The sequence below is a fragment of the Drosophila nasuta genome, chromosome 2L (genome assembly GCF_023558535.2).
Source record: "Drosophila nasuta strain 15112-1781.00 chromosome 2L, ASM2355853v1, whole genome shotgun sequence".
Classification (NCBI taxonomy): domain Eukaryota; kingdom Metazoa; phylum Arthropoda; class Insecta; order Diptera; family Drosophilidae; genus Drosophila; species Drosophila nasuta.
In genome coordinates, this window is record NC_083455.1 from 589839 (window position 1) to 734017 (window position 144179).

The following is a 144179-nucleotide window of genomic DNA, read 5'->3' on the forward strand; positions in this document are numbered from 1 at the left end:
AAGATTGCTTTTGATGTTGATATTATATTTTGATATTTATGAGAACCGAATCTTTAAACTTAGATCAATTTGTAAGCACATAATTGACTTTTATGTCGACCTTAGTCTAATAAATCTAATTGACAGAACTTGGCTATTGTTTGATTGCTAAGCCTTAAACAAGAAAATGTTTTGCTGGAAATACATGCCAAGCTCAATTCCTATCCGAACTCAATATAATTCCGAGCACCTCAAGGAAACCCCCACATCGGGCCACATGAAAGCAAATTTCCTTTGATTGATGCGCAAATCAGCAAATCAATTGGAATGCCACAGAAATAAACTACGAGTAACACACAAAAATGGTGCAGAAGCAGAAACAGGAGTACATTGTAGCTGGAGCAGGAGCAATCGAAAGTCGGATGAATGACTGAAAGATAGATAGAGAACGAATCGAGTTGGCGCTGCAAACTTTTTACTCTAAATTTGCATTTCCAAAGCCCACAGGTGAGGAGTGGGCATCCTCATGGCCGTGGTCGTTACACGTGATTTTGATAGAACTGCGGATTTGTGCATTGGCAAAAAATACAGGCAACGAAATGTATGCAAAAACTTTAGACAGGACAGCAGCCTAGGTAAGCCATCGCCATAGTCATCGTCATAGCAATCGAAAGCGGGGGTGGGGCAAATGGATATAGTCCGAGTAAATCGCAACTACGAAGTGAATAAACAACACTACAGAAAAAAGGAAAAAAAAATAAAACGAGGAAGGGCAAACTCTATTTCAGGCAATCCCTGGAAATGACATGTCAACGGAATACCCTGAAACCAAAGCCTCTTGATAACCAAGAGTGTCGAAATATTGCCTAACTTATAATGAAATGGAATATAATTGTTGCAGGTCAAACAAATGATATACAATATGAGTTTAGAAATTACAAATTTTTTTAAATTATTTTTCAATAAATGAGAAAATTAGATTCGAATTCGGTTACTCTACTTCGAAAATAATTCTTTTTGAATGCGAAACTACCAAACTCTTCTTTAAGCACTGTTCCCAGATGAGCGAAAACGTGTTTTTTCGCGCAACTCCATATAGATAAACGGTCTTGAACAATTTTTGCAAACTTTTCAGCTGATACACATGCGAAAAAATATACAACCTATTATTCCGCACACATATCGGCAGAGTAATGAGAAGCATCAAGATTGATAAATAAAAATAATTAAATAGGAAGTGTCTGAGACATAGCAACAATTAATATTGTGGAGTCGTAAGACTCCATATATGAAATATTAAAATCAAAAAAATAATTGAACCAAGTTGCAATAATAAGTGCTTGAGATATTTTTTTATATTGCAATAGAAATAGGCAATGAATTTGATTTTATCTGTTTTTTTAATTTTTGATTAATCCATTTTTTAATAGGCAAATGTTTGAGTAGTGTGGCTAAATTTACCATTTCCGTGTAAAATTTAAGGTCATAAAGGTTGTTAAAATGGTCACTCTAAAATTTGGCTTTCTGCAAGTTCAAAATGTTGCTGATCTAGGAACAACGCTTTAGTTGGGGAGCAAGTAACAGGTAATTTCTTAACAACATTCAGGCCACTGTGCGTGAGCTCGAGCTTTGTTTTTATACGTAATGGCATTTTAATTGCGCGCTACAACTCATCCAAGTGTCTCTCAATTAAAAGTGTCTGCTTGGCTCAAGAGGACGATGTCGTCGCTGTGGGATCAGCGTCTCGGTCATGTTGAGGAGGAATGGCAAAAGGGAAATTATGTCATGCACATGTCGTAATTTTCCGCACAGTGTATCAAGACTGGGACCGCAATAAGGCTCTGGCTCTGGCTCGTGCTCAGACAGAGGACCAAGTGGAGGAGCCTGAGTGAGCACAGACACATGTAGCTGGTAATTATGCAACTCGGTTAAAAAGACTGAAAACAAGGAGCAAAATAAAGGGGGATGGGAATCTCACTTAAGTTTAAGCGTTTTAAATAACATTTCTACTTTGATATAACCTTCACATTAAAAATATTTCAAATAAACTTTTTCTACAAAACATTCTCCATTTTAATGAACGCAACACTGTAAGGAGACAGTTGCTAAGCGGAGAAGATGGCACAATTAACTGAACAGCGTCAGGCACCTTTGACTTTTAGAGATGAATTTAAATTAGTGCATCTTCGACTTCATCATCATGCACCAGAAGATTTCTTCAGATCTCAATGGCAATCGGAACTGAAGTCGTGCGCTTTTTTAATATACCGATGGATATTGGCTATATTCTTTGGAACTGGATTGTGCTCTTATCTCATCATATTTTTCTCGCGGGGAACTGTCTTTATTTACTTAACAAATTGGGGCTTTATATTATGCAGTGTTACCAGCATTAGTGGTGCCATTTTCGTTTCCATCTATCATGCAAGTACTGAAAGTATTGGTAAGATCAAAGTTAACGAGTTATTACTCCTTATAGAATATTTAAACAATAACTATAATAAATAACAAATAAGAAGGCTACAGTCGAGTGTGTTCGACTATGAGATTCGCGCTACCCATTTTGAATAATATATTGCTGTAGTAATTTTATAATATACCTAATTAATATACCTCAAAAATACTAAAAATATACCAAAGGATATTTAGAAGTATTGATACAGTACTGCATTCAAAATATACCATAGAGTGCAAAATATACAAGGTTGTCAGCAAAAGCAACTAAGGCCCGTAGTAAGTAGGCTTTATCCCCATACAAAGTTTTTCTTTAATATCTTCGATATTTTTAGTCTGATAGCAAGCAAGCTTTTACGATTGATAAAGACTAGAATTATATCTCTATCTCTTAAACTTTCTGATATCTATGTGGTCATACAGACGGACAGACAGACATTCACTGATATATCGTTTCGGATGATGAAACTGATCAAGAACATATACATATATGTATGTGTATATACTTTAGAGGGTCGGAGATCCCTCTTTCTGCCTGACATATAGATTTTCTGCTGTCACATAATTATAATACCCTTCTACTCTAAGTAATGGTTATACAAACTAATTCGAATAAAACTAATTTAACGATATAGGCGTTCAGAATCGAAAAAATCCCAAACCTCGGCAAATTTACAAACATTCCAAATGATAGAAGTTACTCTTGGCGTTAATGTAACTATGAAATATGTAAGAAACCTACAGTCGAATATGCTCGACATTTGTCTGATCCCAACCAAACTTTCAGGAATCATTAGGTCTATAGATTGTATTTACCAAAATTCGCGACTCTAGCTTGAAAATTACGCTTGTTATTCGATTTATGTCGATTTGTGGGGGCAGAATCTCTTATAGCCTCTGAGACAGATGGACAGACTGGCATGGCTATATCGTCTCGCCTTTTGACGCTGATCAAAAATATATATACTTTAAAGGGTCGGAGTTGCATCCTTTTACATTTCCTGCCGGCACAAAGTTGTAATACCCTTCTACCCTATGGGTAGCGGGTATAATAATGAATAATATTTTGTTGCGTTTGTGGTCACGTTCAGAGTTTTTTTATTACAAATATCTGTATAATAATCCGCTTTTTGTGCCCTTTTTTGAGATTTATTAAATTGAAAATAAATTGTTAATTTGTAACTTTGAACAAACATATTTTCGTTACAATGTTTTATACGCTGAATGGTATATGTGTTCGATAATCTATTCGCGCTATTTTGAAGCGTTCTTCATTTTGTATGAAGTTCCTACCATGTATAACACACCGCTCAATAAGTTCCCGGCCTAAGAAGAAAAACACATTTTGGCCATACAGTCAGTCCAGCGCTTCTCCAACCTTTCGATGCCATTTTTGTAGAAGGATGAACTTTTGCCCTCAAAATAGCCCTCAGTATCGGCAATCACCTCCTCATTTGATCGATATCTCTTGCCTTGGAGGTGCTTTTTGAGATGTGAAAAAAGCCAGTAGTCGCTGGGGGCCAAATCTGGAGAGTAGGGTGGGTGCGGCAGTAGTTTGAACCTCAATTCGCTCAATTTCAGCATTGTTGCCATAGACTTGTGACACGGTGCATTATCCTGATGAAACAGCGGTTTCTTCTTTGCCATATGTGGACGTTTTTTCTTGATCGCTCGGCCCAGTCGATCTAGCAGCTTCGCTGTTGATTGTTTTTTTTTCGGCTTATGAATCAGTAGATCTTAGAGAGCATAAGGAATATAGCTAGTCTTTTTTATTACATCACTTTTAAATTTATGCAGAGTCACCCCTACCCCACGAAAATAAAAAAGAGTCACGAAATTAAAACTATAGTTTAATCCGTCAGAAAGACTCTTACTTTTATGAATGAATGTAGCGGGTAACTCAAAGAGAGCAAGAAAGGGCAAAGCATTTTTGTATGTGTTTCTTCACTAAATTGGTTAAGTCAACTAAATATGCAAATTACATAATTAATGAACTTACAAAAATAATGAATTGACAAACAACATTGTTTTGTTATTTTTTTTGCTACTGCATTTACTATAGATAGAATGCATGTCTATTGTCAGCTCAAAGAATGTAACAAATATTTTATACAAGCTATATTATAAAGTATTTGATTCCCGCAGTTAATCGGCGTTGCATGTTAAAGTGCTACTGGGCATGTTATTGGATAAACTTAATTTTTACGCACATAATTTCTATTATTTACTGGACCTGCATTTTTCCTAAGAAGCAACCGCAAAATCTTATTAGTGGAATTTACAACGTGTGGACCCATGGCTTGCCTCCGGTTTTCTTCACTCTGGATCACTTACTGGTAGCGCATCCTGCACGACTGCTGCACTTTATATATCCATTTGGCTTGGCTTTGCTCTATGTGATATTCACTTATGTTTATTATGTGCTTGGTGGATTAGATCGGTAAGGAAAATGTAAAAATAATTATCGCAATTGATGTCGAATCTTCCGTTTGCTAGATTGGGAAGAAGTTACATTTACGAAATGTTAAACCACGGAAATCCTTTGCAGACATTGAAAACTATTGTAATGGTTGCAGTTCTTCTAGTGTGCTGTTCAACGCTACAGTATGGAGTGTATCGATTGAGAGTATGTATAGCAAGCAAGCTTGGAAAATTACTGTAGTTCAACCATATTTGTCTTTTTCGTATACTCATAATTATTTCGTCGTAATAAAAATAGGTGTTCACAAAACACACTACACAAAAATTCAACAAGTAAGAAAGTTACAGTCGAGTGTGCTCGACTGTGAGATACCCGCTACCCATTTTTAATAAGGGCAAAATATTGCGGTATTATTTTCAAAATATACCGAAAATACTTAAAAAATACTAAAACTATACCATACAGCACACCATTCAAAATATACCATAGACGGCACAATGTACCAGATTGTCGGCCAAAGCAACTAAGAGCCCTAGTAAGTAGGCGTTTTTGCCCATACAAAAGTATTTCTTTAATAACCAAATTTTCAGGAATCATAACTACTATAGTAATTATAGTATATACCAAAATTCACAGCTCTAGCTTTACATTTACGCTTGTTATTCGATTTTTTTGATTTGCGGGGGCGGAAGTGGGCGTGGCAAAAATTTGAAACAAACTTGATCTGCGTGCAAACATAACAAATGCTGTCGAAAAAAAATTATAGCTCTATCTCTTATAGTCTCTGAGATCTAGGTGTTCATACGGACGGACGGACGGACGGACAGACGGACAGACGGACAGACGGACATGGCTATATCGTCTCGGCTGTTGACGCTGATCAAGAATATATATACTTTATAGGGTCGGAGATGCCTCCTTCTACCTGTTACATACATTTCCTGCCGGCACAAAGTTATAATACCCTTCTACCCTATGGGTAGCGGGTATAATTAAAGCTCTTCTACCCTAGCGGATATAAAAATCAACATATCGATAACAATGATTCGATATATAACGTCGTTGACTTGTTGCTATTGTAGAAGAAAACTTAAAGGACTTTTTATAGGTAATACCATTGCATTTGGGATCGTCCACAACTGATCTTGTCATTTTGTTTAAATTGCACAAATTTTCAATACCCACAACATACTTTTTACGAAATAATTTTAGCTTTGACGAGCAAGAGTTAATATATGATAGATGTACGACATACAGAGCCAAGGCGAATACTAAATGAAATAATTGTATTAATTCTTTGACTACAAATGGATGGTAAGGTGTTATTTCGATTATGTAGTATAGTTTCAATGAAATGTATTTCTAGATTAAGCCCATATATTATATATGAAAGTGGAAAAAGTTTTGAAGTTGATTAGAATCGAATTGTATTAGATTTATTCTGTCATTGAAATTAACTACTCCTTGGAGTTAACGCAAATATAAGTTTGGAAATATATTGTATGTGGCATTTTTCGAAAAGAGTGACAAAAGCAAAAGAAGAAAGGGAGATGGCAGATGACAGAGAGAGAAAGAGAGAGAGAGCGAATGGCGTCAAGTTACTTAAGTGATTTCAATTTATACAAAATTTTACTGCCTCAGATGGTAGAGCAAGCAAGTTGATGGATACACATATGAGCTGCATAAAGTGGCATATCAAAAAGGGGTAAAGTGGTACGAAGGGAGGGGGCATGGGGGCGTGGCGTATGCCACATGGCGCATAGAGTAAGGGGCATGGCTTGTGGCAACTTTGTGAGTGCAGCCACTTAGCCTGGTTAGTTGTTGCATCTGGCGTTTCAAATACCGAAACATATCGAACGTTAACGTATTTATGGCTGCACTTTGCTTGACAACCACCAAATGGGTCTCACAAAAAGGGGCGTGCCATTTGGCACAGTTTGAGTAAAGAGAGAAAACTTTTAAAGCAATATCTTAAATTGTCGCCAGAGGGTGCTAACAAGTGGAGCGTTCGTTCGCAGCAAACAGGGCGAGTAGCATTTTAACATTTATTAACATTTCCGCCTTTTTGCATTCAATTTAATTTAACATAAACATTTATATGTTTATTATTACACGCTGAAAAGACTTGAAGTCAGCGGCGATGTCGACATCGTGGCATCGGCATCGACATCAACGGTGTTGTTTCTGCTGCTGCTGTTGCTGTTATTGCTGTTCATTGTGCATGAGAGTTTCATGCTTGGAATGCACATGCATGGCGTATACGTAATATGCATTTTGTAGCAATACGAAGGGAACTTTAGAGCTGTAGCTGTAGCTTTAGCTGCAACTGCTGCTAAAGTGAGGTGAGTTGTGGTGGCAAAAGTACCCACTATAAATTTGTGCGCACTTGCAACGCTCGTGCTGCAACAACAACTCTGAGTATATTCAACTCCAACTTAAATCTTAAGTAGCTCAACTTGTTTATTTATCGAAGCAGAAGGTAATGCGTTTCGGCGGGGTTGACGTATGGTCAGGACACGGTCATGAAACTGAGCTAAAATACTAAGCCATGTTCGCCACAATATTAACACAGTGGCAGGTACAAGGGTAATGTCTCTGCCCGTTCAAAAATGAAATAATCTGTAATAAAACTTAATTATTAACAAGCTCATATTCGTTCGTAGTTATTATCACACCAAAAAGGTTATAGAAATATAATGCTACTTTCACATTAATTCATTGTGATTACTTTCCTTAATTCAATCATTCATAATTGCTTCAATGATTGAAGTTATTATGTTATAAGCTATTCCATTCATTATTTACAGATTTACAGATTGTTTATACCCATTCACGTGCCTCTTTTTATCCTTATACATTTCATCTGTAATAAATATTATAGTAATAGATAATAATATATATGTATATTCGTATTTTTGTATATTCATAAACTTTTAACAGATGTAACTTAAAAGTGAATAAAAAATAAAACAAATTTCAAATGAACTATTCTTTAATAATTAAGTTGTAGTTTACTTTTTTACCAGAGACTGAATTGAATTTTGCTGAGAATTGTGCAAAAACTATTTAACATGAAAATTATTGTTATAGTGATTTTGTATGTGATATAATTTGGAGTTTTCGGGCTATTAAAGCGGAATGGAATTTTATTCTTTAGTTGCGCACTCAAGTGTTAAAATGTGTATTTGAAATTGATTGGCTGATTACACCCAAATACACACACACACACACAGAAAGAATCTCATGAGTGGAAAAAAGATATTCACACGCTTTACATAAACATTCACGTCAATAAGTATGCGAATATGAATTCTATTACAAATATATGTATGTAATATTTAGATATAACAAAGAATATACTTTCGGCTGCCTTTTGATGCCTTCTCTGTGTACGAATGGTGTCCTAGTCATTTTGGAATTTTTGAGTTGATTTGCTGCGGAAATGACGCAAATAACACAGCAAATTTAAGCAAGTCACACACAATTTACACATTCACCTGAATCCACACTCTTTCAATCTTTCTGGGATATACATATGTACATATGTGTGTATGTGTACATGTGTGTGTTTTTTACAACAACAATAACTACATACATAAATATACAGTTGCCAGCCGGCTGTCAACCGACAACAGGATGTTTTATATTATGCCAGCAAAATAAAGGCAGTCCGCATAAACACACACACACGCACATACTATCACATAGAACAGACTCACGCACAATGAAGGGATTTGCTGTTTTAATATGGAATTTTGCATGAACTTATTTTGTATTTATATACTCGTATGTACAACTTTTTAAACCCGTTTGTGTCACTTTGAAAATGAAATTTAATTGTGGCTCTCATTAATAGCACATTAATGGGACCCGGCTCCGAAAAGCCAAACGGAAATATGTGATTTCCGGTAATAAATATCTATACCAAAGACATATCTGCACATTATACGTATACGATTGTATGTACTTGGGAATATATTACCAAAATATGTATATATGTAAATGGCCGAAAGGCAGTTGCTTGGAAATGTCTGCTCATATAGAAAAATGACAAAATAGACCAAAGGAAGCCAGCGGAAAATATTTGTATCAACACTTTCGCAAATATTCGCTTACGGTCCCACGCTCAATTTATGAGTTTCAATTTAAATTTATAACTTGATTATCACTTTTGATATTGGGTTACATTTTTTTATGGGCATTGTTTTGCCTTCTGTCGGGCATGAGCAAAACGAAATAATCATTTAAGCATAAAACAATAAATCTATTTGCCAATAGAAGGGATTTCCAAACGAGTAAAACAATATACAAGCTACCAAAAATAAGAGCAAGGCAAAAAAGTAGATGGATGAATGCCGTACAGGGAGGAAAAGGACCGATAAGCCAGTAAAATTGGAAAGACTTATTTGCAGTCTCCAAAAAAATAGCATAAAGCTGAAAGATACCGAAATGCTATAATCTTATAAATATTAAATTACTAAATATTTAAAGAGTAAAGAATCTAAACATCCACCAGTAAATATTCGTGCAAAGAATATTACTCGATAAAAAGGAATCGGTATCAATTTCAAAAAATATCACGATAGTCGGCGTGTTTTTTGACTGGAGTTGAAATTGTAGGTCGTTACATTAATGAAAAATAACGAAGTTGTGCTTCACCTTATATGGTTAGAGTATATCCTCACACAAGACATTTGTCGACTCCCAGTTTGTAAGAATATTCACACCGATGATTAAGCACACATGAATACACTCTCGACCGCAAGCTTTGATGAGTCACTCTTAAAAACTAAATAGACTTGAATTAAGTATTTGGTTGTTGATCCGGGTGAAAATCACCTCAATTTAACGGTAACTTTAGTTCGTTATGCAAAATGAACTTCTCAGGCCAAAACTCACTTAAACTCGAGAATAGCTGAAGTTGTCTTTCCGAAAGTAAACAAAAATAATTCAAAACAAAATGCAATGCAAATAAAATTTTTATACCCGCTACCCATAGGGTAGAAGGGTATTATAACTTTGGCAGGAAATGTATGTAACAGGTAGAAGGAGGCATCTCCGACCCTATAAAGTATATATATTCTTAATCAGTATCAATAGCCTAGACCGTCTTTCTGTCTGTGTGGTATATTTTTAAGTATTTTTGTAGTATTTTCGGTATATTTTGAAAATAATACCGCAATATTTTACGTTTATTTAAAATGGGTAGCGGGTATTTCACAGTAGAGACACTCAACTGTAGCTTATTAACTGGCTTTATTATTATGAATTTACTACAATACATGAATTGATTAAAATTTAAACCAAACATTAGCATTTTAACACTTTTGAACTATTATTATTGTTGCTCCTGGTTTTATACCCGCTACCCATAGGGTAGAAGAATGTAACAGGTAGAAGAAGGCATCTCCGACCCTATAAAGTATAGTATATATATTCTTGATCAGCATCAACAGCCGAGACGATGTCCGTCTGTCCGTATGAACACCTTGATCTCAGAGACTACAAGAGCTATAATTTTTCGACAGTATTTGTTATGTTTGCACGCAGATCAAGTTTGTTTCAATTTTTTGCCTCGCCCACTTCCTCCCCCGCAAATCAAAAATAATCAAAATAACAAGCGTAATTTTAAGGCTAGAGCTGCGAATTTTGGTGTATACAATAATAACAACAACAAAAAATTGTGGAAGTTATTGAAGAAATACTTTTGTATGGACTAAAACGCATACTTACTAATATACTTTTAGTATATTTGTATTTTTGGTATATTTTGAAAAAATACCGCAATATTTTGCTCTTATTGAAATTGTGTATCTCACATTCGTGCACCCTCGACTGTAACTTTCTTACTTTTTTTTTTTTTTAATTTTTTTTAGATTTAATTTTCAATTTGCTTTAATATTATTTATTTTCTTTAAGTTTATCCACTCGCACACAAATTTTGTTTTTTTGCTTTTTAGAATAAAATCCCAATGCGGACAAATTATTTATAATAAATTATTTTAGATATTATGTTTTACTTATAAAAAATAAAAATTGCTCAAAGAAGTCAGATTTTAAATTAAAATTGTATTGCATTTATTAGATAAAATTTTTCCCTAAAAAAAAAACGCCATTGACTAACTGACTCTGGTATTGTCAATTTATAAAAAGTATATTATATAATGTATTTAGATATTATTATTATTTAGATATTTGCCACAACAAAAAAAGAGTACTTTTATATTTATTTATGCATTTTTATATGCATAAGTAGATTCCTCCTTATTCCTGTTACATACATTTCCTGCCGACACAAAGTTACCATATAGTACCCTTCTACCCTATGGGACTTAGTTGAAGGATTCCAAGTGAGTTATGGTATGCCAGAGTCGAGCACATTCAAATGTAGCTTTCAATCTATTAAAACTGTTCCTTGGACATACACGTGAAGTTTAGTCTTTTACAATATTTTATATCACTATTAGACCTTCATTACAATTGTCGTGGCATGTGCGAGATAAATACATGAAATGTTATTCACTTCACTGTTAATGGCTACTTAAAGCCATCATTTTAAATTATTATCACTTGGCCCAACAAATTCACAAGTCCGCCGCTCACTTGGCCACGCATCAAATGGCTTTCAATGGACATTAAGTGAATAGTGAGATGGGTGAACGAAGTGATAGAGAGAGAGAGAGAGCGACAGAAAAAGATGAGGCGCATTAAAAGGCCACCACAGAAAAGTGCTGACATCATTGGCTGACTGGCGGTGGTCCGGTGGTGATGTTGGTGGCGTGAATTAAAAAGTTGCCTTGATAATCCTTTTGCAAAATAGACAGGATTAAGTAAAAGGCTGTGCAGGAAATTTATGCAGCCAACTGAAGCCAGGTGGACGATGACCAACAGCAGTGCTCAACTCTGAATGCTCAACGCTCACCACTCAACTCTGGGGTAACTCTTGGAATAGTCCTAGAGAGAGGTGTAACACTTAAAATGTGCTACAGTGTTGCAATAATTACCGTTAAATGGTCGCTGTTTAAAACACTTAAGAGCTCTGCCTGAGACTGTGAAGGCGACCGCAAAAAAGGTTCAAGCTGCCACAGCAGGCCGTCTGTTATTAACCTTGCTGCAGTACACCAAGCAGCCACGACTCGACACGACACGGTAGGACAGAACTTAAGAGGACAGGAAAGCATCGTCATGGAGTTGTTTCCATTCCATTCCACTGCCATTGCCATTGCCATTGCCACTGTCATTTCCATTGCCCTGGGTCCAGCAATGCTTCTGACCGACAGTACAGACTGCGTTTTTGGCATCGTCCTTTTGGCGCTGATGTCCTGCTGATTGCGGTGATTTGTAATTTTAAGCAGCGTATGATTAACTTTTGCGCGAGACAACTGAGAGAACTGAGAAGTAATTCGCTTGTGCCTTTATTTGTATGTGTGCGTGCACCAGTGTTGAGTAATGATTGCCCAGACTATAGAAAATTGCGGCTCTTAATGCGCTTACCTATTATTATATAGCTTAACAACATAGTTGGAGAGCTACTTACTCTCTTTCGTTCTCTATCTACCTCTTCCATTTGTAAGTATAATTAGCTTACGAACACACATAAGCACGCTGCTTTTATTTGCTGTTCCAGTATTACTTCAACTTATGGATTTCCTCTTAATTAATAAGACGAGTTAGTATAATTGTATAATTTTCTTCATTAAATGTTTTACAAATATTGACATAACTTTTCACCACAAACTCAAACACATTTTTAACATAAAGGTAAGAAAAATAACTAAAAAAAAAACAATTTCATTCTGTTTTATTCTTTTTTTACCCGCTGCCCATATGGTAGAACTGTTTTACAACTTTGTATCGCCAAAAAATGTATGTAACAGGAAAGAAAAAGGCAAAGGAGACGATGTAGCCATGTCCGTATAAACACCTATATCGTTTTCCGGCCCGGAAATCTGCCTCATAGGACAGATGTATTATATCAGAAAAAGAATTGTTCTTCGACAGCCCAGACAATATAGTTATGTCTGATCGCCTATCAGTTTGTCATATGAAACAATGAATCTGTACTATACTATAATAAATATAACAATTTTCGATAACATTTGCTATTTTTGAAAACTGATCAAGTTTGTTTTCGGATTTTTACCATAATTTGTAAATGTGCTTTATGGTATATTTTGAACGTAATATTATATTGATATACCAAATATAGCTTTTGGACTTTATTAGAATTTTGAATAGTCTTAAAAAACATTTCAAATTCAAGGTGCATGAGGGAAAGCATGAATTTGATTCAAGATTAATTCTATGCCAACACACATTCAATTGAATTAAAATCATACGTTAGTAAGCCAGCGTCTTAGCCTCGAATTTGTTTCTGTGAGTTTCAAAGCAAACTCAATTACTCGGAGCCATCTAAGTAGGAAATAATCTTAGCATACTCGTAATAGCAACTCTCACTACGCTTTCCAAACTCGTTCGTGGCATTTATAACTTAATTCCTTTGCTTGTTCATGAACAAGCAAGTACAAGAAATACATACAACAATACTTAAATACAGTTGGAGCGACGCACTCACTCACACTTGCCCACAAACGTACGAGTAATCATATGAATATTTACTTATGAATATTTGATTCGACTATGTTGGTGGGTGCAACCTTACCTCAGATTGCCTTGGCCACAAGTCATAAAAGTATTAATGCCATTTTAAGTACTTCCGTACCGAAAACTAAACACTCACACAGATGCACACACATTCAGTAGTTCATACATATGTATGTATGCATGGCAGACACACCTCCACACACTCATACACTTAGACACATAGACAACGAAAGAGAGCAACGTGAATGAGGAGGAATGAGCGAATGGCGAAAAATGCAAAGCGGACTAATTCCGACTGTAGCAGCATAAATTAAGGCTCTCATGAATAATAATTCAATACACTCACCAAGTCAGCCTCTAAAGGCAGCAACAAAAATAGCTGCACTACCAGCAAAGCACAACAACAACAATAAACGGTGAAGAAGCAGCATCAAAAACCACAAACTCGTAAGCAAATGCAATTGCATTTGTGAAAATTCTGCAAGCTGCAAATTCGCCTGTAGTGATGTGAAGTGAAAGTCGAATTTCAATTATCAAAATGGTCCAACGGCTTTAACATTTTATTGAAACATACATACTTGTCATAGTTAGTCTTCGTGTCCTGTTTGTCGCTAGAAAAAGCCAACTAAATTTTACAGTGGTTGTCATTATTTCATGAGCAGTCCCTCCACTTCACATACTAACATTCTCACAAATGTATACGTTTCCTGGTGGCATCCCTCATCAGTGCTGTCACTACCCCCAACACTCCCTTAACCCACAGCACGATTGTTGATCATACGCAGCGTAGTACTTACAATTTCAAACAGCGACAGCGACAATTCGTGTTCATTCAGACAACAATCCCACGAGTGTGTGGCAACAACAGCAACCACACTGACGATGACGATATTTGGACATGTTTTTACAAGATTACATCGCGTTGCTTAACGAAAGAAGGTATAAAAATAGTGTTATATAAGCATATAAGCAAGTGAATATATTTTATATCTGCTAGAGAAACAAAATAATTAATTAATTGAGCTGTAATAATCAAGTAATAGAGAGTATCTCCAAGTCAGGCACTCCATACATTAGAAATCCTACTTATTTTCATATTTATTTATATGTTTTACGCTGGCTAAGCTGCAAGTACAAGTGCACACTTGTCTGCAGCACAGCAATAGAGGGGATTTTGAAGAGTGGCTAGAAGGGTCGGTGATGCAACGAGGTCGAGCTCGGTGTTGGCTTTTAATGCTTCGTTTACCAACGTCAACGGCACACCGAATCCCAAACCCATTTGGTCCCTCCTAACTCCTGCCTGATCACTTGTGCATTAATTTGAGTTTCGTTTGTTTTTGTCTTCTTTCCACTTTCTGTTGGGTTTTGCTAATGTTCTGGGGCAAGCCGATTTAATGGCGACACATTAGTCTAGTCGGCAGCTAGAAACAGCTATAGGGATGCCGAAGCTGGGCAAGTCAACGAAAATTTAAATGCAAATAATGTGTCTGGCGGCAAAATTCTCTCGAACTCTTCTGCAATAATACTTAATTAAATATCAGATATTATTAGGCTTTTTAAATGCAAAGCTACAAGTTATTTAAAGTGTGATTATTTCCGAGCAAATCAACTAAAATTTTATTACATTACGATAACCATAATGTGTCTTATTGGGATTTCAAGATTACTGTGACGTAAATTAATTACTTTCGATTGAAATAATACATCAGCAAAAATTCCAAAAAAAACACTCTCGACTGTTCGACTGTCTGTAAATATACGGAATATATACTTTATGGGGTCGAAGATGCCTCCTTCTGACTTGAACATACATTTCCTGTTGGCACAAATTTATTTATTTAATGATGGTGGCCAACAATAAAGTAATAATAGTATTATAAAATAAAATAAATAAATAAAACTAACTAAACAGATAAAGTTAGTAAGAAAACAAAGATTTTGTAATAACACTCTACTACGGTAAGGTCGTATTCTACTATTAGGGATCCAATTTGAGATACGAAGAGCAAAAATCAAAAATTGTCTCAACACCGACACAATCCTGTCTGAATTGAATCCTTTTTTGGGGATACCAGATAAAAAGATTTATTCTAAAGTCTAGGATGAACCAGATTTAGTAATGTAAGATCGTTGAATTCTTTCGACCATCGCTATATGAATCCAGATAGAATATGTTTATCGCATTCTAATTTTGAATCAAGCAGAATCAGTACTCTTTTTTCCCATAGGTAGGGGGTGTAAACGAAGCACACACTGTTCACTGAATTTCAATGTTTGTATCCATTCAATAGCTCAAAATAATTTGTTCATAATGAGATTCATTATATCCAGATACCATTTGCTTTTTAGTTTTATTAAAAATTATAAACGATTTTTTCTATTTCTATTTCTTCTGAAGGATTGATCTCAGAGGAGTGATTGATGAAACTTCAAGCTTTATAGTCGAGGTTTGACATATCAACTGACAAGTTTATGAGAGAAATATGGTAAAATTTGATTAGCTCAAAGCCAGTTGTGAAGGAACACTTTTTAAGCTTCTTATGTCCATTTCCATTTCCATTTTCGTTTTGGCCAATTTCCATTTTAGTTTCCAACGTTCTCTAGGTTGAGTGGCAATCAGTGCTGAGATTTTGTGATGGCTTTTTCATGCTTATTTTTATTTTCGCTTTTATTTGTTTGTTTTGAAGACGCACTGCAATAAATGAGAACAATTTTCTATTTAGCCATGAAGTAAATTGTATTCATGTTTATACAAGTTTATGTGCAGCTTTTACAAAATCATAGATTTGCATACCCGACCCACTTGTTAGAGAAACGTCAACCGCACTTACATCACAACAACTTTGGTTCATTCGCAATTTTTCCTTTTTGCCATAATTGATAAGACCCATGCGTCATTCTTGTTATTGTTCCTCTCGGTGTTGTCGGTGTTATTGTTGTTGCTTGTCTGAAAACTAATTAAAAGTTTAAATGTTTGTAATTAGCGTCGAAATAAATGTCTGCCTGCCACATTATAAAATTAGTAAATTTCATGCCAAACTTTTACTGCAGTCCAAATATTGTAGAACCCAACTCAAACTCGGATTTGTCTATAAGCAGCAGAGAATTCAGGGCTTAGAGTTTGGAAGTTGGGTCTAATTATGCTCCATTTAAGACAAAATTTTGTTTGAGAAAAATTAAAATATGATTGCATTACATTAGATACTTCATTTATGCAATTTTCACAATGAGGAGCTCCACACTTAGCTGTCATAATGAATTAACTAAGGCCCCATTCCATCATAATGAGATCAGAAATCTCATTACAATGTTCATATTGAATGTCCCACAGCATTGATGAAATGCTTGACTTTAGTGTTAGCTATTTTTACACCAGAGGTGAAACTCTGTCTGCAACGTTGAAAAAGCCAAATTGGGTCCAATTTTCGCACAGCCATTTGATCAACAATAAAAACGCACACGCTTAATTAATTTAACCCCAAAAGTCAATCACGCGAACTGCTGACGAGCGACAACAACGCCTCTTCAACTTCCTCTTTTCACCTCCCGTCCTCACTCTGTGCTCACTGCTCAGAATCCCTTTTTGCGTTTCATCCTATTCTGGCTGATTGGACGAAAATATGGCACAATGACAACATCGATAACAAGTCGTTTTTGATTTCGTTTGTTGCATTAAAATAAAAAGTCAAATTGACAAGGAGAAAGGCCACAATCAAAGTTTCTGTTGTTTTCGTTGTTGCTGTTACTTGAAGCTCATAAAAATGGCAGGCAGGGTAAATAACGACAATGCACAATAACAACATCACTCGCTGAAAAAAGAGAGAAACGGTTAGCAAAAAGTTGTAGGATTCGTTTTTTAGCTTCGTGAAGCTTTGTTAATGTTGCACTAAAAGTTCATTGAAACGTAAAAAATACAATTTTTAACATTGACATGCGGACAAAAGGGACACAAACATTGATTTGCCTTAAAATATCCTGTAAAATGATTAGGACTAAAATTAAGACTTCTTTGTTTATTCCAAATTAAACCAACTAAGATTACAAATCGTAGATTTTCTTTAAATAATACTAATAATAATATCACTAATACTGAAACAGAATTTGTCAGATTTATCGGACAAAATAGATCTAACAATAATAATAATAATCTGCAATAACTTTTGCAGGGTATCTTGTTGGCGAGCACTGTGAAATAGAGAGTTTTAACGTGTTTATTCACTTTTGTGCTTTGTATATGTATGTTTCGTTAAATAATACCGACATTATCGCATCTCTTATTGCAATAACATTTTATCGATCGAGTTTTGTGCATTTATTGTGAACTTTTTCTCGAATTTTTGTGATTATTTTAGCTACCAGATTACGCACTCAGGCGATTCATGTTTGCAGTAAAATAAAGGAAAACGAAATAAACTTTTAGCACGTTTACATCATCTATTTTTAAAAAGTAATTTAGATGGTCTGCTAAATACTTTCCCATCTCAACTTCGCCTGATTGTAAGAGGATGAAGGGTCAATCGATAATAGTTTGTTGACATTTATTTTGTTTTTTTAACAGAAACAAGGCGACTTTACTCTGTAGCCTCCTGATTTACAATAAACAAATTTGACAGTTCTAAAAAATTAAACTTTCCAAAAACTGTAATATTTGGAGTATCCCTTTAAACCACATGTATTTGTAGTGGAACTATCATAAGGAACAAGTGGAGCAACAGATGATAAAAGTTAGTCATTAAAGCTAATTTCGGTTTGCTAAAAAAAGAAAGTTTATTCCTTCTCTAAAAATTTGTGAACTAATTTAATATATGCATCACACAAACCATGTCCGTCTTACCATATGTACACCTAGATCTCAAAGAGATAGAGACGTAATTTATGCACAGAACTTGTAATGATTGCACGCAGATTCAGTTTGTTTAAAATTTTTGCAAAGTGCACATCCGCCTCCTGCAAATCGAAAAGATTAAATAGCAATCGTAATTTTGAAATGACAACAGTAATAACAGTATTTATGATTCCTGAAAATTTGGTTGCGATTAGATAACATTTTTAGAAATTAGTTTTGTATGGCAAAAAACTCTTACTGTAATCAGATCTTAGTTGCTTTGCCTGATAATCTGGTATATTTTGTGCTTGTTGGTATATTTTGAATGTAGTACTATATCGATATACCAAATATATCCTATATTTTTGTATGTTTCGCTACTTTTATATAGTAGGGGGTATCACACAGCCGAGCACAATCTTCTAACTTGTTCAATTTAATTTTCATGTAAAAATCATAAATAAACATTATGTATGTCTGTGTACATAAAAATTATTTGTCCTGACAAGCAGCACCAAAAAGCTCATTACTTCGCTATAAATTAAAGTAAAATGCATAAATGGATACTAAGAAGCAGTATTACATCCTTCTATATGAAAGAGTATTTAATTATCGTTTTAAGTTTCAATCGATTGCATCGCGTCATAGTCACAAGAAAACATTAAACGGTTTTATACAATATGCAAATTTGTGATCAAACGAATACAAAACAGACCAATTGATTTTCGTGTCACGACATGACTGTGACAGCCGTACAGTCCAGTAGACATGTCAAGCCATGACAATGTCCGCCAACACGACGCCCGTACACCAAATTTTCTAAAATAAACTCTGCCAATTTACTTATACATGACCTGTTCCGGCTAGAAGTCAGTTATCGGCTTAAATTCCAGATTTTTGCAGATTTTATTTAAGCCGCGTCTGTCCGACTAACATTTTTTCTCGAACGTGTGAAATTTTAGCATTTGTTTTTGGGATTTTTATGAAAACTATAAACTTACAAAGATAAGTTTGTAAATATAAAATAGTGAACTACTGTTACAAACTTTCTCGTCTGATGTAAAATAATATAGCATATATACAGAATATATATAACAAATATTTTATGTACTTCGAACATTTTTGAAGGTTGACCTTGGCAACAGACTGTCAAGCTGACACGGTACATGAATAGTTGATATCAAGTACAAAATCCCCCAGCGCAGCCTTAGGAAATAAAATTTCCCTCTGACTTACTTTGTGAATGACCTATATAGTTAACTTTTAGTATCAGAAAAGCACGGAACTTTGTGAGAGCACACATGGTAAGACTGTGTTGTCTACCACAGATCTGCAGATGATGATGATATAATATGTGAGTACGTTTGTGTTAGACACGGTCAGTGAACGCCCTCGCTTGCACTAGCAAATCTCTTTAAAATATTAGAGTCGATAGCGAAAAATGCGTATTTCGTGAGGCTTTTGCTGTGGTCATTTTTTTTTAAATTAGATTATCACGTTCATATTAAAATGGGATACTACTCTTGTTTGTTTTATATACAGAGGAAATGCAGCGGCAGAAATTTTCTCCCAAGAATAAAGGCTTTTGAATATAAACAAACTACTTATATTTATTTAATGTTAATTTGAGTAATTTGTAGATATGCAACCAAATAGATTTTTAATTTGTATATTGTATATTGTTACATTTCAACTGGATGTCCAAAAAAAAATTTTAGAGATAGGAATAATACTCTTAAATAATTGGTCTCAATGTTTCATCTCTTAAAAGTTCATTTCTATAACAGAATTAAGAAAGCTTCAGTTAATGTCAATGCATACCATATACTGTTTATTATTGAAACCATCAACTTCCAAAAACAAATATTCTAGCCTCTTGCAATCAATGCTAAGAACGAAGAGCGAATCTTATTCGCAAAGACATACTGGCCCGGTTTTTTGTACGTATCGAGGATGACGTGCTGACAATGAAGCAAAGGCAGAAAAGGGACGCCTATTTCACTCCCCGTGAATTATTCGGCGGACAGACTATGCAATTTTGTATAACCTTCTCTATGCATTTATCTGTATCATCTTTGGCGCAGCAGTGTTGGCTAACTATGAACAGACATTTGTGTGTCTGCTGCTGCCTACTGGGTGGCGGTGGAGCTCTCCAAGTTTGTTTCTGCGAGAAGCCCGAATTTATAACCAAGTGCGAGGATACGGCTCTGCATCTGTTCAATTACAATGCGGATGGAATTGTTGGTGCCTGGGCTGGCAGCGTTTTGGCACCGTTGGACTGGGGACGCCACTGGCAGGTATATCCCATACCAGATGTGATTGGAGCTCTGCTGAAAGTGCATTGGGTAGCCTACTCGCATGTCTTGCATATGTGTGGACGTGTGTATATGAGCAAGAAGAGTTCTTAAGTGGACAATGCGATCGATCTCGTCTACAGGATTTTCACATAGAAGAATTAGCTAACATATGTACATATCTCATTCCAATTTCACCTTCATTAGATCCATGCAAATTTGTATTGTTATTGTATTTATATTATTATTATATGTACATGGATTAACAGTCAATTTATTAGCTTATGTAGACTGTTTAATCACATGCCAAAAGACACAATATATGAGTTTATTCTCTTTTTTTTTAACCGTTCATGAAGTTCACAATTACACAAGTAGTTATAAATTAATTTAAAAAAAAAATGAGAAGATCCCCCAATATGCACTTAGGAGCCTCTATCTAGCCATCTGTCCCACCCGGAAATGGATGCCCGCAGTATCCTATCTTTTTCATTATAGCTTTAAAAAAGTCTCCTTGAGCTAGGTCAGTCAATTCCTCTGGTGTGGGTTCGGGATGTGCTGGATTGCTGGAGCCTCCTCTAGTAAATCCGTACTACTGCCGATGGACGTGTCGCAACTCACATCCGTTTAACATTGCCTTTCGACGGTCAATGCAGTGATCTGCAATGATGCTCTCAGTTCCTTTCCTATTCACAGAGTCTCGTCTCGAAGAAATCTCAGTTAAAGGTATTGGAATTACAACTTGATCTTTGAGCAGGGCAGTTTGCGGTTTTATTATTCATCCAAGCCCGAGTTGAAGACTGGGCCTTGGCACTCTCCTATCTAACGAAGGAGTGTACTCCGGTCTGCTAGAAGACTACTCTCTATCTGGAGAGTGCTTGTATATACATATATGGTGTTGTTATTTATGTAATACATAATATGTATGTATCTATTAAGTTTAGCTTTTAATTAATAGTAATAATATAGTAATTATAAATATAAATAAAGTATAAATTTTTAATTGACGTACATCAAACATCTTTTAGTGGCAAAGACGGCTATTCGACTCTACTTCGTCTTTTCGTAGAAGCGTCATCGTCTTCGAGTCTTAGATAACGAGTCACTCTCTCGTCCTCTCTACACTCGCTGATCCTTACTCGTTCCGTTCAAATGAACGAGAAGCACTCTTGGCCTGTTCATTTTAACTGCTCACTCATTGTACTCCCACATTTAGCACATTGAATTGTGAAAAATATAAATAATAACATTCCTAGTCGTAAAAGAAAAATTTAAATAATATAATTTTATTGCTACAATTAAGATTTGCAATTCATCAGCTAGATATTTGACCTAACACAAAATGAAGTCAGCTTGTTTTGTGGGAAAATAAAACAACTCGTTGATGGTTGCATCATTAAGTTGCATCAATGCTTCTCAGATAAATCAGCAATAAACTGCGAGTGAGTAGAACAAATTACGAAGAGCGTGGTTGATAAATTGATAAAAGGCGAATAACGAATTTAAAAAACAATTCAAGTTACAATTTCGTATACTTTCGACTACGCTCATGAATTTCAAAATTGACCTATAATTAGGGGCTCTGCTGTTAATTACGAGTATGTTGGCGTAAGTATGACCAAAATTGCAGTTGTTGCAGTTGGCAAATCGATAATAATGATGGGCTTATTGATATGCAGGCACGCTAAAATTCACGTTCCTCGTCCGCAATCTTCTCTCAGGTTCTCAATACTATTGTGCGATATCAAATGAGTTTGTACTATGCCTAAAGCACTTAGCACATAATTACATTGAGTTCTGTCTCTTCCCTCTTATTTCGCTTAACCGCTCTATCTCTCTACCTCCCTTAATCTCCACCTCTTTGCTCCCTCCCTATGACTAAATGTGTGTATTTGGGAAGGATTGCCATGTGGGCGTAGCATAGAGAAACTAACTGTCTGACTCCTAAGCGTTAATTGGGCCTTGTTGTCCAATGCCTCGTTTATCTGATGCATTCGCTCATTCAGTCCAGTTCCGACCGGCTATGTTTGGCATATTGAATATTTGGTACCTCGTCGCCCCGAAAATCATTGTGAACTAATGAGTTTATGTTTGTGGCGAATAATTTGCTAATTGCCGAAAGCAAAAATTTAACTCTTACTCACTTGCTAACGAAATGGTTAATTTGATCAATAGAAGGCAGATTATTTAATTTTTCATTAATTTATTATACCAAAATAAAATGCATATGTACATATAGTATATGCAAATCATGTTCGATATTGCTCAAACTACCCGATTTTCACATTTTTAATGTGAGTGGAAAAACGCGATTATTAAGGATAATATAATTTATTGATGCATTGTAAAACTTGAGCTCTTGCCGGCACCACACTTCCTGCAACAGCAGCTGACTTTTATAAATTGCCATTTCCCAGACAACTGGCGACAATGCTCGACTCTGATAGTGATTGAAAAAGAGAGAAAGAGAACGCGAGCAAAAACAAGTGTGATGATGATATACACTCGGATTTTGTAAAGTCATATGCTTCAAGCACAAGATATATATCTTGAAATATGTATAAATCATATTAACGATTTCTTGAATTATTAGAAATAATACTTTAATTGGTTTTTAAGAGATGGAAAATTGAATTTAAAATAAAATGTAATAGCACGCAAATCTCGCCAATTTTAAGCCTTTTCTCCATTTTGGTATCTCCCTTGACTTGACTTTTTGCACTTGAAACAGAGCCAAAACCTTTTAGTTAGCAACTACATTTTTGTCGTTCTAACCAAGCAGTCAACACTGACACTACCAATATCAGTAGGAATCGTAAAAGACATACACTGGAACACACAGATATGTTTGGAGCAACATTTTTGGCCAACTGCCTTTGACTTTAATTTCGAAATATTCGAGGCGTTAGCTTCTATTTTGTCTATTTATAAGAGGAGCCGCACCGTAAATGCCTTCAAGTGTAAGTGTTCACATTCCAAGCATGTGGAAACTGCAAACTCTATCCCAATCTCCTTCTTCTTTCCTCTCTCTCTCTTTCTCTCTCTTTGAATGTATATATCTTTCTGTCTTTATTGCTCTCTTAGTTGCAACTGCAACCATTCGCACATCCGCATGGCAGATTGGCTGAGTTCACATGCCAGGACATAACTAACAAGTCGGCTGCTGGCCCCTTTCCCTCCCTTCCCAACAGATCGTATTTTGGTGGAATCACGCATAGATACACATAAACACATACACTTTTACTCACATTCAGTCTCCCATACACATGCACATAGATATTCAGACATACTTAGTTGCTGGCTAGCTTAGCAGCAAGATTTATGTGGAAATTCCCTAAAAGAAATCCAAGTCAATTACTTGCTTAATTATTTCCTTTGAAATTTATTGATTTTTTTTGCTCAAGGAATTTGCGCAACGTTTCGTTTGGTATTTGTTTTGTCTCAAGCTCAACTCTCCTTTTTCTCTTTTTTCTCTCTCTTCTCTCATGAGTGCTATGTGAAATTAAATCAAATGAAATACGAAAGGAAAAGCTGCAAGTTCCAGAGAAATAACATTAAATGATGGCATTTGATGTTTGAGTTTTGCTTATTGTTTTAAGCTTTAATGTTGCTCAGCTTAACTTTAATTCTAGCTTAAAAACACAAATTATTTTAAGTAAAATTCCAAGTTCATACTAAATAATTATGCTTAAGCGACTGTAGCAAGTCCAATTTAAATAAAATTTGCAGTTATTCCAAATGAAGTAAGATTTCAGGATGAGTAATTTCTTGAAATAACAATATTAACATGATAAGCTGTTATTTTAATATTTTCGCAATAGTGCGGCATTAAAACGTAATCTTATTTTTATATTATAACTTTGTGCGTGCACAAAATGTATATAAAGCCAGTTGGAGGCATCTCCGACCCTATAAAGTATGTATTTATATTCTTGATCAACATCCGAGTAGATATAGTTCTGTCCGTCTGTCCGTATCAACAACTATATCTCAGAGACTATAAGAGATGGACATATTGTTTTTATTCGATAGCACGCAGAACAAGTTTGTTACAAATTTTTGCCACGCCCTTAATATATTTGGACGTTGACGTACTAACGGCAGTACCAACAAGTGGCCCAGCGATACCAAGCACGGGCTTGTTGACGCGCGGCCAAAACAAAATAAATTTGTAAACAGCATGCATTAAACGAAAACCGCGAATAAATATTAAAAGACGCTGGACAGCTAATTAAATTAGATTAAAAATATGTTAGAATAAATGTATAATAAAATAAATAACAATTAAATACTCGATAAATAAGCTAATAATAAGGTTTTAAGCAAAGGAATAGATTTACTAGAGCAAACTACGTTATTGAGATTATTATAGTTCACACACAGAATACGGAAGGGATTATGGCAAGCAAAGTTAGTAGATCTACGTGAAATGAGAAGAGGAAGAAAATTCCTAGTGATCCTGACAGGAACTGCAAAACTAATTTGACTTAACAGCTCCAAAGAGTCTATTTCACCATTAATTAGTCTCTGTATAAAAACAGCACCTTGCATAGTTCTACGGTCAGAAAGAGAAGGAAGGTTTAGTAATAAGAGTCTACTTCGATACGGTGGTAATCTAATATTAGGATTCCAATTTAAACTACGAAGAGCAAATAATAAGAATTGTTTCTGCACCGATTCAATCCTATCTTGATAAACCCTATACTGGGGATTCCAGACAAGAGATCCGTACTCAAGGATAGGACGAACCAGTGAGACGTACAAAGTCTTAGTGATGTAGGGATCATTGAACTCTTTCGACCAGCGTTTTATAAATCCCAGAACACCCATGGCCCTATTTACAGCAGACAGAATATGTTTATCGAATTTTAGTTTTGCATCAAGCAAAACCCCTAAGTCATTCACACCTTCAATTCGCTCAAGAGGAGTATCAAATAACATATAGTTATTTAACTGGGAAGAACCCCTACAAAAGGTCATAAACTTACACTTATTGCAGTTCAGATGTAACATATTTACTCTGCACCAAGATTCTAGACGATTAAGGTCACATTGTAACAGTTAGCTCGCAAGACTATCAACAAGGATAAGCAAGCTAAAGAAATAATTTTTTTTACATAGAATAAAAACTGTAGTATTTATGATAAGAAATACTTTTGTTTGGCAAAAAAAAGTCCACTGCTATTGGGTCTAGTTGCTTTGGCTGACAATCAGGTACATTTTGCACTATGTGGTATATTTTGATTGTAGTGATAAGTATACATAGGTATATTTTAGCACTGTTTAGTGAAAGTGATATCTGATCTATCTAATATATCGAAAACTGAATAGCACTTTAAATATAACTTGCGATTAGTGCTGAATTTCCTTTTGTTAATTAAATATTTCATTTAGCTTCTTTATGTGTTATAATTATTCACTTTGGTGACCTCTTACGATTTAATTGTGAACACTGCTTATTCCAAATTCACTGAATGTATATTCATGACTCTGGAATCCTGAGTCTGGATTAATGTTTGTTCAACCATGCGTATACGTAATATGCATACGCAATCACGTTTCAATGATTTTTAGTTGTTGAAAACAATTTGTATGTCGATTGTAGTTGTTCTTGTTATTATGAATTATTATTCGGAAATTGCACTCACGGCTTGTTCAAGTAGTTGATGAGGCGTCAAGTGGCTTTTACATCCACTCGAGAGGCCTTTTTGTGGCAAAATCGAAATGTGAAGTAAAAAAACGATTGAGCCTCCTCATAACAAATAAACTCACTGGGTTGTGACTTGGTCTTGTCTTTATATTGTGTTGCTTGTTTAAATTTCTCTCTATAGTTTAAATTGATCAAAATTCTATAATTTCATATTTACTGCAGTTTTTATACTCGATTCATTTGATTCAAACAGTGTAACAATTTGCCGTGTTGTAATTTAATTTCTAGAGAAAAATGTAGCTTACTTAATTATGCATATATACATGCATACATATGTATATATTTTTGTACATATACATGCATATATACTCGAGAGTTCGAGTATCTGCACATCGCGATATCGTCGACGAAGGTCGCAACAATTGTTTACAGATTTTGTTGGTGGCAACTTTTATAAACCGTTGTTGTTGTTTCTTTAGTTGGCTCGTTGTCCCAGTGAAATTTTTAGCAATGCCTTGCCAACGGCAACACCGAGGACGACAACAGCCACAGCGAAAATCTCTTTATTGGATTATCCTGCAAAATTTACGCGGCATTAAAAGCGGCAACGTTAATGCCAACGCCATTCATTGGACGCCAAGGGGTTAAGCGCAAGGTGCGCTACGACCGGAGACCAAACAAGTAAAAAACCAAAAAAATGTATTTACATTTTAAAGGTCGACGCTTCCATTAGCCCAAAATCCATTAGCATGCCGCATATTTTCGGCGCATTGCCTACTTAAAGGACATTTAAAGTTTAAACCCCAAGACCGGTGAGTCAACCCAATGCAAAGCAGTTGAAAAATCTGTTGAGGCCACAAAAAAGCGCATAGCAAGAAAGGTAAAGCAGCTAAAAGAATATCCGCCGTTTTTATATACATAGATACTTGGTCGAAATAAAGTGAATTGAATTCGTAAATAGAATACAAGAAATGAATTATGTACACACAACACAATAGTACTTTTTTTGCTTTCAATGTTGAATTACTATAAGGTTAGTTCTAAGATAATTGTTTGCTTAAGAAAGTAAAATCTATTGTATGTATGTGGATTGGAAAGATCTAAAAGTGTAGTTAGATCTGAATAGACGAAAGGCAACAAAATAACAATGAAATAATTTAAAGGGGGTTAACAAATGAAGTCGCAATACAAATTCCGATTTAACTCAATTATAAATTGTAGCGAAGATTAGTGTTGTTATCAAATTAAGAGAGTTCAAGACTATTCCTAAATGGAAATCTAAAGTTCAATTCGATGGGTACATTAGCATCACTATATATAAGTAGGATAGAAAGAGATACAGAAACTGAGATATGTATTTCTGAAAGACTTCAAATGAAGCAGCTGCACATGGAAAATCAAACTTCAGAAAATGGGAAAACTGTGGTAAGCTCACATACGTATCTATAAATGCTTACCATTTATGATTTTTCTATAACATAAAAATGCAAATGCATGTTTCGCATATTTAATACGTCGTGTGCTCACATCAATATTAGTGTATTTCATACATGCACATATATATATACATGTAAAGTAGTATGTAGACGTGTTGCCAGACCGCAGCAGCAAGGTGGTATTAAAGGCTACGAAAAAGACGGTCACACAGGACGAGGAGGAGAACACAGTGGAGAAAGAACGCGAAGAGAGAAAAGTCGCAAGCAGAACGGTCGTCTGAGATTTAAGTTGAACAATTCGATACATTTAATCTAAAACGTGTATTTTATATTACAAAACTCCCACCCGCGTACCTATATTAAATAAAACTATTAATAATTATAAAACAATATTACATCATTCTTACATTTGGGGGCTCAACCGGTCCGGTGTGCGTGAGTGTAATAAAAATCGGTGACTTGAAAACAGATTGGAAAAGTTGTCTACGTTGAAAAAGCTGATTATTGGTAATTTGGAGTAAAAGTTGTAAAGTTGTAAAGTTGTGAAGTTGTGAGACTAAGAAATTACAATAATCAGCCCAAAGTTGAAATAGAACAGTGAAAAAACAATTTAGTGTTCAAGGTCAAACGATCGCGTCGGTGTATATGCAGAACATTAAAGTCTCGATTGCGTGCAGTGGTGAAATAGCGACAGAGACGGCGTACCAAAGCGTATAGAGAGAAAAAAAGCCGTTACAATTGTGTGTATTCGTCTGTCAGTTGGTGTTTGGTGTGTATTGCAGAAGAATACGAAACACAAGCATACACAAGATAAAGAAAAGGAAAGAACAGAATTTTAAGTATTAAAAAAAAGAGAAGATGGAAGGGGATCATGAAATAACAACAAATTCACAAGGAAGTTTGGATTTTCATATGGCGTTGCAAGGTGACATAAACGTTTCTACCAAGTTGGAGCAGCTAATCCAACTAATGGCGCTGAAAGTGGAAGTAGATGAGCAAAGGGAGAATCGCGTCAGGATTGCGGCCAATGGTTTTGAGAAAATTATCAACGAATTTGACGGTACAACGGTGCCAGTGCTGAAATGGTTTGAAAATTTCGAATGCAATGCCGATGCATATGAACTGTCGGAAAAACAAAAATATGTCCAAGCTAGGGCTAAGATGACTGGTGCGGCTAAATTGTATTTGGAATCGGAATCGGTGTGTGACTTTAAAACTTGAAAGAGAAGCTAATTGAAGAGTTCAAGTGCACTTGGAACAGTGCCGATATTCATCAATTGTTGCGCGATCGTAAAAGAAAAAGTCTGAATCGTTCCATGAATATATTCTCCAAATGAAAAAGCTGGCAAGTACAGGCGATGTCGAAGAGGCAGCAGTGATACGTCATATTGTCAATGGCCTACAGATAAAAAGCGAGTACAAATGTGCTATGTACCGGTGCATGACATATAAGGCACTTAAGGCAGAGTACGAAATCTATGAACTGACACAAGAACCTGAAAAGAAAAGTAACGAGAAGAAGAACAGTGACTCAAGTACAGTGGGCTATACTAGCAAAGATGCGGCAAACAAATCACGTAAAGAACATTGTTATAATTGCGGTTCACCAGATCACAAACGAAACGAATGCAAAGCCGAAGTTAAGTGTTTCCGTTGCAATGAGAACGGGCATATATCCCGCAATTGTACTCAAGGTAACAACAAAGTACACATTGTTGCAGATCAGCGTCGTCTAAAAGCAATCCTTATAAATGATGTGCGTGTTGACTGTCTGGTTGACACTGGCTCTGACGTCACTATTGTAAATGAAAATGTGATGGAAAAAGATGAACAATGTTGACATGTTTAAAAGTGCATCTACCTTGCGTGGCTTAGGCAATAAGTGCACGACACCAATAGGCTTTTCAATGCGCGTGTAAAGATCGACCAGTTGCACACAGAGCACAAATTCTTGGTGGTGCCAAATAGTGCGATGGAGTATAGTGCGCTGTTGGGATATGACTTTATCAAGAAATTCAAGCTCTCAGCTGATGCCAATGGATTCATATTCGAAAGCCTTGATTCTGAGCAGAAGTGCTTAATGGAATATTCAGGTGATGTTCTCAGCGTATTCGAGGAGCACAATGACATTGCAGTAGCGCCTCAATACAAAGAAAAGGTAATGGAATTAATCGATACAAGTTTTCAAAGAGTTGGCGCACGAAAGCAGTGCCCAATCGAGTTGAGCATCACGCCAGATGGAGTTATAAAACCATTTCGTCAGTCGCCAAGTCGCTTATCCGCAGGTGAAGCAGAAGCAGTTAAGAATCAAGTAAGCGAATGGCTGGAAAAAGGTATTGTGCGGGAATCGTCTTCACACGTAGCTAGTAGAATCGTCGTTGTTAAAAAAAAAGATCAAACGCTAAGGGTCTGCGTCGATTATCGCAAATTGAACAGTATGGTGTTGCAAGATCAATTCCCGGTGCCACTTATTGAAGACGTTCTAGAAAAGCTGCAAGCCGCTAAGTATTTCACAATCATGGATCTGGAAAATGGGTTTTTCCACGTGCCAGTTGAAGAGGCCAGCAAACCGTTCACCGCTTTTGTAACACGAGAAGGCTTATTTGAATTTAATAAAGCGCCATTCGGGTTCAGGAACTCACCAGCAGCCTTTATACGGTTCGTGAACCATATATTTCAAAACTTATAAACGAAGACGTGATGCAGTTATATATGGACGACATTGTCGTATATTCCGAAACCGTGAACGAATGTATGGAAAAAAACGAAAAGAGTACTGGAAACAGCAGCCGAGTTCGACTTAAAAATAAAATGGAAGAAATGCAGTTTTCTGGAGCAGCGCATATGTTTTTTGGGGCATATGGTAGAAAATGGAAGGATCTGGCCTGGATCCGAGAAGACAACAGCTGTTAGACATTTCGCAACTCCCAAAAACATCAAACATATTCAGTCGTTTCTTGGCCTGACAGGTTTTTTTCAGAAAGTTTATTCCCCGATACGCTGAAGTCGCTCGACCACTAACCAACTTATTGAAGAAAGACGCCGAGTTTAAGATTGGTCCTGCACAGATGGAGTCAATAAAATCGTTAAAAATGCTGTTAACTTGTGAACCGATCTTGCACATATACGCCAGAGATGCTGCTACTGAGTTACATACTGACGCATCCAAAGAAGGGTTCGGAGCAATGCTGATGCAGTGGTTCGATGGAAAGCTTCATCCTGTCCACTTCTGGAGCAAAAGGCGTCCGAAGCTGAATCTAAGAAGCATAGCTACTGTTTGGAAATTAAAGCCGCATATTTAGCATTAAAGAAATTCCGTCATTATCTGCTAGGAATCCGATTCAAGCTAGTAACCGACTGTGCAGCTTTTAAACAAGCAACGACCAAAGAAGATGTTCCAAGAGATGTGCAGCAATGGGTGCTTTACATACAAGGCTTTACTCCCGATATAGAACACCGTGCTGGAGAAAAGATGAAACACGTAGATCATCTAAGTCGCTACCCACAGAATGTGCTTACGGTGTCAACGGAACTTAATGCTCGCTTGGTGAAGGCTCAGCAAGAGGATGAACATGTTAAGGCAGTAGTTCAAAGCCTTCAAGCAGGTCCGTACGAAGACTACAAGATGAAAGGAGGTCTACTCTTTAAACAAGTCGCGGGAAACGAGCTTTTGGTGGTCCCAAAGATGATGGAGCGTGAGGTGATAGCCAACGCCCACGAAGATGGCCATTTTGCTGTACAAAAGACAATGCATAGCATTAAGCAGCAGTATTTTATACCACACTTGGAGGTAAGGTGTCAAAATACATTTCTAATTGTATCCGTTGTATCATCCATAGCAAGAAGTTAGGCAAGCAAGAGGGTTTTTTGCACTGTATTGACAAGGGAGATGTACCTCTTCATACTTTGCATATCGACCATCTAGGCCCCATGGATGCGACTTCAAAGGCCTACAAGTATATACTGGCAGTAGTCGATGCATTCTCCAAGTTCGTATGGCTTTTCCCAGTTAAGTCAACAGGATACGAAGAAGTTGTCAAGAAGCTAACCGAATGGGCAAGCATTTTCGGTTTCCCAATGCGCATCGTTAGCGACAGAGGTGTCGCTTTCACGTCAAATGGATTTGCGGAGTTTGCAAGTGCTAATATGGTGGAGCACGTTTGGTCAACGACAGGAGTGGCTAGAGGCAATGGTCAAATCGAGAGGGTCAATCGCACCATTCTTTCGATTATCGCAAAAGTTTCTGCAGAAGAGCCGTCCAAATGGTTTAAACACGTATCCAGTGTGCAAAGGGCTATAAATTCGCACGTGAATTCGTCTACACACGCATCCCCATTTGAGATAATGTTTGGTACTAAGATTCGTAATAAGGTCGACGATAAATTACTGGAGCTGCTGAATCGAGAGTTAGTCGAACAATTTAACGAAGAACGTCAATATCTGCGTGCCGAAGCCAAACGCAACATTGAGAAAGCTCAAGCAAGTTACAAGGCCAACTACGATAAGAAACGTCGTTCGGAAAGTATTTACAAGCTTGGTGACCTCGTTGCCATCAAAAGAACACAATTCGTAGCAGGGCGTAAATTGGCGAGCGAATTCCTGGGTCCATACAAGATCGTTAATGTGAAACGCAACGGTCGATATGATGTAAAGAAAGCAGCAACTAACGTCGAAGGACCAAACATCACAACGACAAGCTGCGACAACATGAAGCTGTGGAAGTTCGTGGCAGAGAACGAAGAGCTGTTATCATCCGAGACGGATGATGAGGATCAGGAGGGCCGAGTGTAAAGTAGTATGTAGACGTGTTGCCAGACCGCAGCAGCAAGGTGGTATTAAAGGCTACGAAAAAGACGGTCACACAGGACGAGGAGGAGAACACAGTGGAGAAAGAACGCGAAGAGAGAAAAGTCGCAAGCAGAACGTTCGTCTGAGATTTAAGTTGAACAATTCGATACATTTAATCTAAAACGTGTATTTTATATTACAAAACTCCCACCCGCGTACCTATATTAAATAAAACTATTAATAATTATAAAACAATATTACATCATTCTTACATACATATATAAATAAATACATTCTACATATTTAAATATCTATATACATATTGCTATAGATGGAGTGTATATAAAATTCTTTTTTATTACCCGCAGCTGCATCAACACAATGGACTCGATACCACCCCGATACACAAGCGGTCGGAAAAGCTCTAAGAAAAAGCACGCATGACAAAATGCCAAACGGAAAAGGGGAAATATTTCGAGTTGAGTTCTCCATGTTGATTGTACCCTGTGTACCTCCAAGAAATAAAGAAAAACAGACTATTACAAAATTGTTTATTCTTTACTTAATGCATGAAATTAATCCTCAAAGAGAGTCGCATTTGGATGTGAATGGGATCTCGAATAATTGTTTTCAATACTTTTATTTGAATATTACAGGGCATCGGAAATTTTGATAAGTTTGACTGGAGAACTTTTTCTAGGTTTCTTTTATCTTGATTTTTTTTCTTGTGTGGGACATTTTCCTCTTTCGACCAGCAATGACTTTTTACAATTTTCATATGAAATGAACCATTAAATTGAATTGGCATTAAAATTATGTGAATGTGTATTTGTGTGCTGTATGTTGGGGCGAAGGCGATGGTGGAGACGGGGGCGTGGACGGGGTGTTGAGGAAAACTGCTCTCTCGCTTTTGGCACTTTGCATACGCCTCTCGACAGCGCAAACCATCCAGCATATTTGCATTTTTATTACAACAACAAAGCAGCGGTTGGAGCAGCTTTGCCACATGCACGAGAATACAAAAAAAATAAGAAAATTCAAATAAATGTTTGTTAAGTATTTTTGAATTGAGTTTTATGCACACTGAATGTGCGCGCGTAAGTGTGTGTGTGTGTGTTTGTGTTTGTGTGTGTCTCGCATTAGGTAACTGAAAAGCGAAACGGTTTGGCATCAACTCTTACTCACATACACACACACATACTCAAATTCGAATTCGAACTTGTATTCATATATGGATTGGCACACCTGCTGCTTCTCACAGCCAGCGATAACAGTAAATCGCAATGGCGGCCGCAGCTGCTAAGTTGGAAAACTTCAAGAAGTGTCTTGTGCCCGATTTTTGTTTGCATTAACAGAAATGTTTTAAAATTACTCCGTACTTACCTCCTCAAATTATACTAATCTAAAAAAAGGCTCACAATGAAATAATCATTTCAAAAATATTAGGTTGATTGTATATTAAACTTATCGCCAGCTTTGTCATACTCTTATTTCACTCGTTAACTAAAACTGATCGATACTTCTTCTAGCATCGTTTTACATATATCTTAACATTACCTCATTTAACTTATGTTAAAGTAATGTTAATGTTGCCATACCAGTCTCTGACAATGTCAAACTGTTACAATATTCCAATCAGCAAATTCTCAATTGAATCGAAGTGCTCCCATCGGTAATTGTCCACTAATCTATAAAGAAGACTTACAATAAAATAATCATGTCAAAAATATTAGCTTGATATCTTCATATTTAACTTATTTCCAGCCTCGTGTCAGGTTGAATTCTGAGTGACTTTATATTAGTTTATGTTAAACTTATAATAATTACATTAATCGCTTCAATTGTACATTTAACGCGACCTCTCTTCATGCCATCGTATCACATGTCCTATCGATCTATCGTTATATCAGTATATCAATGTTTCCTCGATGCCCAGCACGTAACCATATTCCCATCACCAGATTCTCAATGGAATCAAAGTGCTCCGATCGGTCGTTGTCCGTGTTTGATATACCTCCTCTTAAAGTGGTACGCCTTTCGAGCTGTTTGGCGCTTAAGTTCATTTAACCCGAGAGCGACGGGAAACTTAAAACTTGAAAACTTGTGAATTGCACGCACCGCAGCCACACTAAAAATGAGAAGGACAACAACAACGGGAGCCACGAAAAGGATGAGAATACAACTAGAAGTATTGCATTGCTCTTTGGGACTAACAACAGCCATAACAACTAGCACTACATTAGCGGTGCTTTGAGTCGTGCCTGTCGGAGCAGCTGCAGTTTTGCAGCTTGGGTGCTAAGGAGCTGCTAGACGCGACTGAATAGTGTAGTATCGTTGCCATGGTCACGTGCCGCGGCTTTCGGTGACTGCTGCAGCTGCTCGCACGATTGGACTAAATGGGGGCCATGTTTTCCATGTTTCAGCCACACCGCAACAATTGTGAAACAAGCCAGAAAAATAGTGGCTTAGAATTGGTTAGCTTGCGTTGCAGCTGCTGTGGTCCTCCTGTGATAATTTCTTGTTGCTGTTATGGTCGTTAAGCCCTAACTGATAAGAGTACTCCTTAGGGAGTTTCAACTGTGAAATACTAGGAAGCCAAACCATTGTGACACAAAACAGACTCGGTCGCATTGTCAAACAACTTTTCAGAAATCATCAAGATTTCTTAAGTTACTTTTGGGTTTAGCAATAATTTCAAATTAATATTTTTATATTTCGTGACGTAATCGTGGAATAGAAAGGAGTTTCACAAAATTTCGACCGGATGGAAATTGTTTAAATTTAGCAAGAAGTAGATATCAAAATTTGGCAGTTAATATGTTTAAACATAGTTTTCAACTTAAATCCACTGATGGGAAATGATCCACTGATATAACAAAGTAAGTTCTCTTAGTCAATCATACTTAATTAAAATTAGAAACGGACTTTGGACAAGTACTTTTTATGCGACGTTTTGTGTGTTACATACATATGTATGTAAGTAAGTAAGAGTGCCTTACACACAAATATTTCATTTTACGGTCACTCTCTTGATGTTAGTTATACTGCCATATACTCTATCATCTCTCCTGATACTTTGTACTTCCGAATACATAATTTACAACGACGCAATCTTACTTGATTGAAAAGTTAAAAAGAACGGACGCTTATTTTATTTTGTTTTTCTCCCACAGCAATTGTATCATTATTATGCTTACTAGAATTCAAGTATTCATAAAAGAGTTTTCTTTAAGTTACGAACTTAAGAGGTCACGCCTTGAAAATAACATTTCTTCACCATTAAAACTGAAGCATGTTCTTTACTGTTTGCCAATTGCTTTGAGTAATTTCATACTCAGTATTTAATTTATATTTTTTGAAGTAAGCATTCTGGCAATATCAATATACAATCAGACCAATTTCATTTTTAAAACGTTCTGAATTGAGTCAACAACTTTCATGACAACTGCAATTCACAATTTAAAGCAATAATAAATTTTTATGTATGCATATCGTTATTTGCTTACTCCGATTAATTTGGTTGTTTTTGTTTAGTTCTAAGTTCCTTAAAACTGTCTTTTAGATTTAATATTGTAAGTTATAAAAATAGCTTTCCTATAAAGTTTAGCTTGAACTCGATGCATTGAGGATTTATATAATAGTGAGTACAAACACTTAGCCAAGCACCTCAATTTGCTTTATTAATTAGGCAAATGCACATTTTATAACCCAATGTCTTTTTCAATTAGTTCTTATTTGGCTCTGTCTTTCTCTTACTCTCATTCTCTATGTCTTTTATGAGACATCTACACTCGCCAACATATACAATATAATTTTGGCAAAACTTTGTTTTATGACTTGTGGCTTCGCCTCTGTTTCGACCGCAAAATAAACATTTACGTAATGCTCACAGTTTGTCTTTCTCGCATGTTCTGTAAAAGTTCTAAATGCCCAGTTTTGGCCCAAAATCCTATTTTATGTCTCTGCCCAAAAAGTTGCCGCAGTAATAAAAGAGATTACCTACACATAACATTAGACTCGCCTTCAGTCTCCTCTAAACTAAAATTATTTTTTTCTCCCCCTTCCAGAATACCACAAAAGCTGAAATCACTGAATGTAGTTACATTTGAAACGAAGCTAAATTCTGCAGCTGCCTACAAGAAAGTTCAATTGCAACAGGGCACCTGTGGAAGGGTGGGAAAGTCCCTTAATCTAAGTTAAAGCGCAATTTTTTGGAAAGCATGAGAATACATTCTTAATTAAAAAAGAAAGATTTATTTATTTATTAATATTATATTTTAAGTTATAACAGTTGATCGAAAGGATTCTCCGAAAACAATTTGAATTGCAATTAGAAAGATGCAAAGACATGTTTCGCTATAAGTTGGTTTCCCCAGTAACTGTTCAAGTGATTATGATAATGACGAAGTCAAACTGCCGGCAATTAGAAAGGAAAAATCGCATGGGATGAATTGAAATGCGAAAGTAAATAGAGCGCTCCCCAGAATGATCCACAAAATCGTCACGCAACAAATTTCATACTTGGTAGAAAGCACAGTAAGACGAAGTCATGTCTTCGGTTTTTAAGTTTTTATTTTTCTTACTCTGTCTTGTGCAGGAATTCTTTGAGTGCTATACAGTATCCAGTATTCAAGCTGCAAACTTAATGATTTTTGGCTTAAAGTTTACCAGTTAGCAGTATTTTTGCAAGTAGTTAAAATTTTATGAGGCAGTGCCTCCCTGAAGGCATTGTTTTTGCATTCAGCTGCCCAGTTTCTTGGCTAGAACTTTTCGTTTTTCATCCCCTCGCTTACACTTCTGTCGTAAGCCGTTCTATTTTATCTTGTATGGAAAGTCAGCGACGCATAGACTACGACACGTCACCGGACGATGCACCAAAACTCAAAATAAAACGAAACCCTACAACGAAAACTTGATAAAAACTTTTATCATAACAATTTGTGTTGCTCTGCGGTCCTCGAACAATGAACCAAGACCATCACATAGTCGACGTAGGCGATGCTCCTTGGAATTTCATTTGTGTATGAGCGTCTGCTGTGGACTGTGCCTAATGAGAAAAGTGTAAGTGCAACTTTCACAGAAACTGAAAACACACACTCACAATACTCAATCTAAGTTAGGTAAACTTAATGAAACTATACTTAATGAATGAGATATTTTAAGGGTACGGGAGTCCGAAATTGCATTTCAACAAGGACATACAAAGAAAATAATCAGGAAATGATCACGATTCGTTTTTTATCATTTATATAAGTCATGCACGTATTGCAATAATTTTTTTAACTCTGACCGCTAAAGCTGTATGCTTTGTATAAGATCACTTAGCAGAGACTCAAACCACTTTACAATTTGAGCGAAGCTTTAGTCACGATTTCTGACTGCCTTATTCCGCCACTTAGCCGAAAGCAATAGCAATGTTTTGTACGGTGGGATGACTAGCATACTTAGTGTAATTTTATATAATAATAATTTAATTAATAATTTAATAATTTTACAAAGTAACTAATTTTAATGAATTTTTCTTTTCTATAATAGATTATAAAAATACGAATTGTGAAATTAGAAATCCCCTTAAATGTTTACTTTTAAAATAACTTTATAGCAATATACAAATTTTTAACAACATGAATGTGTAATCTATTTTTATGTTTAAAGCATGTGATATTGCTCACAATTTTGTGAAATACAATCCACTGTACTACACTGAAGTCAAGTTCGACACGAAACCCTCTGAGCTTTGCCTCAACTGATTCAGTTGACTGCTAGCGCTTTGCCCAAGCGATCATCGCGACGGTTAGTTTGACGGCATTAGCCAACATAACGGGATTTCTTGCAGTCGATTTTCATTTAACTTGGTACGAATTATCAAGCGGAAGTGTCACTATTTAAAAAATACAATAAGTTTGAAAATTTGCGAATGGAATTAAAATAGTTTAACTTCGTGCAAATGTACAGGGAGCTACACTTGTGGGAGGCCTTGAAAGTATAAACAAACAGTTAAAGTTCAAGTTTTAGGCAGTTCAAAGTGGTTAAGACTGGCTTCCAGTTACAACATAAGCAACAATTACATCTATACCTACAACAACAGCAGCAACTTTAACCAAATTCAACCTATAGCTAATTGTTGCCCATCAAGTTAGCCAAGCAGAGAGTCAAAGCACAACATAAGCTTTTGTGTCTGCACACTCAACGACGCAACGGCATACCGTAAAAGCACAAGTAAGACTCAGCAAGTTCTCTTCTCTTAAGCAAGTAAAGCTGCAGCTGATCAGCTGCAGGCTGCAGCTTCTGCAGCGTTCGCGTATACATCTGATGTACACTCGTGGCGTGTTTGTACTTCTTTGCTCTCTTTTGTGGACTCAGGCAGAATCAGAGTGATATCTGCAGAGTCGGTTATTTAAAAGCTTTGTGTGTTAAAGGTCAACGAAAGCTTCTGCTTAAAGACGTTTCGCTTGAAATTGGTTTTCCTTTTTATAAGCTTGCACCATTATTTAAAGATATTGGCAACATGTGCTCTGCAATATTGATTCGGATTGATCAAACAACATATTTTATTGTGCGTGGACGATAACAAATAATAATCAACTTTACGATTATACTAGCATAAAAAATCAATCAACATAAATGACAAGTAGATATACAAGAATACCTTGCCTGAACCATTTACAAAAGGCTTTTCATTTTTGTGTATAAACATGTAATAGTTTGGTGACATATTTTAAATTGCAGTAAGGTTGTGACCTGGGTCATTGCGATGTATTAATAAACAAGAAAAAATAAGCAAATCAGATTTAAATAATTGTTGGATTACTTTCAATGAAAATTATAGTTTTAACGTCTGAGTTTTACAACTTTCCAGTTATCTTTCTTGCATATTGACGTGCAACTGCTTTCAATATGAAAATTATTAAAAAAAAAATTTATAATGTGAGAACGTTTTTGTATACAAATCGTATCAGGGTATTATGACACTACAACTAGTAAAATAACTGGTTTAACGACTCCGAAAATGGGCTATCAAAAATTTTCAGTCTATGGCCTACATCGAGAAGAATTCAAAATATTGCGGATGTGCAAGCTGACGGGTCTTAATTATTATACCCGCTACCCATGGGGTAGAAGGGTATTATAAATTTGTGCCGGCAGGAAATGTATGTAGCAGGCATAGTTTTTGACTTGTTTTTTTTATTCTCTTTGGTCGTTATGCCCTATATCTTCCGATATATTAATTTTATATATGTATGTATGTATTTGAATGGGGAGAAAGGGTATCTCATAGTCGAGCACTTCTGACTGTAGCTTCCCTAATTTTTGTTTGTGTAATGTCTAAAGTATACTATTTTCTTGGTGTATAATGCAAAATATGATAACTATGTATATACATATAATAATTAAACAGATATTTTCAAAAGTATGGATGTTAATCTAAAGTATTGCAAAGGTTTTGCAGAATCAATTTGATGATCGACATTACAAAAAAATCACATTATTTATGAAGTTTCAAACTGGTTTAAACTGCTTTTAACTCACTTGCGTTAGTAACGTATGTTTGACGTATGTTTTGTTTCTTCTAGAGTCCACCACATCCATAGCATATGACTCATCAAATGTTATTCTTTTGTCTCTCTAGTCATTATTTTGTATTTTGTACAACACACTTCAAACCTGTTTTGGCATTACCGAAAATGATGTGGTATGTTTGAATAATAAATAGAGCCGCTTGAATTTAGAAACTCTCCTTCTTCCACCCTAAGTAACTCAATTTTAAAGATGATTTGAAGAATATCGTTATAATCGCTAAACATGGGTATTTACGTATCTAGCAGTGAAGGATACTCCACTATGAGTATTCCACCAGCTTTACGACGTAAATGGATTTTGTACAAATTGAAAAAATTAATTATTTTAATGTTAAAGTATTAGGAATAGACGAAACAGTAATATTGCACATGCATGTAAAAACCAATATATTTATGTGAATGAAAACTAGCTTAAACATATAACATGCTAAAACAAGTAAGAAAGCTACAGTCGAGTGTACTCTACTGTGAGATACCCTCTACCCATTTTGAATAAAAGAAATATATTTTGCGGTATTTTTCTCAAAATATATCAAATATACTGCAAATATACTAAAAATATGTCAAACGGTATATTTGGTATATCGATATAATACCGCATTCAAAATATACTATAGACGGCACAATATAACAGATTGTCAGCCAAAGCAACTAAGACCCCTAGTAAGTAGGCGCTTTTGCCCATGCAAAAGTATTTCTTTAATAACTTTGACAATTTTTATCCGATCGCAACCGAATCATAACTACTATAGAAATTATTGTATATACCAAAATTCGCAACTCTAGCTTTAAAATTATACTTGTTATTCGATTTTTTTGATTTGCGGGGGCGGAAGTGGGAGTGGCAAAAATTTGAAACAAATTTGATCTGCGTGCAAACATAACAAATGCAGTCGAAAAAATTATAGCTCTAACTCTTATAGTTTCTGAGATCCAGTGTTTCATACGGACGGACGGACAGACGGACATGGCTACATCCTCTCGGCTGTTGACGCTGATCAAGAATATATATACTTTATAGGGTCGGAGATGCCTCCTTCTACCTGTTACATACATTTCCTGCCGGCACAAAGTTATAATACCCTTCTACCCTATGGGTAGCGGGTATAAATACTTAATATGTACAAAATATAATTGCGTTTATTCTTCAGGGCTCCACATCTGCACTATCTTAAAAACACTAATAATTTAAACAAATCATATTTATATCTGAGAGATAATTATTCATTGTTATATGCCACGACATAAACTTACAAAACAAGATCAAATTGCATACTATAATTATTTTACATTTTGTTTTACTCTGTCCGAAAGTACTTAAGGGGAAATAACAAATATGAAACCTATATTTGATTGTGCTCGATTGTGAAATAACCTACGCATTTTTAATAAAAGTAGAATAAAATATAAAATTATTATACTAGAAAAGTACTTAAATATACCAAAGACTATATTTGTATAAAATATATCAAATTGTCAGCTAAGGCAACTAAGACCCGATTGTAGTATGTGTTTTTTACTAAAGAAGAATTACTTCAAGAATTTGTATTTCATCGCAACAACATTTTTAGCGATCATTATTATTATTGTGTGTACCAACTTTAGCTTTATACATGGGCGGAACTGGGCGTGGCAATATGAAACCAAATTGATCTGCCTACAAAAAAAAATAAATTGTCGAAAAAAATCATATCTCTACCCCCATAGTCTCTGGTCAAGAATATAGATATATACTTTATGGAGATGACTTCTTCTGTCAGTTACATACATTTGCTGGAGGCACGAATTTATAATACTCTTCTACCCTATGGGTAAAGGGGTATAAAAATAAGTATTGTCATCGATAAGTTTTAATTATTAAGTAAATATCCCTTTTCAGTCCTCTTGCATATTGAACAAATAGAAGTGCTATTAGAAATTAATAGGAATGCAAATCTCCAATCAACAGAATTCCTTATTATTTAACAAACATCTTTAAAAAAGGTCTTATCTGAATTTATATCAAGCAAAGTTTGTTTGCTAGTGCAAGCGAGAACACGATAGTCGATTGCCAAAGCAATAGTTGTCTGATTGTGTCTACCATATAAAGACACATATGTGTATTTATGTGCATATATTACATATTAACATTAGTGATTATTGACAGCTTTCGGATGTTACTGCTTTTGTACTGATTTATTGCTTGATTTAGGTAATAAAATTATTAACGTTTTTATTAGTTCTACAATAAGCAAGAGCCAGAAATTAAACGACGTGTGAACTGTTTAAACAATGATAATAACAATGAAGTGCATACGACAATTGTTATCGTTATAAACGAGAGCAATAATAGTGCATTTACTTCATGATGGCTAGACACAGATTTTTATCTTTATAAAAGCAATCACATCCACGAACAAAGAACAGTTTGCGTGTCTACCATTCAGAAATAGATATCTATTATTGGGACGATAAGAATTTGCTGCATTTCATTGCGCAATACGAAATAACTAGATTGCATTTTATATTTATGACCCATTTTTAAAATTGTCGCTCATAAGATGTAGTTCCCGAAGGAAAAAATAATTAATTAGTGTGATAGAAGTGGTTGGCCTTTGAAAGTTGCACACTTACTAACTTAATAATATTCGATTAATCTAAAGATATAAAATTCAGTAATATCAGATCATCATTATCAGATCATGAGACATCGTACACATACATATGTAAATGCGTTAAGAAAGATCATGTAAGTTTATATTTTGCGTTAAATGAAAATGTATAAATCGAATTGTCTTACGCTTCTATTCAAAGAATATTCTCTAATGTGATCTCACATTTTATTAAAATTCCGAGAATAATTTAGATTTTGAAATATCTCTTCGGTTACTTTACAATGGCAAAAAGTCTTTGGAATAACCCTGTGCATGTCATAAACTCAATTGTAATTTTGATTATCATGATATCTATCTGCTCATCGCTAACATCATAAAAATTGCAACTCTTGAAACTTGCAAACACAGAATTCTATCTAGGGCCGTCTGCACTTGCTTTTATATCGCTCATCATCAGCCGAATTTATTCGTTATCTATATCACGACAGTGAAATCAGTTGTACACCATGTAGTCATATACTGTTTTTTTCATCGTAACTATGAGGAAGTTTGGAATGTAGACAGATTATAGTGAATGAACACACTGTTTTTGAGTTAATAAGAATTAAGATTGAAGTTAGGGTGTCTTGGCATCGTCCAAACTTTAGAATACGACAATGTGTGTCAACTTAATATAAGCGTTATTACTGGCTTTTATCTGTAAGTTGTTTCATTTTATCTGATTGTCAGTTTTACAACACTTTCACAACTCAGCGGAAAATACGCAGCGACAGCAGTCGCAAAGATTATTGTTAGGTCGCAGCTCATAGAAGACACCAACCAAAAATTCAAAAATATTGCAGAGATAAACAACATGAAATCATTGCAACAGAATCCGGCCTTTGTGGGTGACGATGGACACAGCACAACCAGCACATTGGCCATGTCGGTAAGTGGCCAAAATCTACACATATGTCCCAGTATCTTTGACCTCAGCTAATCGTTGCAAACACATTCACACACACACACACACGCGGGTATACATAGTCATTGCCAGGACAACCAGCAGAGACAAGAGATGATGCTGAGCACGCTGCGGGCAAAACGCCAACGGGACAAAATGAACGCGACACCTGGGGTAAGGGTGTGGAGTTCCTAATGTCCTGCATAGCGATGTCTGTCGGCCTGGGCAATGTTTGGCGCTTTCCGTTCACAGCCCTCGACAATGGAGGAGGCGCTTTCCTCATACCATATCTCATTGTGCTCTTTCTAATTGGCAAACCCATTTACTACCTGGAAATGGTAATTGGACAGTTTTCAAGCCGCGGATCCGTTAAGGTCTTCGATTTGTGCCCTGCAATGAAAGGTAAGAGCCTCATTCTGGTATTAGCATTGTCTGGTCGATATTGTAATGCCCTGACATTTCATCGGTGACATTTGCTTTAAAAAAAACGGACTTCATAGATAGTTAATTCCTTCCATGAGTACCATTTCGTCCGCTTATATCAGTCGAATACTTATCCTTACCTGAGAATTATTAAGTTTTACCAGTAAGGTATCTTATCTTATATGTAAGAAATTCCCAATGAATAGATCTTTGGTAATAGGTATTTTTTATTTATTATTGTTACTTGTACTATTTTGCAAATCATCTTGTTCATCGCTATCGCATCAAATTCACATCTCTAGGCGTCGGGATTGGTCAGGTGATATCGATATCACTTGTCACGACCTACTACGTAGGAATAATGGGTATAACACTCTGTTATTTCTACGACTCGTTTCGTACCCCGCTACCCTGGTCCGAGTGTCGTCCGGATTGGGGGACTCACTGTGTAGCCTCCAGTCAGAGCAACACCAGCGTCAGTTCCAGCTTGGATTTCAGTCCAGCGTGGTCGACCCCGTCGTCATCGTCGTCGTCGCCGCAGGAGCAACAACAGCTCGTCGCCTCCGCGGAGTTGTACTTTCTGTAAGTGGTATTTTCTCCCAATATCCATAGATCCCAAACACGTTTTCCGGTCTCCTGTTTTGTAGTGTGTAAAGTATTAACTATGTTGGTGTGGCGCATGACTTATTTTTTGGTGGTGTTTTTGTTCCGTAATCTTATCGTGGCACTATCACCTAGAACTGGGCTCGATTCAGTGCCAGATAGAGATTCAAGTTTATGGCCGTTCAATGCTCGCTTTATTGGCTTGGAGCGTTAATTGAACGAGTGAGTAAGTTTCCTCTTCTCTGCTCATGATGCAACATTCCATATTGACGTCAATTGAGTGAACTGAGGATAGAATGCTGCAATAGCCCCTAAGCGATTGCAACAGCCACTTAGAGGTTACTTCAATTGGTTCTCACGAATCGAAAAGCACGAATCGGGGCGAGGGTGATCCGAATTCAAGTAGTGGGGACCAAAGTATCATAACTTTAAGTTAATTATATCGATTAGAACTGTATTATTATCAATTCCTAGTTTGGCTCTGTGTACTCTACATCTCTTTTGAACTAACCCACACTAATCACCAATCGTTTCGCATCGCATCCTTAACACAAATCAAGGTGTTTAGCTTCATAATCGCAAATAATCAACTCAGTCATTTTATCCGTTGATCTTTTCTCAATCATCAAGGTGTTGGCGTTGGCCAGGCATTCCAGGTGTTCATGTTAAGCACATATTACGCCTCTCTGGTGGCCATATTCTGTCGATATTTTGTCGACTCATTTCACAACCCGTTGCCATGGGCGACGTGCCGCGTGGAATGGGGCGAGAACTGTATTGATTCAGCGCCAGGGTCCAGCAAAATCAATTGGAATCGTGGACTAAATTCTCAAGCTGATAATGACACAGATCGCATAACATCCAGTTCGGAACTGTACTATGTGTAAGTGCTGTGAGGCTTGCCTGATGTAATCTTTAATGATCAGTTTGCTTCTATCTCCTAGTTGCTTAATTCCTTTCTAAGCGCATGCGGTGTTGGCTATAGTTTCTTCTCTTTAAGCTTATCTTGATGTTTTTCCTTTTCTGATAAACATTTGATTTTATCTTCTCAGCAAAGAGGTCCTTCGCGAAAAGGATCAAATTGCTGATGGCATTGGGCTACCCAACTGGGAACTTGTGATTGGTCTGTTCGTCTCTTGGACCTGTGTCTTCCTCATCATTCGCCGTGGCGTCAAGAGCTCCGGCAAGGCATCTTACTTCCTTGCCTTATTTCCTTATGTCATAATGGGCGTTCTTCTCGTTCGAGCTGTTACATTGCCTGGCTCCCTCGACGGGATTTACTATTTCATCAAGCCGAATTGGGAAAAGATTTTGGACCCCAAAGTATGGTATGCCGCTGTCACGCAATGCTTCTACTCTCTGTCCGTCTGTTTCGGCAACATCATCATGTACTCCTCGTTCAACAAATTTGGCCACAATGTTCATCGAGACGCAACAATTGTGACAGCTTTGGATACGGCGACTTCCCTCCTTGCGGGTTTCACCATCTTTGGAATCTTGGGTCATTTAGCCCATGAGATCGGTACCGAAGACATTGGCAAAGTGGTGAAGGGAGGGGCTGGACTGGCCTTCATATCGTATCCTGATGCCATCGCAAAATTCAAGCAGCTGCCGCAAATCTTCTCCGTCCTCTTCTTCCTTATGCTCTTTGTGCTGGGTATCGGCTCCAACATAGCTATGACTTCGTGTACGGTGACCGCTATTCGGGATCGTTTCCCCAACTTTAAGCAATGGCAATGCTCTTTGCTCATTGCCGTCGTTAGTTTTCTCATTGGTCTGATGTACATCACGCCGGTAAGCTGCAGCTTTATTTTCATTTAGTCGGCAATTAATCTGACTTATTTTTGTATAGGGTGGTCAATATATGCTTACGCTTGTCGATTTCTTTGGAGCCTCGATGATTGCCTTAGTTCTGGGGATTGCTGAGCTGTACACTATTGGCTGGATCTATGGCACAGATCGACTTTGCAAAGACATTGAGTTCATGCTGGGTCGCAAGGTGGGACTCTACTGGCGACTTTGCTGGGGCGTCTTCACCCCGCTCATCATGACCGTAATCCTGATATATTTCTACGCCACCTACGAGCCACTCACCTATAACAATCAATACTATCCCGCCTGGGCTTATGGTAAGACTATAAAGAAGTCCAACTTTCTGTAAACCGCATTGTATTCTTTTCCGTTCTTTTAGGTGTTGGTTGGTGTATAACAGCCTTTGGAATTGTGCAGTTGCCCATTTGGATGATTGTGGCCATCATTAGAGAGCCGGGCAGTACTCTAGGCGAAAAGGTGCGTGGTGCCTTCCGACCCAAAAAGAATTGGGGACCCATGGATCCACTGCTCAGGGAACAGTACAACAAGGAAATTCAGCACGAGCTGATACCCAAACGAGGAAGGGGATTTTGGGCCAGTATCAGGCAGAATATTTTTGGTTAGGTTAAATTTAGATCTCCGAGCTCCCAAGTGGTGAAAAGAATTTGATATGTGTGTGCAAACATGAATTTATTAATTGTGCCAATTAAATATTTTTGAAAAACCAATTTTCATTATTTGTCTTGAAAAGAAATATAATTTTTATTCGTATAATTTATAGCCTGTTTCCACATCACCACAAGTTTGGGTATTCCCCACGTACTTCAATATATTTGGAATGTCACATTTGCCCCTTGTAAAATCTCATACAAATAAGAAAAATAACCAACATACATACATACATATTTTTACATTCATGAGAAATAAGTAAGTATTGGCTAACATTTTTCCGTATATTTTTGAAGTTACGCGGTGCTTATCAAGTTGAATTCCAAAGCAAAATACAAAGTATGATAAAAATGCATTCAAAGTTGGCAAATTGCACGATTGATTTTGACATGTCTATCATTCTTATTACATTTTTTAATGGTTCGCTTTTTTTATAATTTAGTTATTGAAGTTTGGTTTCATTCTAAGCACCAATTTTCGTCTGAGCGGCCACACTCAAAATTTACGATCAATCATGAAAATATTTAGTGGTTGTAAAAAAAAGGCTATTAGTTTTACTAATACTTTCACTTTTTAACTTTTCAACGATTTATACTAATCCTATTTGTTATTCATACGTAATCTTAACATACCTGATATTATTGCTGACATTTGAAGAATAGTTTTGGATCCTCTGACTTTGACCCAAGAAAATTTTAAACTCTGAATTAGATTTTATTGTGTTCCGAAATATAATTTTTCCTGTAACACAAGATTTCAACTAGACAAAGAGCCAAATGTGTAATCATTAATATTTTATCTCTCACCTCTAACAAATTTGTTTCAATGCGGACCTCAAGATGATCTAATCCCAAATTGACCATGCCGTTACAAATTCGGCAAATCTCGCAAAAAAAAAAATTCAAACAGAAATGTTGTGTACTTTATCTCACTAACGGCGGCATCAACTCAAACAAAGACCTAAAGTCCAAATGAAAGACGGGTCGCTGGCATCTTCGAGATAATTGCTTTGATAAGGACGCGACGGACCCAGGACCCCAGTTCGTTGGTTTTTTTTTGTTCTCGGTATAAATGTCGCCAAATATTTACATGTCGCGGCAATGAAAAAAGACCCAACAGTTGGTTTTTTTTATTTTTCTTTTTTGTGGCTCCCTCTATGCCCGCATTTGGCCTGCGGCTTGACTTTTTCCGGCTGTCCGGCTTCCTGACTTGGAACTGCGAACTGGGCCGAGTCCGGATGGTTGGCGCATTGCTGAAAACCGCATAAAAGTCATTGTCACAGCAAATGGATTAATTTTCGCGGCACGTTGTCATTTTTGCTGTTTCACTCACACACACACACACACGAGAGCGCTCTCACTCGCTCTTTATGAAGAAATTAAAAAGCACGGCCTGTGGTCACGGGTGGCTGGCTCATTGGGGGCGTGGCTCCAGCGTTTACCGCAACAATAATTACGTTTTGGGCGGGCTTGGCTGCTGCGCGGAAGTGTATAATGTTGCTAAGTAGTTGCGGTTATTCGTCGTTGTTGTTGTTGTTGTTGTTGGTTCTGTTGTTGTTTTTGTTTATGCTCTTCTTGTGCAACATTATTTTTGCTTTTGTCTCTTTGTTGTGTTCTCTTGTTCTGTAATTATCCTGAAAGGCAACAGGAGGTTTATTTTATATCATAAATGAAATATAATTAAGTTTGGTTTCTTCTTTTGGTGCGAAAGAAACACAATAGGAAAAGCCCGGAAAGGATTTACACTTTTTCTTGTTCTCTAGATTCCCACAAAGCATATTTTCGACATTTGGTTTGCGGAAGACATGTAAAATGAAATGTCCATTTCTTATGATCCGTCACTAAATTTGAATACCATAGTGATACATATCAATCGAAATTCAGTTAATATAATTTGTTATAAGAATAATTTGTTTTTGAAGTAGAAGTAGAAAATAATATGTCCTTGTCGAGAAATTCGAACTCACTCAGAAATGAAAGTTACAATTTAATTTAGATAATAAATTCCTATATCAAGGGTATTTCACAGGCGGGTATTCTCCATTGAATTATCCTCATTTGTTGTTTTTTTTATTAATTTTTTCTATAAACAAATATAGTTCAATAATTTATATGTTTGTTGACGGATCTTAACCAAATGGAATGTCATAATATATGACTATTTACAAAATATAATACAAATTATGTTGGCATAAAATAATAATACTCGTCTATGAGAAGTTGGTGAAAAAAGATAATGGAGGAATGTTAAAACCCTACTTTTTATACCTATTATACAGACGTGTACGATAACTTTGTGTTAACGGAATGTGTAATTACGATCGGATAATAACTTAATATACATATAATATTTGTGTACAATATATCTTTGAGTACACAAAAAACCACCAAAAAACTTGAGTCAAATTATAAGTCAAAACTAAACTCACAATATAAATTCTTAAATGAAGATCTAAGCATTTTAAATTTTGAAATCGAATTTGCTCAAAAGAGGAGAAGAAGAAGTAGCATTCAGCTGTTGAGAAACAAAAATGAAGCAGATGTACTTCTTGTATGTGAATTAAAGCTGAGCCCGGTCAGAAGTTAATTTTTTATTCCAAGTCACAGCTGATTATTTTAAATAGGTTCGACGCTTTTCAAAACATCACCTGACATCGCCTGACAGACGCACAGGCGGACATGGTTATATCGTCTCGGATGTTGACGCTAATCAAGAATATATATTCTTTATAGGGTCAGAGATACCTCCTTCTACCTGTGACATTAATTTTTGGAGAAAAACGAATTGTGATATTCACTATGCACATCTTAATAATTAATGTCTTATGAAACATGCAAAATGTCTCTCTCTTAAACTTTAGAGCTTTTCCATTAAAAAGATTGTTTAATTTATGATGATGTACGTTTGAAATCCAAGTTTTTATTATTTAGCTTATTTAATGGATCTTTCTTGGTTATGGTCTTGTCTTTCATTGCAGGTACGAGTATTTTGTAATTTTTCTTCTCTGCAAGGCCTTGAAAAAATCCTGAGTAAATATTATATTATAACTTTCAGGCATATTGCGTGGATTACAATTATTTGTGGAAACAAGGAAAATGGTTAATGTTTTACTACATTAAAGTTCTTTTCTTTAAAAACCAAGTTTATAAAGAATATAATTTAATAAATGTTGACTTTACTGCGTTTGCTACACAAATCGGGTTAAATTTTTCTTGTCTGAAAGTTCCGTCAAAATAGACACAATGGCATAAGAGTAGTCGTACATTTCTACGGGTACTGGAAGGGTATGAGAACAGTCATGCAGGCATGGCCAATCTAAATAAAATTCTATTTAACTAAAAGCTAAAAAGCGCTTCGGCACAAAGAATGCGCAATGTTTTCCATCTCACACTGTTTATCTATTACTATCTCTCTCAGACTCTTTCGTTCTTTTGACTACACATTTTTTTCATCCATTCAAACACCCGCGCAGGCATTTGTCTCGCAATAGCAGCGCGAACAAAAAATTAAATAAACACACTAGAATGTTGATCGTCTGCAGATACCTCGTAAAAAAGTCAAGTCTCCCAGCAGTATTAAAATCTGAGACTTGTATGCTTCCCTTGGAGGGAGAGGAACATCGCTCCATTCGGAGAGCTGTCTCCTTACAATTGTCCTATTATACCCTTCTTACACGTCGCTATTGGAACAGGATATAAAAAGATTGCAGCTAAAAGCAAAACCAGCATGGAATGAAAGGCAGCATTTTAGGGGCTTGCAAGAAAAGTTGCGCGCTCATGCGAACAGCCGCAAATGTGTGCGGAGTGCGGAGTGCGGGTGGCGTTGGTGGATGATGGAGACGCTAGATGGGGTTTTTTGTGTGTCGGTTGGCGTGTGTGTGTTTTAGACTCTAGTTTCTCCAATGCTTTCTCGCCTTTCTTTTTTAGCTAACTGTGTTTTAGTGTGTGCAAGGCACTCTCGCATCCACCCTCTCTTCTTCTCTTCTCCACTGTGCTCTGTTCCCTTCTTTGGTTTTTGGAAATGTGAAAATTTCTATGTAATTTAGCGGGGGGTGCGTTACGAACATTTTGCCGAATGCCAGGTGCTTAGTCGAACTGACAGGTGGCGCTTCTATGCACGTACGTATCGTCTGCCCATGTGCGTATGCGTACATGCATTTGTGTACGTGAGTATGTGTGTGTGAGCGAGCTTGACTGCGATTGCGAACTTGCGTGTGTGTTTGCTTTGCGGCTGGCAGATGGCGCTCGTGTGCTTGGATATTGTGGCAAAAAATAGAGTAATTGAATTTTTATAGTGTCGGCATAGCAAACTATTGTTGTTGCAACCAAAATTCAACATTTTACATGTTTTATCCAACAAAATCTACTCACGAAAACCCATATAAACGGCTATTAATGTTTTGAGCCATATTAGCATATTATGATTGTCAAAATAATTGTTACAATACATTTCAATCAGACCCACGAATTTGATTAGCTTCGCATTTGCATTGTTATTTATTTAAGTATATTAATTTAAAACTTATTATGTTCGAGTTAGCCAACACTCCATTATTATATTATAGAAATTTGTCATATTATTTAAATTAATGTTTTGAAGGCGTCTACATACTAATTATATAAATGTTAATACAATAGGAGTAAAATGTTAACATAATGTTATAGACGTTAACAGACGAATTATGATGCTGTAACACGAAATTGTGAAATTGCAAACGAAAAATCAGTTGGCTAAGCTTACAAAATCCAGTATTTAAAGATTTGTTAATTTATGGTATAAACATAAAGTGTGTTAAAATATATTATATTTGAATTATTTATAATAACATACAGATTCAAGATTTATAGTTTAAAGCAGTTTTTCTTTTGAGCGGTGTATTATGGATTAGAGCTTCTCAACTGCTTCTCACTCTATTAACAAGTAGTTTCAGCTGCTAATGATTATCAAGATTGTATACATAGGCAAGTTTTGTGTATTTAGCAATATAAAACATTTTACAAATCTCTTCGCAGCATTATTTAAACGTCATTTTTATTCTTGGCTTTTTGGTCTCATTAACAGACAGCTGTCGCTAATTAGCTGCTCATCAAAGGCACATCAAAACTCTTCGATGCGTAACTTTTAATTCAGCCAAGCAGGTCGTTAGGTAAATTTGAACCTTTTCTTACCAGGTACCCGTTAAATTTCACACTCAACGTGCGGAAAACAATCAAAAAGGGGATGTCAACAAATTCTTCAAAAGGGGTTTTAAATTTACTATGGACTAACAATGAAAATAATTTGGTGATTATTACGAATTAGAAGTTTTTTCAAATCAGTACTTTTACATTTGTATCTTTTAAGATTATCTAAATTGTATAAAAAAACAAATATCTTCTTTTTTTTATAAGCGTGGTACCATGTAAAAGTTGAAAATATTAAAGATTGATAACCAATACATTTAAACTATTAACACTAAAAAACTAAAATTATTTCTTGAACAACTTCATTCTTAAAGTTGTGCTGTTAGCAAATGAATTCAACATTCAGAAAGACTCATCTTCGATCCCATAAAATAATTATATATTCTTGATCAGCGTCAACAGCCGAGAGACAATAAGATATAGAGATATAATTTAGATAAATTTTTCATTGTTCGACAAGCTTGAAATGTTTGCATGCAAATCAAGTTTGCTTCAAATTTGTGCCACGCCTACTTCCGTTCCCGCAAATCCAAAAATATTGAATAACAAGTGTTGTTTTTTAAGTTAGATTTTCATGATTTACGGTATATGCAATAATAACTATATTCTGGTATATTTTATACTCTGTGGTATATTTCCATTGCAGTAATACATCGATATACCAAATACATTTAAGTATTTTCTTGAATTTTATTGAATATTTTTAGTATATGATTTTATTGAAAATGGGTACCGGGTATCTGACAGTCGAGAAGACTCGATTGTCGCTCTTTTTATTTGGACAGAGAATATCATATTTTGATTCCGTATGTTTCTTATTTTCAAAACAATCTCATGTCGGTTTAAAAATATTCCGAAATATTTTAAAGGAACCACTTTTAGGACCATTCAAAAAAATATGATCCAAATTAAATTAAACCAGACGTTTAAAGTTGATAAGATGTTTTCGTTCTTTGAATTGTATATAAGGTGTATTATTATTTAGTTCACAACAATATCACCATATTAGATAACTTTATATTAAAGTGATATGTGAACACTTATTGTAATTGGAATATTTTGAGTAGTTTTTACCAGTGCAAAGAGTTTAATGTTGCTGCCTTCAAACAAATGGAATAATAAACATGAAAATTATTCAAGAGGCAAGAGAGTATTTTCAACAGCAAAGGATAAAGAGTAGTGTCGGCAACCGTGGCTGATGAATTTGATTGCTCATTGCCATCGACGTTTTTTGGCTAGCAAAGTGAAAAAGCAAGCGACCGACACTTGTCAGCTGTGACCCGGGGTAGAGCAAGGCTGACGGGAGGTTGCCACAGCGTTTGTGGTCCACCGCAAGCGGATATACATACATACATACATACAATCCATAAAATCCACCCACTTGCCTATATTTTGCAATATGTGCTGTGCTGTGCTGTTGTGTGTGTGTAAATTGTGATACAAATTTATAAATAGGCTGTGGTTGTTGCTTAAATTTAGCAACGAATGGTTTAGAATAATTTGTATTGTAAAACGCAAAACCACTGAAAATTTTGGCAGTGGTTGGCATCGATGGCAGTTGTTAATTGTCAATGGGAAAGATAGAGAAAAGCAGGCGTACATTACCCAAGAATTGACATTCCAAAAATGCGATATTTAACAGAACGAATGATTATTTTTTTTACTAAAACACTATAATTTTCAGTAATGTATCATAAACATTACTTTATCAGTAGTTAAATGAAAGCAATTGTAAAATATTGCTCTACTCAACACATAGAAATGTGACTCAAATTAATCTAGTTAAGGAAAGAGTCTTGCTTTGAAGCCTGTTGTTGCAATTTGCTGTTGCTGTGACATAGGACTTTCTCAATCTCACTCATTCTATACTCCTTTAATCGTCTTTCAAAATTTAGGTGCAGCTATAGAAAAACAGCAATCGCAAAAACACAATTTTAACTAAAAGTACAATTATGTCGAAAAAGGTATCCACGCCTCACTAATCGAGGGCACTTCGAACGAATTTTGCCAAATGCTCCCATCCCGAATGCGAAAACTAAAACAACCCAATGAGGTGACCACAGTGAAAAACAGCATCCGCAACAAATAACAAAGCTATGTACTCGCAATATCGGTAAAACAGGCAACATCTGTTTGAACAAATAACGAAAACAAGAATTCGGATTCACATTTGAATTTGAATTTGCATTCGCGTTGGGAATGTGAATGTTGCCACCACAGCAAACCAATTTCCTTTAGGGCAGTACTCTGAGTATCGCCATTTCGATTTGGAGGACCTGAATCTGTGTTTTGGCTGGTTCCATTGGAATATCTTCCTCGCTTAAAGATACATATTTCCTGCGTGAATAAATTTGGAAAAATTATAATAATAATAATAATTATTCAAGCGGTATTTTATATTAAATATTGTAAATAAATTTTACTTTATAAGATATTTTGAAATAAAAAATATAACATTATACAAAGTAGTGTCCATTTAAATTAATGACAATCACACAAAAATAACTTGAATTCATTCCCCCTCTAAACTTATTTATTATTAATATTGACTAACATATTCAGTTCACCAAAGTAAACATGACAATAATTTAATCTTAATAATTTTTGTACTGATTTTATGTATTTTACTAGCATGTTTCTTTTTAATTATAATTTATTTTTTAAGTTTAAAATGACTTTACGTTATGTATGCTTCTTGATTAATCAAAAAGAACAAAACAATTATAAAATTATATTTTAGTTTTCATATAATTATGAGTTTTGCAACGTGTTTTTTCGGTATCTCAACCAATGTGTTGCTAAATTTTATGACATAATTAAAGTTTTCAAAGTAATGGCAGCTTCAAAGTAACTTTTTGTTTGGAGCTGGTGCTGATGGTAAAGTAAAAACTCATTTGCGAAATAATAACAAATACTACACCAGATCAATAAAAAAGCCTATGACAGTAATTGCATTTTGAAACAGACAATTGCATGACTCATATTCATAATATTTGTTGACGTCATTCTCGTTCTATGAGCCTCCAGCCTCTCATTTCGTGCCCTTACCGATTCGCTGTTAACTCTTCGTGGTTGCTGTTTTACATTTCCGGTAATAAATACACATCTGAAAAACAAGCAGGAGCGCAAAGCTCTTGTCTGAATTGGAGGATACTCGGCTACAAAATTCCCTATGCCAATCCTTGAAAATACGAATAGATGTTGAGTGTCTGAAAATATACAATAAATTGATTTGATTATTGATTGTTGTAATTCTGTTACACAACACGACTTCTTTTTGCTTATGTTTAAATATAGGGTATAATAATGGAGGAGTTCTGTGCAAATTGGTTTGCCTAAGGATCAATGTAGTCGATGGCATCAGTGGAGGCGGTGGCTATGACGATGGCGATGATTTTTGCCAAATGGACGAATGAGGTGTGGGAAATTGGAATTTCGAAATTATGCGCTAGGTGAGAAACTTTGCGGCATTTGATTTCCCATGCTTTATTAATTATTTTAGGGACTGTGATGATAGCCATCAAGCGCAACAATAAAGTCCTAATTATTTAACTAGCAATCGTTCTAATTGAGCGTACACTTTGAATACTCGTTCAGCAAACTTAATTCTATAAGGGAACTGGATACGATAGAATGGGAAAGTTAATGTTTATGAGCAGCATTCGGAACGATGAAGAGCTGTGTGTCTGTCTTCGATTTCGTAGAATATATGAGCTTATATTAATGCTGAAATTCTAAGCAGACCAAGAATGTTTTCTAATTCGACAAAAGAGTAAGGATTATTAACACTAATCAAGATAGAAAGATGTATTCGGATATTTTCATCTGTGAGACGAACTAAGTAATAACGGCTGAACCATAACTTAAAAATATATCACTAAATATACTAAAAACATGCTAAAATAGGCAAAAAATACTCTATTTCCAGTCGACGAAATCAAAAATCAAACAATTACAATAGGCATATCCTGAATAAAACCTAGTTCTAAAATCAAGAACATTCGTCTTAAAAATTGTGTTCTTGAAGTAAGACCACTTTAAGAACAAATTCTTAAAACTATCAATACTAGTTTGAAAATGCCAAATTTTCGACCAAAAAATCTAAATTTATGCTACAAAATGCTGCAATCTATCGAATTTCCTTTAAAGTTTTTTATCTATATTTATGTGTATTCGTTCATAGCTCAATTAGTCGGGCTGTCGCGAAACATTCTCAATTGAAGTCTAAGAGAGGAGGTCCTGGATCGATGATAAATATTTCGCATGTAAAAGTGATCAAAATACAACTGAATAAACGTACTAAATCATAAAATAGTAAAATAATAAATTAGAAAAAAAAACAATAACATATAATTTAAATTAATATTTTGTTGGTCTTATAATATGATTTTTGGACTTAAAACAATAAAATGTTATTGTTCTTATTAATAAGAACACGGATCTTATATTAAATATTCTTAAAATCAAGATGTGGTTTCTAACATTAGGATTTTCATGCTCATGAAAATCATACTTGCTCTATGAGTACCGTGTATAACAATTACTTTTGGATGGATAGCGTTTCAGTTACTTCAATATAATAAGTTACAAGTAAATAAATAAAGTAAAGCTTCATGACATATTTATCTAGGTACTTGGATGGGCTTTGTACTTAAACTTTTAATGATGTTATCAATGAAAGAAAATACAGCTCAGGCAGAATAGCGTTAACAAGACTTATTGCTGGTGAGTTGTTGGGGAGCTAGACGGGCGCTTCTTCAACTACAGCCAACAAATTATTATAGTCACATATCCTGTTGACATTTAACTGACGGCGCGAATACACAAAGGTGACGGCCCAGGACCAGGAGCAGGCCAGACTTAGACTCGGGCAGACAACATTCAGCAGACAAAAGGCAAGAGGCATCGTCGAGGCTTGGAGAATAGTCAAGAGTCGTACACCTGAGTCATAACCATGACCAAAGTCACACGGCAACGGTGCACACAGTTCCACATCCGGTGACATCCGGTATTTCCTGCCTTACCTGTGTCGTGATGTTTTCCCTACCCGATACAGTTGCTGTTGTTGGTGCTGCCAGCATTCCTGTGGCCTTGTCACAAGCTCGCCGTGCCACTAACAACTGCCAACAACAAGGGGAACAATAGCCACATCATAGTTTATGCGCAAAGGCAACACTATCGCGGCTTATGTAGACAGCCAGAACGGGATGGAGATGTTGCTCAGTAATAGAGTGAGAGAGAGTCAAAGGCTCTTGAATGGAGAAGGAGAGGCTCACTATACACTATACACAAACGCAAGTTTGTGATAAATTAACTTATCAACTGAATTCTTAAGGGTTAAATTGGAAATCTCTTCGAAATTTAAATCTTCATATAGCGAAATAAAAACTAGAATTCTTTCAATCGGAGAAATACTTTTACTTATGTTTTTCGGCCTCATCTGTAGCTTGCGTGACATCAATTAAGTTCATGTCGAACTGCTTTGCTGATAATTTGAGTATGTGAGTGATTAAAATTGAAAGTAACATTATTAGAAGAGCATCTCGGCTTCGGAGTTGGTCCAAAATTTGCCTTTATTGGTCGAGTCTTTGTTATTTTGTCTCCCGAGCTGCCTCTGTCATGCATCCTCTTGCAGGATGCACGAAATAATTCGGTTTGTTAGATGTACACACGATGTTCTCTCATCAGACGAGAGCAGCAACCTCATTCATGGCGCCCACCCGCTATTCCAAAACCTCTGCCTGGCTGACTGACTGACTGACTTATTTCGCTAGCTCGACATGCGGGCTCCGGCTCCGCTTCACAATGCACAGGAAAAGGCAGAAAAGGGAAATGAAAAGGGAGCTTGGATGTGCATATTTTTTACACCTAAGTGTAATGATTCCCTGGCCCTCTTACGAACTACGTACTGGTAGACAGCTGATCCGGCAGAGCTTGGTCAGGTCCCACTTCTGGACTAACGCCTAATGTAGTTGAAGGTTTACTACTAATTTGCAACCACATCGTTTGTTTTGTGTGGCGCTCTCTCTCTCTCTGTCTTCCCGTTGCACCCATGACTTGGCCCGTTCGTTTTCACTTCAGCATCCTGCTGCGAGGGTCCTTTGTGTCCAACAGTGCAGCAGAAACCGCTTTTCCCAGCTCACAACTCCCCATTGCGGCTATGCCGCAATGTGCATTAATTTCAGCATCGCTGCTGCTTCTGGTGTTACTTCTAAAGTAAACAGCAGCCAGTATCAGTAGCAGAAGCCGCTTCAGAAGATGCCATCATCACAATAGAACCTCATCACTTCCCTACGAGTATGTGTCAGCGCTGTGTTATAAATAGCTTTCGCGTTCCTTCAGCTCACAGTTTCATTTTTGAAATTTTCGCCATCAAAAAGGATACATACATTTGAGGAGCTCCAACAAGTCACAACGAAAATCTTCACATTATAAATGTTATCTATTCCCTATCTGCAACATTTTGAATTATTTATGAGCATTTGTATTAATTATAACAAGTAAGAAAGCTACATTTGGGTGTTTCCGACTGGTAAATACCCATTTCCAATTTTAATTTAATTTTTACCGAAAAATATACCGATGTATCACTACATTCGAAATATACTATAGACTACAAAATATACCATAATTTACTACATATAATTAGTTTTTAAATACCTATGAAAGTATTCTATATTGACGTAACAAAAATCAAAAGCCAACTTGATCTTCGGGCAACAATAACAAAAATTGGGTAAGAAATATTGTAGCATACATACGGCTTTTGTAAGATCGGAAATGCATTCTTCCTTCTAACATACATATTTAGGAAGTGAGTTTAAAAATAACAAAAAGACAAGTTAGGAAGATTGGGTGGCATGCGTTCAATCCCAGGCAAGCCTAGGGACTTATGTTATCAGCTTTTCATTGCTCATTTAGAATAGAAATGTCCCTGAAGTGCTTGGTTACTGAATTGATGTTTTAATGTGTATATGCTGGAGCTAAAGTGTGTATCAGATACGCATACGCATACGCACAGAGTAAGTATCTTATCGCTGAAAATGGGGTCGCATTTTTATACCCGCTACCCATAGGGTAGAAGGGTATTATAACTTTGTGCCGGCAGGAAATGTATGTAACAGGTAGAAGGAGGCATCTCCGACCCTATAAAGTATATATATTCTTGATCAGCGTCAACAGCCGAGACGATCTAGCCATGTCCGTCTGTCCGTCTGTGTGTCTGTCCGTCTGTCCGTCTGTCCGTATGAAACACTGGATCTCAGAGACTATAAGAGATAGAGCTATAATTTTTTTTTCGACAGCATTTGTTATGTTTGCACGCAGATCAAGTTTGCTTCAAATTTTTGACACGCCCACTTCCGCCCCCGCAAATCAAAAAAATCGAATAACAAGCGTAATTTTAAAGCTAGAGTTGCGAATTTTGGTATATAAAATATTTATTATAGTAGTTATGATTCCTGAAAATTTGGTTCCGATCAGATAAAAATTGTCAAAGTTATTAAAGAAATACTTTTGTATGGGCAAAAACGCCTACTTACCAGGGGGTCTTAGTCTTTGGCTGACAATCTGGTATATTGTGCCGTCTATGGTATATTTTGAATGTGGTACTATGTCGATATACCAAATATACCATTTGGTATATTTTTAGTATTTTTGCAGTATATTCGGTATATTTTGAGAAAATACCGCAAAATATGTTTCTTTTATTCAAAATGGGTAGCGGGTATCTCACAGTCGAGTACACTCGACTGTAGCTTTCTTACTTGTTCTCGTTGGTCTTGTGTGTACTTTGGTCATGGTATACTTATTGTCAAATTTGTTTTGAATTTACCCAAATGAAATCTGTTGTGCTTCGCATTGCTTTGACTTGCCATAGATACTCGTATTCCAATTAGCATTATTGCAAAATGTAAATATGCTCCTATACTTGGAACTCAGCACTCAGTGGCTGCAAAAGTCTCAATGCCGAGTAAGTACGCATACAATATATGCGTTGAGTATATGTAGATGTACCATATATTTTTGTTATTGCTTTCTTCATATGAGTCTCAATTTAAGCTTGTTTGCGTGTCTGTTGTCTTCATATCAGAATATAAGCCGATTATAAAGGCAATTTCTATAAAGTATACATATTTGACATACATCGTATAGATGCTTATACTTATTTATGTTGTTGCCTGCATGTATGTATGTGTGCTTCTGTAAAGCATCTGCAGAATCTGTGAACTTTGCTTCATGTCAATTTTTGCTGTTATTATTTTGATGCAGCCCCTCTCGATGCTGCCCCATTCACCCACTTCCTACTGGCTTGTTAACATGCTAAATACTTTTTAATGCCAATTTAAGAACGATATACCAAAGCACCTGGCTTCTGGTTTCCTTGCAAACATACTCAAACAAACACTTCCATAGATAAACAGTCACATGTTGAGGGGGGTCACAGTTTAGTCATTTTATTAAGCAATTTATGCTCGACCTTTAACATCTTAAAACTTGCATAATACCATTCCCAAATGCAGTAACCATGAAAGCCCTTAATTGGGGCTTCAAATACTTTTTGGTTAGACTTTAAGTTCACTTTGATTAGGTTTCAGAAAAAGAGTGAAGAGTGTGTATATAACATCAAAAATACAATCGGCATTCATTAATTTAAAAATTTTAAACAATAACCTTTTATATTTATTGTAATTTGATAAATAAATAATTGAGAAAAGAAACAGTAGAGAGTGGTTAACTTTTAAAAAAAACCAAAACCAAATAATTTAAGTTGCGTATGTATGTATATCAAAAGGATTATTTGCTATAACGGTATATTGGAAATATACCATAGACTAGAAAAAACACCGAATAATCAATAAATTATTATTTATATATACAATTTGACTGAATATAAATCGTGGCTCTATCAATTGGAGTCCATGAAATCAAGATATTTAAATATTGGTTGTTATGCCTGATAAAGTTTATATACTGACACCATCCTTATACCCAAGGGTACAAGGAGCAAATTTACATTAGGAAAACCTCAAACTGCATCAATCTCGAAATGTTAATACTTAACAGAATTCTGTTAGCCTAACAGCTGTAAAGTTAACTATAAGTGAAAGCACGTGCGTTAAAATTAAAATTAAAATAAAACAACTTATAAATATTGATATTGCAGTTTTCTACTAAATGTCAAATTCTACAATCGTTCAAATTGTCCGTGTTTATAATAACATTTTGTCAATAGAAAATTACCACATAGAAAAGGATTTTGGAGAAGAATTTCACATTGTTCACGTGTAGAATCAAGAGTATATTCCAGTTGTATTAAATTTAAGTCCATAACTATTAGTTATATTTTGTCTTCTCCATACTATTAGAGAAATTTGCATTGTTCTCACCTAACCTCACCTTTTCCAATGTAGATTTGATGAATCTTAAACATTCTTTGTTGAATAGCTTCTATGTTTCGTATCCAATCGTGTGCTTACGATTCAGACAGATTAAGTTTAGCTTAAAATATCCTTTCCCACTTTACTTTAATAGCTTCCTATGGTCTATAGTAACACCGCAGTGAAAATGATATATTTTTTAAATGCTAGTCACACTGCACAGTGGTTCCGCCAGAGACCAAAAATCAAAAAACCGCTCAGAAAATATTTAAACTCAATTTACACAGTTTGTATCTAAAATGTCCAAATTTTCAATTTACAACCCGGCTTTCGCTGGAAACCTAACGGTACTTTCAAAAAAAAAAGAATTAAAAGCATGAACACGTCGTGTTCATTTCAACAGCACATCGCAGCTGTGGTGAAATATTTCGAAGCAAAAGCGCACTTCAAATCGGGCTTGTAACAATTCAAGTTTATAAATTTATATTATTTAAAATGGATTTTGAAGCCCAAGGTATTTATTTTAATTTATGAAATTAATTTATACTAACTTAATATGAAATTTATAAAAAATAACTTAATATGTGAAACACTAGAGGTCCGGAGCAAAAATTGAAATTTTTAGACCAAAAGAATAAAATTCAAGCGGCTTTTTGGGAAGAGACGGAGTTAGAGGAGGCTTAATGAAAACTTTATCCATCGATGTGCAACTATACTCCAAGCTATTGCCTCGGGGTACAAAATAAATGTGGAAAAATTTAATGATTATGCCATCGATACCGCTAAGGAACTGATAAAAAAAATATCCAAGGTATTATTTGCCAGCTACAGTCCACAAGGTGTTAGTTCATGGATCTTCTGTGATTGAGCATGCACTCGTATCAATCGGAGAGCTTTCCGAGAAAGCAGCTGAGTCAAATAATAAAGAGCTAAAAGAATGTAGACTGTATCACAGTCGAAAAATGTCATGGATTGCAACAAACACAGACATATTGAACACACTCATTTTACGGTCGGACCCATTTATAACTGGACAGAGAAAACATGGAAAGAAGGATAAATCAATATTACTTGAATTTGTGTTCAACTTATTAGAAGAAACATAAATTTTTGTTATAATTATATTGAATACTTGATGAATATAATAATTTGGTTTAGGATGGTTTAATTTAGGATTTTTTGATTTGATAATATTTTAGTAGGGGTATAGCTTGGGGAATGGATGGGGGGAAGAGTTTTAAAAGTATAAGACTTAACTAAAGTATAAAATACAAAATAGTTAATCTTTCCTATGGCAGCCATATGATTTAGTTATCCGATTTTAATAAAATTTGCTAAGCACACGTAAAACTGCACCAAACCTATAGTCTGGGAGTTCAGATAACATAGCTTGAAAAATAAACAAGAAAGTTACAGTCGAGTGTGCTCGACTGTGAGATATCCGCTACCAATTTTGAATAAAGGCAAAATATTGCTGTATTATTTAAAAAAAAAAAAACGAAAATACTAAAAATACTAAAAATATACCAAATTGTATATTTTGTATAATGATATATTACACCATTCAAAATATACCATAGACGGCAAAATATACCAGATTGTCAGCCAAAGCAACTAAGAGCCCTAGTAAGTAGGCGTTTTTGCCCATACAAAAGTATTTCTTTAATAACATCGACAATTTTTATCTGATCGATTTTCAGGAATCATAACTACTATACTACATAACTAACTTTTTTATAAAAGTTATAAAAGTTATAATACTCTTCTACCCTATGAGTAGCAGGTATAAAAATTGTTCATACTAAATTTGTATTTATAACCGATCATTCCTATTGCAGCTATATCAAATAGACGCACGATATGGCCAATTTTTTATAAAATATATTTGTAATATTTTTTTATAATATTGGGGAAAGTTTTGTAACAATACAACAACTAAAAGTATTTATGGCCGCGGCTCCATACAAGCCGAACCACTGTGCACTGGTCATTTGCCTTATATTATTAATATTTATGTTAGTGCAGTTATGGGTAGCGTGTAAATGACTTTTAAGCATATCATCCCAATTCAACTTTTATTACAATATGGTATAAACAACAATATGTGTTTGGACTATTGTATAAATTTTGTAGTATTTATCTTTACAACTGTATATTCTTATTGTGTTGTCCATAACATTTTGGCGAGCTAATACTTAAGCTAAATACTGTAAAAAAAAAATAACAAAAATGTCCTCGTAATTAGAAAAGGAAATGCTAAGTGCTTTATTTAATTGATAATCATAAGTTTATAAATTGACAAAATATCAATTATTTGCCATTTTCTTTGGAAAAAATACATTTTTTATACATTCATTAATAAATTGAAATTCACTCGATCGCAATGGTGCCAATAAGTAACAGAAATACAAATTTAATTAGCTAAAGACAAACATCAAGTAACACAGGGAATAAAACTCTTTAAACCGGCGATAGCTATAGCGACCAGCGACCGTCAGCCTATTCAACAATCCGGTGTCCAGTTTCAGATGTCTTTTATCTGTTGTCTGCTTTCAGCTGTTGTTCAACTAATTAAACGATTTTGCCTCTTACCTCTTATTTTAATTCTCCCCTTTGCCATTCTCACTGCCATCGTCATTTGCTTCATAGCCAACATTGAAAACTCATTTTACCCAGTCTTTTTTGCTATTTACTGTTTATAGACCCTGTATCAATAAATTTTGAGAGTTTACTGAAGGCGGTCAGTTAGATGAACGTATGGAATTCTTTACTGAATATTGCAGTTCAAATTATTGAAAATATACTCATTTTATACGAGACTTTCCCAATGTTGACTCATCAATTCTTTATCCAACGAAATTATTTATTAAACTCTTTAGTAAATTTATATTCACAGGGTCTTTCTCAGTTGCTGAGATATTTTCATTTTTCCGCTTTCAATTTTGTATAGTTGTTTTGCGCTATTCTTAGGGGATTAAGTTACACAAATCAACACATTAAGTTCAGGGCTCTGGGGGTATACGAGCAAAAGCATTTCACAAAAGTGTCCTGCATAAGTGGAGCCTTTGCTGGTGAATGCATCAGAGCAACAATGCAGCGAAGTTCAAAGAACTTTTCAGCGAAATCAAATAATTGAGTTTAATGCAAAGACTGTCGAAATTTCAGTGATTCATTTAGGAACTCATAAGTCGAAGCTAATTACAATCAAAATTACAAAAATACTCTCCCTTTTTTTTGCCACCTTCTTTTAAGTATTTTCTCTTGTTGGTTTAATTAGTCAGTTTCTCAGCCGACAGCCAACTACCTTACTTGTCGTCCAGTTGAAATAGTTTTATGAAAAGTTTTGCTTCTCTTGCGCAACGTTGCATCCACATCAGCTGGCTTAGTGCTATTTAATGCGCAATTGCTTGGGTTTATTTGAGCAACAGTCAGGCAACCATTATCCCCTTCCTCCTGCCTCCTGCCTCCTCGCCCTCCCCCCACTCACTCAAGCAGCCACAACACCCACAACCCATTTAACAAGCGCCACTGCAGACCCTCAGCATGTTTTGTCTTTGCTGCAACGTAGATGTCGTCGGCGTTGTTGTTGCTTTTGCTGTTGTCGTCGACGTCGTCGTCGTCGTCGTCGTTCGTTGTTGTCTTCTAGTCACGTCTGCCGTTGACAAGCGTCTGTTGTGCTGCGCCCGAATGGCACCCATATTGAATGCTCCTTCATTCTGAACGGGCAGATGCACCTCGGTTGCTCTCACTCACTCTCTCCAAGTGAACTGCTCATATTACGTCTATCTCGCTCTCTTTGCTCGCTGCATGGCGCATTTTCAACACTATTGTCCTCTGCTAGGTAATATTTTTGTGTTGCACAATTTACTGCCCTTCCCGGCCAGTAAAATCATACACACAGACACACACGCACACTCACACGTATATAAAACACAGAAAGTCATGTGGAAGGAGGTTGTTTCGAAGCTCTGCTCAGAGTGTCTCAACAATTACCCATGTCCCCTGGTGTTGCATCGGCTATAGCGACCATTTGCTGTTCAACAGCCGCCTCTCTCTCTTTCACTCGGTCTGTCTCTCTTTCGCAGCCCTGCCTTTGTCGTTGACCCTGCTTTGTTTTTAACTATCAACAACTCTTCGACGAAACTTTCGCACGTTTTCCCAGTTGAGTGTGTCTCTCTTCTGGTTGCCATCTTGTCCTGCTCCCGGGATTATACTCTTTCCGATACTTGGCAATTGGATGACAAACGGATTTAATGGCTCAAACTCTGACAGCTTACAGACTGATTTTCGTTGTTAACAGCAGTTCCCTCGACTTTTTATTTCTTTCTTAATATTTAAATGTATTTATCTGATATTAGCTATAGACTATAGTGAGAAATCAGCAACTCATTTTTAATAAAAACAGAATAGTGCGGAATTTTCTTAAAATATAACAATTTAATATATGGGTAATTCCATGGCGGAATTTGTCCCGTGCGAGACTCTTAACATTGAAATAACATAAACTGAAACAGTTTTAAAAATAAGAAAAGTTTTTTTTTTAGCTCTAGACAAGTACTTTAATTAGAGCTAAGAATAGTTTTGGAATTTTCTTTCTGTTTTGTTTTCTGTTGAGATAATTGAAAAAATTAACCAATTCGTACCCTGCAGAACTGGAGGTGTCGATTGGCCATGGATAAGTGCTTACCTCGCCGATCACTACATGGGTACTTACTAAAGTGATCCTATAGTAATCGAACGTCGAACCACCGAGTCGACTCGAGTTTGCGATTGGCCCTGGATAAGTGCTTACCTCGTCGATCACTACATGGGTACTTACTAGATTAACCCTATACTTAGCAATCGAACGTCGAACCACCTAGTCGACTCGAGTTTGCTATTGGCCCTGGATAAGTGCTTACCTCGTCGATCACTACATGGGTACTTACTAGATTAACCCTATAGTAATCGAACGTCGAACCACCTAGTTAATAAATATATGCGCATTAAAGCATAAGTACAAAATAACGGCAAGCATTGCTTTTATTTTTGTTATTTTGTGGAAAAAGCATACACAAGATTAAAGACAAAACTTCGATTACGCTTTACATCGCTGTTTGTTTACGCGTCTTTGTTTTATTTTGTGCTACTCTTTTGCTCAAACGCAGCTGTGTTTGCTGGCTGACGAAATTTTGCAAGCATTTGAGTAGAGAAGTGCAAAGCGGATCAATCGATCAATTATTAGGTGAGTTACTTAAAAAAATTATATGTAAATGCATGTATTATATGTTTAATGTGTAAAATATTAAATAAACAGATAATAAAAGTACGACAAGCAGTTAGAATAATGTATAGTTTTACAGTGGAAAACTACAATGTGCCTAAAGAAGTGGAATTGGAAATTATGACAGAAAATCTACGTTATGGAAATAATGAGAAGCGTTTGCAGCCCTAAAAAAAAGAAGACAATTTCTTTGGTGTTATGATCGGTGAGTATTTTAAAAGATAATTGTATAATAATCATTATCCACTTCAATCTATTAAAACTTTTTGAATCCTTTTTATTTCCAGATTCAATAACTGAGGACCAGTTGAGAAAGGCCTTGCAGCTCAAAAAAAAAACGATATTTTAAAACTCAAGGTGCCTTAAAGTAATAAAAGTATTATTATTAAAATAAAGAAAAAATAAAATTAAACAAAAACTGTAATTGTAATTGTAAATTTTTTTTAAATTTGTAAGCACTTATTTTACCGACCCTTCAATGGGGTCCGATGTAAGCACTTATTTTACTGACCCTTCAATGGGGTCTCATGTAAGCACTTATTTTACCGGCCGTTCCATGGGGTCCCATGTAAGCACTTATTTTACCGGCCGTTCCATGGGGTCTAATGTAAGCACTTATTTTACTGACCCTAATATGTTGCACTATTTCACTAGTTCGTGGTAATCGAGGCGGTGGCGATTGACCCTATTTGCGGACATTTCATACAAAAACGGAAATTAAAAAACGCATGGATAGACGCCACTTTGTAAGTAGTGACTGGCTCTTGGTAAGCGCTTATTTCACCAGCAACGAACTAGCGCTCAGAACTGCAGGGTACGCACAACCAAAAAATGAACGAAATTATATATTTTATAGGAAAACAGATCAAGTTCCTAAAATCAATCTTAGCTCTAAATATAGTGCTTATCTAGAGCTTTAAGAATAACATTCACTTATTTTTAAAATTGTTTCAGTTTATGTTATTTTCACTGCAGTGCACTGTTAAAAGTCTCGCACGGGATAAATTTCGCCATGAAATTACCCATATACAAAATGCCTGCAACCTCAAAGGTAACTTTTGTTTTTTCATTACGTTACGCCAACGGCATTATTTGCCTATAGCTTTTTATAGGTTAGACCGATCTCCACCAAATTTATTTTTATACCAGCTACCCATAGGGAAGAAGGGTATTATAACTTTGTCATCTCCCACGCCATAAAGTATATATATTCTTGATCAAAGACTATACTAGATAGGGAGACCTATGTAGTACTATATACGCAGATTAAGTTTATTTCAAGTCTTGCTACGCCCACTTCAGGCCTCGCAAATCCAAAAAAAAAATAGAAGGTGTAAATTTAAAGCAAGCTTTTAAGTTCACTCAATAATAAATACTGTATTTATGATACTTTAAAATTTGGATACGATCACATAAAAATTGTATAAGTTATTTAAAAAATGGAATAAGTTATTTGTATGGAAAAAAAAAATAAAAACACCCACTGCAGTAGAGTCTTAGTTGCTTTGGTTGACAATCTGGAATGTTTTGCACACTATAGTAAATTTTAAGTGCAGTACTATATCAATATGTCAACTATAGCCTTCGATAATTTTTTAGTATTCCATTCAAACCTAACATATAACATGAATATAACTTTCTTGTGCCTGTGAAAAACTGAAACTAAGTACAAATGGAACATCGTCAGCATGCTATGACATGTATTTTCAGATACTGCATAAAGTTCGGTTTAGTATTAAGTATTATGGAAGCTTATTTAGGAAACCAATTGTATACTTCTATTGACCTTACACTTGGCTTCTTAAAAATATCTTAGCGAAGTGTAAAGTGAAGTTTGAATTAAGAGCTTTTGTCAGTAAAGAAGATTTTTGAGACATTGCTCTTAGCCAAAGTTAGTTACATAAAGTAAAAACCGAATTAAATTTCTTGAGCAAGACAATCGATTATTAAACATGTTGTTTGCACATTTGGAAATGCTGCACTGCTCTTCAAATTCTGAGTAAGTCAGCATTATTTAGGTAGCAACTTTATTTCTTTTTAGATGGACTTTTCTCTGAGATGTAATTATTTGAAATTTGCGTAAAATGTACGTATCCACTTTATTATATATACTAAAAATACTGAAACTGTATCCGACACTTACTCGTTGGAAGATTAAAAGCATAAATCTCTGCATTTTAGCAACGTAAATTAAATCGAGCAGCGTCTCCACATCATCATTTCATCTGTGCCCCACTGAATTAAAGGGAAAAGAGAGACGCAATTGCTGATGAAACACGGCACAAAATTCAATTGTTTAGAGCATAACAATTTAATTTGACACGTACTTTTAATGTGGGGCTTGTCAGCTAATGCCAGGCTCGGCTCGGCTCGACTCGGCCAACATCAGCACCAGCAATAGAACCGCCGTACAACAGGACGCAACATAGCCACGTAGCCACACACAGGAACACACTCGCAAGCTCTCACACACACACACGAAAACACAGAAACACACTCACACAGTCACTTGCAACCCGACAGAGACACACATGTGGCTGGCTGGCACTTTGGGGGCTGGTTTCTGGCGCATAAATTGAATTTAGATACAATTTCCTGTGGCTGCGTGACTGCCTTTTGGCTTCATCTCCTGCTCTTGTTCTCGTTGCTGCTGCTTCTCTTTCAGTTTCAGGCCCCATTAGAAACTCACTGCTCTGGCTCGCATTGATTCTGCATTTATGCAATTAAAAAAATCGGAATGCCATTGAAATTTTGCCAGCCGTTAAACCAACAATAAATAACCAATTTATATGGGGAACTGCATTTGTCGCACGTTTAATTCGCATATGGCCGGATTGGATGGCAATCCACTTGACGGGGCGGTGCGTTGGGGGGAAACCTGTTATTAATTATATCTATCTGTCTGTGGATATGAAAAACTCGGAACTTAAATAATACATTTTGGAGGCAGCATTGTACAACTAAAGTATTAAATCGCTTTTTGAAGCAATGTACATCAAGTTCAAATTTCAGTTTCAACTTTTGATAGTATTCCAAATTTTGAATTATTTATTTATTTCGTAACAAACGAAATTTAAGTTAGAAAGCTAAATGCATATTGCATTAGTATTGATATATTTTAAATTGCTTATAAATATGTTATTCCCATAATGAATTACACATTTGCGTTTTAATTGAAATAATTTCTCTTCAGGTCTAATACAAACTAGGTGTGTTTTAATTTAATGTATATATTCTAGTAATTTGCCATTATGTGAATGTGTTTCACTGGTGTATATATCGAAAATTGAGTTAATAAATTCTGCGTTGAATGGTCGTTGAGAATGTGTTGTCATTGTTCTCGTCATCGTATTTTGTGTTATGAAAATTTTAACTGTGTTCCGAAAAACTGAATCCACTAATTGAACTCAAGCGCGTTCAAGAAAAAAAGAACACGAGTTATTTTTAAAAGTATTCATACTCGTATTGTTCCGGAGCATTGATTGGTACAAAACTTCAACGCATTTAACTGAATTTCGATAAAGGAAAACTTCACACATAAAAAAAATGTTTTGTATGTCTGAAATAACTTTTGAATTGAGATCGTTTAAGGGGCAATTAAGTGCGAAGGGCAACGTTCACTACAGAATTTGCATGAGATTGTGTTTAAAGTTAATTACTGACATAGTACAACATATCGACACCGGAAATGGGAGATTCAATTTATACATAATTATAGTAATGCACCATAAATCCGTGTTACGTAAGTACTATATGATTGTGTTAAAAGTGGTCCAGTTTAATTTAAGTTATAATTTAATTAAGTTTGTAGATGCCATTAAGTCGAGATCTTTCTGATCTGTTTTATTTTATTTTATTTTTTTCTCTTTTTTTACTACAATAATACATACTACTACAATATACAAATAATGTTGGTTAGCAAACTGTGGATATTCTGTTATTGAACTGTTCAAAATATTCTGTTATTCTGCTGCAACGGTGCAGCGCTGTTATTGCTCTGCTGATAATGTTTGTGGAACGGACTTTTGACAGTCAGTTTAAGTCATATATTAGTTTTTTCGGGACTACCAAAACTGAGCAAACTAAACAGAGCGCGCTCGGTCTCAGCTGTTTTCGCAGTCCAAAATTAATCACAGCGCTGTTATGGCAAGTCTTGGAATTTGCGCAACTGATGGCAATTATGACAAACGGCGCTGGCAGATGGCGCCACACATGTCATGCAAATTATGAAACTTTTGGTCACACATACACACACACACAACAGAGATACAAACAGAGAGAGAGTAAAGCACACGCGGTCAAGTCGACGCACACACTCAACTAGTATGTAGGCGGTGCACTTGGCAGGGGACACGTCCCTTCCACCACTCAAAAGAAGCCAAGCAAACAATTTGTAGGGCAAGTTTATGCCTCGCTGCTGCCATTTGCCGAGTAGCAGTTTAATTTTTCCAACTTGTCAAAATAAGTTTTATTGTTTATGATAAACAAACAATAAGAGATCGCATGTGCTGCACTATAGTGTGATAGTAGGGTGCTCTATGGAATGCCTTGTCCCGGTGCAAGGACTTGATGCTGGACATTTGCTCGCACGCGCCAATAAATTTGCAACGTAAAACGAGCTGGCAAAAGTTGCTCCACTTTCATTTTCCATTTCTGTGCGCTACGCCAGAGAGAGAGGAAACTTTTAATTTTCCGAACACGTTTCGGACAAATGAAAATAGCACCCAGCTTCAGCACTCGTCGTGCCACAAAAACTTCCAACTTTTTGCCAGCCAGCCAGCCAGTCAGCCAACCAGCCAGCCATCCAGCATTAGTATCCTTTCCGGGGTATCAAATTCAACCTAACTCCCACACGCACGAACGGAATGAAGAATGAAGATATTTGCTACTCGTCCCCATCTTTGCCATTTCTATTGTTTTTTTTCTGTAGTCGCGACTTTTGTTTGTCGCATGCTGCAGATACGAGCGTTGGGTGTCCGAAACGATTTACACGCCACGAATTCGCAATATATCGAAAAATACGTATCTAAAGTTACATACATATGTATATATGTATGTATATATATGCGTTCATTTCTTAGCATATATATGCACAGCGATATGGAGATATTCAAATCCACAATTATCTCAAACATTAGTCGTTTTGTAAATACTATATTCAGTACAAATTACCTATTACAAATGTCAGCTTAATAAACACAGCAGCACACTTAATAATCTCGGAGATTTAATGGTCTGGAGTATATTCAGGTTTTTGTCAAACCATCTGGATGGTGTTCTAGTTAATAAGTCTATTGCGTTTAGCCGACGCGTCGGTTAATTGTTAGCACTAAAACATAATTTTAAAAGTATAGTAACATCGAAACCCTGTTTAATTAATCTTTGAGGCAATTTTCATTCCATCGTCGGTACAGAGGACTTGAAAAATGTTGTTTAGTTGATTTAAAAACCACGCATTTAGGTTTCAAGAATATTGCAGAGACACATACATACATAGATAGTAGAAGTATCTCAAAATGATATTAAGCCAACGTCTGTATACGTGGCGCATTGGCATAAAGTTACCTAAACTCGATAATTGGTTGAAATGATGCTCTTTTTGAGTTCGACTTTTGTTGTCTAAAAACGCAATTTGTTGAATTTATAGTTACATGTTATCCAGTGGGTAGTTGTAGGGCATTGTAATGTAATTTAAACGCCATGAATTACAAAAGGCCGCTATTCGTTTGTGTTTTTTGGCTGATATATGCCCATTGGCTGCTGCTGACAAATATGTAGATGCGTAGACCTATTGAAGTTTTTAGTGATTTGGGCAACCACCGGATCAAATTAGTGACGGAATTCACACGTCCGAAAGGTAGAATAGTTTCTATAATTTATTTTGAGCAAGTAAGAAGTGTGAACTACCCTAATTAACCATAAAAATATTGAAACATACTAAGGTCTATATTTTTGGGATATTGATATAGGACCATTCAAAATATACCATAGAATGCAAAATATACCAGATTATCAGATACAACAATATAAGTAGGCATTTTTCTCCATACAAAAGTATGTATTTCTAAAATAGGTTGTACAATTTTTATCTCATCGCAACCAAATTTTCAGGAATCATAATGGCTATAGTTGTTTTTTTGTATGTATTGTACTATAATCGAATCTAGCTTGAAAATTACGATTGTTATTTGATTTTTCATCCATTTTCACGGCTTGGAGTGTGGTAAAACTTGAAGTGAACTTGGTCAAGTGCTGTCATAAGAAAATTATATCTCTATCTCTTATAGTTTTTGAGATCTAGGTGCTTATACAGACGGACGGACAGACTATATCGGCTATATCGTCTCGCTTGTTGACGCTGGTCAATAATATATATACTTTATGTGATCGGGGGGGGGGGCACAAAATTAGAATACCCTTCTACCATGCCTTGTGGGTAGCGGGTATAAAAACGCCGCATCCAATCAAATCTTAGTTACTTAAGCAGACAATCTGGTATACTTTGTACTCTATGGTACATTTTGAATGTAGAAAGTAGTATTTTTAAACAATTGATTTTCATGTTGATGAATTTAAATCCTCCGTCCGAACTCTAGGCGGAAAGTTTTCATTAGGATTCTTCATTGGGATCAAAGATGCCGTGAGGATCGTTCGAAAACAAGAACAAGAACAACAATAAAGAACTGAAGCGAACTCGAACAGTATTAAAAAAGAAAGTATTAAAGGATATAAACTATGTGATCGATTAGTTCGCTGAGTTCAAATTAGACTACTGAACTACTTCACTAATATGAACAACAAAGCAAATAGTATTTGGACGTTGTGTAGATTTGTAAGACAAAACAAAAAGTATTGTTCAATAAGCTCTTAAGCAAGAATTAGACCATTATTATCTTGAAACCGCTCGGATAACAAAGTCATAATTGCTTGTGACTGCCGAATATATAGATTATTTGATATTTGTACATATGTATGTTCAGTCTAAGTTGGAGCGCTGTCATGGCCACTTCAAAGATAAACTCGCGCATAAATAAACAGAAACAGATTCAGATAACGAGTGTACTTTATCTTGTATGTACTTCACAGCTTCACAGTTGTAGTGGTAGTGGGCTCTAGCTGATGTAACGGTTCAAGCGATGACAGTCACGCTTTCAGTCAAACGCCAACGCACCGCTTGTGTACTTATCTATGCGTGTGTGTGCCTGTGTTTGCACGTACGCGTGTGTGTGTGTGTGCGAGTGCGGGTGTGTGTGTACGTGCGTACGTGTATGTACAAATCGAAATATGCTCAACATGTTGGTAAACTTTTGCAACCGTTTGAGGTAAATAAACGATGCTTAAAATAGCAAAGTCCCAAGCAATGTTGTGGTGGGTGGGTGGTTCAATAAGTTTCTAATTTAATAGCTCAAATGAATAATTGCCAATTGATTTTAATCTCTTTATATCTGCACACTTATTCGAATGCCAAATATTTGAATGAAAATCTTTATTCTCTATGCTGTATATGAATGCATTTCTTATCAATCACATGCATTCCTACAGATTCGTAAAACAAACTGTACATATATAATTAGAATTTGCTGTTTGCAAAGCCCAAAAAATACCTTTTTATACCCGCTACCCATAGGGTAGAAGGGTATTATAACTTTGTGCCGACAGGAAATGTATGTAACAGGTAGAAGGAGGCATCTCCGACCCTATAAAGTATATGTACAGCCGAGACGATCTAGCCATGTCCGTCTGTCCGTCTGTGTGTCTGTCCGTCTGTCCGTCTGTGTGTCTGTCCGTCTGTCCGTATGAACACCTAGATCTCAGAGACTATAAGAGATAGAGCTATAATATTTTTTTCGACAGCATTTGTTATGTTTGCACGCAGATCAAGTTTGTTTAAAATTGTTGCTCTGTTCAAAGCTAGAGTCGCAAATTTTGGTATATATAATATATATATAATATAGATGTAGTGTTTGTGATTCCTGAAAATTTGGGATAAAAAATGTCGAAGTTTTTAAAGAAATACTTTTGTATGGGCTAAAACGCCTACTTACTAGGGGTCTTAGCTGCTTTGGCTGACAATCTGACAATATTGTGCCGTCTATAGAATTTTTTGAATATCAATATAACAAATTTACAATTTTTAGTATTTTTATGGTAATTTTTGTATTTTTTTTGTTGCTTTAATTCAAAATATCTCACAGTGGAGCACACTCGACTGTAGCTTTCTTACTTGACTTATACACTTTAGTTGTCTCCTGATGTACGGAAACATAAATTGGATTGATATGCTTAGCCGTTTATATTTTTGGGAATTGTGTTAATTTCTTGTACCGGAAAAATTGACAAAAATAAAATATTCGCATTGCTAATTTGAAATAAAATTTAAAATTAATATTTATTAATATCAATGTCATTACATGATTTTAGTATATGATTGAGGATTCCTTATTGACAAAACCACATGTCGGTCGAGCAAGTCTTGACATGGTCTAATTGGAATTAATAACCATCACAACACTGCAACTCCCCAAAATGTTAAATTTCTCTAAATAGTAGTACAAGTTTACTTAAAATCAGGTATTTTTAAGATATACCCCATATAATGCATAACTTCGATCATTGTATTGCTTGGGAACCATTTTTTTTTTGGATGTGCTCCAGTTTGCCGCTTTACTGAGTTGGCCCACGTGAGCTATCATATCTAAATCTATGCTATTCAAGTTATTCAAGTTATGCTATAACCATTTTTACAAAATTTAAGTGTCTATATCATACAAGGAAGTACTACATGATTTGTCTTATTATTTTTGAAAATATGGGGATAATTGGAATTAGTCTAAGCTATTTTGGCGGACAATCTTTCCATGTAGTACTATGTCAATATACCAAATATGGTCTTCGGTATAATTTAGTAATTTATTCGGTACAATAATTTGGTATAGTTTAAGAATAATACTGTTTTGTTTTGCTTTTATTGAATATATATATATATATATATAATTGTGTATATATGAATATATGCTGATATATCTCACATTTGGTCACATTTGCATTTCTGTTGCCATGTAGATTTAATTTTGACAACTATATCATAATACAGAATTTTGTTTAAATTTTATGTTAATCGCAAGAGTTGTGGAAGCAGGCACTTGTGAGACATGACAATAGTCAGAGGAGAACTTTAAGCCGATTGCGAAATTCATTTCAAGGTACATTCAAATTCAAATGTTCTGCCATTTACTGACAGTGACGGCAAAGGTCACGCGTTACAGTGCACTGTGGCCAGCTAAACATTTTTTCTGTTCTCGCTTTATCAATTCTGCTGTTTTTTTTCCATTGGTCTTTTTCACTGGAAAAATGCTTTCAATGTTTGCCAGTGGCGGGTTGGAAGAGGCTTTGGTTGCATATTAGTAAGAAGCTGCAAAAAATTGGAGTTCTTTTTGCTGAAGCAAGCCGAGCAATTGAAATGTCCACTTGCTTCGGTTATATTCTGGCCGGGCTTAGTTTTCATCTCTATCTCACCAATACAATTCGGATTTGATGCATTTACATTTGCACCTGTGCCAAACCCATTCGAACATACATAGGTAGAAGAGAGTCTGAAAGATTTCGTGTTGTAAGCTTAAGTGCCATTACATGCAATCGAGTTGGAGTTGAATTCTGTTCAGTTTGTGCTTTGCGCTGGGCAGCTTGCTTCGCTTTTACCCGAGTGCAGCTCCATAAGCCCATAATGCATATTTAAGCATATTTTGTAGTCTACTTTTATGGCCAACAGCAGCAGAAGCAGCAGTGGCAGTGCGCCCATCTATACACATTCAAACACACATCCTCTACATAGGACCTGTGACAAAGTGCACTTCATCTGGACAATTTGTCTGTCTGCCCAGGAGCCTAGTTGCCCTTGTAAGGGCATTTTGCGTTGGCATCTGGCATCTGGGATCTGGCATCTGGGATCTGGCAACTGGCAACTAGCTAGTTTAGTTGTAGTTGTAGAGTATATTTATTTAACCCTTGAGCTAAGCAACCTCAAATGTTATCAAATGTCAATGTAGGTATTTCGAATAACTGACCAATTATCGTTTGCAAAATATAATCCATAATGAAAAAGAGCGAAAAAACTATTAAAATACACGGTAAACTAGTGGTAACCTCTGGCGACTTTGATATTTACATAGTATTATTATTAATATTCCATTTTGTATTTTTAAAGAAATTGTTTAACTTTACGAAATTTCCATAACAACATTGGCAGCAATGTGATACTCGTATTCCATACTGATATGACGCACTGTTTTCCTATTATTAACAAGTAAAAAAGCTACAATCGATTGTGGTCGACTGTGAGATACCCACTAACCATTTTCAACATAACCATATATAGTACTACAAATAAACCAAATAAATATACTGAAAAATTCGGAAAATACCGAAGGTGTACCAAGAAATACCATAGAGTTTAAAATATGCCAGATTGACAGCCAAAGCAAATAAGAACCGTCTGCAGTAGGCGTTTTTCCCATGCAAAAGTATTTCTTAAATAACTTCCAAAATTTGTACCTGATCGCAACCAAATCAAAAAGGATTTGATTTGATTTGAGATTTCTTACAATCTCTAACATCCAGTGTTCCATACGGATAAACAGACGTGGCTATATAGTCGCGTGTGTTGACGTTGATTAAGAATGTAAATTTTATATGGGGTCGGAGATGATTCCATCTGCTTGTTACGCAAAGGAAAAAAATGTTTATAATATCTCACAGTCGAGTATACTCAACAGTAGTGTGTTTTTTCTGATCAGATAACAGTATTTATTATCATAATCTCTTAAAGTTATACACTTTTGAATTTAAAAGCACTCAGTATTTTTGTTTGAAAAATGAAATAGCTAAAAAGATTGGAGCTACGAAATATACTGGTTTGAAGAGATGGTAAGGTTTATGATTAGTCATGTACAAAGATCATAACTTCAGAAGGAATAGATTTTTATTTTTGAACTTAACTATCGAATTATTCTCCATGAATCTGACAATATTCAATGAATGCCGTATGCCAACGAATGTCTCACACTGTATCAGCGTTTATTTACTTTCGAACACAGCTTAGCCTGATGACAGCCATATTCTTTAACGCCGATATCAATGGAGCGGACGGGAGAAGAGTGCAATAGTCTGAGGTGGGAGAGGTAGGAAAAGCCAACCAACCTGTAACATGACTGAATAAACACAATTTTCTTCTGTTTTGCTGCTTCGTTCGTTTGTCAACAATTCAATTCATCAAGCGAAAGTTACGTTTCGTTTGGTTGCCACAGAGTGACCTTTGGCTCCGTCGTCTCCGCTTCCCCATTCACTGTTTATTTGATCATCTTAGCTGCCACTTGCAGCGGGCGCTCTCACAAGCAAACACACTCACACATCCAGAGTGACCTACAAGAGATAGCAGACAGACAAACAGTGTTGGGCAAAGACGACCGAGGACGACCTTCTGACTGACATCCTTGACTTGCTGCCACATAGACTTTTACTTTTGGCTCCGCAAGTATGGCAATGTTCTTCTACTACTACTCGCACTCGCACTCGCACTCGTGTTTGTGTAAGTCTGTGAGTGAGCAGAAAGTTAACAAACTTATATTGAAAAATGTTGTTAACACGCAAAAGTTTTTTGCAATGTTTACACAGGAGCTACAGCAACAACGAGAGCGAGAGCGAGAGCGAGAGCGAAGGCAACAACAATAACGACAACAACTACTCGAAAATCTTGCTAAACAAGTGGAATTCAATAACTGGACACACTGTGCAAACAAATAACTGAAGCGTAGGTCATGTTAAAGTGCTTGGAAGATATTCGGGATGCGAGATTCAACATTTCAGGTTCGGGACTCGAAAGGTGTGCGAACGTTGCTTTTGTATGAGTAAATGGAAATAGGTGTGGGACTGTGTGTATGCTTTTGGGGCGCCCCAATTTGAATAGCAACAGAATGTTTTGAGACGTGCTCACCTTTTCCAGAGGCTGTGCAAATATTTATCTGAGGTTAAGCGCAACAGCCATTTGTAGGCTCAACTCAGTCCACTCCAAATTTGTATTTGGCTGGGTGCTAATTCAATTTGATGTAACTTTATTTCAAGCTGAAATACTACTTAGCAATAAGTCAATCGGCTTTACATATGTGTACGTATGTAAATCTCACAAGTAAAAAAAAACATAAGCAAAGCCTGTTCTCTAAATATTGCCAGCAATTTCTTAGATAGTAGACTACAAAGCATAAAATCATTATAAGGAGACCCTGTCTCAGATAACTTAGACATTTGCTGTTGACTTGACTTTTCAAAATTTATAGTCTTTTAGATATCTGTAAATTGTTTTAGTCATCATCCATTTTAATGGTTACATAGATGGACAGCTATTGATAAATTCTACAAATTTCAATAGTAGTTATTTTGAAGATATAAGTTAAATGAAAACACATTTTATGTTTTAGGAATAAAAACAATCAATATAGTATTGTTGCCGTAGGGTAAAAGGGTTTTATAACGTTGTGTATGTCCATCTGTCCGTAGTAAGCACTGAAGAGAGAGACAGTGACTATAAGAGATAGAGCTATTATTTTAATCGACAACTTTTCTAATGTTTGCACGCAGATCAAGATGGTTTTAGATTTTTGCCACGCCCTCTTCCGACTAACAATTCGTCACAGAAATTCTTTTGTATGTCAAAAAAACTCCTACTGCAGTCGGATCTTAGTTCTTTTGGCTGACAATCTAGTATATTTTACACTCTATGGTATATTTTGAATGTAGTACCATATCGATATATCAAATAAAGCCTTTGGTGTATTTTAGTGTTGTTACGGTATATTTTAGATATACTTGTCGCATATGGTTTTATTGAGTACACTCAGCTTTCTCTTAAAATATAACTTGATAACAAATCTCATGTGCTATTTTAGAGTTCAAGTGCACAATATATGTATAATAAGAAACCACAAACCAAATTCACTCAGCAAGTGTTGGAAATACCAGGGACTACAACAAATTTACTGCTGATGTCCTGCATCGTGTCGATAAATCGATGCTAAATAATTCACACATCATTTAAAAACGATTTGACACTGACTGTGACTGCGGTTGGGAATGTTGCCATTATCAGTAACATAGCTCCATTCCTATACTAGTAGAAAAATAAGTACAAGCAGGTATTGTAGTTTCCTCAAATATAAGTACATCTAGGGATGTACTTACCTTAAAAAGTTTGATTTGTTATGCAAGTCTGAGCATCTAAAAAGGCATTCTTAAAATAATTTGTAATTTCAAAAGCATTATTTTCAACAACTTATTTATAAGCATAAGTAGGACATAGGACATACATAAATGATAGTATCAGCATTACTTAGGGATGTGCATAAGGTATTTGATAGTCGAGAAACACGGACTTCGCTCTCTCTGCCCCTCTCTGTTTCTCTTGACAGCGTTTGTTACTTGCTTTTATTTAAATTATTCACCATATTATCAAACGTGTCACACGTAATACACACATTCCTTCAACCTTCTGACTACCGCACGAAAACAGCAGCGGCATCATCGGAGGGGAACAGCTCGCAGCGGGGTTTGGGGTGTTGGAGTCGGTTTTGGTGTTGGTGTTGGAAATGCTCGGAATGGAGGCACGTGTTGTTTTCGTTAGATTTTCAAGTTATTTGCAACGCGCTCATACATAGAAAGTGGAAATCATAAATTGTTTGTGAGAAGCTACAAGAAAATTTCTTGTTCTTCGCCTTTAGCGACTATTTAATACACTAACTAATAAATTAAAAAAATGAAAAATACACTTCAATTTATTCAATGAGTTGGAAAATTGAGAAATTTTATCAAATCGCGGATATAATATTTTTTTTAATATTAACAATTCTAAAATACTTGAAGAGCATATTCATGTATTCACTGCAAATATGTTCTTGTAAGAATGAATTTACTGCGTATATGAAAAAAATTGTGTCCAAGTGTTGTTGCCGCTTCAATATTTGTTTGTTTTTTTTTTTTTTAATTTTGGTTGCATGTCTGTGTGAGTGTGTGTTTTGGGTATTTGTGGGTGGGTTTTAGCTGTGAGACAGCTAATCATGATTTGCAATTTAATTTGTTTGTACTCGCGTGCGTGGCGCAAATAAATTGATGACACCATCCATAGCCACGCCCACGTACAGGAAGCCAGAGCACCAGCTATCTGCTGTTTGTTTGCCAAATGCTGGTGCTGCTTAAAAGCAAGCCAAAAAAGTTTGTGATACGCTTTGAGTTGCGCTTCGGTTGGCTTTTCGCACACATTTTTATTTTGCAATTATTTGCATATTTGATCGCATCGGCACGCCCACAGTAAACGCCTACAATTCTCCATTTTTCACTCTTTCCAAGCATGCGAGTGTGAGGAATTCTGGAAATGAGTTTGTGTCAGTATAGTATAGTGAGTTTATCGTGCATTTATGAATTGCGACATTAGGCTGATTGCCTTCAGCTTTTGTTGAACTATTTGAGATTTTAATTAGTTTTCAGCGCTGCACTTAATATGAACAGCCTATTTGTCGTACGAATCAATCTGCATCTCAACAAACGAATTTACAAAAATATGGCAAATATAAATATAACATTAGAAATAGTTACACATAAATTATGATCACTCAAAGAGGCTCAGCCAATGAAAGAATTTTTCTTGTGCAAAATCAGACGTCCACAATTGATGTTTGGCTAATGGCAGATATTGATGCACATCTCGATTCCAATGATTTCTGTGAGATACCCGCGACCAATTTTAAATAAAACCAAAATATGGATGTATTAATTAAAAAAATATACCAAAATAATATACCGTACAAATACTAATACTAATAGAGGGTTTAAAAATATGAAATTAACATACCACATAGATACTGAAATAAACCGAAGGGTATATTTCGTATATTGCTATAGTCCAACATTCAAAATATGGAGTAAGAAATTTATTAAATTGTTAGTCAAAACACCTACAGACCCGATTGCAGTAGACCTAATTTGCCATAAAGAAGTAGTTTTTGGTGCAAGTTAAAAAAATCGCGACTCTGCCTTCAAAATTACACTTGCTATTATATTTGTTCGATTTGTGGTAACGGAAGTGGCCGTGGCAACAATTTAAATCAAACTTGATCTGCACAAATAATAAATGCTGTCAATAAAAAAACTATATATGTATCTATTTCTAGGTATTCATACGGACAGACGAACAGACAGACAAACATGGCTATTTCGTTTCGGCTGTTGGCGCTGATCAAGAATATATATACTTAATAGAGTCAGACATAATAAAGTTATAAACCCTTTCTTCTATATTGGTATTGGGAATAAAAATTTAAGAAATGATTTAGTGCTCTTTGGCATATTGATGTTTTTCTCCAACGTAACGATTAAAAAACATTAGGATTAGGAGATCATTCAATCTTAATGAACGATTTATTCTTGATTTTTGAACATCTTTTTATTTGATCAAATTTCTAAATTAAGTTGATTGTATTGTTGATTGTATAAGTTGATTGTGATTATTCAAGAAAACTTTTATCTTTCACTTTTTATTTCATTATCAGTATATCTAAGTTTTAGAATTACACAAAGAAAGCTAGAAGAAGTAGGAAAGCTACATACATTTCATGCCAGCACAAAGTTATAATACCCTATGGGTAGCGGGTATGAAAACTAAAAAGCTATTTGGTATTTTAAAATGTATTTCCATTAGATGACATAACTTTTACCTTACCTTGTCCACAGAGAAAAATACGTGCTGTATTCAAGATTTTGTGATGCTAAAATTAAACCAAAAAGGTCAATTCCTAAATCAAGATCAAATTTCTTCATATGCATTTTCTATGTTGCCCAATTCAAGATAATAATCTTGTTTCTAGAATGGAAATATTGTAAAACTGAACTAAGAAAGCCAAAACTTAAATCAAGATTCTAAAATTTAGTTGTGCGCTATTCACTATTTATATTTATTTATATGTTGTCAAACTGTTTTCTTATATTAGTTACAATTACGGCACTTACCCATTAATATACGATCCGACTCGAGTTTATGCCCAGGACCAGAACCCAGAATCTCTACTTACAGAGCTGACAGCAATTGCAACATTCGCACTTCCAAGATTTAAACTTCTTCTTTTAAGAAAAAATAACAAAATTCTTGAATTTAAGAGCTTTTCGATCTTAAATAAAGATTTTTTATTCTCAAAACAATGATTGAAGAACGCAATCTTTGTTCAAGATATTTTAAAGATCGAAAAGTTCTTAAATTAAGATTTGCAATTTACTTTTCAATCTGAATTTTTTCTCTCTGTATACTTTCTAAGTTTTCTTTAACAATTATCAAATTCAATTTGTGTTCAAGCTTTTGCTAACAACGTTTATTGCATGTCATTTATATTTACATTTTTAGAACTTTTCTAAAGTACACAAGAATCATTTTTAACCTGTGTTCATTGGAGGGATCTCTAATGGTATTGCTAAATTTACAGATGAGTAAATTGACACTTGGTATGAGAGAATATTATTGAAATAGCTAGGTGGGCTATTTACAAATGCTTAAAATGCAATTTAAAATGATTTACGTTTCATTGTGTCAAGTGTGGAGGGCATCACAACCCTTAGTTGGCAGTTAATTGCAATCGGCTCTCAGCTCTTCGCTGTAATCGTGAATTAATAAAGTGGCGTTGAGGAAAGATTTATGACAACTTTGAGTGAGTTGATTGAAAGAGTGAGTGCCTGTGTAACTATGAGTGTGAGTGGATGAGGCAGTCTGTCATTTTGATAGAGTGTTCCTCTGAGCTAATTCTTTATACGTTGCACAGTCGCGATGTGAGACAAGCGCAACAATGGAAATTGCCACTAGAAACACTTGTGAAGAAAAGGCTTCAAGGCAATCTATTCGCATGGCAAGAAAAATGGCAAGCCAATGCACTTGAGTGCTGGGTCTAAACGGCAAAGTGCACCAGCCCATTGTTGTTAGCTGCCGACAGCCCTACAATTGCACTTCCTTATCGCACACCCTCAAGTGTCGCCCCTCCATAGTTGGATATATGTATGTATGTATGTATGTATAGAGCCGTGGAGCCACCCCTGAACCAATGAGAACTTCAATTCACAGCGGCACAATGAGTTGTACTTGAGTTTCAGCCAGTTGAAGGCAAAGACAGAGACAAAGGCAAAGCTAAAGCTAATGCTGCGATGTTGAGATGGCAGCTTCACTTCAACTGCTTGGCGATAAAGGCATTGCATTTGATTTATTAAAGGCATCGATAAAGTAAAGCTTAAAACAGCTAAAAGTTAAACATCAAACACGTAAATGACTTCAATCTAAAAACCTAGCAAGACTAAAAATCGGCGACACTTTGTCATTATATATGTATATATACCATGTTCTATGCCACTTAAATTTTTCACTATGTTTTTTAACCGTTCTGGCTAAAACTTTGGCATCTTGAAACTCTTTGAAAAGTGTTCGCAATTCATACAACCAAGATCCATACAAAAAAGGCAAAATAATTCTTAATTAACAACTTATCTAAAATTTTGTAATCTTCCATGGTTAAGGAATCTACTGAAAAGAAACTGCACAATGCAAAAGCTCTCACACAGAGCTTTCGATCACGCCATTCGATGCGTCGTTAGAAAGCTTCATCAGTTCTGACTCGCTTACACACTATTTTCTTTTCACTATTCATATTGCTCATTTGATTTTATGAACAATGATTGCACATTTTTGGAATACATTTTTGTCAACTTTAGTTTAAGTTTAATGTTTATAAACAATGTTTGGCAAATTGCTAATTTTAAATATAGTCTCTAAGATTCACAGCTTGATGTGTCGCATTTGTATTAAACTGCTATTTATTTTTTCAAGTCAAAATCTGGTAATATATCTAAAAATCAGACTTATACGGATAGTATAACTAACTTGTAGGCTAGTTTCTAGTTCTTTCTAAAAATCGTCAGCAATTTTGTTCCATTTTTACAGCGAAAGCACTTGTCCCAGGTCCCAGAAAGCATTTGTTTGTGTAGGTTACAGATCCAGTTTGTATTACATTGCGGAAATGGAACCTTCGACACATGCCAATCAGAAAATACAGATAACAACATAAGTTTAAGACTAGTCAGTAATTTTTATACTTTTAACATGAACTACAGCCCATAATAATTAATGTTTCGTTGTAATTGGATGAACAAAGTAATTATAAGATTTATTTAATATTGAAATAATCATGTGCATTTGAAGACGATTTCTGAATGTTGTGGTTAAGATTTATTTATAAGCAATATTTTTAATGTCAAATACGTAATTGTTGTCTGTTCGTTCAGCATACTCCTTAACAACAATTTTTAGGTAGAGGGTAAAAGCGGAAGACTTCGCCGCATGAAATTTGCTCAATTCTCACGTATTTGATGGGTGGTTTCCTTTTTATTGTTCTTGCAACATAGAGTGTTGTCGTAGGTTGCTGTTGTTGTTGTCTGGGGCTGGTAATATAAAAACAACATTTCATAAATCTTCATAAGCAAGTTAGGTCTGCCCTAGAGTCTTGTTTTCGTTCCCAACTACTTTTTCTAGCTTATTTCTTACGTGTATAGTGTATTGGCTCTGGTTTTCTTCTTTACCTCGTTTCTCACTCTTTGGCTGTTTACTCTGCATTCTTACTGCACATTTTTTTTTACCACGCTTTCACCGGAAATATAACACGTTGCAAACAGGACGGTTCCGTTTCAAATACCAACACCCAACATACATGCATTTTTTTAGAGCTTATATAATTCAACATAAAATAATGCAGATACCTGGTCTAATGAAGTTAAAAGAGATCCTTGTTACCGAAGTTATATGAATAATAATAATAATTTCAGATAAGTAGAATATTTCATTTGTAAGTGTTTAAGAATAGTATGATGATGAGTGATATCAAACGATTAAATTATCTCATAACAAAATCGAATTGCGGAGTTTATTTCACTCCCTTATCCAATTTGACATATGCAAGTTTCTAGTGTACGTAATTATCATGTATATATAAATACGTATATATGTTTGTAGGAGAGCAATGTTTATTATGAAAAAAGAATTTAATTATTTTTATTGTAAATGGCTGCTCCCAGAAAAGCAATATACATATATCGAAAGTTTTACAAATTCTAGAGTGTCAGTCTTTAGCAACCTTTATGACCATTATGGCCATACCACTTAAACATCTCCCTATTCAATAAATGCCAATATTAAAAAAAACAGATGAAATTGCACTCATTGCAAATTTTTATGCCGACAATATTACCAGCATCTTGGTTGCATTACTTTTTGCGAATTTAAATTTCATATATAGTCTTGCGACACCACAATATTAATTATTGCCATTTCTCCTTACGAGAAAATGTCTCCCTTTCGTTTTAATTTTCTTTTCACTTTGCAGATATCAGTGCGGAATAATATTCGCATCTATTATTCGCATATGTGACTGCTGATTTGATGTCCACATACTTTCCACTATCGGAGTATCGATACGCTTCTATATTTTTTGTGCTAGGAAATGCGAAAAAAAAATGTCGCCGCAAAAATTTGGCATAGTCGTTTTTTATACCCGCTACCCATAGGGTAGAAGGGTATTATAACTTTGTGCCGGCAGAAATGTTTGTAACAGCAAGAAGGAGGCATCTCCGACCCTATAAAGTATATATTTTTGATCAGCGTCTGTTCGTATGAAACACTGGATCTCAGAGACTATAGGAGATAGAGCTATAATTTTTTTCGACAGCATTTGTTATGTTTGCACGCAGATCAAGTTTGTTTCAAATTTTTACCACGCCCACTTAGTAAGTCGTTATGATCCTGAAAATTTGGTTGCGATCAGATAAAAATTGTGAAAGTTATTAAAGAAATACTTTTGTATGGGCAAAAACGCCTACGTACTAGGGCTCTTAGTTGCTTTGGTCGACAATCTGGTACATTGTGCCGTCTATGGTATATTTTTAATGGTGTACTATATCGATATACCAAACATACCATTTGGTATATATTTACCATACATTTGGTATACTTTTAGTACTTTGTAGTATTTTCGGGCACACTCGACTGTAACTTTTTACTTGTTTTGTATGGAGTTCGTGCATCTGGTAACAGCGAACAGAATTGTTAAGCAATTTTAAGGCGTCCATCGATATCGCACTTTTTCGATAATTAACATATACCAAAATATTAGCCAAAATACGAAAATGAGCAATTACACATACATTTGAAGTTTTAAATTGGCTCTACTTTATAATAAGCCACTCGCTCTACAACGATCATATTTCTATATTTAACTTAACTTCATATATTCTTAATTGATTAAATTTAGTACTACATTTTATAATAGACGAAGATAAAACATAGCGTACAAATTAAATTTAGTCTAAGATAAGAGAATCTGTGTTTCTCTATTTAATAGACGTGGAAACATATTGCGAGTGTGTAAAGTGAAAAGAATCACAAGGTCATATCTAATTTTCTGTTATGAAGGAAACTACAAAACAAATAAAAAATATATGTATATATATAAAATAATAATAAATAAGGAAGCACAGAAAAATAGAAAGAAAGGCCGAAAACTTTTCTTATTTCGCATCAAAAATGCAAAAGTTTTTTAATATGCACAAAGTTAAATTTCATTTAAATCAAGATGACTGCGGATATTGCTGCGAATGTTGATGTGAATGTTGCTGCGGGTGTTGCTGCAGTTGTTGCTGGTTCTGGCGTCGGGTGTTGGAAGCTGAATGTTGTGGCTGGTCGGGGTGTTGGGTGTCGGGCGATGGTGCCGGGAGTGTTTCCTTTACATTCTGTCGGGACTTTAACTCTTTACCCAAAGCGAGGTTGCTTTAGTTGAATCGAACTTTAAGCGCAGCCTCAAAAAGTATGCAAAAATAAAGAAATATAAAATGAAATGGAAATGGGAATGGAAATAAAAGTAAAATGCAAAATATGTGCTGGCAATTTGCGTGTTTGCTCTGTGTGCAGCCAAGCAAATGCATTGGCAGGTAAGAGGATGGTGGCGGGTGTTCGAGTAAAGTTTGAAATTGGGAAAGAGTATGCGAATGGTAATGGTATGTGGGGATTGTTCTATGCATTGGCTGTGCACTCGAGTGCATGCTGCTTATTGTTGACAATGCAATAACAACAATAACAATAACATCAGCAACAACAACAACAACAACCAAAATATCAACAGCGTAAACAACAACAACTATGACTTCAACAACAATAATGCGGCTGCTGCAGCTATGTTATAAGTTGTGTGTGTATGCTTTGGGAATGCTTTAATTAAATTTGCAACAGTGTGATTCCAGAAATCAGCAACGATGCCAATTCACCAACTGTGGTGCACCGAATTAAATTATATTTACATACTCTTTCAACTGAGCTGAGCAATTATTTAAGAAGTTAATGCTCCAAAATTGTGGGGTATGGCGAAATAATAGAGAAAGTGTTTCGCTTAGCATTTTGCGATCCAAGCGCTGCCCTTAATGACATGCAACAGGGCAGTCCATTTGGCCAGGCTGTGCAAACATATACGCACAGAGATGTGCTTCTGCTAAAAGAGTATGTGCCCCACAGAGGGGCATGGGCCGAATGTTCCGTATCGTATGCATGCCATACACTCATATGTAGTACTCATATGCCACTCGAACTCGGACAAACGTCCTCGCGTGTCGACATCGACAACAACGACAACTACAACGACAAATGCCAAAAATTCTCGGGGACCGCTTGTTGTTGTTTGGGAGTATGTTGAAGGTTCATGAAATTCATTGATTGCAACTGGTTGCAGTACAAATACAAACATTCCACTTCCGCTTCTCGAACAATAATTTCCGCACAAAATTATGCAATGAAAAATTCAATTTACCGATTCAACACATACACATGTATCTATATATATATATATGTATATATCTACTATATTTTTGATCGAAACAAGTACCTAATGATTAATTTTAATATTAATAGATAATTACATAATGAACCAAATAGCTTCAATGCTATTAAGCTTAACATTAAAATAAGAAATGAAAAGTATGTATTTATATGATATATATGGTCATTATATTCCAATTTATTTATTATTTCCATTGCTCTGAGCTTTTAATAAAATGCAGCAATTGCATGTTGGAAGGAAGTGTAACACAACAGGAAAAAAATAACTTAAATCAAGTAAGAAAGCTACAGTCAAGTGTGCTTAACTCGACTCAAATACCAAATAATAATACTGTACAAATACTAAATAATATAATACATTCTAATACAAATATACCAAATAGGTGAAAATATACCAGATTGTCAGCAAAAGCAGCTAAGACCCGATTGCAGCAGGCGTAATTTTTCATTCAGATGTATTTCTTAAATAATTTGAAAAATATTTATATAATGCCAATCCCCAGAAATCATAAATACTATAGTTATTATTGTCTATACAAAAATTTGACTCTAGCTTCAAAATTAAGCTTGTTATTCGATTTTTTGATCTGCGTGCAAACACTACAATTTCTGTTGAAAAAAGTAAAGCTTTAACTCTTATCGTCTCTGAGACCTATGTAGGTGGCCATATACATGTAGAATGTGTGAGTGTTAAAGATATGTAAGGTTCCAATGATTAGCAATAAACCTCTGTTCTCAAATACGCTATCGTGTTTTTCCGCGCAACTTTACATAAAAAAAAACCGTAAAAAACGCAGCAAAATTTTAAGCGTATCGATACTCCGATACTAGAATGTATGTAGATGTCAAATCAACAGTTCTATAAGCAAAAAAATGTACAACCTATTATTCCACTTATTATTCTACTCATATCTGCAAAGTGAAGAAAAGCATCCAGATTGATAATTAAAAAAAAAAAGTTAGAAAGAGGGTCTGAGACATTTTCTCGTGGAGAGAAACAGCAATAATTAATATTGTTGAGGTTCAAGACTACATAAGAAAATGAAAACCAGAAAAGTTATGCAACCAAGTTGCAATAGCATGTGCTTGGGATATTGTCGCTATAGAAATAGGCAGTGCATGCGATTTCACATGTTTTTTTGTTTAATTTTTAGTTTTCAGCAAGCAATAATCACATCTAAGCAGAACTTCATTGGTTACGGTATAGCCTGCGCGCAAATTCGTCACAGTTGTTTGAGTAAAATCGAACATAGAGCTGTAGAAGTTAAGTTGTAAAATCCATTCCCTTTGTCAAAAAAACTTTAATTTAATTAACATTAAACTACAAAATACATATTAATTTAAACTTGTGAAATTAAAACCGAATAAAATAAATGTTAATTTGACTATCCTAAATACATATGTGTATGTATATATAACTGACTTTTATTTCAAAATTTTTTTTGGTCTTATATAGCTACCAATAGTTTCTTAGCTCCAATAGATATCTCCCTAGCTTACAGAAACCTTTATATTTTGGTATGCAAGATGATGCAGCACATGAGCAGATGACCTTCTATTGTGGTGTCAAGTGCGTCTTTAATAATTTGATGTAGTTACGTGTGTGCATGCGATTAACTTTAGTAATCTTCTAGTTCAATATTTTGTGGAGTATTTTTCACGTGATGATGATGATCTATAAATATCACATAAATTTGAAGAGATATTTATATCCGTTACCAATAGGGTAGAACGGTATTATAACTTTTTGCCAGCAATGTATGTAACAGGTAGAAGGAGGCATCTCCGGCATTCTTGATCAGCGTCAACAGCCGAGACGATCTAGCCATGTCCGTCTGTCCGTATGAACACCTAGATCTGAGAGACTACAAGAAATAGAGCTTTATTTTTTTTTCGACAGAATTTGTTATGTTTGCACGCAGATCAAGTTGGTTTCAAATTTTTGCCCCACCTACTTTTGCCCCCGAAAATTGACAAAATTCGAATAACAAGTGTAATTTTAAAGGCAGAGTCGGTAATTTTTGTATGTACAGTAATAAGAATTTATGATTACTGAAATTTTGGTTTGCGATCAAATAAAAATTTTCGAAGTTATTAATGAATTTTTTTGTATGGGTAGAAACGCCTACTTACTAGGGCTCTTAGTTGCTTTGGCCGACAATCTGGTATATTTTGCACTGTAGCATCATATCAATTTACCAATATAAAATTTGGTATATTTTTAGTATTTTTGTAGTTTTATTTTGGTATATTTTGAGAAAAATACCACAATATTTTGCTTTTATTTAAAATGAGCATCTCGCAGTCGAGCACACTCGACTGTAGCTTTCTTCCTTGTTTTAGGTTTAATCGGTGCATAGTGGTGTCTTCATGCTCATTAGTATATAAAATAAAAATCATAGACTTCAAATGGCTCAGAAATCTATAAAAGTGTTACATTTTTGATTAGAAATTTTAATTTAAATTTTTCTTCCAGGACTACTAAGCTTAATACAACTTCCAACTGTTGAAACAATGCTAACAACTTGTTACAAATTGCTTGTTCGTGTGCAGATCGATGGAAACATCAAAGTGCGCTGCCCACTTGAGTTAGGTGCAAAGCAATTACGCGCATTGACTTTGTAATTAAAATCGATTTTCATCAAGTTTTACTGCCATCCAACATTAGATGTCCAGCAGCAACGCCAACCAGCTCACATGTACGCCGCTAAAAATACAAACACCCATACTTGCACAAAGGTAAACCATGTATGTATGTATGTATGTATATATGTATGTATGTATGCATTCACACACGCAATCACACAGACTCGTTTACGCTGACACATGCGGGCCAACAATCAGTTTAGTGTGCTCCTGGTGCTGCTGCTGTTTTGTGGCAATTTTGATTAGAAGTCTGCCACACTCCGCGGCCTTAGTCACTTCGAACTCTGTGGCGACCTTTGGTTATCGGCAACACCCACATTATGCAATTACATCGTCGATTAAGTTTCATTCATAATCAATATTCAATCATCAAATTGGGACCTCGCTGACCAAGAATGCCATAATCTTGGTCGCAAAATTATTGCGAATTGTTTTTGCGAAGATTCTGCCTCAATTATGCTTTTATTAAATGGAGTAAACACTGGGGTAAACAACATTCGAGCAGTCTGTTGCTGCCAAAACTATTTTATAATTTAAAAAAATATTGTATCAAATCTTAAATTGTTAAATAGAGAATAACAGCGTCTATAAAGTAACAGAACCAACACTATGTAAAGCACCTACATTATGTAACAGAATTATTCCATTATGTTATGTTAATCAACACTATGTAGAACTTTAAAAAAGGCATCGGAAGAACACAAAGTATTTCAAGCTTGCTCGTTCGTATACAATATAAATAAAGGCAACTAATGAACCTATTAAAAATATTAGATTTGTTGCACCACTTCGGGTGGTTTGTGCAGTCTTTTAATGGTGACTGACTTTAACATAGCTACGTAAACAGACTTCATCTCTGGGATATAACATACAAAATGTACATATGTATGTATGTATGTGGGGCTGTTAAACTGATATACCGAGCAATAAAAAATAAAGGAGCTTGTGTAGCTGCAGCAACACAACCGATAAGGCAGTTTTGGAATCATAAAATATGTTTAATGAAAATAAGTAAATCTACTCTCCAGTCGAGATATTCAAGTAGCTTTTTCTCCAAATATGTTGTGCATTATTTTCATTTCTGAAATATGAGCAAAAGAACTTCAACTTCGCCTTTAGTTGCATAAGGGACTCACAGAGCGCCAGAATAATTGCCATTCTGTGGCTGTAGTGGTAACTACCACTGCGAATACAATACAATAAATATGCACATGCAATTGTATTTTATTTCGTTGATTTCTCTTATTTGATTATTTTTAATAGAGGTAAAAGAGAGAAAAAAGTTCGACGTTCGTCCATTTCTTATCGTCGTCGTTACGTTTGCTTTTGATGCATTGTGCCAACAACAATTCAATTCAATTGAATTAAATTTAACGCCATTATTTGAGTGCGTGTCCAGGTCCTTGCTCAGATCCAGCTTCATACATATATACATACATATATGGTATGTAGCGTTGCATGTCCTGGCTGCTCTGCGAATAGCCTTTGCCCATATGTATAATCTGTTTGCCAATATTAAAATATTCATTCACCTTAATTGTCAACGGCCTGGCTGGACCTGTGCCAGCGTACTCTGGCTTGTCCTGGACACAGATCACCACGACCGCTCCCAAAGCTCTATACACACAAAAATACACACACAGCCACATACACACACAGTTAGCCAACACTCCAACGCTCGCATAATAAGTTGATCTCTGCTGAGTTGTCAGGAGAACATCACGAAAATTGTAACGAGCGAAATAAAAAAAATTTTGTATCATACTCTGTACTCAAAAGTCGCTTGAGAATCATACAAAGCATTTGCTTAAGTTACGAATTATAAAATATTCAAGGAAATCTGGAACTACATTTGGGTGATCCTTAAAAATATGAGTAATATCAAATTATTATAATTAAATATTAAATCATAGTTTATGTAATCGTAAATTGTATTTATTTTCAATATGGAAATAAACAAAAACTCAAATACATACATAACATATAGACAGTCCTTTCACGGACTTTTAAGCATCACATCGCTATTTTTCTGTTTCATTTAGCTATTGATTAATTGCATTTGGGAAAACTTAAGAAAACTTAACAAATATGTTAACTTAAACCATTTCACAATTATACATATTTTCTATTATTAAGTAATTTGAATGTTTTTTGTTATTGATTGTGACACTGAATGTATGTTAAATAAGTGATTTGATTTGGCAAGCCATAGAGTATTCTTGAAATCTCTATAGGTTCCGTTGATTTTCGATTTTGCCTCTTTTAACATTTTATTTTTGTGTACGAAATTTTTGCCACGGCTGTCTGTTGGTATTGTTGTTGATGTTGTTGTTTCTTTTTATTTATATGCTTTCGTTGTGCTTTTTACGGCATCCGGCCAAGTGGTGTGGCCATGAGGTCGGCCTGATGGGCGGTACGGTAGGTGGCGGAGGTGGAGGCGGAGGCGGGGGACTCTCTGCAACAGCACAACAATTGTAATCACTGGGAATCAGCATGTTTCACATACCAACACGAAAATCTGTCGAACATAAAAAGCAAAAATGTTGCCACCCTCATAAAATGTAACTGTGTAGGTTCTGTTATGTACAGATGTGTGGGTGTATGTGTGTTTGTGTGTGTAGCGTCGACGGATATGTGGGTGTGTGCGAGTGTGTGTGTCTGTGCTATACTCATTCCGATACAAAGTGCTGTGCTGTTCAAAAAATTGTCGTACCCTCGACCGGTTGTCCTCCTCATCTTCTGATTCTTTTTTTTTTTGCCAGCCAAGTATACAAAGTTGTCCTGCACCCATACTCACATACAACAATATAACGCACCCAGTGCCGGAGTGCAACGTGTTTCACCTTTGCTTTTCAATATTTGTCCCTCTTATTTTGTTGTATGGCAGAGCGACATTTAAATTTCACGACAAGTTGTTGTAATTAATGATTTTTATGTAATGCAATAAAAGAACCAAAAGCCAATTTGGAAATACAACAAGCAGGAAAAAATTGTCTACCAACATTAAACAGATGCCCATACTGTATATATATATAATTTGTATATATAAGATGCGAAGCACCGTTGCTCTTGATGTTCATTCTATGTTGGACGCGTTGACGAGGAAAATGTCATTAATCTATCATCTATCACCTAACAAACAAACTGTGGTAAGCTGATGCTGAACGTTTTATTGACGTTTTTAGACATCAATGCCAAAAAATAAATAAATCAAACAAATGAGAAATTTCAATCCAACATAAACTTAACGTAAGAATGCAATTGCATCTGATTTTTGTCAATTCCATCAGGAATTATTTATAACAAGTAAGAAAGTTACAGTCGAGTGTGCTCGAGTGTGCAAAATATTTCAGTATTTAAAAAATACTAAAAATATACCAAATTGTATATTTGGTATATCGATATAGTACCATATTCAAAATATACGATACGGCACAATGTACCAGATTGTCGGCCGAAGCAACTCAGACCCCTAGTAATTAGGCGATTTTGCCCATACAAAAGTATATCTTTAATAACTTCCATAATTTTTATCTGATCGCAACCAAACTTTCAGGAATCACAATTACTATAGTTGTTACCAGCTCTAGCTTTAAAATTACGCTTGTTATTCGATTTTTTTTGATTTGCAGGGGCGGAAGAGGGCGTGGCAAAAAAACATAATAAATGCTGTCGAAAAAAATTATAGCTCTATCTCTTATAGTCTCTGAGATCCAGTGTTTCATACGGATGGACATGGCTAAATCGTCTCGGAAGTTGACGCTGATTAATAATATATATACTTTATAGGGTCGGAGATGCCTCCTTCTACCTGTTACATACATTCCCTGCCGGCACAATGTTATAATACCCTTCTACCCTATGGGTAGCGGGAGAGAATTAAAATTTTAGATATATGTATGTCCAATTACGTTAATTTTCGCGATTAAGAATTCTTTAATGAGTTATAGGTATTCATAGAAAACATCTAAAGTAGTCAATCTGAAACATGCTTGTTTCTATAGCTAATCGTGACGTTGGCATACCGGGACATATTAAGTGTTGGTCTAAATTGGTCTAAATAAATTTATTCATCCTTACATTACAAAACTGCTCTATACTTTACTTTTTCGTCCGAGTCCTGAGTATGCGTCTTGTATTTGGGCTCCCGAATATATGGTTCATTAAGATAGATTAGACAATTTTGGCTCTTCGCCCATCGTGCCGTGAACTGCTCACTTCCGGCCTTATCGTAGTAGACTTTTAGTTATAAATATTCCCACTCATCCGATCGTAGAACCATGCTTGGAGTAATATTTTTTCGTAAATTAATTCCACTGAATAGACTTAAAACTATGCCAAAAAAACCCTTTCCGTATTCTTTTCTCACAATATAATATTTTTTATCCAATTATAAGTCGAACCTTTTCTATTTCTTCTCTTTGTACTATATTATCACACTTGTCTTCCTTATACTCTATGTATTTTTTCTAATATAGTTATATAGATAAATGTTCCATCCCCGCACGTTATATCGTGAGCCCCTCGGTCGTTGGGGCGGGAGGCGGTATGTACAACATCTTGGGTCGCTCGGAACAAATCCTTGCTTGGTGTGGGCCACTTGATAGTGCTGTCCATGTCTGTCCACGTCAACGTCCAAATATTACATTTATATTAGCTCTATTAAAACCTTGGCTAAAGAGTTTGATATTGTTAGTGTTTGATATGATCAGATTTATGTATGATTTATTGAGGTGATATAATTAAAGTTCAATGTGTTTTCCAACTAATGATACTACTACCGATAATGTATATATACTTATGAAATATACATATATACACATGCATTGAAAGTAAGGCAAAATCATTGAGTTCCCAATTACAAGGACTGCGAATTGAAGGCAAGCGTTTGGAAGAAGCTATTAGATTTGCTCTATCAACGCTGGTCAAATGTTTGTCGAGCACGCATTGAATTTAATTAATTTAACACGAAAATCATTCAGGCGATATTTCCGAAACTAAGCGAAAGCCTCACGAAATGGCTTATTGACATGCCACAAGGGTGTTCGCAACGGTTTCTGGTCAAAACAGTAGCCAAATTCTCAACCAAAAGCAAATAAAGCCACCATAAATCCTCGATACTGATATTGAGACGGCCGTCTCAGTCGCCAATCCAGATGGGTGTGTAACTAAATAATCTTAATCGGAAATTAAGCTCATCGAGTGCATATTCGTATTGCCAATTAAGATGCTCGAATTGGATAAATCACAGGCGAAATATTGTTACAGATAAAGTCATTATTTTAATGAATTATTTGCTTTTCTTTTTATTGGGTCTAGAAGAAGGAAATATTTAAACGAAATACATATTGTGGGCGTCATAATTGTTATTATTAATAACTCACTCGCATTGCCATTCATTTCTATAGACTTCGGTTATTTCGGAAAATGTTTCTTCATCTCCATTTCGTATTGGAAAATTGAATAAGTTTGCCGGTTTCTGCAGCTGACTTGATTTTCTCATATTTGAATAACAATTAATTATAGTAACTTCATTTGTGATTATTAGTTAAAATTATGTGTTATTCGTGTATAAAATACGTTTGTAAATTGAATCAACGTTTCCTTTGTGTAATAATAAATTTAACACTAATAGCCGAATGATATGGCATTGTTTCTATATTGCGTAATAGGGATGTATGTATCTTTATCGGCAGAATAGCCCACATATATCATATCACATAGAAAAAGTAAGACAAATAAAGCCGAGTGTGCTTGACTATTTAAAACTAACTTGATTTGAGTGAAAATTCTCCATCTCTTATAGTATCTGAGATAAAGGTGTTCGGACAGACAGACTCACGGACATGGCTATATAGTCTAGGCTGTTAAAGCTGATCACGAATATATAATATGTATATACTTTCTGGGGTCGGTACATACATTTCCGGAAAGTAGAAAATCAAGCTTAACACCTTAATTAAAGATCAAAAGTGATTCACTGAACGAAAAATAACGATAAAGATGAACCTATTCAGCTCGTTCACTTTACTGAAACGTAAATTTTGTCCGTTCATTCATTGATTCATTCATATTCATTAATAAGAATATATTTGATAAGGTTAGAAAATAATCGAGAATTGAAAACAGCCCAACAATACTTTCATTAATATAATTGTATTGTGTATATTTTGTTTGTTCATTCATTTATTCATTCGTATTCATTAATAAGAAAATATTTGATAAGATTAAACTTATAATTTAACAAGGTTAGAAAATAATCGAGAATTCAAAACACAGCCCAACAATACTTTCATTAATATAATTGGTATATTGAAAGTGCACCTAGCAAAGAATAACTCACAATATAGACTGGAGTATCTGGAAAAGACAAAAATATACTTTAAGCCCCATTTTTGAAGAAAATAATGTTTTGCTATATTAAAGCAGTGCAAACTCTAATTAACATAGTTCACATTCGGATATATTATTAATTATATTTATTTGCTCGCTTTAATTTTTTGCACGATAAATAAAAACATTTCACAGACCGTTATCCGGTGTGGTAGTGTTATTATGCATACACATACATAGTATTATATGTACACATATAGTATGTATAACAGCTGTTTAAATATCACACGTGCGCTATCCCCGCCCCAAAACTGGGTTTTTTCCACGCACAAACGTTGCTTGCCACCCATTGCTGAGTAATTAAATTTAACGCTTAAAACAATGCGACAAACGCAGTGAAAACAAGTAAGAACCGTAGCATTCCATTCGATCGACTGTGCGAGACCATGTGAATCACATGTTCATCTAAAGTAAAATGTATATTGATAAAATTGATACATATCTTAAATGGATTAATTTTAATGAAAAAGAAACAAATAAGGAAACTCTTAGCGATTGAGCATTTGAAAATTCCTGCATAAGAGTAATTCCATGAAGGGATTTGTCCCGTGCGAGACTCTTTACAGTGAAAATAACATAAACTGAAACAACATTAAAAATAAGCAAATGTTATTCTGAAAGCTTTAGATAAGCACTATATTTAGAGCTAAGATTTATTTTAAGAACTTGTTCTGTTTTCCGATAAAATATAAAAATTCGTTCATTTGTTTGGTATGTGTTCAAATTTGTTCATTTTTGCAATTATCTTAAATCCGAAAAATTAAAAAAAAAATACTAATTTAGAGCTAAAATAATAACCTTCTTTTATTTTTAAAATTGTTTCAGATTATGTTATTTGTAAAGATTATGTTACTGTAAAGAGTCTCGCAAGGGACAAATTCCGTCATGGAGTACCCATATGCATTTGAAGCTTATTGCTCTAGAAACTTATTATTCTCATATAACTTCTAGGTAAAGGGTCCGAAAATGTTCACGCAAACAGAGCATAACCCGAACCAAAAATGGAGTGGGGGGGGGGAAAACAATTGCTAACGGCCTTCAGTTGGTTTTGCAAATCGTTTGACAGGTCGGGAATAAAAATATCGAGTAAAAAGAATAAATATTTTTGTGGTCAGCTAATGAAATAAAAGCGGCATAGAGATGGTGAAGGAAAGAGAAAGAGACAGACTAAGCCATTGAGACAGACAGAGAGAGAGAGAGAGAGAGAGAGAGAGATGTCGATATGTTTTAAGGCTACACTTAAATTGCCTGTAAACTATGTGTAAAAAGCAGCGCTTGGAAATTGTGGTCGGTGTGAAATTATTATTGATAATATGTGTGTCCGAATTCATATTTACATTATGCGTTTTTTACTTCTTTCTGATACTCATATATAACAATATATAGTCATATTTATAACAGCTGTCGCCTTTGGCTTAAGCGAGCTTATTTTGACATTAATGACAAGCATTCTGTGTAATTGGAATTTGTGGCATTAGTGGCAACAATGTGAATACTATTGGGCAAATAAATCAAAGATATATGTATATGATATCAATAATATTGAATCAGTTTATCGCTAGAATGCAAGTTTTTGAACTCAATTATCTCACATTACTAAAAAATCCTGTTAGCATATGAACATTAGCATTAGCATTAGCTAACATACCTACATATATAATATTAATACGTAAATGTCATAATTTATTTAATTACTGTTGGCACCGGATCCATGGCATAGTTCGAGCAGTCCACTACTCGAAATCAAATCCCTATTAGCTTCAAATACAATCAATTGCTTCTCCTTGGGCTGACATACATACATATGTACAATTCATAAGTAAGTCACGCTGCCGAAATTTGCAGTTGCATTATTACGATGAGAGGCATTCGCTTGCCCTAACGGTGAAATCCCCACGCATAAAAGGGAATCGCCGATTATAAACACCCAGTAGGAAATGCGCTTGCAGAACCCCAGTAGAAAATTTAGTTCGGCCGCCAACAATTACTTTTCTCACAAATTAAAGAAGTTAAACATGCATTTCAAAATGGTTTTTTATTTCTATGGAATGACAATAAAATGTGTTTAATGTTAACATGTGTTGTACATCGATAACAGACTGTTTAGGTTGGTTTTTATGATAGTTTTTAACAGGCTGTACACATTTTCAAATTGATAGAAAATTAATACTTGTGTAAGGCATAATTAACAAAATGACCGACATTCAAATTTGTCAGATGTGACCTTTATGAACTGCTTACGATCGACACTCAATAAAACTGGGATGCGCCTGTGGCCAAAGGAATATAAATTATTTGGCATTAAGTGGGTGACAGAAAAGACAATAGGGGAGAATAGTAGTCTGACAAAGAAAATTGCCACAAAATAAACCGTCATGTTGACTAATTAAGTGACATTTGTCATAAGGGCTTCGCTGCAAATTGAATGTAAAGCGGTCAGATAAGAAGCAAATGCAACGCAAAAGCAAATGTAATCAATTCAAGTCAGTCTGTGGTTATGAATGATGAGCAAACATTCACAATTACGGCAATTGCCCGTCCGTTCATTACACTTCTTACCCCGCCCACAGGCCCCAACACACACATAGACACACATTGGAGAAGCAAAGGCAAGGCTGTAATTTGGGGAAATTCAATTATGCCCCAAAGACCAAGCGCAAGCGGCAACTTTGTCAACATGCCGCGTCATTTGCGAAGGAAATCATCGAAGCGTTGCTAAACTGGATGAAAGGTGGAACTGGATTCCGAATTGGAACTGGAACTGGGAATGGGATAGAGGCCAAAACGGTGTTGGAGTTGGAGTTGGAGTTGTCTCTGGGTTTACAGCTCAACCTAAAGTTGCAGCTGTGGCAGCCTGGACTGGGGATGGAGTCATTGGTCAATTGATGGGTTTTGTGCCGGCCTCGTTGCATGTAATCAAACAGTTTGCGTACAATTTTCGATTATCGTTTGACTGATTTCGTGTTAAATCAATTAAGACATTGCCCAAGTTGCTGCCAACGCAATGGGACGTGCGGTCGGCTTCAGCATTCGTGCCCGGCGCCTATTTATCTAATATCCTGTCCAGCCCTCACTCACATACACACACACACACATAAGCACATACACCCATTCAAACACACTGACACAGACACAAAATATAGACACAGATACAGACTGAATTGTTTTGTGCCTTATTGATTGGGTCAGCAGACTTGGCTATTGTGTGTGTGTGTGCGAGTTCGGTTTGTATGCTTTGACTGTCTTGATTAAAGCTGTAAGAAAATGCTTTTGAAATGTGCAATTTTCAATTTATGAAAAGCTATGGCTTCTCCCTCACTCAAGCCTATAGCTCCAATGCTCCAGCGCCTACCCTTCAATTTGTTGGCAACTGACAAGCACAGAAGTTACTGCCGCTGTTGCGGCTGTGGCTAAAAGTTTATCAAAAACTTTGACTTTGCTTTATTTTGTAACCGCATAAACACTTTGAAATAGACCGATTCGAAACGATGTCGAAGCGAGTGGAAAACTTTGCACGTTCCTCCAGCTCATCCGCCCACTCTTCGCCCAAAAATGGTCGTTAACAACACGAAAATATTGCAACAAAATTCAAATTAAAATTTTGTATTCTACAAAAGAAAATTTGTTGGAAACTGTCGCATACTTCTTCAAGAAACAGTCAACTATGCTTTGACGCACGGCTTTGTTTTTTCCTCAAACATAACATATATTTATTTACATCGTAGATTGACGCAAATTCCGAGTAACCACTATTTACTTAATAATAAACATATGTCGAGACTAAAGTGGCGTTTCTGACCCAATTAACAAATTGTAAGCTTTTGGGTCAAGGTAAATAAGCACATTTTTTTTTTTTAAAGTTAAGTAATTTTTTTATTGAGCAAAAGTGGGTCATTTACGTAAACGTTGCCAAGTTTCTACTTAGTTGTTATACAGAATTCTTTTTTTCTAAGATTCATATTTCTAGACTTAAAATGGACTAGACTTAACGATAATTTTTTTATTCCTTCTGAAACTCAAAAAGGTTTTTTGATGTATGTATTTTAAGTGAAAGAAGTTTGAGATTCATCCACTACAAAATTTGTGGCTGCTGAGTGCAAATCAAAGTAATTTTTGCATGGAAAGTTTTTGAGATTTGCAATAGCTTTAATGTTTGTAGCAGGAAAAAAGAGGAACAGGAAAAAAGAGTCATCTCCGACCCCATATAGTAAAGTCATATCAGCGTCAACATTCGAAACAATATAGCCGTGTCCAGAAAATGAACACCAAGATTTCAGAGAATATAAGATGTAGAGGTAACATTTTTGACAGCACTTATTATTTTTGTTCGCAGATCAACTTTGTTTAAATTTCTGACCCGCCCCACAAGTTGACACAAATTTAGTGGCAAACGCAATTTTAAATCTAAAGAAGCGATTTTTGGTAACTACTTTATTTATGATTACAAATTGTCGAAGTTATTTAAGAAAAAATTGGAAAAAACATCTACTGCTACAATTTAGTTAGTATACTTTATACTCTATGGTATATTTTGAATGTAGTACAATATCGATGTCCCAAATATAGTCTTCGGAATATTTTAGTATTTTGCGGTATATTTTGGCTTTCTTTTTCTAATAAGATTTTATTGAAAATGGGTAGAGGATATCTCACAGCTTTCTTAATTGTTATACCTGCTACCCATAGGGTAGAAGGGTATTATAACCTTGTGCCGGCAGAAAATGTATGTAACAGGCATAACTTGGTTGTGATCAGATAAAAATTATAGAAGTTATTAAAGAAATACTTTTGTACTTTGTGTTTTTGTTGTTTAGTTGTAATTGTTCACTACAGTTGCGGCTGAAAGCAAATGATTTGTGGTTAACTTTGTCTACTTGATTTCAAGAACAAATTCGAAACTAAAATTCGAAACTAAAATTACGAACCCAATAGTATCTGGACTCAAAGAAAGTGGAACTCCATTGAAGTTGGCTTCATTTATCAGAAGTAGCTTGAAGAGAAATGCCTTGGCATTGACGAATCTTAAAGCAGAAAGCGTGCAATTGGCCAACCTGTTATCGCATTCCGTTAATGGCACTGTAAGTAATTGGCTGTAAACAATTATGCATGTGTAATCGAACTTGGGGATCGGCAATGAGTGTTCAACTTGGCACTTAGCGCTTTGATACCTGCGTGTGCTTGTGAGTATCTCTGGCGTTGTGAGTAGTCCACTCCGATGCTGGGGACTGCAAATCGGGCAAAAGTGCTGTCATATGAATTAATGAGAAGACTCTGCAGCATCAGCAATAATAAAGATTCAAGGTTCAAGACCTCAATGGCCCTATTGAGCGTGATAATAAGGAATTTTGCATTTGCTTTCGCCTTTTCTGAGCGTGTGAAATATTCATATGCTTTTTGGCCTTTGTGTGTGTGGTTGTGGGATTGTTTGAGTGCCCTTTAGCAAGATGTGTGTCGTTCCTGTTCATCGTACATTTGTTAGTTTTCTGGACTACATACTCATAGTGTATCCTGATACCAACGGCTAAAGTATACTATTTGAAACCGATTGTTTTATAAAATAAATAATAAAGCTCAGTCGAGTTTGCTCAATAAAAACAAAATATTGAGATATTATTCTTAATATATACCAAATCATATACCGAAAAAGTATTAAAATAAACCCATGAATATATTTGGTATATTGATATACTATTAAGCTCAACAACGCCATAGAGTACAAAATATACTAGATTGTCAACCAAAGAAATTAAAACCAGTAAAAGTAATTTTACCACATAAAATGATTTATTTTTATATGATCTTAACCAAATTTTCTGGAACTAAAAATACTGTTTTACAGTATGCACCAAAAATCGAATCACAAATACGCTTGCATTTCGATTATTCCTTTTTGAGAAGCTGAAAAATATAAAGACAAACCAATTATAGCTTTTTCTTTTAAAGTCTTTGTTCAAAGGTGTTCACAAGGACAGACGGATATTCTCGGCTGTTGATGCTGATCAAGAATATATATACTTTATGGAGTTTGAGATGTTATCTTCTACCAAACGCATACATTTACTGTTGTAATCTACCCTACGGATAGTTCTGGATTATTACATTTTAAAATGGATAGTTTTGAGCGTTCCATTGTGTTTGAATTTTATTTGGAAATAATTTTTGTGTTTGGAAAGCGTGGTGTGAGCAGAATGACAGACTGGCATGTTAATGATGTAGCGGATTTTATATCGCAGCGCATACAGAGATAGGAGAAGAAGTGGAATAACTAGTGAGGGAGCCGACAGCAATCACTTGGCAATGTCAAAAAGGTTGGCTACTGAGCTTATTTCACCTACGGCCACGCCCACCACTTTGCACAGATTCATGCATAAAATTATAATAAATCATGGTACGCAATAAATATGGCACCCACATAGCACCCCCAGTCACCGTCACCGTCTCCCCTCCTCCCTCCTCCCATCCACCACTGCCAATCCCATCCCACTCCGTTCTATGACGGTTCTCTCTTGGCTGCCATGTGCGTGGGCGTCGATAAGCTGACTCTCGAAAAAAGCATCTAAACATAATCGAAAACTCCGCTTGCTTTTACTGCTGTTGGTCCTGGTCTTGCTGCTGCTGTTGCTTTTGCCGTCTTGTATTTAAATATAAATGAAAATGCTTTGCAGCCTGATTGCGGCATATTTTGACGCAGCCTCTGGGCACTCAGCTGAGACAGTGACAGACGGGGTAAATGGAACAAGTCGTTGGAAACGGGTGGCAGGGGCAGGATGAATATCACCGTTTTGCTTTTCTTTGATATAATCACGTACAGCTTCTGGCCAGAACTCTCCAAAAGGGCTTCAATCTTGAGTTTAATGCGCCACAAAGAATGCTCTGCCTTTTTGCTATGTGACTCAAATGTTTGTTGTTTGTTGTTTGTCGTTCGTTGTGCTTTCTTTGTTGCCGCTCTTACTCTTACACTGTTGATAGAGATTCACTTCCCTATTATCACACTTATGGCGGTTGGAAAGACACACACACACACATACATGTGACAGCTGTCCCCAGTTCATAGTCTGAATTCCGAATTGATATATGAAACCATAAACCCTCGCCATTTCATGCCTGCTTAGTTGCATAGCCAACTTATGCAAATTCCACTTCTATTTCATTTGTGATTGACACTGTTGACAATACAACTCCAAAGTCTAAAGCCCAAAAAAAAAATAGATTTTTCAACTCAATATCAATTGTATGCAAGTATCTTGCTGATGACTTGTGTTTATTTATTTCTGTTCATCAATGCAATTCCATTTTTAGCCTACAGTTTATTTTAATTAGGAGTATTTATTCACTTACATCATACAAATTTTGAGTTTATTGTGCATTTATCACACAATGATATTGCAAACAGTTACAAAAGTTGTCTTATGTTGTTAGTGACATGATATTAGTTCATGTCTATCCATGAAAAGTTGCAGCAAATGGAAAATGTTATTACAATTTAATTTGGTGTACTTATTATATTAGTATTAAACGATAGTAAATTATGTAAAAAGAGTTCCAATGAAATTAATAATTTGAAAACATGAGAAAATTCTGAATCAGCAAGCTGTTTTCAATGTTTCGTTCACAAATAGTAATAACAAGGATGAAAACCACAGTCAAGTATGATCGACTTTCCCGCTACCTAATTGCAATAAAACTGTATTCTACAAATATACTAAATTATAATAAATTATATATTTAGTACATAGACATTATATTGTATTCAAAGTTTTCCAAAGATTACAGCATATATCAGATTGTCAGCCAAAACAACTAAGACCAGATTTCAGTAGAAGTTTTTTGGCACACAAAAGATTTTCTTAAATAACTTCTACATCAGATCAGGAGAATCGTAAATACTCTGTTTATTATTATCGATTGGCAGGTCGGAAGTGGGTGTAGTAAAAAACTAAAACAAACTTCATCTGCGTGAAAACATTATGTTACAAGAGTTATGGAAGAAAATTATAGTTCTATCTCTTATAGTCTCTAAAATGCAATGTTTCATAAGGTCAGACGGATAGACAGATAGATAGGCGAACAGATGGACATGGCTATATGGTCTCGGCTGTTCAAGAATATATATACCTTTTCCGCCTGTTGCACACATTTCTACCCTAACGGTAGCGGGTGTAAATACTCAAACAAATTTAAGAATAATCTATGTTACTAACAGAAGGTAAATAAAATAATTAAATCATAGATAATATTACTTTCACATGCGCTTTCCTTAAATGAATGCATATAAAATAAATCTATTTGAATACAGTGAGATTATTATAGCCGTATCTATTAAACGCATTCACAATCTACTAAACGTATTCGCAAACAAAGATTTACTTGTCGTGAAAAGAAAGACCCTTTGCAGGGATGAGAAAAGACACACATATCGTGAGTCGGATCTCCTTTGACTATTTTACACTCATATTTACCTCTTTCGTATAATGAGTTGGGGCACCACTCAACCACCAGTCGTCACCAGTCAGCAGTCAGTTGTCAGTTGTCAGTAGTCAGCAGTCAGTAGAGCCACCATTGGCAAATGCAAGTCAAACAAATTTAAGTACTTTCATGCGCTATAAGAGCCACCTGATAGAAATCTTTTATTTGAACAGATCTTCCCCATCCTTTTCTTCTGTATTCCGTATTCTGTATTCTGTACTCTGTACTCTGTACTCTGTATCACCATATTGCCTTTAGCATTTTCCACTCTGTGAGTGCAAATACGGCTACTGAGGCAGCCGCTACTCGCATGTGTTTATAGTAAAGGCGGGCTTTTATCTTAGAGGCTAAATGCGTTTTACATCTATGTTTTTTTAGAGGGACATAAAGGGGTGAATTGTGTTTGGAAGGCGGGTAGGTGGAGGAGGGTGGAGGGTATCATATGTGTCTTTCGTATCTGCGCACTTTGTGCGATTTATGAATTAACTTTTTTGAATGAAGTCAACTTGCAGCACACAGAATTGCACAAACACAGACACAGATACTCCCGCGATGTGGCAGAGAAAGAAACTCAGTCAGAGACATTGCAAATCCTTACAAATGTTGGCAGACATATGTATGTGAAAAAGCTTAAAATGCAGCAATGCCTGCATTGCTCTCACTGCATTTGCACAAAGTAAACCCTACCCCAATCCCTCTCTCTGTTCCTGTCCCTGTCTCTGTACCAGTCCCATATGCGACCCCAACGATTCTGTAAATGGCGTATAAATAAAAAGCGTACACCGTAGAAATTTGCAGATTGCTTGCGCGCTGATAAATGGCATCTTTCTCGTGTCTTTGACGCGATTTCCCCAAGAATACAACCTCGTCCCTCTAACCACGAAACATTACCACCCAGCCCGATTTTTCCATTGCATATCATATTAGTCCAACGTTATACTGCCTTTAATTTAAATGACTCAACTTGACTGACTGATGGAGTGAATGCTTTGACTTATCGTTTGTTTTTACATCACTTTTGCTTGCTTGGTAAGAACGCATACATTTCGAGACCATCAAACCATATTTGCTGATTGCATATAGATAGCGTTTGTCTAGTACTTACAGATTGTAAAGCACGATTGACATTTCGTTGATTGTTTGGATTCTATTCATAACTAAATAAACATCGTAGACTGGATTTTATTCACAAATACCACTCCACTGCTTGTAATGTGTGTCATTGAAAGTGCGTAACATTAGGAATTTAAAACTCAAACAATCTTTTCAGTCATTTATATTCTATGGCATATTCTTCTCCGAAAGGAAGTATAACGCATGCATGCTGTCTAAAATGTTTGATTTCTAAAATATACAAATATGTATGTATGTATTTATAATATTAAAAATTATACAACTTATTATATGTTTAACGAAACTATAAATAAAACAAATTCGGACGAAATCCTTCTTTCTTGAAAAGTGTCGTATAGTTATTATATACGTGCAACCTAGCTTATATTTAAGAGTGCGTGCTTTTTTTTACCGTTACTTGAGACGGAAGATGCAAACAGAGTCAAAATAGGGCATATTCTGTATTACTCTTTGTGCTATTATTCTTCATACTTTATTTCGCCCTTTTTCATTTACCATTCTTTTACATGCGATGAAACAAAACTTTGAGGGGTGTCGTATAATTTTGGACAGGAGTGTATAAATGTTAAATAAATTTTGTATCCTTAGGTTATGCAGAAAATTATTATAATAACTTAAAAAACCCTTAAACTGGGTCTCAACTAAATGGAATAAAATTTAAGTGAAGTAATTCTTGTCAGCTTGCCGAGCTCTCATCTTTATCACACATTCACCCCAAACATAATTCATCTATTGTGTATCAATCGCGAGTTATTTATATTTTCTTAGAGATTCAGAGTCATGCAGAGCACTTAGTACTTAACTTCAGCAGCTGCACTGATAAGAATCCGATGAGATTGCAGTTTACGAAAAGTGTCTGCACCAGTCGCTAATATTAATTTCTTCAACTTGGCACAAAGTGTAAAAGTCATGGCAGCCGAAAGGAGAAAAGCAACCGAAATATTATGAAAGAAATTGAGAGAGAAAGAAAACTCTGAAGCACCATAATCATTCTGAATTGTGGACTCGACCAAAAAAACTCACGCGAATGTCAAAGTTAATGCGCTACAATGTCAAATTGTGAGCGAAGAAAATAAAAGAAGAACTCAAGCTGAGAGGGCTCAGCTTCGATATACCGTATACCCATTGGGTATTATTCTCGAAATATTTGTGTTTTGACACTAAAATAGACACTCTTAAAAACTATTTCATTTAATAAAAAAAGATGCGTGTGCTGGAAATGTTTATTTTCAGGAGGATATCGCTACTCTTACTGCGTGTCTGGAAAACCTACACAAATACCTCTTTGTTCACGTTTGACGGGTATTGGGTAGGAAAAAGAAAGATAGATATAAAATATATGGATTTCTAGCTGGGCCTAGAAATGGTGAACAAAAACAAAGACCAGACATTTTATGGCTGTCATTGTCGAGATTTGGCTGGGGGTTGGGGTCACACAGTTCAGCAAGGGGAATTGAGGGATTTGTGGGGGTTTGTGTCTAGCGGTTAAGTGCTTCGACGCCAATGGCCTCTTCAATGCTTTAGGATAAACAAACAAGAGCGTCTTTTGACTCCTCGTGTGATTATCCTTTCCCATTTTGTTTTTTTTTTTTTTGTTTTTGCCTATTTGCTTACGTCTGTTGCTTCTTCGTTAAAATTATGTGGCATTTGTATTTATTTATAGCTAAAACTCGGGAGATATATTAATTGCTCTATTGCTTGGATGTGCATGAACTTATCCACATTCTAATTCAATAAACTGATGATTTAATAGCACCGAATTAAAGAACTATAACTTATTAATCGATATCTCATTTAATGTCAAATAAATTGTGGCCAACTATGGTTGGTTTAATAATGTCTAGTCAATTACAAAAGGGATTAACATCAAGGGAGGTAATATTTTCGTTCAATCCTCCGCTTCGACCCCGTCTCCGACTCGGGTATATTTTATTTTTGTCTTCATTATTTATTATAGTCGTTCTGTTTGATTTGCACGTTCACTTGTGGCTTTAGCCAGTGTTTAATAAACGTGCACATGAAGAACTGATATTTTGCTAAACAAGCAGCATGTATACAAAGGCGTACTTAAAATGACACAGATACAAATACAGATACCCGGACATACAAATGCACAGTTTAATTTTTGCTTGTCAAGCTTAATTTGCGCTTCAATGCATTGCCTGTGCGTGTGAGTCACTATGACTGTGATTGCGACTGTGTGAGTGCGAGTGTGAGTGTGAGTGTATGTGTGCAGGGATTGCATGCACGAATGACAGGATGCCCAGAAGAAGCACAACAACAACCTCATTCCTTAACGGCTGGACGGGAGCATGTCCGCCAAGTCAGCATTTGTTTTGGGGCTAAAGCTGAAACTCAGTCGACACTGGCAACTTGGTGGAGATTGTTGTCATTCTGGGTTGCATGTCAGCAAAGCCAAAGCAAAGCAATTTAATTACAGTCTGTTATGTTTATAGACATTCAAATTAAACAAACCATATTTGAAATTTCAATTTGGTCTTTTTAACGGGTATTTAATTTCTTTTCCCCTGCTTTGAATACGAAACTTAAACTTCTGCTCATATTAAATTATATTCTAACTGATTGTTATTGCCAGCTCGAACCTAGATGTTCACTTCAACCTGAGACTACTGTAGTCCTTCTACTTCGGATCAACTACTAAGAAATTGATTAGGATTTCCGCATTTCAGTTATTTTATTGAAATTGTGGTTGATTTGCGGTTGATTTGAGACAGCCAGCCATTCCCTTGGATAATGCATTCGCTCCGAGAAGGGTGAAGGGAAAAGACGAATAACTGCCTCTACTTGATATGCTATTAGCGATGCGGCTGCCATTCAAAGTAGAGAATAAGATGAAATAACGCCAGCCACTAATGCGCTTTGATTTTCACATTTTGCCGTGGCATCGCTTTCCATTGTTGTTGCTCGCTTGCTGTCGTTGCTGTTGTTATTGTTGTTGTTGTTGTTGTTGTGGTATTTTCCAGCATAGCTCGTAGTTCATTTAATGGCTGCGGATATGGTTAAAAGCATTTGCCCAGCTACCTTTTCATAGACCATTAAATTTGCATTTGACGCTGACTGGCGCGATTGGCAGCATAGATTTAAGTCATCCACATCACAAAGTTCCCACCTAAATATTTAAACAATTCAATGGGGAGATCTCTAAATTAAGTTGAATCGAGCCTTATAAAATAGATATTTGCTCTTGTAGCGGAAACCAAGCGAGTGGCAAATTTTTCTCCGTAATTCAAAAAAATAATTACATGCTTAATAAATCTTTAACACTACAGCTATAAAAATAGATAAATCTTCTACATAACGAAAATATTTGTAACTTCGCAGCATTACCTTAATATACTTATTGCGGTATTTATTTAGATATTTGTCTTTAACTAAGCCATAATAGATAAAAGCATTCGAGTTTTAAAAATATTCTATTCTTATTTAGAAGTAGCGGATATAAAAATTCTTTTAAATGGATATGAATTCCCTTATTCTAATTCTAAACTACTACACAAAAGAAAAAGAATTAGAGTTAGGGAATTCACGGAGCTACTCAAAAAATAGTTTTCTTAATGCATTAAATTGATGTATTCTAAAGTTATTTAGCATTTAGTTTAACCCAACGCGGCATTATATTAGGCATGATTGATTAGAAATGTTAAATTTTGTTCTTAAAAAGAATTTTAAGCTTATTTTATACCCCCATTGGTTAGAAGGGTTTTATAACTTATTATATTATTAAAAGCAATAAGATTTTTAGGATGAACATCAAGATTTTTATGCTAAACTTGCATTTTAAGATAAAAAACATCTTATTTTTAAAATCACGATTTAAGATTTTTATACCCGCTACCCATAGGGTAGAATGGTATTATAACTTTTTGCCGACAGGAAATGTATGTAACAGGTAGAACAAGGCATCTCCGATCCTATAAAGTATATATATTCTTGATCAGATCTCAGAGACTATAAGAGATAGAGCTATAATTTCTTTTCGACAACATTTGTTATGTTTGCACGCAAATCAAGTTTATTTCAAATTTTTGCCACACCCACTTCCGCCCCCGCAAATCAAAAAATCAAATAACAAGCGTAAAGAGTAGAGATGCGAATTTTGGTATATACAATAATTACTATAGTAGTTATGATTCCTGAAAATTTGGTTGCGATCAGATAAAAATTGTGGAAGTTATTAAAGAAATACTTTTGTATGGGCAAAAATGCGTACTTACTAGGGTCTGAGTTGCTTTGGTCGACAATCTGGTACATTGTGCCGTCTATGGTATATTTTGAATGGTGTGCTGTATCGATGTACCAAACATACCATTTGGTATATTTTTTAGTATTTTTAGTATTTTCGGTATATGCTGAAAATAATACCGCAATATTTTGCCCTTATTAAAAATGGGTAGCGGGTATCTCACAGTCGAGCACACTCGACTGTAACTTTTCTACTTGTTTATTTTAGATTGAAAAGTAGTTTGAGAATTTTGATTTATAATTTTTCGATCTTAAAAAAAAAACAATCTTGAAATATGATTTTAGGTTGAAACAATCCTAAAACTTAGATTTTTATGCTAAATTTGAATTTTAAGATAAAAAACACCTCATTTTAAGAATAAAACCTTAAACCAATTTTTTTTTGAGTAGATTGAAAATCTTGATTTAAAAAAAGAATTTGATCTTGTTTCTTCAATTTTGGAATTTCTTTCCATTAAAATTAAAACCTAATTTCTGGAGTTATTGCCCTTAGCTTAGTGGTAAAGATGCCTCAAGTCATTGAGTTGTGTGATCTTGTTGGATTTGGTTTCAAACTCAAGCTGGTTCGTATATACAAAATAGTAAGTGTTATAATTGAAACATTCGGGAATATATGTAAATAAGTGTGTAAATATAAAAAACACGCAATCTTTTTATTTTGTTTGTTTTTGCCTTATTGGATTTTTCCATTCTAGAATCAAGAGTATGATCTTGAATGAATAAATTTTAAATCTTGATTTAAGAGTAAACCTTCTTAGTTCAATTTTGACATACAAACCATTTTTATTCTAGATTTTATTCTTGATCTTAGCACGTTTTGTGTGTGATCTACACGTCTGTGTAGATGTCAGAGACTATAAGCAATAAAAATATTCTTTTATTTCAACAGCCCTAGTTTGATCGAGTTTGTTTCAATTTTCTGCTATGCCCACTTCTGCCGTCAATTGAGAAAAAAAACCAGAGTAATTATTAGAGTCCTGCAATAATAACTGTAGTATTAATAATTCCTGAAATTTGGTTGCGATTGCATAAAAATTGTGGAATTTATTCAAGAAATACTTTTGTATGGGAAAAGTATATAATTGTATACTATACTCTTTGGTATATAGTCTTTGGTATTTTTATGTATATTTTTATACCCGCTACCCATAGGGTAGAAGGGTATTATAACTTTGTGCCGACAGGAAATGTATCTAACAGGTAGAAGGAGGCATCTCCGACCCTATAAAGTATATATATTCTTGATCAGCGTCAACAGCCGAGACGATCTAGCCATGTTCGTCTGTCCGACTGTCCGTCCGTCCGTATGAACACCTAGATCTCAGAGACTATAAGAGATAGAGCTATAATTTTTTTCCGCAGCATTTGTTATGTTTGCACGCAGATCAAGTTTGTTTCAAGTTTTTGACACGCCCACTTCCGCTCGCGCAAATCAAAAAATCGAATAACAAGCCTAATTTAAAAGCTACAGTTGCGAAATTTGGTATATACAATAATTACTGTAGTAGTTGCGATCAGATAAAAATTGTGGATGCTATTAAAGAAATACTTTTGTATGGGCAAAAACGCCCACTCACGAGGGGTCTTAGGTGCTTTGGCTGACAATCTGGCACATTGTGTCGTCTATAGTATATTTTGAATGGTGTACTATATCGATATACCAAACATACCATTTGGTATATTTTTAGTATTTTTAGCATTTTCGGTATATTTTGAAAATTATACCGCAATATTTTGCCTTTATTAAAAATGGGTAGCGGGTATCTCACAGTCGAGCACACTCGACTGTAACTTTCTTACTTGTTTGAATATGTTATTATAATGGTTAGCGGATATCTCATAGTTGAGCACAGTCTACTGTAACTTTCTTGCGTGTAATATTTCTATCACTGTTCAAGCAATTTCTTTATCCTATGAAACTTGCGTGAAATTCTTCAAAACTTGCAGTCAATTAATTATGCAAAACATTTTTAGTGATGAAACGAATTTGTATTTAATTTATATAGTTTATTAGCGAAGTATTAGGATATATCATGGAATCGACGCAGATCGGTCACAGAATAAGCATCCAAAATCGGTTGCCTCGAAGCCAGAGCAAACATTTTGTTTGAGCAAAAATGTGGCGTGATTTCCCCACGGAAATTGATGACGGTGTTTGCTGAGTCGCAAACGTGTTGTTGGAGTTAAGCAAAGCGGCCGAGCACCCAGGAGCCCACCTACAGTGAATTTGTCATTTCCAGTCTAAACGTGCGGATAAACAGAGTCAAGCTAGAGGAGGAGTAGTTGGTCGAGGATATAGGGGATATGAGAACTGGGCATTCGAGATGGGTGAATGGTGGTGGGTGATGGAAGGGGAAGAGTGAGGGGTAGAGGAGGAGAAGCTCGAGTTTGGCCAGTGCCATTTGGTTCGTATGTTCGATGGCGCGTTTGTTTGCATGGATGTCAGCAGCCATAACATCGAGGAAAGAGGACTATGAAAGGGGGACACTGAATTCGAGATTCACAGCGGGGAGAGCGGCAAAGAGGAGGGAAGCGTATGGTAGGCAGCATCGGAGTCGACTGCGAAGCGCAGTGCGTGTCGCTTTAACAAACCGGAAGTTACAAGCGATGTAATGAAAAACGACAGGACGGAAGTAGCAATGGGACACCCACACTACCCATTCTATAGAGTCTATAGAGTAGAGAGCCAAGGACAGCCAGGATAGTTTCGTGCGTAGCCTGTAGGGGATTGGAACTCCCGTATAGCGGATTGGGACTGGGACTGGGATTGGCTGGACTCTCGAAGTGAGTGAGTTTGCCTTAACATCGCTGGTATTTATAGACAATTGATTCGTGATTGTTGACAGCGTCCAGCGTCGCGTGGAATGCCATGAGTTTCGCCAGTGCCAATGCCAGTGCTATTGGTTAGTCTGCTCCCACCTCCTGCTGCTTCTGCTGATCGTTCCCTGTCAGAAATTCCTCTGCTGAACACTGAACACAGAGCACTGAGTTTTGTGCACTTCGCAATGTTCACACTGTGCTTTGGCATTCTCTTCGTTGCTCATAAAAATGTTCCGAATTATGTTCCCCATATGTTCATGACAAGTGCAATTTTTTGTTTAACAATTGACTTAGCACTCGCAGTCATTGCAAATAACAAAATTCTTTCGAGTCTATAAATTACATCAGAAAATCTAGAAATATGTTGCCCCAAGGTTTAGGAGCAGTAGAGTCCCAGCAGGAAAGGAATCCAAATGCGGGTATTATTAGATGATTTTAAATTTTATAACTTTAAGATGAGTTCTGCATTCTAAAGAGTCAGACTCATAATGTCCCAGAATCGAATTCAACTGTTGATGATGATCCAGAATACTTTAAGTAACGCACTGGTAAATTGGTTCGAAGATATCTGCTTCTGTTATCTATTTCCATGTCGTATATTAAAACTTGTGCTCAAATTTGTAACTAGTGTAATACTTTATTTGTGTGAAAGAAGAGAAATATAAAAAGAAAAAATCTCGTTCAAAAAACTACAATAAAGCGTGTTAAGTTTAAAACATTTACAATTTTGATAAAAATATTAAAATTTGTTTTTAATCTTAAAAAGTTTGAAAAATAATATTTCAAATATAATTTTCAGATTAATAAGTAAGAAAGCGACTGTTAAATGTGCTCGACAGTGAGATACCCAATACTCATTAAAGTATCATTCTAAATATATACTAAATTAATATACCGACAAAATAAAACAAGTAAGAAAGCTAAAGTCGAGTGTACTCGTAGTGTAACACCATAGTTGGTATATCTATATACTATTGCGTTCAAATTTTACCAAAGAGTACAGAATATACCAGATTATCAAGCTACTAAGACTTTATATTTTTGTTATTTGGTATTGTTTTTGAGTAAAATTGTATATCCAAGTAGTCGGCTAGCTAAATTGATTAGCCATTAGAAAAAATAACAAATTATATTTTGGGTAAAACTTTTTAAAATATATAATGTCTGAGAAAACTGAGGAAAATTCACTTGGGTCACCATCTGTAGATATTTTGGGAATCTGTAAAACACCCAAACAACTAGAATCGCTAATGGAGATCAGTAGTAGTTCAGTCAATTCGAATACTACTGAACTGCCCCTGTATAGGCAACAGGAAGTGGAACGAATCGTTCAGAAGACTCTGAAAGAATTTAAGAACAAGGGATACTTCAATGATATAGACGAAAATAAGCTAATGAGTTTAATCGTTCCCAAAGTGTTAATGGAGCTGCAAGTCAATGAGCAATTGTATGATGAGATGCAGGGCATTAAGCAAACACTAAACTCCTACATCCAACACTCTAGGGCGGTGAGCGATGATATTGCTGAGATATTTCTAGACTTGCACAATATCTATTCAAAACTAGAAAAGTTTGACAATGTTGATAAACGCGAAAAGCTCTTCAAAAGTGAAAATTTGACCAGACGGATACAAGAAGCGGAAGACTACTTAGAATCTAAAAAACACTTTATTACTAATGATGTCTCCATCCCGTCTAGCACTTCAACCAACTCCAATGTCGCATATTCAAATGAAAGTGAGGAAGAGGAAGATATAATATCTAGCGATATAAGACAAGCCGACAAAGAAGTCTTTCTTACAAACATGCTAATGGTAAAAAAGTCGGATTTTTCCGTTGGACTCAACCGAAATAAGCAATTCTACACCGAAGCCGAAAGAGTGCTAAGGACTCAAAACAGCCCCCAATAAGAACAGCTTTAAGGGATCCTTATCAAAATTTAAATAATGTGAGGACTTCCACGAATAATTAAAGACACACTAAAATCTTTATACGTGTAACTTCAACTCACATCGATTTTGTGCCGCAAGAGCTTAGTAAACAATACAAAAGTGCAAATTTTTTGTGGCAAACCACTTTGAATCACTTTTCCACCTGACAAATACTTTTTCTCCTGAAATGTATCTGTCTCCGTATCTGTCTCATTCGTTTATGGCTGGCAATTTGCATAACGTCAGCATCCCTGCTAAGCATTTCTTTCCGCAGTGTTCTTACATTCCATTAGCTGTCCTCACTGTTGCTCCACCTTTAGCAACAAGTCGTTCAACTGAGCTCAATTGTTATGCATTTAATCCAAGAAACTCATCAAAAGTAAATAAGTAACAGTTACAAAAAAAAAATTAAATTATTTGTGGTTTACAAATTATAAATACAAGTAATATTTATTGATAATTTAAGTACATCAGATTATATTTCTACGTAGTATGGTTAAAATTTTGAAATTATTTTTATGCTTTATAACCGACATCTTTATAGATGGCGGATCACACTACATATTTTTTATATCGAATTTGTATTGGGGAAAAAATCAGAATGACAACTCTTTCATCAACAGATTTATTTTTATACCCGCTACCTATAAAGTTGTTGGGTATGATAACTTTGTGGCGGCTGGAAATTTATATAAAAGGCAGATGAACGAATCTTGAACCCTATTTTATATATGCTTGATCTTGAATGGTAACTATAGTCTTTATGATTCCACAATATAGAACTAAGAAATTCTTTTGTATGGGGAAAAACCTTATTTACTAAGGGTCTTACTTTGGCTAACAATCTGGTATATTTTGTACTCTTTGGTGAATTTTAAATGTAATGCTATATATGTTAATTATATCAATTACAGCCTTTGGTAGAGTTGAAGTATTTTTTTCGGTATATTAATCTAGTATATTTTATTCAAAAAGAGATGCGGGTATCTCACAGTGGAGCACACTTGACTGTAGCTTGCGATCAGATAAAAATTATCGAAGTTATTGGGAGACAATTATTAAGATAATTTTTTACGACAAAAAACGGCTGCTGCAATCGGGTTTTAGTTGCTTAGGTGGACAATGAATACAACGAATACTATTCATTCTCTATGGTATATTTTCAATAATAAATATACCAAATATAGCCTTTTTTGGAGAATAATACATTTATTGAAAATGGATAGCTAGTTTCCCTAGTTTTTTTTACTTATTCGAACTAAGATAAAGCGTTATTGTTGAAATTTTATTGCTGCACTAAGTTTTTGGCGACTGAGCCTAATTCGATTAACGATATCAATGAGAATCGGAGGTTGAGGGAAATAATTGATTCTAGCCAATGCTGCTGTGACAATTAATCATCACAGTGGCCGGACCATTTGGTATCAGAGTAATACTCCGTTGGTTTCTCGGTGGGCATGAGAGTTGCCTATATCACATTTATTGTCAAACAATTGAAGCTCGATGTCTGTGCTTGGCCTTTTCTATTGTTGTCTTTTTACTGCTGCGCCAGGCAAGTTGGGTGCACTCAAAATAATAGCACAGCACATAGCACTTGTGCCGACGGAGGAAGGGAACCAAGCTACTCGAAGGGAAGGCGGCGAACAACTAACTGCAGTCCTGTAATGGCAGCATTTACTCAATTTTAGTACATAGTAAACGTATTTCTTTATGGCCCTGAGGTTATTTGTGCAGAGTTCTACATTCCCAGATCCCGATCCAGATTCAGTTCCCATTTGCCATCTCTCAGTTCCAGTACTCCCCTCTTCTCTCTTTAGCCAGTTCCATTCACATTCGCAAACATAAAGGTACTATATTCTGACACAATATAAACGAAGTTCGTTTCCTGAGTGGCCATTTAACTGCGAGGCTTTTCATATGTCTGTCCGAGATCTTCCCTCTCCCCTACAACAGGGTAAAAGCCTTTTCAAATTCTCGCAGACAAATATGATAAAGTATTTGTTGGCTGCTTTTACTTCTGGTTTTCTTTTAATTGCTTTGAAGTAAACACTGAGAATGCCCCTTGGTACAGTCATAAATAAAATTGCCATTTGCCAGCAGTTTCTCTTCGCTACCGAATTTAGAATTCCGATTCCTGCAAGCCTTAAAGCATCAATGCGAGTATGGGAATGCATTTATATGTTTTAAGTGTGAAGGTGTTATTAAATAAATTTATTTTATTTGCCTGATTACATATTTGCTAGTCCGATTATTGCAGTAGCATTTGCCAAACCTTAAATTTCGTTTCAAACCATTTTGCAGCAGGGATAGTGTTGACTCCTTGCGCTAAAGCATAAGAGGAACTTCTTGCCATTAGAAAAGTTCAACTTCTAATTTTTTTAATACAGATACTCTTTGTCGAATTCTACATACCTAATAGATTCTTTACTAAATTATTTTAAAATAAAGGGACAAATTGCTGAAAACTCATTTCACATATGAACAACTTTTTTTTTTTATTATTTTAAAATGACTTTAATCTCAAAAAATATTCAGTCTTTATGTTGCAAGAAAAAGTGCATACTGCATTCCGGTTTTAGTTGTTTTGGTTGACAATTTGTTTTTTTCCAGGGTCAGGATTAGGTATATTTTTGTATTTGCCTGTAAACTAATTTTGGAATTTTTATACCCGCTACCCATAGGGAAGACGGGTATTATAGGGCAGGAAATGTATGTGACAGGTAAAAGTAGGCATCTCCGACCCTATAAAGTATATATATTCTTGATCAGCATCAATAGCCGAGACGATCTAGCCATGTCCGTCTGTCTGTCTGTCTGTCCGTCCGTCCGTATGAACACCTAGATCTCAGAGACTATAAGAGCTAGAGCTATAATTTTCGACAGCATTGGTTATGTTTGCACGCAGATCAAGTGTGTTTCAAATTTTTGCCACGCCTCCTTCCGCCCCGCAAATCAAAATTGAATAACAAGCGTAATTTTAAAGCTAGAGCTGTGTATACAATAATAACTATAGTAGTATTTATGAATCCTGAAAATTTGGTTGCGATCAGATAAAAATTGTGGAAGGTATTAAAAAAATACTTTTGTTACCGCAATATTTTGCTTTTATTCAAAATGGGTAGCTGGTATCTCACAGTCGAGCACACTCGACTGTAGCTTTCTAACTTGTTGAAAAATAATATCGTATTGTTTTTCCTTAAACAAAAATGAGTTGCGAGTATCTGAGGTCGAGTACAGCTCTCTTACATTTTGTTTATTAATTTTAGTTATACAAGTAATTACATAAATCGGCTTTTCAAAAATGTTGTTTTTATTTGAGCAAGCAAAAAATTGTATGCGTATTTTAAATTTTTGCCTTTGTTCTGTATACTAGGTAGTAGCTAACAAATGTGCTACCGAAGCATAAAATTAAATTTTTCGACAGTAATAAAATTGTTAATTTAAAAAACAAAGTCTGCGCTAACCGCCAAGGAATATAATGCCAGACTCACTAGTTTATAATGCAGTAATGGTAGAGGGCTCATGGATTTATTCTTTATTTGTTGACAATATTGTGTATTGTAATTTGTAATTTGTATTTCTTGTAAATTCCAACAACAAAACTAATAGCATTTATTATTGTATTGTGCATTTTATAAGAAACAATAAAGCTGCAGTTGGGTGTTCTCGATTGTGAATGCCCTCTACTCATTTCCAATAGAAGAAAAATATTTCGGTAGTATTCTGAAAATGTACCCAGTTAATATGCGGGGAAAAATACCAATATATAGCAAAGACTATATAGTACTCTGATATACTACTAGATTGTCAACCAAAGTCAATAAGACCCGACAGCAACAGCCTACAAAACGATTTTTTAAATTTATATGATGACAACCAATTTAGCAGGTGTCATAATGACTATAGTTATAATTGTATGTACCAAGAATTGATTTCAAGTGCGGAGGTGGGCTTGAAAAAAGCTTAATCTATTATAATCTCTAAGTTTCAGGAGGAGGGCTTGAAAAAAGCTTAATCTATTATAATCTCTAAGTTTCAGGGCTTCATACCAACAGAAAGATAGACTGACATCGCTACATCGAGACTCTGATCAAGAATGAATATACTTTATGGGATCGAAGATACATACACAGTGTGTATTACACACATATGATCAAGGTACAAAAATATTATACATTATGTATAAAGGGTGTATACCCTTAAAAATATAAAGATTTAATTTATCGATAGTACTTGTTATGTTTGCCCACACATCAAGTTTGTTTCCAATATTTGCAACGCCCACTTCCGCCACCGTAAATAGATAAAAATCGAATATTAAGCGTAATTTTGAAGGTAAAGTCGTGAATTTGTCTTTTTATTATGCTTGGGAATGTTTTAAGTAAGAGATCTAACGGTCTTAATTAAGAACTTATCATCGTAGGAAAATTAACATTGATATTAGAGTGCAGAAAAAATCAATTTTTATCTTTAATAGTCATGACTTTTTTTTAATTTTTTAATTTCAAATCGAGAAATATGTATATATAATTTTTTATATATAATATTTTAGTTTTATGCATTTAAAGAAAATAATTTACAGCCGAATGCACAAGGAAAGAAATTATTAATGGAAACAAGGAGTAAGAAGGAACTTAAATGTACGAAGGTAAAATGTTCCATACTTTGACTCGCTCTGATATTACTCCTTTTGTTTCGAAGATACAAAAACCGAATCTGCTCATCGTAGTGCAAATTAGCGCAAAGGCGCCTCATTTTGACCTGATGCTGCTTGAAATGAGCACGAGGCCGAGCATGAGGACAAGGATGAGGACGAATAGGCACGAGAGATTGTGGATAAAGACGCTGGAGAGAGCTCGGATAGCAGCTTTGCCGGAGCAGTGAATGTAATTACTTTAATGTGACCATTTGCCGAGCTGCTGCCCGTGGCACAGATAAAGATAAACTTTTGCAATTACAACGCGGCGCAAACGAAGCAGAAATACAAAGCACACAGTATCAACTGATGGAGCTGACCAGACCAAGTCACACCAAGTCAAACCCATAGCTGGAAGTGTTGGAAGAGTTTTAGAGTGTAAAGCGCAGCTCGATAGCATCAAATCAGTTTCTTTTTAGTGTTTTTTTTTCTATTTGTTTTTTTGCTTTTTCCTTTAACAGCGGCTAATTAGCCCGCTCTTTGCAGCTCTGATGGAACCCCAGACAGAATTGCATACTTAAAGTAGCGTCACATAAAATTATACTCACTTAAATGAACTCGAGAAGTCTTTAAAATCGTTCTAAGTTGAACATTTATCAGAAACAAAGGAACGCAAATGAAACATATGCAAAAACGTAACAATTATGACCAGGCTCAGCTTGGCTTTGGTTAAGTGACCCTCACTTCACTTCAACTTTTGATGACTTTTTGAAAGTTTTATGTTTGAAACACACAAATTATTCCGTAAGCTCGTTGTGGTAATTTGGACACGGCATTGAAATATCAACAGATTGTTCGAAATTGCCCAATCAAACTAAAAAGATTGCTTTGCTTCACCTCAGCTGTTACGCTCGAAAAATAAGTGAGTTAAGCTTCCATTGACGTCTGAAAACTACCGGAAGTCTAATTCAATTAATAAGACGAAATATGAATAGTTTTTATAAGGATTTTAACAGACACACACTAATCTAATTAACATTTACAACAATTTTACAATGTTCAAAAAAGATTGACTGCAATTAATTAAAAAGAAGTTAAGAAAAAATTATGTTTACGTGCTTGCATATGAGTAAGATAAAATATTTTTCAATGTGTGAAGCAGTTTAAAGTTCTCGAATTTTCGGAAAGCGTTCTTCTTGCCGTTAGCGGGTTCGAACTACGGCAGAACAGACAAGAAAAAATAGAGGAAAAAATGGTGCAACGAAGGATATTAAGCCTGTGGTCATAAGCCATATGGGGCTCAATGCGGCATGGCTTTAAGCATCCGAGTTGATAGTATACCCAAAGTTGGCAAAGAAAGGCGATGGCGATGGCGAGAGTTTGCTCTTCGTCACACTTAAGAAGATTAAATACCAGTTTCGTTAGTTTAACAGACAACTTTCGCGGCGCAAAAGAGTTTTACATTTGCGAGAGCTTCTCACGGTCTGCCTGGACAATCACATATTCGGGATGTGCAATAAAATCATTTCTGTTCTTGCTCTCCCAGAGGTAACCTGAGCTAAGTAAATGAAACAAAAGTCAGGTGAGATGTTGGTCAGAAATCCTCTTAGAATTAACTACTCATTGGCTTTAGGAATTACCCCGACAATTTATATATAGACATTTGGTCCTTGGGAGTTTTTTTTTTTTCATGTTGTAAATAATATTTTCCACAATATTTATATATTGGAAAGGTACAACAAATAAATATTTTTCTAATAAGGAAATAAATTAAGACAAAGTAGTATAAGGATTACACGACTTCAGCGGGGACACAAACCTAATAATTCTCTTGGCCGAAACGAAGTCAAAGGAATTTATTTGTGGATGTTATGAATTCAATTATTTTTTAATGAATACCAGTAATATAGAATACCAATAAGCTTTCAACTATTAATAATAATAATAATAAAGATTAGAAGTAGATTATAAATTAGTAAGACCTTTTTAATTCTAATTCAAATTCTGTAGACATCATATTTAGATTAGATTAGATTTTTTGTTTAATATTTACAATTTAGTTTACTTTTTAAATATAACGTAAGCTCTTCAAGATTTTCATTTCCATTTGACAGCATTCTGATGTGACTCTTATACAAAACAGTGGCCGGCATTTTGCCATCATTGCTGCTACATTTGCTGTTGCTCCAGTTATACAGTTATATGCGATAAGTCTTGTCCTACCGCAAGCAAAACTTGGTCGGTGTAGGAAAGCCGATTAGGAACGATGTCGTTCCTATGTTTCTCTTTCTTTCTCCTTTCTGGCTCTCTTGCTCTTGGTTACCCTCACATCTGGCTTATTCAGCGCGCACGAACGCTCTCTCATGCTGACAAAATGCCAGACACACACACGTACACATCGTTGGTTTCTCTCTCTCGCACTCGCTTTCGCTCTCATTCTATGTATGTCGCTCTCGCTCTTGAATTTGCTGTGTCAGAGCTTTTGATGGGTCTCGTTTGTAGTTTGGTTCGGCAGTCGAGTTTATGTCTTCATCGAAGGGCCGCATTTGAAATTTATTTGCATGCCGGTCAGGCCGGCGGGCAGCTCTATAAATTAAACATAAATCAGTTGCACGGCAAATCATTTGATTTCATTTCGAGGGACCCTTTAACTAACTTCTCCTTCCTCTCGCATTCTCTCATTCCCTCGTGCACTCTTCGCCCACACAGCTTTCGGAGTACGAATAAGAGACAGGCCGCAATTACACAAAAGACGCGACTGTCACGTATTCCATGCATGGTCGAATCTGAATGCCAGCACCGAAATTATTCGTAGCAATAAACAACAACAATGCAATGCGACAATTGGTTGGCAGGTCCCCGAGCCCAAGTCCGAGTCCCAGTTCGAGTCCCAGTTCGAGTCCGAGTCCGTGGCCGAGGTACGATTAGAAAGGAGTAGAATTGTCGCTCGTGCCGTCGCTGAACAAAAAATGACACAAAATTGATAAGCAAATAGCCATTTAATGGACTTGAACTGAATAGCAAAGTACTCAAAATGATTAGCCGCGAATGAGTACACCCCGGCTCACTCCTGAGGAACGTTTAAAGGTTTGGCGTTTTCAACATTATGAAAATCGATAAGAAATTGAGCATTTTCAGTCCCCTGGTATCACGCAGCTCACCTCAATAAACGCCTTGCACCCCCCCACAACCCCATCACTACACCCCGAATACGACGACCTGCTTACACAACGGACACACACACGCACACACATCGATAAATTTTACGACACATTTTCCACTAAATTTACGAGTTGCCATGCCAAACTTTAAAGAAATTCGCGGACTGCAAGGGACTCTAGAGAGAGAGGGCTGTGTGTCAAACAGAAAGGAAACAAAACGCACGTGTGGTTATAAAAATCCTAAAGGGTTATCTTGTTTGACGGCATAGCGGGTCGACCAGGCAGCAACAAGAACAACAACAACGCTTAAGATATTAAGGGTAAAGTCAACTCAAGTCAAAAGTCGAGTCATGTTCGTGTAGTTAGCCTTTTTACTTTACCTTTTGTTATTCATAAGTACTACTATTAAACTTGGATATGTACATACATATATGTATGTAACTTATAGGGAAAATCTTAGTAGATTTCTTCGATTTATGAGGAAGGATAGATTGAATATTCTTTGTAGGGAATCTAAATACATTTGCACTATCGAAAACACTCACATTTGATGTAAACGCTCTGTCGCTTCTATATTACTTGTTGCATTAGTCAAATAAAAATCTTGTAAAAATGACTTCCGTGCAATAAAATATGTCACATATCCCTCTTATTTATTATTAGTTAGTCGAAAAACAAGCGACTTAAGCCTGGCCTGCTTGTCATTGAAACAATCTCTCATCGAAGGTCTTTCAAATTGTATTCTTCTGATTTTTTCAATTTTCAATTTTGTTGTGTTAATATTGTAGTTGTTGTTGCTGCTGATGGCGTCCTTGTTGTTGGTATTGCTGATGCCGTTGCGACTGCTGTTGTCGTCGGAGTACGAGTAAAATACGCAATAAAATCAAATCATGCTCAAAAATTTTATGAATATTCATGACATTAAAAGCTCTTGAATTATTAACGAAGATTTTCGACTAGCAATTGCGCACTGGAAAAGCACTTGGCTACCACACACACACACACACACACACACACACACCCACATACGTATGTATGTATAGAACTAAACACACTCACACACAGAAAGACAGCTCCTTTATCGGGGTAAAACTGTTCAATTATGAATTTTGACAATGTCTGCCTGCAAAAGGTGCAAAATAGGCGAATGATATCCAAGCGGCAGCTGAAGTGGGAAAACACTGGCGTAAACTACCCTTAAGAGAGCAGCGATAAGAGCTCCTCAGCTGTGAGTGTGTGCGTGCGTGCGTGTGTGTGTGTGTGTTTAGATGTTGGAGTGTCATTGAAATGAGTCAAAAGTGCAGCGTGCAACAAAAAGTCGCAAGTGAAAGTTCAAACAAAAGGGTTGATTAATCGATAGAGATAAGAGTACCGAGCAGGCGCGTGGCATGGATTTGAATGCACGTTAATTGAGAGGGAGCTAGGCTCCCCCACGCATCAGCCCCTGAGCCCTATACCAAAAAAAACCAAAAAAAATGTGTCTGGACAAGAGCAAACCCAAACCTTTTGGGGTGGAAAACAATTTCCGGCTGGTGTCTGCATTTGAAATGCAAAGCAGCTGACTGCGAACTGAAATTGGTAGTTCATGTCATCCATTGTCTAAAACAATGCGCCAAGGAAACTCTATAGATTCCCCCCCTCAAGAAGAGCTCTAAAAAGAAAACAAAAACAACAAAAATGGAAACGAAAACGAAAACGAAAATGAGCACAAGTGTTTTGTGGTCATGGAAATGCTGAGCCAACTAACCAGACGCATTTCCCTGTTTACTCAGTCATGCCAACAATGCTCGCACTGCACAAAGGCTTTGCTGACGTTGCAAAATTAGCTGGCAAAACACATACACACACACACACACACACAATAAGCATTTGCCATGGTGAACACGACGAACAATAAATTCTTGACTAGTGTACCTACATAAATAGAACTCTCGTTTCTTATCACTTAACCATAATGGGAAGACTGTCTGTAGTCTAGACATTAGCCACATACAAAGAATAAGGCCATACCTAAATATATAATACTTTTCTCATCATTGATCAGAAATCTGTCTTCTATTTTAAAGTGTATTTATCTGCATTTAATGCTTTAATAATTTGTTCTTTAACATTTTCTGCTTCCATTTGGCACCTGCCACTTGGCTGTAACAGCGAAATAAATGCTGATGATTACTGAAAGCTTGCTTCCATCGCCAGCCAAAAAGTATGTGAAGCGTGAAAATGATTAAAACTCTCTTAAAACGGCAGTCGAGTTATTGCACTGGTCAGTTGGGCAATTAAATAAGCAAAAATGTAAAACTCGATTTAAAAATCGATGTGAGGGTAATCGATTTTTCGGGAATTAATCGATATAAATTCATGTAAATATATTTCATATTTATATTTAAGTTAAACAAGTCAGAAATTCGAGTGTGCTCGACTGTGAGATAACGGCAAAACATTTGTAAAAAAAAATAAACCAAATAAATACTACATATATAGCAAAGGCTATATATGGAATATACTAGCGGAAGTAGCTAAGACTCCATTGGATCAGGTGTGTTTTACTTAAAAACACACAAAAAAATTAAATATATTTATATGAGACTGTTTAGCGAAATATTATCGGATGTAAAGCATCTCTAATCTCAGAGCTCCTTGATCAATTAAACTAACTGAGCAGCTTGACCTCCTATTTTTCTGTATCTTGCGACACTTGCCACTTTAAGAAACTAAATTTCGAACTCGGTCTGAGTTGAAAGCATGACAAATGGTCTATGCTTGACACACCGCAAGCTTATAACAATAACTTTCTCTTCAAGGTTTTACTACTACATTAATTAGCAAACCCAGATATGATTCGCTTAAGTCGCTTTTAGAATTTCAAGAGGCATCAATTCGTAGATAACTATGTATTCTATATTAAGTATTTATTATACTTATTTTGCCATATTATGATTTCAAATTCATGCGAACATTGAAAGAGTATTTCCCTACCTAATAATGTATGTTCGAGTATTTCGAGCATACACTTGCAGCATTTGTTGCTTTATTGTTTATTTTCCTGCATGTGTTTTCGGTTTCATGCTGCAAGCTCGAATAGTTGTGTACTCATATTAGAAATCGGAAGAACGTGTGCAGCTCACCCTCGTCGGAGCAATTATCGTGATACTCGCATTGGATGTTTCTATATCTCCGGCTGCTATTCCCAGTGTCCTGTTCTTGTGTTCTCGCAGTGATTGCGATTGTTATGGAAACTGCGATGGTAACACTCATATCCCTTGGCTAAATCAGAAGCGAGAGAATGTCGACTGCTGTCGTCATCTACTTCTATCTCCTAGTTTTTTTGTTGTGTTGTTTTTTGGCTCTGGTTTCTACGTGATGATGTTAGAAATTCGCTTCTGTTACACTCGCTGGCTGACAATTGCAACATATTGTTGCACTTGTTTGTCATATCCCACTCTATACATATTCGCATTTCCATTTCAATTGTTTTTCATGTTTTCTGCCATTGCTTTGAATGCGCTTGCTGGCAATGGAAATCAAATGGAAATCAATTGGTTGCAAGACGAAATCCTTTCTCTCAACAAAATATGCGCATCACTATCGAAATATGAATCAATTATGAATTTGAATTTTTTCACTTTAACATACATACAAGTATAATATTATCAATGACTTATGTTGCCTCTATAATTAGGATGCCCTATTTAATAATCGTTATCACAGAACCATCAAATTCAAGTTAATATCAACGTTGGAGCATTTCCTTTCATTGCGCATTCAATTTGAAGCGTTCATTTTGTGGTCGTCTTTGAGGTTCATTTGAAATTTATTAAAAATCTAAACGCACGTTTCTGTCCTGCTCTCGCTTTATATCTCGTTCTCTCTTTCTCTCTTGCTCCCATATTGTATTGTTTGTCTCTGTTTTCTCTCTCTAATCTGTCACGTATATTTGTAACGTTTCCCTGCTGAAAATGATGAACAGGCATTAGATTTATTTATTCCACAATATAAATGCACATTGTATATGCCTTTGCCATGATGTCCCCAAGCTCAATGGAAAATAAAAGCCGCAACAGGAGCAGCAACAAAGCATCGCAACAACAACAACAACAACAACATCAACAAGAACTGAAGATGGAGAAGAGAAATTGGGAGAGAATCAATTTAATTTTACAATATCCGCTTTATACCTGTGCACTGCGACGTGACCAATTTAGCCAAGTAACAAATATTTTGTTATTTATTTTGTAATAAATTCGACGTGCGGACAGACCGAAGAATACGACACGACGCACAGGACGACATCAAGAGCAGCAGCTGTGTCCTTTTGCAGTAATCGACGTTTAGCCATAATTAAGTAATAATTTGATTAGTTTCTGCTTATTTTGTATTCTCTTTTTAAAGGCTTTTGTGGTTTCTCTCATTGCACGTCTGACGAATTTTTGGCAATGAATTTGCCACTAACATTGTGCTGGTCGGCCTGCTTCTGTCAGCCTTATCGGCAAACTGCTTCTGTCACTAACCGACAGTCTCCTGCCAAACGTAGGAATTGAGGTAAACCTCAATCCTGGGCACAGCTTTCGGTTTTCAGGGCAACGCGTTGACAGTCGACGCGTCGACGCGTCGATTGCGCCACATGGCATCTGCACTCGACGATGTGATTTGTAAATCGTAGCATACTTTTCAGCGCCCCGCTAGAGAGCAAATATTTTAGAAATTCAGGCTGTTCTACAGCCTGTACCTAATGCTTTAAGAAAGAGTTAGGTAATTTTATCATTATACTACTTTACTATCAAGTAAATTGCAAACTTTTCCAAGATGATAGATTGGTTATCTTGGTCTAATCGTTTCTTAATATTGAACCTATGTATTGATTAAAACATCTAGGACAAAGACATTAATTTAATATCTCAAAGATACACCTAGATATTAAAGGCTGATTACGCTGGAAAAAGCAAGCTTGTAAAAAGTGTTCGTGTAAGTCATGTATGTATTAATTAATTCATGAAATACTACTTTATAATCATAATCTTCAATAATCCATTTAATACCGGTTTCTTTATTTTTAGTGCTAACACTAAAACAGATAAGTTGAGCGATCAAGGAAATGGTTTTACCAAGGCCTCTTCTCATCCTAACTCCTACTGACCACTCTGTCAATACATAAAAGAAAATATGCGAGCAATTCTTTAGAATATTGTACGCACATAAATCCAGTTTTCCCCAATATGATTCGATTACAGAAACATGCGTGCAATTAGTGTTCTCAACTTTAAGATCTTCAACACAAATAAAATCAATCGAAATGCGAAAAAATGCTGACATAAGGAATGGTATTATTCCAAAGATTACAGCCAAATTTACAAAAAAAAACAAGCAAGAAAGCGTCCCATTTTTAATGAAAGCAAAACGATGCGATATTTATTTTAAAATATACCAAATTAATATTCTGCAAAAAGTACTAAAAACATGCAAAACATGCCAAATTGTCAGCCAAAGCAACTAAGACTCCTGGTAAGTAGGCGTTTTTTTTTCATACAAAAGTATTTCTTATATAACTTATACAGTTTTTATCTAATCGCAATCAAATGTTCAGGAATCATAAGTACTTTAGTTATTATTGTATGTAGCATAATCTATCTTCAAAATTACGTTTAGTTCGATTGTTTTTCCGTTTGCGAGCAAAATTTAATCAAAATTGATCTGCATGCAAACAAACAAGCAAAATATCTCGTGTTTCATACAGAAAGACAGACTGACAAACTTGGGTACTACTGCCGACAAAAAAAACTATTACTATTTTTATTTCAACCGAAAACTGATCGCAATTGTTTTGAACTTGCAAACGCTTTTATTTATATGTTTGCAAAATAATATGGGAAAAGATGTATTCCTTTTATTATCAGCTTTAACAGCTGAAGAGTTTCGAACTATTCAGCAACGTCTGAGATTCTCCTCGAAATATTGTGTGCGAATAGAACAAATTTTTTGAAACTATCAAAATAACAGTTAATGGATGGTAAATCATTTTTCAATTGCATTGAAATTTTGAGTTAAGTAAAAGATCAAAGAATTGAATTTTCTATTAAAAGTGCGGCACCTTACTGATTATATAAAGCCTCAAAATCATTAACTCTAGAATAAAAGAAAATGAATTCCAACATTAAACAAGTAAGAAAGCTACAGTCGACTGTACTCGACTGTGAGATACCCGCTATCCATTTTGAAAAAAAGAAATATATTTTGCGGTATTTTTCTCAAAAAAAAACAAAACCCGAATATACTGCACAAATACCAAAAATATACCAAATGGTATATTTGGTATATCGTTATAGTACCGCATTGAAAATATGCCATAGACGGCACAATATACCAGATTGTCAGCCAAAGCAACTAAGACCCCTAGTAAGTAGGCGTTTTTGCCCATACAAAAGTATTTCTTTAATAACTTCGACAATTTTTATCTGATCGCAACCAATCAGGAATCATAACTACTATAGTAGTTATTGTATATACCAAAATTCGCAACTCTAGCTTTAAAATTACGCTTGTTATTCGATTTTTTTGATTTGCGGGGACGGAAGTAGGCGTGGCAAACAAACTTGATCTGCGTGCAAACATAACAAATGCTGTCGAAAAAAAATGATAGCTCTATCTTTTATCGTCTCTGAGATCTAGGTGTTCATACGGACGGACGGACAGACACACAGACGGACAGACAGACAGACGGACATGGCTAGTTCGTCTCGGCTGTTGACGCTGATCAAGAATATATATACTTTATAGGGTCGGAGATGCCTCCTTCTACCTGTTACATACATTTCCTGCCGGCACAAAGTTATAATACCCTTCTACCCTATGGGTAGCGGGTATACAAATTAGTCATAAAATATACCAAAATCATTCTGGCGGCACCGGATTTTTTTATCTAATAGTGGACATAATTTACAATCCTCTTTATCATATTTGTCACAATTTAATAAGCAATTTCACACTTCAAAAGATAACTAAACGTTTTGATGAGAATAATAATGGTCTTTTGGAACAACGCTACTGATGTAATATCTTTCTGCCGAATTGGTATCGGGTACAAACAGATTTTAAGACTGGACAAAAGTTTAATGTCCGTCAAAGGAAGATAATGTATGATTTTCAAAGCAATGCCAATGTCACGGTTTTTACAAATAACCTGAAAAGTTGAGTTCAGATATGTACACAGAGAGAAAATAATCTAGATTAAAAACATCTTGATTTAAGATTTTTTCGATCTCAAAAAGAACAATCTTGAAATAAGATTTTTAGGTTGAAACAATCTTAAATCAAGATTTTTATGTTAAATTTGCATTTTCAGATTAAAAACATCTTATTTAAGATCTTAAATCAAGATTGTTTTATTTCAGATTGAAAAGATTGCAAGTCTGAATTGAAGAACTATTCGATTAAAAAAAATAATTTTCTTTTTGTTTCTTAAAATGTAGGAATTCCTTTTATTTAAAATTAGAACCGAATTTTTGGCGTTGTTGCTCTGTGTACATATGTGTTAATGAATGAATTCCATTCTAAATCAATTGACTACCAAATCAACAGGCGAAACTAGATTCTGGGTTGCCACAACTGTGAAATTTTTTTTCAGGTAACTGTCAGGTTGATCAGAGCCCGTTAAGAGGTATTGTAATCGCTCACAAATGATGTGTGAAGAAAATTCTGTCTTCATCTGTTTCAGTTGCTGAAAGCATCTTTCGCAAACACTCTGGTAGACACTAGTGCACAACTCCCATCCGCTGTTAGAAAATGCGACACTTTACACACTATATGCAAAACACAAATAAAATTCAAGTAGTTAGAATGGAAAAGGGTGGCAAAAACCTGGATAGAAAAGGAGTGGAAACTCATCAGAGAGCGGCATTTATCGTGCGAAGCTAAAAACTTGACAAAGCAGACAACACAACGCATTGTGGGGAAAGTCTTTCACTTTTCTTGTGTCAAGTTCTAGATGGTTGGTTTGATGTTGTTGTTTTCATTCAAGATGTAGCCTTAGTGTTTTGCTTTCTTACATTTCCGTGTGGCTTGTCTTATGCATTAGAAAATACCTTATAGGGCATTCCGGAAATGTTAACTCCACTGAACAACAAATATATGTTATGCGTCAAAATATGATTTTAAAAAATGAAAAAAAAAGCTACACTATCCACATGCTCTCGATTAGTGGATACGATCAATCCAATGAAACTAAAAAAAATGCGGTATTATTGTAAGAAAATACCAAATCGAAATATCTCAAAAAAACTAAAGTATTCCAAACGATATATATACTACTATCTATACTACACATATGTATTTCTATTTGGTGTATTAAGAAAGTATTATTGATGTACCTGGGCGCAACACTGTCAAGCTAACACGATACATAATTGTATTGTTGACATGTCAATTTAATTGACTCAATTATAAATACCCCAGTCTTGGGAAATTAAAATGTCCCTCTGGCTGACATCGTGCATGACGTGTCTGGTAGACTGTCAGTTAGAGAAAATTGGCTTTGGGTAGTAGACAACATAGCGAATGTCTACCAGGCATTTCATGTACACACACTTGACGATCCATTATCCCTTCTTTTTGCCTAATGTGCGGAACTGAGTGTCTACCAGGCAAGTCATTCGCGATGTCAGCCAGATGTCAGCCTCCTTCTGCCTTCTGTTACATACATGGCACAATGTTATAATGCCCTTCCATCCTACGGGTAGGCGGTATAATAATATACTGAAAGAGATGTTAAAAATATACAAATTAATTTCCTAATGCAAGAAAATTCTTCTATTAAAATTAATACTAGTAGTTCACAATTATATACAACTAAATTTTCATTGATTCACAAAAGTATCTACCAAAGCAATTATAAAGTTATTTCTTAAATAGCTTCTCAGTTTTATATTTGATCCCAACTAAATTTTTAAGAACTTTCATTAAGACTGTAGTTAATATGGATTATTTAGAGATAAGATTGATTTTAAGAACTTTTTCTGTTCTACGAGTAGATATATAAATTCGATTCAGCACTTATTTTAAAACAAAAAAATAAAAAATCATTCAAAGCTCTAATTAAAGTGCTAATCAAGACAATAAGGATTTATCTTTATTCAAAAGAAAAAATGAATGTTATAGTATATGTTTTTTTTTCTCTTAAAATAGTGTGAAAATTTCCGCTAAAAACAAATGGGCAGTCCCGATATAGCGAACTATTTAAATTCAGCGATGTGCTTAAAAAAAGTAAATTATAAAATGTTGCTATACAAATACCATAATACATATGTATGTTTGTATTAGCACGCTTCATGAGAGTGTGATAACTCCAAACTTGCAATAATAATTAATAATAGTAAGATAATAATTATTGCATGCATTTAATTAAAATCACGAGATAAGCACAAATTATTAAAATGCTCCCACGCCACACGCCATAGTCCAAATGATTCAATTAAAGAAACAATTTGCATTCGCATATTTGTTGCAACGACAACAACAATAACAGCCATTACAACAGCAAATAAATTACATTAAAATAGGTAGAAATGTTCGGACATAAGTAAAAAATAAAAAATGAAATTAAAAGGCAAATGAAAACAAAACGAGAGATGCCATGCGAGTGTCAATTTAAGTTCATCAGTCGTCGGACATCGTCGTGCCAGCGAATTGAAATTATTTTCAATAAAAATACAAGTAAAGAGCGTGAACAGCCAGTGAGGAAGAGAGCGTTCGTAAGAGGAGAGGGAAAATAAGTGAGTGGAGAGGGAACTGCGTGTGAGAAAAAAGTGTGTTTGTAAATTCCGAAAGATGTCGTTAGAGTCCTTCGTAATCTAGTGAGAGATGACCAACAATTTAATCGCTATTCATGCGATGTTGTATCACAATTTGATTCCATTAAAATACATTTTATTTGCTACTTTGGGAATAGTTTATTCTAGATCTCAAAACAGTTAAGTATTGTGTTTTTCCACTTACCTTTGATATTTTATCTAGTATCAAAACTCATCAGAAAAGCTTAGAGAAAACCAATGAAATTATTGAATAGTGAGTTGCTTCACTTAACTTCTTGGCAATTATATCTCTATTTGTGTGAATTTAAGAGTGAAACACTGTATTATTTATAACTTTATTCAATTTTCAATGGACAGAAAGAGTATCAATAGTTCCCCTGTTGTTTTATTGATGTTATTGCTGCAGTTGTCGCTGCGCGAACAATTTGCATGTCAATGGGCAGCAATTCGTCTCTGGCAGCTATCCCATGGACGACTGTGGGTCTTCCCCTTATCTCCTCCCTTAGGTGGCATCCGTCAGAATATTTCCATATGTCAGCGTCCTTTGGTCCATTGCGAGACATACGGACGGACGGACGGACGGACGGACAGACGGACGGATGGCTAGGAGACACGAAGGGGCGGCAATTTGTTGTTGTCACTTTGCACCTGCCGCAGTCGCGCGTTGCACGTTTTAAATTCATTTAACCACAAAAATGTTAACCACAAAGCGTTAATGCCACGCCCATCACGATTCAACGTCAGGTTGCGTTGCATTGCGTTTCGATGCGATGCTGAATTTAATTACTCAAGTGGCATGCGAAAAGGCAAAATGGCCACAGCACACTGCGATCTACCAAATTTATAGCCGACTCACGGAAATATGCATTCAATTGCGGTTTGAATCAGAAAACACAAAAAAAAATGCACGGGTATTTAAGAATAAAATATACAATTTACTCGTAACATACGCATGTAGTAATTCCTATGATGACTCAACTCAATACTCAAATAAATTTTCCAATATATTTTCAAAGTCGAATCCACATACATAATTATGTCTTCAGTAAGAAGCGGCATCTTAATGTGAGAATTTTGACTGTAACTATATTTTCAGAGAATTACTATACTTACGTTTCAATACCATTGTAATAGATCAATTATTCGTTCTTTTCTTACACTCAGTTGCTTATGGAATGATGCGGTGCAAGATTCCATTTAACGGGAATTTTCAATGATGCAGCCCAATCTAAACAGGGTATTAGGAGAAATGACAGACGAGCATTTCGCACTACTAAGATTACCAAATAAATTCATATCTATATACCAAAGTTACATTTTCAGTTTATAATACATAAGATAATAGTTAAATTAAAGCGATATCAAATTTAACCTGTTAATATACCACAACAGTTTTCATCATCAATTTAACAATATCTGCCAAAGATCACACCAGTACCTATCACGAAAAACTACGTACTACTACTTTAGCAAATATAAATATATACGAAATTTTGAGCTCCTGTACAAGCTTATTTTATTGAATTATGCTGCTGAAAATTAGGTTGCGAGCAGATAAATGGAAAAGGTATGTATGGGGAAAAACGTATATTTACTGAGACTCTTAGATGCTTTAGCTGACAATTTGGTATATTTGAATCTAGTACTTTATCAATATACCAAATACATATTTTGGTACATTTTTAGATATGCCAATTTGGTATATTTGAAAACTACAGCATTGTTTGCATTTTATTCAAAATGGAGTATCTCACTTTCGAGACAAATCGACAGAAGCTTTCTTGCTTGTTTACATAAAACTAATTAGTATTCGTTAAAGGTCCAGGCTCGTTCTCGGATTGAATGTTTTTGAAAATAATTGTTATTTTCATTGAAAAGAACCACTACAAATTTTATTGTTTTAGTAGCAAAAATGTCGTTCCACACATCAAGGTACCAAAACGAAAAATTGACTTTTGGGAACTTTTGTTCGTACCTCGTGCCGTTTTCTAAAAAATATAATTTATGCTTCGACTTTCAATTGTGCATGGATATCAATTACAGTATTGCCAAGCCCTGATACCTTTTGCCCACAATTGTATCGAATCGTATATAATGCACAGTATAGTATAATATAATATGAAATAATAATGATTAGTTTTGAGTAGGTTTATAAAAAAAAACACAATTAGAATAACACCAAAATAAAATCCAATTAGAAATTAGAAAAAATTATGATTATCACTATCGCATTTAATGATCAGTATCACAGCTTATATTATGATTAATTTCTAACACTTAATGTATTTTTATTACTGACTTTTAAGCTGCGTGTAATTTGTCATTGTTATTGATTTTTGCAATTCAGATTGATGACAAAAAAAAGAAGCAGTTAATTATTAAGAAATAAGAGCTTTCTCCAAAGAACATGGTATTCTAACTGTATGTATTTCATATTAGAAAATTCGAAAAATATACTTAAAGTAGCTGATTGCATCATTATTGTTATTTGAGTGATTGTCTATTATATCCTTATCGTTAATGGATTTATATTTAATGTGAGATAATGTCAATCCTGTGAGACATCAGCAGTCGATGAACACATGCACGGAGGAGTCGAGGCGAGAGGCACTTAAGCAGTTTAAGTTTACGATATTTGCAATGCGACGCCTCTAAGTGGCAAGTTGTAGTCCATCGGGACTTCAGGTGCAGCAACAGCTGCTGGTTGTGCTTCTGCTGCTTCATCTGCTATATGCGATGGCAACGGCGCTGCCAGAGGCATTGGCACTGGCATCAGCAATGTACATAGAGAAATTCGACTAAATATTCGATTTTTGGCACTTACCAGTCAACTCTTTAAATATGCATTAAGTTCCTTGTGAAACATGCTCGACACAGAGGCATTCTCCAAGGGAATGAGCAGACATTGGCACACTCTGTACCGGCTTCACTTGAATTGCCAAATGGCACTTAAGCTTAGGCGTCTCTTGCGGTGTACATACTCTCGTATATGTAGTATCCATACATATATGTATGCATATGTATTGTAGATATAAAGGCTGCTATTGATGTAAATGTTCATACTCTTTGGTACATACCTTATTCCAAAGGCTGCGAACGTGATTTGTCGTCGACTTCGAGTCGTTGCACCTTTAGCTCGGCTTGTCATTGCTACAGGTGTAAATGCAAATGCTGGCAATATGATTCCGTCTGGATGCCTTCTACATTATTTATGGTACATACGTATAGTGCAAGAATATTTTAAGGTTGCACGCGGTTGAGGCATCTTTAAAAATGTGATCACTTCTACAACTTATATTTATTGTGATCCTCGAAAACCAAGCAATGTCCTAGCAAATCAGGTCGAGTTAGAATGTTACCGAATAATGTTTACATCAATGAAATGTCTAAAGCAAACTCGAAAATGCACACCACAAAAGAGCGTGCTGCATAGCCGCGAGCTTCATTAATGTAATCCTTGTAAATAAGCTTTTATCCGCTCTGGCACTCGGACTCAGACACATTGTCCAAATCCAGGCTCTGTTTTTATCATTGTAAGCAGCGTATGCAGCGGCTTTTGTTTGAGCAACAACAATATCGCACAATGCCTCAATCATGCACCATGTCGTATGCGTAATGTACGCCGCTCTGCCATAGCTCTTCGCCTCTATGCTTCGCTGTGTCTGTGCTTGTATGTGCATCGAAGGCTATTGTGTGTTAACGGTTGTAATTATTGCGCCTGCTTCCCTTAGACAACAAGTCTGCTCGTGTGCTTCCCGGGACTTAATGCAAAAGCAGCTGTTTCATTTTTTCGTTGCTTTTTTCTCCTTTGTGTGTGTTTCTTTTTTCATTTTTGCTTTTTTGTAACTCTTTGTCTGTGCTAATTAGCACAGTTTGTGGCCTCTGACTTGCTGGTGAAAGTGGATTGTACTCCATGGCTGTGAAGAAACCGGCAAATTTGCAACTTGTACTGTTGCAGATATGCTGCAGCTTGTGGCTACAATAAAGACGGGTAAAAACGTGCTCCGGTCATCGCTCCCTACGTGATCTCATAAAACATTGCTAGAAGTAATTTGGGACTAAAATATAGTTGAAATTGATGCAAAAGATACGCGTATAACAACTAATTCTTAGTCTGATCTATGTTAGCGGAAAGTGTTACACTGGACTTGAATGCATAAAATTTAAATATATGCTAGACTTTTGCCTAAAACTACTATTAACTTTACACAACACATTCAATACAACTTTGTTGTCTAAATGAATAAAACATTCGTAATAAGCAAAACACAAACACCACTACTCATACGTATGTTTGATGTATATGTACATACATTTCCATGAATGCAAGCTAAAGCATTTGCAAAGCCTTTCAGTAATGACCATAATATAATTTAGTGCCGCAATCAAGTGGTCCTCTCAGATGAAAATGTTGCCTTGCTAAATGGTTCAAAAGTTGAAATGAGCACAAGACAAACCGATGAAGGATAACAAACTCTGACAAAACCGCACTCAATAAAATGATCCAAAACTGGATCCTAGCCCAGGTCAGACTTATGCCAGAGTGCAGGGTCTACAGACTCCGCAACTCTGTCGTAATCCAACGCATGCAAATTTGCTATTCACTTTGCAACCAACACACACGTACATATATACAATACATAGCAATGCTCCTTCATCCACATGTCCATACACATTCACATCCTCACTAACACATGCATTCATCAGAAGCCACATCATCATTTATACATTGTATTTTGTCTGTGTTACTCGTTGATTTCGTCGGGTCTCCTGTTTTTTGTCAAAGTTGTTGTTGTTTGTTATTTCTGTTGCTTTTTATTAGTACATAAAACTGCTGACATTTGTTCTTTTCAATTTGGCACACTGTCAACCCTAAATTTTCTTCTATCTATATATGTATGTATGCTTTTGCCCACTCTCTATAGTGCGTATGTAGAAGTTCAGCACATTAACATAAAATATTTGTTACTTTATTGAAAATATACCAAATACACGACTTGCTATACTTCTAGTATTTTTGCTGTACATTTTGGTTTATTTCAAGAATAATACCGCAATATATTGCTTTTATTAAAAATGGGTAGCGGGTATCTCAAGTCGATCACAATTTACTGTAGTTTTCTTACTTGTTGATAAAACTAGAGTTTGCTACGTTTTGGATAACACTGCACGGGTCCCAACGTCATAATCCAACGGAATATTTCCCTTTTAACAAATTTTTTTTTAAAAAGACCAATTGTCTCTATTCTTGTGCAAAAGTCTGCAGTCATATTTAATGTGCAAATTTAAAACCTACTGAATAAATAAGCCTATTCGTTTCGTCTTAGTATATAAGACAGCTAGTTGTGGGAGAAAGGTATCATTCACAAAATCTTTTCGCTAATATGAGAGCTACTACAATTTTATTGGGATGTGCCTTAGTGGCCATTTGTCTTTCCTATTTACCAAGAGCTGACTCTACTTCAACTACAACTACAACTACAACCACTACCGAGGCTAGCACCACCACCACCACGACCGAAGCTACCACAACAACCACTGCCTCCTCATCTGACACCACTTCAACAACCTCCAGCAGTAAAGCTAAGAAGACCAGAAGGAAGCACCATTGGAAGGTCGTGAGACACCCTGGAAAGAAGGTCATCAAGAGACACCGCAAAGGAGGCCGAAAATTTGTGATCTAAATGAGATATTTGTTGTCAGATATTGATTTTATTCAGATAAACTTGTATAATTCTTAAAGTGTGTGCATTAATATTTCGAAAAATGCATACATTTTAATTTTGATCGTGTAATATTAATTAATTCTTTATTTCGATATTTATTTCTAAAATAACTTCTACAATTTTTATCAGATTGCAGAGAAGAAAAAAATAATAAAAAAATATATACATATATAACACATAATTTAATACTAAAATATAATACTATATATTTTACAATCTTGAGTAATACATAAATTTAGGACTAAATTATTACAGCAGCTATTGACAGATGTAAAACCATTATCAGAATGTTATTAATGAAAAGGAAATCTACATTTTAGCAATAAATATATTAATATTTCTTTGCTGGGTGTGAACCTGTGGGGCAACACTGGCAACGTGTAGAGGCGATTCCGATACTCTATCTCTGTCTCGCTCGCTAAATCGGTCCCACGTTTATAGTTCCATCATTAGCCGGCGCTAAGAACATAGTCGCGGCGGTGGGGCTTAGGAGATTCTCTTATGTTAGCTTATCAGCATAGGTGCAAACGATGTCGACATTAGCAGTTTTTGTGCACAGGCGAGTAGTGTGGAGATGACGCTATGTACGGCGATCCATTTTTCGCTAACACGCCGAATTATTGAAGCGCTTTTGATCGTTTATAAAGCTAGCTGCCATATCCACGCAGAGTGTTCTTCTTCGATTAATAATAAAATTAGATATTTATAAATTTTACCGATCAGATGACGTCCTCGCCTTGGTATTGAAAATACAGCTGGGAAACTATCGATGGCACTATCGAGGTATCGAATATTTATCTCTCTGAGCCACTATCTATAGTCTTCTTTCCCTATCGATTGTGCTGGGCAATTTTCACATTTTTCTAACACGAGGTTTGGTTGCACGAATTTGGGTTAGAAAATATATATCTCTAGTAGAGATTCTCTACTGATAAAATTGCATTCTAGGTTAACTTAAATTGAAGGTTGGAGGCGGCTCTAAACATGGAGAAATATTTTGTGAATCTCAAAAAAAAAGGTAATTATATTTATTCTTTAAATACAATGTACATATGTATATTTAGTAATAGTTTAGTTTATCTACATACACATGTATGCATAGATAACACCAAGTCAGAAAGGAATGAGGAAAACAGAGGAGTAGAAAGGAAACCAAGAGTTGGAAACCGAAAGTGTGGAGTTTTATACCCGCTATCCATAGGATAGAAGGGTATTATAACTTTGTGCCGGCAGGAAATGTATGTAACAGATAGAAGGAGGCATCTCCGTCAACATCTGAGACGATCTAGTCATGTTCGTCTGTCTGTCTGTCCGTCTGTCTGTCTGTTCTTCTGTCCATATCAACACCTAGATATCAGAGACTATAGGAGATAGAGCTATAATTTTTGGACAGCATTTGTTATGTTTGCACGCAGATCAAGTTTGTTTCAAATTTTTTCCAAACCCACGTCAGCCCCCGCAAATTGACAAACATCAAATGACAAGCGTAATTTTAAAGCTAGAGCTAGGCATATACAATAATGACTATAGTCTTCGTGATTTCTTAAATTTTGGTTGCTATCAGATAAAAATTGTCGAAGTTGTTAAAGAAATACTTTTGTATGGGCAAAAACGCCTCCTTACTAATGGTCGTAGATGCTTTGGCTGACAATCTGGTATGTTTTGCACTGAGTGTAGTACTATATCAATATACCAAATACATGTTATTGCTTTTATTAAAAATGGTATATTCATTTAGTATATTTTGGAAAAATACCGTAATATTTTGCTTTTATTAGAAATGAGTAGCGGGTATCTCACAGTCGAGCACACTCGACTGTAGCTTTCTTACTTGATTTAATGTGGTACTATATCGATATACCAAAAACACGACATGCTATATTTTTAATATTTTTGTAGTATATCTTTGGTATATTTTAAGATTAATACCGCAATATATTGCTTTTATTAAAAATGGGTAGCGGGTATCTCAAGTCGATCACAATTTACTGTAGTTTTCTTACTTGTTGATAAAACTAGAGTTTGCTACGTTTTGGATAACACTGCACGGATCCCAACGTCATAATCCAACGGAATATTTCCCTTTTAACAAATTTCTTTTAAAAAGACCAATTGTCTCTATTCTTGTGCAAAAGTCTGCAGTCATATTTAATGTGCAAATTTAAAACCTACTGAATAAATAAGCCTATTCGTTTCGTCTTAGTATATAAGACAGCTAGTTGTGGGAGAAAGGTATCATTCACAAAATCTTTTCGCTAATATGAGAGCTACTACAATTTTATTGGGATGTGCCTTAGTGGCCATTTGTCTTTCCTATTTACCAAGAGCTGACTCTACTTCAACTACAACTACAACTACAACCACTACCGAGGCTAGCACCACCACCACCACGACCGAAGCTACCACAACAACCACTGCCTCCTCATCTGACACCACTTCAACAACCTCTAGCAGTAAAGCTAAGAAGACCAGAAGGAAGCACCATTGGAAGGTCGTGAGACACCCTGGAAAGAAGGTCATCAAGAGACACCGCAAAGGAGGCCGAAAATTTGTGATCTAAATGAGATATTTGTTGTCAGATATTGATTTTATTCAGATAAACTTGTATAATTCTTAAAGTGTGTGCATTAATATTTCGAAAAATGCATACATTTTAATTTTGATCGTGTAATATTAATTAATTCTTTATTTCGATATTTATTTCTAAAATAACTTCTACAATTTTTATCAGATTGCAGAGAAGAAAAAAATAATAAAAAAATATATACATATATAACACATAATTTGATACTAAAATATAATACTATATATTTTACAATCTTGAGTAATACATAAATTTAGGACTAAATTATTACAGCAGCTATTGACAGATGTAAAACCATTATCAGAATGTTATTAATGAAAAGGAAATCTACATTTTAGCAATAAATATATTAATATTTCTTTGCTGGGTGTGAACCTGTGGGGCAACACTGGCAACGTGTAGAGGCGATTCCGATACTCTATCTCTGTCTCGCTCGCTAAATCGGTCCCACGTTTATAGTTCCATCATTAGCCGGCGCTAAGAACATAGTCGCGGCGGTGGGGCTTAGGAGATTCTCTTATGTTAGCTTATCAGCATAGGTGCAAACGATGTCGACATTAGCAGTTTTTGTGCACAGGCGAGTAGTGTGGAGATGACGCTATGTACGGCGATCCATTTTTCGCTAACACGCCGAATTATTGAAGCGCTTTTGATCGTTTATAAAGCTAGCTGCCATATCCACGCAGAGTGTTCTTCTTCGATTAATAATAAAATTAGATATTTATAAATTTTACCGATCAGATGACGTCCTCGCCTTGGTATTGAAAATACAGCTGGGAAACTATCGATGGCACTATCGAGGTATCGAATATTTATCTCTCTGAGCCACTATCTATAGTCTTCTTTCCTATCGATTGTGCTGGGCAATTTTCACATTTTTCTAACACGAGGTTTGGTTGCACGAATTTGGGTTAGAAAATATATATCTCTAGTAGAGATTCTCTACTGATAAAATTGCATTCTAGGTTAACTTAAATTGAAGGTTGGAGGCGGCTCTAAACATGGAGAAATATTTTGTGAATCTCAAAAAAAAAGGTAATTATATTTATTCTTTAAATACAATGTACATATGTATATTTAGTAATAGTTTAGTTTATCTACATACACATGTATGCATAGATAACACCAAGTCAGAAAGGAATGAGGAAAACAGAGGAGTAGAAAGGAAACCAAGAGTTGGAAACCGAAAGTGTGGAGTTTTTATACCCGCTATCCATAGGATAGAAGGGTATTATAACTTTGTGCCGGCAGGAAATGTATGTAACAGATAGAAGGAGGCATCTCCGTCAACATCTGAGACGATCTAGTCATGTTCGTCTGTCTGTCTGTCCGTCTGTCTGTCTGTTCTTCTGTCCATATCAACACCTAGATATCAGAGACTATAGGAGATAGAGCTATAATTTTTTTGGACAGCATTTGTTATGTTTGCACGCAGATCAAGTTTGTTTCAAATTTTTTCCAAACCCACGTCAGCCCCCGCAAATTGACAAACATCAAATGACAAGCGTAATTTTAAAGCTAGAGCTAGGCATATACAATAATGACTATAGTCTTCGTGATTTCTTAAATTTTGGTTGCTATCAGATAAAAATTGTCGAAGTTGTTAAAGAAATACTTTTGTATGGGCAAAAACGCCTCCTTACTAATGGTCGTAGATGCTTTGGCTGACAATCTGGTATGTTTTGACTGAGTGTAGTACTATATCAATATACCAAATACATGTTATTGCTTTTATTAAAAATGGTATATTCATTTAGTATATTTTGGAAAA

General features: G+C 35.6%; 6 protein-coding genes and 1 long non-coding RNA gene across 18 annotated transcripts; 5 read left to right on the plus strand and 2 right to left on the minus strand.

Annotated features, from left to right (window-relative positions):
• Positions 1-1970: 1970 nt before the first annotated feature.
• On the plus strand, positions 1971-5162 carry LOC132795201 (protein rolling stone). Its single transcript, XM_060805782.1, has 3 exons — positions 1971-2422; positions 4579-4873; positions 4930-5162. The coding sequence occupies exons 1-3, from the start codon at positions 2098-2100 to the stop codon at positions 5093-5095; spliced, it is 786 nt and encodes a 261-aa protein (XP_060661765.1). The 5' UTR covers positions 1971-2097; the 3' UTR covers positions 5096-5162.
• Positions 5163-19021: 13859 nt separating this feature from the next.
• On the plus strand, positions 19022-20692 carry LOC132783919 (uncharacterized). Its single transcript, XM_060789234.1, is given in 4 exon segments — positions 19022-19046; positions 20205-20324; positions 20327-20411; positions 20413-20692. Coding segments are annotated over 4 exon segments (510 nt in total).
• A 17534-nt stretch (positions 20693-38226) lies between these two features.
• Positions 38227-47135, plus strand: LOC132798186 (sodium-dependent nutrient amino acid transporter 1). 12 transcript variants are annotated; one of them, XM_060809944.1, is made up of 7 exons: positions 38227-38245; positions 43356-43554; positions 43653-43971; positions 44295-44574; positions 45648-46389; positions 46448-46724; positions 46787-47135. In XM_060809944.1, exons 2-7 carry the CDS (start codon positions 43480-43482, stop codon positions 47029-47031), a joined length of 1938 nt encoding a protein of 645 aa, XP_060665927.1. In that variant the 5' UTR covers positions 38227-38245; positions 43356-43479; the 3' UTR covers positions 47032-47135. The 12 variants fall into 12 exon arrangements, with proteins under 12 accessions (XP_060665927.1, XP_060665932.1, XP_060665928.1 ...); XM_060809949.1 differs by having other exon boundaries at positions 43469-43554; XM_060809945.1 differs by having other exon boundaries at positions 38234-38245; positions 43380-43554.
• Positions 47136-54353: 7218 nt separating this feature from the next.
• Positions 54354-83083, minus strand: LOC132783929 (uncharacterized). Its single transcript, XM_060789246.1, has 4 exons — positions 82950-83083; positions 55308-55468; positions 54485-54596; positions 54354-54388 (listed from the first exon to the last, which is right to left on the minus strand). Exons 1-4 carry the CDS (start codon positions 82951-82953, stop codon positions 54354-54356), a joined length of 312 nt encoding a protein of 103 aa, XP_060645229.1. The 5' UTR covers positions 82954-83083.
• Positions 83084-96192: 13109 nt separating this feature from the next.
• On the minus strand, positions 96193-97271 carry LOC132796132 (uncharacterized). Its single transcript, XR_009633504.1, has 2 exons — positions 96879-97271; positions 96193-96809 (listed from the first exon to the last, which is right to left on the minus strand). It is a non-coding gene; the product is annotated as an uncharacterized LOC132796132 (long non-coding RNA).
• Positions 97272-115650: 18379 nt separating this feature from the next.
• On the plus strand, positions 115651-116228 carry LOC132790372 (uncharacterized). The gene is made up of 2 exons (XM_060798872.1): positions 115651-116078; positions 116137-116228. Exons 1-2 carry the CDS (start codon positions 115731-115733, stop codon positions 116188-116190), a joined length of 402 nt encoding a protein of 133 aa, XP_060654855.1. The 5' UTR covers positions 115651-115730; the 3' UTR covers positions 116191-116228.
• Positions 116229-139482: 23254 nt separating this feature from the next.
• On the plus strand, positions 139483-142384 carry LOC132783974 (salivary glue protein Sgs-3-like). Its single transcript, XM_060789315.1, has 2 exons — positions 139483-139716; positions 142196-142384. The coding sequence occupies exons 1-2, from the start codon at positions 139483-139485 to the stop codon at positions 142382-142384; spliced, it is 423 nt and encodes a 140-aa protein (XP_060645298.1).
• The last annotated feature ends 1795 nt before the right edge of the window (positions 142385-144179 follow it).

What these genes read in the sequence shown, in the direction of transcription:
- LOC132790372 (XM_060798872.1), top strand. Translation starts at nt 115,731, where the DNA reads ATGTCTGAGAAAACTGAGGAAAATTCACTTGGGTCACCATCTGTAGAT. An exon ending in ACATCCAACACTCTAGGGCG is followed by an intron (nt 116,079 to 116,136) that starts GTGAGCGATGAT and finishes ATTCAAAACTAG; the next exon opens with AAAAGTTTGACAATGTTGAT.
- LOC132795201 (XM_060805782.1), top strand. Translation starts at nt 2,098, where the DNA reads ATGGCACAATTAACTGAACAGCGTCAGGCACCTTTGACTTTTAGAGAT. An exon ending in TGCAAGTACTGAAAGTATTG is followed by an intron (nt 2,423 to 4,578) that starts GTAAGATCAAAG and finishes TGATTCCCGCAG; the next exon opens with TTAATCGGCGTTGCATGTTA. An exon ending in GTGCTTGGTGGATTAGATCG is followed by an intron (nt 4,874 to 4,929) that starts GTAAGGAAAATG and finishes TCCGTTTGCTAG; the next exon opens with ATTGGGAAGAAGTTACATTT.
- LOC132798186 (XM_060809940.1), top strand. Translation starts at nt 42,714, where the DNA reads ATGAGACATCGTACACATACATATGTAAATGCGTTAAGAAAGATCAT. An exon ending in CCAGCACATTGGCCATGTCG is followed by an intron (nt 43,555 to 43,652) that starts GTAAGTGGCCAA and finishes GGGTATACATAG; the next exon opens with TCATTGCCAGGACAACCAGC. An exon ending in CTATCCCGCCTGGGCTTATG is followed by an intron (nt 46,725 to 46,786) that starts GTAAGACTATAA and finishes CCGTTCTTTTAG; the next exon opens with GTGTTGGTTGGTGTATAACA.
- LOC132783974 (XM_060789315.1), top strand. Translation starts at nt 139,483, where the DNA reads ATGAGAGCTACTACAATTTTATTGGGATGTGCCTTAGTGGCCATTTGT. An exon ending in GGAAGCACCATTGGAAGGTC is followed by an intron (nt 139,717 to 142,195) that starts GTGAGACACCCT and finishes ACCACTACCGAG; the next exon opens with GCTAGCACCACCACCACCAC.
- LOC132783929 (XM_060789246.1), bottom strand. An exon ending in GAAGAGTTAACAGCGAATCG is followed by an intron (nt 54,597 to 55,307) that starts GTAAGGGCACGA and finishes TTATTCACGCAG; the next exon opens with GAAATATGTATCTTTAAGCG. An exon ending in TACTGCCCTAAAGGAAATTG is followed by an intron (nt 54,389 to 54,484) that starts GTTTGCTGTGGT and finishes TTGTTCAAACAG; the next exon opens with ATGTTGCCTGTTTTACCGAT.